General features: G+C 36.3%; 9 protein-coding genes and 1 long non-coding RNA gene across 17 annotated transcripts; 5 read left to right on the forward strand and 5 right to left on the reverse strand.

Moving 5' to 3' along the window:
• Positions 1–5,208: 5,208 nt before the first annotated feature.
• LOC130748759 (uncharacterized) lies at positions 5,209–8,544 on the reverse strand. Its single transcript, XM_057602000.1, has 10 exons — positions 8,060–8,544; positions 7,865–7,959; positions 7,574–7,641; positions 7,432–7,475; positions 7,178–7,255; positions 6,763–6,916; positions 6,403–6,555; positions 6,184–6,294; positions 5,816–5,881; positions 5,209–5,737 (listed from the first exon to the last, which is right to left on the reverse strand). Exons 1-10 carry the CDS (start codon positions 8,317–8,319, stop codon positions 5,639–5,641), a joined length of 1,128 nt encoding a protein of 375 aa, XP_057457983.1. The 5' UTR covers positions 8,320–8,544; the 3' UTR covers positions 5,209–5,638.
• A 5,594-nt stretch (positions 8,545–14,138) lies between these two features.
• On the reverse strand, positions 14,139–19,359 carry LOC130748884 (serine/threonine-protein phosphatase 7-like). Of its 5 annotated transcripts, XM_057602128.1 has the most exons (12): positions 19,171–19,359; positions 18,835–19,001; positions 18,677–18,727; positions 18,425–18,589; positions 17,756–18,325; positions 17,068–17,535; positions 16,784–16,924; positions 16,168–16,272; positions 15,752–15,817; positions 15,044–15,226; positions 14,896–14,967; positions 14,139–14,704 (listed from the first exon to the last, which is right to left on the reverse strand). In XM_057602128.1, exons 2-12 carry the CDS (start codon positions 18,988–18,990, stop codon positions 14,630–14,632), a joined length of 2,052 nt encoding a protein of 683 aa, XP_057458111.1. In that variant the 5' UTR covers positions 18,991–19,001; positions 19,171–19,359; the 3' UTR covers positions 14,139–14,629. The 5 variants fall into 5 exon arrangements, with proteins under 5 accessions (XP_057458111.1, XP_057458115.1, XP_057458112.1 ...); XM_057602132.1 differs by lacking the exon at positions 18,835–19,001 and having other exon boundaries at positions 19,171–19,358; XM_057602129.1 differs by lacking the exon at positions 18,835–19,001 and having other exon boundaries at positions 18,425–18,596; positions 19,171–19,358.
• Positions 19,360–29,808: 10,449 nt separating this feature from the next.
• Positions 29,809–36,306, forward strand: LOC130743106 (probable phospholipid-transporting ATPase 4). 2 transcript variants are annotated; one of them, XM_057595220.1, is made up of 11 exons: positions 29,809–29,998; positions 30,471–32,403; positions 32,570–32,680; positions 32,948–33,224; positions 33,313–33,401; positions 33,525–33,612; positions 33,707–33,916; positions 34,235–34,360; positions 34,839–34,937; positions 35,085–35,276; positions 35,366–36,306. In XM_057595220.1, exons 2-11 carry the CDS (start codon positions 30,590–30,592, stop codon positions 36,014–36,016), a joined length of 3,657 nt encoding a protein of 1,218 aa, XP_057451203.1. In that variant the 5' UTR covers positions 29,809–29,998; positions 30,471–30,589; the 3' UTR covers positions 36,017–36,306. The 2 variants fall into 2 exon arrangements, with proteins under 2 accessions (XP_057451203.1, XP_057451204.1); XM_057595221.1 differs by lacking the exon at positions 29,809–29,998 and adding an exon at positions 30,018–30,083.
• A 1,388-nt stretch (positions 36,307–37,694) lies between these two features.
• Positions 37,695–40,409, reverse strand: LOC130742472 (uncharacterized). Of its 2 annotated transcripts, XR_009021163.1 has the most exons (4): positions 39,861–40,409; positions 38,486–38,895; positions 38,274–38,353; positions 37,695–38,179 (listed from the first exon to the last, which is right to left on the reverse strand). It is a non-coding gene; the product is annotated as an uncharacterized LOC130742472 (long non-coding RNA). The 2 variants fall into 2 exon arrangements; XR_009021162.1 differs by having other exon boundaries at positions 38,486–40,390.
• A 2,990-nt stretch (positions 40,410–43,399) lies between these two features.
• On the forward strand, positions 43,400–46,014 carry LOC130742575 (uncharacterized). Its single transcript, XM_057594668.1, has 10 exons — positions 43,400–43,549; positions 43,629–43,896; positions 44,002–44,077; positions 44,387–44,461; positions 44,538–44,670; positions 44,768–44,851; positions 44,938–45,039; positions 45,137–45,394; positions 45,488–45,622; positions 45,721–46,014. The coding sequence occupies exons 1-10, from the start codon at positions 43,400–43,402 to the stop codon at positions 46,012–46,014; spliced, it is 1,575 nt and encodes a 524-aa protein (XP_057450651.1).
• A 4,259-nt stretch (positions 46,015–50,273) lies between these two features.
• Positions 50,274–53,721, forward strand: LOC130748562 (uncharacterized). Its single transcript, XM_057601786.1, has 8 exons — positions 50,274–50,418; positions 51,145–51,190; positions 51,413–51,480; positions 52,243–52,384; positions 52,501–52,655; positions 52,746–52,863; positions 52,959–53,147; positions 53,243–53,721. The coding sequence occupies exons 3-7, from the start codon at positions 51,458–51,460 to the stop codon at positions 53,091–53,093; spliced, it is 573 nt and encodes a 190-aa protein (XP_057457769.1). The 5' UTR covers positions 50,274–50,418; positions 51,145–51,190; positions 51,413–51,457; the 3' UTR covers positions 53,094–53,147; positions 53,243–53,721.
• A 3,864-nt stretch (positions 53,722–57,585) lies between these two features.
• Positions 57,586–62,850, forward strand: LOC130746136 (casein kinase 1-like protein 2). The gene is made up of 14 exons (XM_057598678.1): positions 57,586–57,930; positions 58,046–58,086; positions 58,808–58,877; positions 58,985–59,133; positions 59,260–59,355; positions 59,447–59,517; positions 60,311–60,372; positions 60,472–60,535; positions 60,624–60,708; positions 60,808–60,934; positions 61,062–61,144; positions 61,226–61,289; positions 61,589–61,731; positions 62,374–62,850. Exons 1-14 carry the CDS (start codon positions 57,855–57,857, stop codon positions 62,665–62,667), a joined length of 1,425 nt encoding a protein of 474 aa, XP_057454661.1. The 5' UTR covers positions 57,586–57,854; the 3' UTR covers positions 62,668–62,850.
• An 18,276-nt stretch (positions 62,851–81,126) lies between these two features.
• LOC130748070 (eukaryotic initiation factor 4A-10-like) lies at positions 81,127–83,940 on the reverse strand. The gene is made up of 5 exons (XM_057601161.1): positions 83,781–83,940; positions 83,042–83,110; positions 82,836–82,942; positions 82,161–82,591; positions 81,127–81,946 (listed from the first exon to the last, which is right to left on the reverse strand). The coding sequence occupies exons 2-5, from the start codon at positions 83,107–83,109 to the stop codon at positions 81,311–81,313; spliced, it is 1,242 nt and encodes a 413-aa protein (XP_057457144.1). The 5' UTR covers position 83,110; positions 83,781–83,940; the 3' UTR covers positions 81,127–81,310.
• Positions 83,941–86,081: 2,141 nt separating this feature from the next.
• On the reverse strand, positions 86,082–95,367 carry LOC130746779 (single myb histone 3-like). Its single transcript, XM_057599503.1, has 6 exons — positions 95,118–95,367; positions 94,756–94,961; positions 94,104–94,188; positions 93,207–93,296; positions 86,607–86,901; positions 86,082–86,508 (listed from the first exon to the last, which is right to left on the reverse strand). Exons 1-6 carry the CDS (start codon positions 95,265–95,267, stop codon positions 86,477–86,479), a joined length of 858 nt encoding a protein of 285 aa, XP_057455486.1. The 5' UTR covers positions 95,268–95,367; the 3' UTR covers positions 86,082–86,476.
• Positions 95,368–107,764: 12,397 nt separating this feature from the next.
• LOC130748239 (seed linoleate 9S-lipoxygenase-3) lies at positions 107,765–112,341 on the forward strand. Of its 2 annotated transcripts, XM_057601420.1 has the most exons (10): positions 107,786–107,870; positions 107,913–107,981; positions 108,363–108,649; positions 108,970–109,210; positions 109,546–109,869; positions 110,156–110,241; positions 110,389–110,496; positions 110,611–110,915; positions 111,011–111,274; positions 111,589–112,341. In XM_057601420.1, exons 1-10 carry the CDS (start codon positions 107,786–107,788, stop codon positions 112,337–112,339), a joined length of 2,520 nt encoding a protein of 839 aa, XP_057457403.1. In that variant the 3' UTR covers positions 112,340–112,341. The 2 variants fall into 2 exon arrangements, with proteins under 2 accessions (XP_057457402.1, XP_057457403.1); XM_057601419.1 differs by having other exon boundaries at positions 107,765–107,981.
• The last annotated feature ends 19,433 nt before the right edge of the window (positions 112,342–131,774 follow it).

Below are 131,774 nucleotides of genomic sequence, written 5' to 3' on the forward strand. Positions count from 1 at the left end.
TGTACAATAGTTATTATTCGTTTAATAAGGGAAGGTGGGAGTGACAAAAATAATGAAGTTAATCATAGCCTAGAATAAGGAATAATTATTTGTTCACACCTCAAAATGAGGTAGAGGGAGGCGGAGGTGGAGAGAGATAGGAAGAAAAGAAAAAGTAAGAGAAATAAATTATAAGATGTGATAGATTATAAGATGAGAGATATGGAAATAAAAATATGTGAAAATGAAGTGTATAAAAAATGAGGTGTGTATATATCATTATTGATAGAAATAATAAGGGTTCTTGAGGGTAAAGATTGGATAGCTAGGACCAAAGCATTGGTCCTTCTAAGGTACTAAATTTAGTGGCCAAGTAGACCCTGATGGACAGGATAGGATATGAGATAGGATATGAGACAAGATATTGTTAGCATACCTTGTTGGCGCAACAAACAACAGATAGCAACAAGATATGATTATTATCCCGTCATATCCTATCATGTCCTGACCACCAAATTGGCCATAAAAGTTGTCTCCATTTTCCGCTTCTTCAACACAACAAGATTCATTGAATGCGTCTCAATATGTTACGTCAAAAATCTAAAACTTAAGCTCAATGAAGTTGAACGTGAGAGGTCTAGAAAAAAGGCTTCAATTCTGAGCTTAGATCTCTTAGGCAGAAAGCTTTGGACCTTAGAGGCTAAGTGTTCTCAGACTGAGAATGCAACTTCTTCAGCCATTAATTCTTTGAAGGAAAAAGAGGAACAATTTTCTCAACCGCAACAAGATCTCACAACAAACATGGAGAAGTTGATTTTAGTAACCTAAAAAAAGGACAATGGTCTTGCCTTTGCCTAGGACGTGAAGAAAAAGAACGAGACGATTCAAGCATCTTTTATGGACGCAAATGCCTAGATTTGCAAATTAAAGGGAATGGCATGGCGTGGCCTAATATTCAAAATGTCGTTGAGAAATAAGTCATCTTGAATCCTTGCCTCAAAAGAGAAGGTGCCTTGACAAAGAAAACCGTTCGAGCTGGAGTGATTGGTTAATTGATCAAGAGCGTTTGCGTTCCTTGCCAAGACACTATTCCCCTGCCTTAGTAATTTAAGTACTAATCTTAAGTTGGTTTTGGCCTTAATAGTCATCTATTTTGTACTCAATATCTCCTTAATGATTATAAATTTTGCTATTTGTTTCCTTTATCCCAAGCATATTCTATGATTTCACGCTTGGTGAGCAATGAGAACGACGTAGATTCAAAAACCTAGCAGAAGTATGGTCTTGTAACAACCTCACCGCTATGTGTATAGTAAATCAAAAGTCCTTCATACAAGATTAGACCTTCCCCTTTATAGCGGGTGGTCAAAACCATAATCTTATCTCTTTTATGGACTTTTGGGCCTCATAACTCTCGACCCAAGAGCCCCACATAACCTGGGCTCGCCCTTAGACAAGCGCTGCCTAAAACCTCCTAAGTGTCTATTCTGATTATGAGAAGGTGGCCCTCAATAAGATATATGTTGAATGACCCGCGAGGTATGCTTCTCCTCTCACCAAAGTCACAACTGCTTTGTTGGAGAAGCTTCGCCCGACCACTCGTAGTGTTATTTTGGATCAAGTCACTTCCTGGGCAAATGCTTCGTTAGCTAAAGGGATCACCCAATCTACTATGGTTAAGATTTATAAATACTATAATGCTAAGATTACATTTGGCGCATTCACATAAGTGGACGAATATAATCTGTATAAAGCATAAAGTCATAACTCGTACCTATAATATTCTATAACTTTGTTAAAGTTTTATTGAACTTACACCACTTAATTTGACTGAGATTGAAGATTGTGTTTCTTCAACAATACAAATCTCTTCTACACCTTCATCTATGTGTTTTAAATGTTATATTAAGTTCCAAATCTGGGAATAGTTGTTAAGATTCCAGTAATCTTCTTGATTCTTAATATGGGTCCAGTACTCTGTTCTTTGCGTTTAGCCCCTTGCTGTCTTTTACATGTCCCGTGGTGATTAATAACTGCCTAATGGTGATTACTTCCTTTATTGTTCAAAGCATAGATTCTCATATTAAAAAGTTCCCCTTAATTTATCACACATTTGCATTGCCGTCAATAGTTCAAGATCATAAAGCAGAAAATGACTGAAAGAACTCATAACACGTTTCCCAAAATAGGATAAAAAAGTTATAATTATTTTCACCTTGCTTTCCCCAAACTTTATCAATGATCAGATTAAAAGAGCATTGCTAAATTATATATATATATATATATATATATATATATATATATATATATGGCTGGGGTAGCATATGGAATCTTCTGCAAAGAATCTAAGGGAGACATAAACTCTTTCAAGTTTCAATCATAAGCTGATTTTATGCATACCAATCCGCTCCATAAGTTGAATAATCTTTGAATCAGTGTGAACTTTCATCATTCATTTACAATCTAAAAGAAAGTTCAATAATTTGAAGGGCCCATAACTCTGGAAGTGATGGACTACTATGGCATAAGGGGTCTGCATTATTTTTGCATTCCAATCAATTTGCATCACTCAGAATCTTAGAAAGCATTGTTTCTCATGGGCCAACCATCTTCAGAATCATTTCATTTTCTTTTGAAGGCTTTTCTTCTTCACAGGGATTAAGCAAGAAAGTAATGTGGGAAAATAAATTAAATTAAAGGCTACTTTTTCACTCTATAACCTCTAAATTTGCACATCAATGTGACATGATTTTTTTTTCACTTTCTCTTTTCTTGATACCCGGGGCATCCCTCTTTCTTTGATTTGTTTTTGGTTTTTCATGTTTCATGACCCCTTTCCAGACCAGAGGATGATAATTGAAGGAAGAAGATAGAATATTCAAGGCCAGTTAATATATTAAATTTACTCTTATTATACATCAATGAATTGACATTGGAGACAAAACACATTGCAACCAGCTTCAAACGTGTAGTAGTACAGTGACCCTGGAGTGGAGTCCATCTTTCGCAAGTTGGAAGATTGAGAAGACTAAAATTTATTTGAATTCAATTAACCCCTCCTTTGTGTTGGGAATCTAGGTGTGGATAAGTATCACTATTCACTAAGTATATGAAATGTCTTTGAAGCTTTTGCGTGAAAGACATTAAGGATGTTTATATAATTTTATAGATATATCTTTTTTTTCTTTCTACTCACTTTTCTTTTCACTTTCTTTCCTACCAAACAACTTAACAAATCATCTGATTTTCTATTCTTTTTCTTTCTTTCTTCTCCTTTTCTTTCTTCTCACTTTTCTCTTCTAGCCAAATAAACAAAATGAGTGACATTTTTCACTCTTTTTCATGATAAAGTTAAAACATTTGAAATAACCAATTAAAATAGGAGGATTAGCAATTCATGGAGGGACAGGTAAGGCAAAATTTGTGAAGCAATATCTCGTAATTTTGTACAAATCAAATTAGTACCAAACATCATGATGATATATTGTTGTCTGCTCTGTGCATCCATTCATCCATATAAACAAGCAGGATTTGTGTCCCATTGGCATCCTGCAACAAAGTCAAAAAAATAGTGAGGATAGAGAAGATCGAGGCCCAGCTCATAACACTGCTACTTGATGACTCTAGTCGGCCCAAGATAATTATAACCTTTGCCCTACTTCTTTTACAATAAAAAACTCATCCAATGTAACAAACTATTACCAATGGAGTACAACATTTTTTTTTGTTACATGAGGAAAAAAAATAATAGGGAAGAGAATAGATATCGGACTCTTTGTCTATCCGTAAAAAATACTTATTGCAGGTTTAGTAAATAGTAATACTTGTAAATATTATCGGTATGATTGTGGAAATGCATATTTGCAGAACTCAGACAGCTTCATACTTGTAGAACGGTCAAAACGGGTCAACCTAACCATCCACACTGACATGTCACGGGTTTCTAGGAAAGCGGGTTGAGTCAGCTCGGCTCATTTTTGACAAGCTAGAAAAATATCAACTTGGCTCGACCCCTCAGCGGATTGCCGGACGAATTTCTAGAAGAAAATAAAATCTAAAAAATTAGAAAAAATTATTGAAAGGGTTATAAAAAACTACTTATACCAAACTTATATAGTGCATTCACCAAATTCAACTCTCTAAGAACATAATATTACGTTCAAAAAAAAGAACATTATATTATTGAAACATTCTATAAAAAAAATTAAAAAGACATTCGGCATGTGGGCCAGTCTAACTCAACCGCACACCCGCCAGTCTAACTCAACCGCACACCCGTTTGACTTGCAGTCTAGATGAGCTCGGTCAGTCTAACACGGGGACTACACGAGCTGAATTTTGACCAACCCAACCTACCAACGAGCCAGATTGGGTCGGGTTGGCTCGTGGGTTGCGAGCCAAATTGACAGCTCTACATACTTGCATACTATATACATAACTCATGCTCAATTTTCCAAAAATTTTAGAACTACATCTAATGAAATTAAAACAAAAGACAAAATTTTAGCAATGTAAAATTCATCTTTGAAATCAAAATGCTTGACGATCTTTGTATTTTTAACTAATTTTCTTTATTTTATAATAACAATCATGTTTTGTCAGTTTGTTTAAAATACGCAATAATGATATGATGTTCATTTAGTCTAAGGCTCGACCCTCCCGCTGTGTGAATATTTTAGTGCAACAAAATTTTAGGTAGTGGATAGACATATACCTTGGAGATTCAATTTTTTTTTTGAAAGGGAGATTCAAATTGCTATCCACATTAATAGTTTTTTTTTTTAAATGGATACAATGATTGATGCTATAACATATCAAGGACCAGTGCATTTCATCTCAAAGAAATTACATAGATATGGAAATGGTCCAGTGAGAGAGGTGAATAATTTCAAATTGGCAATGATTAGGGTTAGTGGATAGCTAGCTGGTTTTAGGTAAGCAAAGTAAAACCCAAACTTTGGGCGAGGAGGAGAACCTTCAATGCTTCCATTCTGCCGACATTGACTTGTTTGTACCCCGTTCATGCTAGTCCTTTGATTTAGGATGCACCAAACGTTATTGTACCTTTCACGTCTCAGTTATTACAATTTACCTAGAATCACTTTTTTTATCATACAATCCCATCACTACAATTAACACCATAAATTAAGCTTTTCACAGATACTGATTTTTAAAAGCTCAGACACAATTGCATTTGAAACATTACTTTATATGCTCACAGTTACAAAATTGAAACTAAAGTGTAACCATTTCTTTCATTAGAGCACTGCTAGATATCAGACAACATTTCAGAAATCGTAAATCCAAAGTTAAAATGAAAGGGAAAATTACAACAACTCTTCCAGTGTTCTGCGTGTAATGGATGCTATAAGCTATTACAAACAGACCAAATGGCATTTTTCTAAAACATGCCCAAGAAATTACAAGAAGCATTTGCTTCAAAGTTACCTCACCAAAGGAACTCAAACAATGAAGAAGGGAACCCAAAACTAAAAAATGTAAAGCCAAAAAGGATTAAAAAAAATACAAATTGAAAATGAACTATTGAAAGTCGTGTGTGACTACCGCTTCTGCTCCATCTTTGCTTTAAGGGAAAAAGAAATGAAAAGAAAGAATTATCATAAATCTCAGATGTACACAATCATGCTAAGCTTCTGATTTATTGTTCACCAGGAAGTACAGCAGAGATCCAATCTGAAGCTGCCATTTGAATATCAGTCTCAATATGAGGAGAAAGAGACAGTGGAGTAACAGCAACCTGTTTCACCAAATCACATGCACCATTAAGGACATAAAAATATTAGTTAATTGAGAAATTTATTTAATGTTGACTTACATATCCATTTTCAAGTGCTCTGTAGTCCAGATCGTCATCTGTTTCTTCCTGCTCCTTGTCCAAAAACTGAAGATACAAGGATAGAATATAGCTAAGGTTCACCTCAAATAATTTAAAAATAAATGCAAGAAGGGAAATGAGTAATCGGAATCATGTGTACTTAGAATTAAAAATGAATCTTTTCAAGGTTACAGATAATGTATCACGAAAATAATTACAAATTTCTACAATAATCTCTTCTTGACAAATTGTTATCTGTTATACTCAGCATTGAAAACCAGGGTAAGTTCAATCATCAATGTTAATACGTTCGTATAAGATGATCACAAACTCTTAAAGATTTTGTTTTCTTTTCCCCTCCAATTTACCTCTAGTCTGAAATATTTCTTCACCCTGTTGGAATCAGGTTTTCCTGCAGCTCCAGTTGATTCAATTATCTCCAAATTCTTTTTCTGGGTGGTCAATCGACGAGCTGCACCCTGAAGTACACAGATGAGGAAGATTTCATTATCAGCATCAACAGATTAGACGCGCATTAAATACACAGAACATAAAGATATGATTTGTTAAGTGTGCATGGCACTTACAGCAGCAGAAGCATCTCGGCCAAGCTGAGCAAACTGAAGACCAAAGCCACCTTGTTGATTGGCCAAGAAATGACCAGGTGGATAGCGGCTAGTTGAAACAGCTAGCCAGTTTGGTGTGGATCTCCGCATACTTTGCTTGGTCAATTTGAAGCCCTGTTAATAAAAGGATTGCACAGGATCTACGTTAACAATATGCCACGTTAACAGCCATGAAACATTTTAATCATTAGAATTTAACAGCCAAGAATAAACCATGCACACTAAATTCATTACAATATATGACCCAAAACCTAGAGCATTCGTGTAATACAGCAGCAGGACATTTGAAAAAAAAAAACATTTATAATAAAATCTGCACACCTTGTTATTTGAGGGTGACGTGGGAATTTCTATATTCATAAAGCAGTTGTTGGGAAAAGATCCTTTTTCAGCATCCCTGATAGCTGCATTTATTAATGGTAAACAGGCTGCTACTGCATCCTTGAAATCAGACTCTTGACTTTCATCCTTCTTCCTACAACAGGATATGATACAGATTCATAATCTCTAGCATGAAAGCACAGTAACTAGACCTATACAAGGGATGGAACATGAAATATTGGGTAAGGGGGCGAAAATTTAACACATTAACCAAAATCAACAATGGCTAATTGGAGAATGTAGCATAAAATTGAGGGGGGCTAATACAACATTTGGAGATATTCTCTTTGAGGGTGAATCCAAATTTTTAATGCATGCAGTTCCATCCCTGAGAAGTATATAAATATCGACTTACCAGTTTAATGATATTGATAATGACGGTACACCAGATAATGCTGCCTCTCTAGCTCCAGCAACAACCCCTGAATAGAACCTGGGGTATTGTAAAGCATGAGATAAACATGTCCATACATGTCCTACAGATTCTTGAGAATATATATAGAGCTTGAAATGAAACCAAGATAGAACATCACATTTGGGAAGGTGAAGATTGTGTGTTAAGTTAGATTGGACTTATATATTAATCTCTAACCATAATTAGCAACTTACATGTGATGACCACAGGTTGATCCCCGGTTAATCCCACTAATAACCTGAAATTTTAATCATATCATCGTTTATAAATCTCAGCATTCAATTATGTGAACAACCACAGAGATCAATTTCAATTGTACAATATAGAAACACTAACCAGCATAGGCCTTGACCACGAAAACAATGCCCCAGATAATGCTAGTGAAACACAATCCGCAGGAGTTCCTAGGGTTAAAAATTAGAAAACAACAAGAAATTAATGTAACTACATTAGTATTACAATATAAACCAAGAATCTGCAACTATGTTGATAAAGCCACCCAAAATATGAATCATACAAAAATTAACAAAGACCAGTAAATCCACATCATATATGCACTAAGTTAACATGAACTATATACATAGGGAATGAAAAACACATTTGAAGAGAATATAATTCAAGTGAAACCTGAAATTTCAAATGCTGTAGCACCAGTAACTTTGGCAGAACAAGCTTCCACAGTTTCTCCAAAGGTGACAGAGTGCCCAGAAACTGATTTATCCCTAAATCATAGAAAATTTCCAAGCTTTGAACGAAATAACCAAATATAGCAAGAACCCACAAACCAAAACATTCAAAATAGCTGAAATTTACAAGACCCACGATTGAGGAACGCAGACATGGACATTGTAGAGGCCTAGTTGAACAAGAGCTTCAACGAGGTGCGTGAGGCCAGGGGATTCAACCCCATCGGTGTTGGTGACCAACACAATGGGCTTGGAGGGATCAAATTCGAGAGGCTCCTCGCCGGAAGAAGCGGTGTCGTTGGTGGATTGCGGTGGTTGTTCTTGCGGTGGTTCTTGGGGGGATTTCCGGTTGAGAAGCGCTTCTTGGAGATTGGAAACGAGGCCCGGGGGCATCATGTTGAAACGACGACGTTGAATTGGGAAATTGGGGGAAGATTGAAAAACCCTAAAAAATTGGAGTGGAAGAGAAAGGGAAGGGAAAAGGGAGAGAAAAAAGGAGGAAGAGAATTGGAATGGAAAATGGATGGATGGATAATAGAGCGATTCTAACGGCGTTTACGTGGAAAACACAGCACAACACAACACAACAAAGCTTTGAAATTGAAAATTGAAAGTGGTTTGCTTTCAGAGAGAGAAACTTTGAAAAAATAATTGGGATCTTTAAATAAAGAAGAGTGATAATCAATGAACAAGACATTGTTTTTTGTTTGTAGTAACCTGTGATTACGGGTGTTAACTCAAGATCTAATTCAATTATTAACGTTTTTTATTTTGATTTTTTACTCACTACAGCCCGCAGGTTTCGGGTTTAACTTTTACTTTACAGAGGTTGAGTGTGTAAATCCTTTTACATTTCGCAAATTTTAATGGGTCGGCAACTCTTTTCGGGGAGATCCTTTAACACTTAGGGAGTGGTCACTACTGGTCTCCCTAGCATGTCACTGACGTCTTATTCGGTAGTCTGGAGGTAAACTCTCTCTTATAATATTTTTGTTCCAAAAAAATTATACTCATCAAAAATAATTTATTGTCATTAGTCTTACATTCTTACTCGTGTGTTGGATAATCCCTCAAAAGTCAATGTTTAGAAGTTATGTGTTTGATTATCGCCTTTGATATGAGAAATGTGATGGTAGATAATATGTAAGTGCCTCGGTAAGAACATCCAGTATTGGAGGGATTTTCTATCTCGTGGTCGAGATCGGAGTTGAACTCATCCAAATTTGCATCCATAGAAAAAAGAAAAATGTATAACTACAAAGATTAATGTTTCGTTGATATTTCACTCACACTAGCATCAATGAAGAAATAGGAAGAGATATGATGAAACTTTCAAAAAAAGGAAGAGATATGATGAATGGTATGGTAGAAAATTAATAGAGATATAAAAATAAAACGAGTGAAAATGAGATAAAAGAGAAAATTGAGTATTAAATATATCAAAACTCAACTAAAAAAGGAATCCAACAGGTCAAAACTTTTTTTTTTTTTTTGAAAGTAACAAGTCAAAGCTTAAATGCATGTTTTGGGTAAAAAAAATTGAAATGATGTTTCTGGTAAATGAAAACACGGTAGATAGTAATAACTTCCATCACCTTAGAAATTGTTAAACTAGTTGATTAAATTCTTTTACTCTTGTAACCAATAAAACTAGTTGATTAAATTAGAGTATGTTTTAATCTGAAAAAAAAAATGATACATAATATCCAAATAATACACACTTGTACTGGTATTGGGCTGACGACCTTTGTAATTTAGCGGGCTTACTAACTTTGTAATATTGGGTCAGGCGACCCATGACCCATACGGGTCAAAACCTCATGATATATAAAGAGGACACCGCCCAAGCGGCAGGGGGATCCAACACTTTTTACCCATTTGTTACTTTGTCATGTTTTACTTCTGTTCTCTAATTACTTAGCCCTGACCGGAGTTCTAGACCGGAACATTGGCGCCCACCGTGGGGCTTCTGTCAAATCCCCACTACCACGAACAAGAGGCTATGTGATTTCTACTTCCGAGAGAGGAGGGCGAACGAAATTGAAGGGGAAACGATGCATTAAATCTCTGTCAAAATGTCAATTTCAAAAGGAAATAATGCTTTGACATCAAAGAGGAGGGCGAACGAAATTGGTGACATCAAAATAAAAATTCAACATCAGGAAACAGATCGAGGGAAAGGGAAGGAGACGAAGAGGAGAACAGAAATTCGCGGCGGCGCGATCTTCAACGGCGGGGAAGAAGCCCAGACGCGGGCGAAATTTGATGCTTGATGACAGGACATACAATATCAACCGCTGAAGCCATCACTTTTGAGTTGAAACCGCCCACTCAATATCAACCGCCAACTCTAAATTTAAACAGTTATTTTGTCTCAACTGCCACTTTGGAGTTGCAACCGCTCATGCCTGCCACCTCTGAAGGATGACTCTTCAAGCCATTTGATTTCTTTGATCCCTATCTCTGACTCTTTCTCCTTTTAAAAGTTTCTTTGCACATTTCCATTGAGTCAATGCTCTCTTCTGGCTAGCAAATTTTCACCCGCTATTGTCATTTGTTTTGTGAAAATTGCATATTTCAACATTGCACACAAAGTGTTTGATCAAATGCCACAATGAGATGTTGTTTCATTGCGAGTAGGGCGATGCAAATTGGATCGCCCTGCCCAAGTCTCAAAGGGGCGAAAAGATATGACATATGTGTCGGTGACTTTAGAAAGTGGTACCCTTTAAACTCACTCATGTTATATGTTTATTCATAATCTTGGCCTTTTGGGGCTGTTTGTATGATTTCACTACTATGCGATGTGATGATTTATTCGAAACTGGATCTCTTTCATCAATGATTTTAATTACAAGTGATTCTGGCATTTCATATTCGGGCTTAGTGTTTTTTTGAAAGTGAAGCATTTGTTATTTTCCAAGGCCAATTGACAAACTTTAAGAAAGCCCATATGTTCATCTTGAAAATAATGGAGTATATTTAGTAAACGTTTTTGAAACATCTGTGCTTAAAACATGTTCTTTTTCTCGAGTTACATTTACATGATGAGTTTGTGAAACACATGATGTTTGTATACATATGCTTGAGTTGCTCTTGTGTCGAAATTCTTCTTTGAAAGAGTGCAAGTGTTGGGCGTTTCATTCTTCTAGCAAGTATTAAGTTTTACAAGATTTTATTTTGTTATTGCAATTTTTAAAGACAAATAAAAGGAGATGGAGATTAGTTTTTCTTACTTGGGCGTGGAAATTAAAACATTGGGCGGAGAAGACCTAGTTTTGATATTGTCAATGTGTTATATTATATTTTATCTTATGCTATCAAGGTGATGAGTTGACAGGTGATGAGTTGACTAAAAACAGTCAAAGGATACAACATTATGCATTCTTTTCTCTACCCGGGCGAGAAAGTTTTTAATGAGGCATAATTCTTAAAACATTGCTTGAACAAGCATGTTTTTCATTTCTCCAACTTAGGTCTATCAATTGGGCGATGTCAGACAATTGAGATAAGAGTAAGACTCTTAAAACTAGAGCATCTGATCACGAATTCATAAGTACAGCCTTGATTGGTTTAAGCTTACTCAATTCGAGCACAAAGCCTCCAAGCGAGCAAAAGCCTTGTTAGATCATCGATAAAAAACGAGCATAATGCCAAGAAATTAATTGAAATTAACTTTCTTGGTTGAATCTTGATTAAGTTCAAGTGTTAAAACCTTATGAATTTAGAGAATAGTTGATAGAGAAATGATGAGATTGTTGGGCTAACAATATCGTTTTTACAAATGGTACAACCTACTACACACACATGAATTTTGAGACTGTGAAGAGACAACTTGAGTCAACTTGCACGCGCTACACAAAGATTAAGAAGCAACAACAAAAGTTAAAATGACAAAGGAATGACTACTTAGCTTTTATGTCTTTGAATTTTTATTTGATTTTGGAGCCTGTGCGCCCATTATTTTCTTTGCACATTTTTAGGCGTATCAATTACTTGTTAATCTTTGTATAGTGTTGGGTGAGTTGATTACTTGTGGGCTCGAAAAGAAGACACACTTCGTCTTAAGGTTTTAAGACTTTGTGTCTTGTGGGCTTGTATTGGGCTGACGCCCTTTGTAATTTAGCGGGCTTACTAACTTTGTAATATTGGGTCAGGCGACCCATGACCCATACGGGTCAAAACCTCATGATATATAAAGAGGACACCGCCCAAGCGGCAGGGGGATCCAACACTTTTTACCCATTTGTTACTTTGTCGTATTTTACTTCTGTTCTCTAATTGCTTAGCCCTGACCGGAGTTCTAGACCGGAACAACACTACTTTTGGACACTCCATTTTTGTGACAGTAATTTTTTACTGTCAGTATATTTTATGACAGTTAAAAATCGTCACAAAAATGAGTGTCTGATAGTGGTTTGCATTGTTTAACTGTTCACCAATATTTTTTAAAAAAAACTTAGAATATGTTTAAATTTCTTTTTGCAGGATTTTTAAGCACTATGAAAATATTAAATAGATATTAACAATAAGTCCAAAAAATAACATTTCAGAAAATGGGAGTATATATTAGTAAAATAAGCTTGTTTACAAAACACTTTTGTTTATTCTAGTTAATGAGCTTATAAAATAATCTTAAGGGGTTGGTCTAGTGGAGCATGATAGAGTTTCATATCTGACAGGTTGCAAGTTCAAACCCCCGCTAATCTTCTTAAGATAAGGTGAATGTAATCCTCGGTAAGTGCTATTGAGCTCAGCAAGCTGGCACCATCCCATCACCCTAAAATTTAAATAACTAAAAAAGTGAGCTTCCAAAAGAAATTACTTTAACCTTAGTGAATAGTACTGAATACATTGTCAACCCCCTCTAACCATGCTCAATTATATATTTTGACATTTCAATTTGAAATCTTCAGTGTAACGCTCATTCAAACTTATTATATTGATGTTTCATTTGAATTATTTCATTGCGTGATGTTTTAATGTTTCACCTCTTTTGGCAAATGACCAAATTTAGAGTAACTTAATATTAAGGACTTCCCCATTTGAAAAAACCAAATAAGAAAAACCTTCCAAATAAAAGTGCATTTTTAGTACAACTTACTTATTAATAAAAAATAATGCATTAAAAAACTTCCAAATAAACTTTTCTTATGTCATTGCCAAACAATGAAACATGATCTATTTTTATTGGACAGAAATATTTTCTTAAAGTCTCCGAATCTAAATGGTACTATTGAAATTAATTTGACAAACCACCAAATGCATGAATTCGAGTTTGAGCTACATTATTGCCACCTATTATTTACCCCATCCAACTTGGGCAGAGCAGAATTGTGTAATGATTAGATACAAAATTAATTTGACCAAGTACAAGCTGCTGCTCTAGGTGATGATAGCTTTTACAAGCTTTCAATGCCTCAACTTCTACATTTGAAGGACCTATAATTCCACATTACTAGTCGCCCATATGGATGGTGGGTTAAAAATAAGAGGAAAAAATGCCTTTTACATACGAATTTGACATTTGGTAAGTGCTTGAACTTATTGAAGTTTTAAAGACAATTAGTTTTCTACTTAGGAACATTCTTATCTATAGGTTTTTTTATATATTACTTAAGAAAAGCACACATTTGTTATGCATAAGGGTATGTTTGTGAACACATTACAAATGTGGCTTCAAAATGTGAGAACACCCGAGAAAAAGTGTTCACAAACACACTTCTAAGTGATTTATTTATGGGCAGAAATTATATTTGTGAAACTTGATGTCTCTTCATAAAAATGAAGAGTGAAAAAGTATAATAAGTATCATGAAGGAACAAGTCAACATGGTGATGGTGTAGACGTGTAGTCCTAGAGCCATGTTTGATTTAATGTCCAACAGAAAAATGCATATTCTAAAGTATCAAAACCTGAATGACATGTAGCCGGCGATCACAACGATGATATCATAAAAGAATACAACCAAAAATGTTAATTAGTAATGCTAATCCGATCTGAATCTGGTAGTCATTTTTTTATTGTTTTAAAAGTTTGTTTACCAATTAATAGCCTCAAAAGTAAGAACATGATTACAAGCAACAGGCAACGTTTGACAGAATCATAAATAGTCTTCATAGGAGTTGGATTTGCCTTTTAATTTAGACGTGCAGACCATGTCAGGCCGGTTCAATTCGTATCATAAATAACAACACAGCAAATTCCCACCGACATCATTCAACAATTTTTGTATGCACAAGAATCAAATGCTACTAGCTGACATTGAACATTTTTGGGTTAAACATATGTCACGATCCCTGTAATATAGGGTTGCATCTAAATTGGTTTCAAATTCATATAAGGATAAGTGAAGTCATTAATGTTTACATGGCCCATTTTTTGCCTCATCACCTGCTTATGTGGTAGGTCTAATCATCTGAAGAGAGTATACGTGGACTTTTCACATCAATTTTGGTTCCTCTAAAAGTTCTTTCATCAATTTCGGTCCTCCTTTTTCTCTCTTCTTCCTCATCATCCTCCCACCACTACCCTTCCTCTCCTCCATTGCGAACCACCAACCCAAAACCCACAATAACCCACCGTCAAATCTTCCACCCACCCTGAAACCGCCACCCATTTCCCCAATCAACAAACCCCTACTCCTCCGACCACCCTAAATCAAAACCCCACTATGAAACCAGCACCCCTTCCCCCAATCGTCTCATCAAGTGTTACCTCTACCCTTTCGTTTCCTAGTTCTACTCCGCAAAGCTGACACAAGTGTTCTGTTCTCAGTCTCCTGAATTAAAAAAAAAACAGATCAGTGCATGTTTTGAAATCCTTCTACAGTTGATTCTAACATCAAAATAATTCTCGGAAGAAGCTCCTAAGGAGTAGCTTTTGGCTTCCGGAGTTGATACTAGGAAAATATAAGTTGATCATAGGGACTATTCTGAAACAAAATCATCATGCTTACAACTTACAACTCACCCTTGTTACAATCGTATGTTTCAGGGCAGCAACGAGCTCGAACAAGTACTCATAAGCAGCCTTGTGTGGCTCCTGCAAAAAGAGTCTTCAGTTTAGAACTAGCCATAGGTGAACAAAGAAGTTGGTAATGAATCATAAATGACACCACCTGTATGTTGGGAGGCAGAGGCAATCCTTCTACCAAAGGAGCCCTAGGAATCGGCACAACTTGAGTACGGCCTGAACTATCAGGAAACTGAACACCCCAACTTGGGGCATTATATATGCCTAATGACTCGAAGTCAAACTCGGGTATCGGCCCAACTGGAGCAGAAGAGGAAGAGGTTGAGGCCTGTGCATGCTCATCAACATAAGTAAGTTGATTCAGTGCTTCTATCTTTAGTAGGCAATACAACATAATGATGACGAGAAGAATGATGTTCTGGGAATCTTGCAACATGCAAAAGACATTATAATGACAGCTCTAGGGTGTATAGGCATGGCTGGATGCACATATATGTTATACAACAGGCATGGTCAAGGGCTTCTGCATTTTACTTCCGATATCATGTGTCAAATTCAACTTCCTACATTTTTCATCGAGTTTCCAGTGACAAAAAGCTGTCAAACTTGGTACCCTAATATTAGATATCAGATTGCTAGTCGACATTCAAATTCAACTCAACCTTCAAAAAGATAGCGTATTTTAAGAAAGTAAAGATCCAAACAATGTGGCAAGCATTCTAACTTGTACATGTGGGAAGAGTCAATATTTATTCACTACTAAAGGTTAAATTAAAGACTATAAAACATAGCACTATGCGCTGCAATGTCAGAATTGAGGAGCACTTGTTGGAAAAGCTACTTGCTAACATACGATTTGAGAAGAGTCTAGTTCACTCAAGTCCATGTCGTTAGCATCAAAATCAACATAAGGATCCACCTGGAAGCGAGCATTACACAAGTCAGACACATAAGATTATTAAAAACCTGTTTCTATATTATATTATTCATAATCAGCATGCAAATCCATATGTGCTAAGCACAAGAAACTATTCAAGGGATAAGGCTACATGTTAAAATATTTTACCATGTAGATTCTCTTTATGCCCACAATTTTCTAAATTGATTGTTATGTTATTTTTTAAAATATTTTCCAGAGTTCAGACTCAATATAAATATCATTTTCTGCTTACTGTAAGTTACCCCCCAGCTCATATTTAATCCCCCCAATGGTAGAAAAGAAAAAATTTCATTCAGAATTTGTGAGTTAACTAGATAACAACTAAGTACCGTTGGTCTTTCTACTGATTTGAATGAATGAAAGGTAGGGCTCGCCAAATCAGGCGACTTCAATATTGCATATGCTCCTTCATTGTTAAATCTCCTTGTCCCAAACTGCAAAATAAAAGACCTTTAAGAAGATATAATACTTAATATGTTGCAGATCCCAATATAACAAAAATAAGCTACATTTCATGACTAAAACCCCACAAGTGCAAGGGATATATTTTATTCAAGTGATAAAACATGTATCTCTGTAGTTGCTAATGAAATGTACACCATCTGTCAATTATGTATGAATTTTCTATTATTTCAAGGATAAGTTATTTGAAAACATGCATTCCTACATACTAGATTTCTAAGCATACACAAGATGCTACTTGTAGAGAAAATGCTGACCCATTTTAATAGGAAATGGCATAAAATACATATATGCATGGCTATGACTGAGCTTGCATCTTCTGTGTTTCCAAAATTCATTTACTGCACCCATTTGAATTCTTCAACCAAAGTTTTGAAAATCATGATGTTGCTATGGAAAATGCTGAAGGTACAATAAATGCAAACATTTGAATAAATGAATTGTATTAATACCAAATAACTAGTTGCATATACATATTTGAACCTGTGGGTAGTCAGGAGCACTAAAAAGTGTATATAGCTTTCCTGATTCTCCATCATGATCTATGCTGTATCCACTCAACATATCCCCAAAATCATCCCTATCAGCCCTTGCATCAGGTCCTTCATGTGATTTGATGATCAGCTATGCAGAAAGAATAATATTTACTAAGCTTAAAAATAATGTCTATTGAGCAGTTAAAAAATATTTAATAACTTGCTTTGGTTCTTTTATACACGCCTATGCATAAGGATTCCATATCAGTCAACTATAATCTTGAGTACTACCTTTAAATTGTGCTGCTTTAAGAAAGCCTCGGTACAATCAGGACCCCACCATAAACCTAAATTTTGACCAGCATTATCCCTCAGACCATCCCTGTGAGAGGGTTTTGACCAAAGAACGTCACTCAATAATAAGTCATGACCTTCATAAGGGAAATCTACGCAAGCTCTATTAACCTCAGATAACTCAGCTAAAGAACCAAGATCCACATTTTGTGACATCTTCAGTTTTGGCTTTCCTGAAGAGGCAGAATGAATGCTACGGAAAAGCCCTCCATGAGTAGTATAAACACATTTACCAACAACGGAAGCTAACGGAAGCTCCTTAAAACACTCTAGGAATTTATTGTAGATATCTTCACCTTGATCGCCATACTTGGTCCACACCTCTTCCCTAAAACCATATCTTGTGGTGCAATATCTTGATTCATGACTTCCACGGAGTAAAAATACTCTGTGAGGCATCAAGACCTGAATATGCAACGACAGACTTTACATACTAATAAATATTCAAAGAGATGGCAGTATTCTATTTCGTCACCATAATAGTTATTAGGTCATGTAAATATTTCTATACAGAAGTTTTCTGTGTTCTTTCTTTCTCCTGGTGAATGCACACCAACAAAGCAACAATCACCAGAAAAATCATGAAGTATCTCAACATTCATTAAATTTCACAACCATCGCTTACCTTCCAAGCCAGCAAGACCAAAAATACTTCAATGCCCCAAGCTCCTTTATCTACATAATTCCCATTGAAAACATAACACTGGTTCTCAGAAGGAACTCCTGCATGCTTCAAAAGAAACACCAAGTCATGAAACTGCCCATGTATATCGCCTACAACAATGACTCTTGAATCTTCTCCTTGACAATTAATCTCTACACAGTTTGGTTCTTTACTTAAAATGCTATGAGCAGCATCTGTCAATTTATCCACCAAAACGGTTGGCCCAACCTGACAGAATTCAGACGGCAACATCCTCCATGAAGCCTGCTCAAGGATGAACATCATTTCCTGAACCCACTCTAAGGTGACACAATCATCAGGAGGCCATAAAAGACATTGACGAAAGCCTGATGGTAACAGAGACTCGTGTGCATCGTCTACCCCATTTTCAAATCTTAAAACATGTTCCACATACAACATATCATCTTCATGCATCATGCTTTGTGCCTCATCAATCAGGACATCCCCATTGCTGATCTTCGATGACTCACCCACGGGACTATCTCTCATCCCTTCATCCATTAAGCCAACCTGAAAAACTGATCAATGTACGCTCAGAGAAATCTTAAATCTAGACAAAAGGGTAAAAGTTCAAAAACACTAAGATAATAAGCAGCATTAACCCCCTACTTGCTCTGAGAGTGAGTCAGGCTTAGTTATTGCAACTCTGTGTTGTTTATCAATAACCCCGTTAGCAATGTCTCTCATCCTCAACACTAGATGCATCCTCTGTTCATCCAAGCCTTCATAGGACATTCTACTTAATATTTGAATGATATCTCTGGATGCACACACCTGCAAACTGCATTAAGTCAGTTCAGAGAGAGAGCTAAAATTGACATAATCCATCATGAATTAATCTACAAAAGAAGCATTGCGGACCATTTTCTCGATACTGTGGCGCAAGGCAGTGACCACATCATTCTTAGTCACCTGTATATAGAACCCAATTAATGAAGACCATGCTCATGACAAAGAAAACTATGTACAAAAAAATCAACAGTTGTTCATCTCTCTTGGTCTCAGAGTCTTAGTCTTACCTTTTTATCGCGATCATCAACAATGCCGCGCGCTATTTCTCTCATCATCACTAAGGAATGAACTTGCTGATCATCTAAATTTACCAAGGACATGGAATTAATTCCTTCCAGAATCTTCTGACATCCACTCTTCATTCTCTCTGTGTGATGGTCCATGACTACATTAACTGACTCATGCAACAAATTTGAGCATAGTTAGAATATGCAAGCAAAAATTTGCACAATGCTTTGTGCCATGTGGGGGAGTAAAGATAAGAACTTTGAAGAGTACTGCAGTTTACATGGAGAATAATGAAAAACCCCAAATTTGAGGGATAAAAGGGGTAAAGCTAATACCTCACTGCTGGTGGAACCTTCTTTCTACACTCCAATCTGGAATTAACGAAGATCTTTGAGCTGAGCAAGCTCTTGAATTTGTGATTCCAGGTTCGGAAATGGGTTGCAGGTGCAATCAGAGCTTCAAAGCTCTTGTCTTTGTCCAGAGCGATGCAATTTCAATATTTCATGGAGGGAATGAAATTAGGGTTTATTCGCGGGTGATTCTAATGTGGACAGTAGAAAGAGGATTGAAATTGATAAGGCTTAATTCCAGTTTGGGCCCCTGATGTTTCAGAAATGTGCGATTTGCGTCCCCGTGTTTAAAACGTGCGGTCAAGCTCCCAGACGTTTCTAAAACGTGCGATCGACGCCCTTCCGTCCATATCCGTTTGGTTCCGTCTGTTGACCAAATGGAGCTGCGTCCACGTGTAATAAAACGAGCGAATTTACCCCCTGATCTTTCATATTTGTGCAATTTGCCTCCCTAATGTTTAAAACGAGCGAATTTACTCCCTCATGTTTCAATAAAATTTAAAATAAAACAATTTAATTAAAAAACTAAATAATATCAGAATATAACTAAATATAAATTATAAAAAATCCAAATCAGTTCATCTTTTTCACCTGTAATCTCACTCTCTTCACCATAGCCATTTATGTGTTTTTTGTTTGTGCTGGATCTATTTTTTCATGAAAAATGGAGAGAAATGTGTGTGTTTGAAAGTGGAAGATGAACTAGGGAGAAAATTGTTATTAATATTCTTGATAAATGTGTTGTTTTGTTAACGAACATGAATTGAAGATTCAATTTTTTTTCTTCAATTGTTGTTGATTTGAATCTGTTTCAGGTTGTGTTACTTTGATAATGAATGATTTGTTTTCATTCAAGATTAATGATATGTTTTTTTTTTTCTCAAACAAATTAATGATTTTTTTTGTTACAATCTTTTAAAGATTTATTTTTTGAAATTCTGTTTTTAAACATTAGGGAGACAAATTGCACAAAGATGAAAGATCAAGGAGTAAATTCGCTCGTTTTATTACACGTGGACGCAGCTCCGTTTGGTCAAAAGACGGAACCAAACGGATATGGACGGGAGGGCTTCGATCGCACGTTTTAGAAACGTCAGGGAGCTTGACCGCACGTTTTAAACATGGGGGACGCAAATCGCACATTTCTGAAACATCAAGGACCCAAACTGGAATTAAGCCAATTGATAAAGAAAAAAGGCTTAATAGCACTTTTGGTCCCCCACGTTTCAAAAATGTGCAATATTAATCCCCCACATTTGAAAATAACAAAATTAGTCCCACACGTTTGACAACGTGTGCATTTTTGGTCCCACCGTTAACATTTTAACGTTTTCCGTCAAAAATCTAATTAAAAATTAAACAAAAAATGGAAAATATTATGAAATTAATTAAAATCTTCCCCTTCATCATCTTTATCTTCTTCTTCACCTCCAACCTCCCCAGGCACCACCCAAACCATAAATCATGAATAAATTGATTTTTCCCAACACATAAATCATGAATAAAAGCATGAATTTTTTTCAACTCAAAACTCAGTTCCAGAAACCCAAAAATAAAACAAAAAACATGGAATCTAACACCAAATATGTGTTAAATATCTTCTTCACCAACAATATCAAATCCTCTAACAGGCCTTCCCATTCCAGCAAATCATCTTCATCAAGTCATCCTCTAACATCATATCTTCTTCACCAACAATATCACCCAAGCCCGTTTCCATTCCACACAGACAACACCACCCATCAAGCCATCTCCCTGACCTAGAACCCCCCGCCCACTGCAACCCAATCAGATCTACAACGTGAAGAAAAGAAAAGAAAAGAAAAATCAAAGCTTTCTTCAGATCTGGGTTCGAAGAGGCGGTGACTCCGTTGTTTTGAGAAGCTTCGAAATGTTGGTGGTGAGCTAATGACTCGATGGTGAGGAGCGGTGGTGGTCGATTGCTGCAACGGCTTGTTGTTTGGAGGTGACGGCGGTGTGGTAGTGGTGGTGGCTCTAGTAGAAGAAGGGTTAGGGAATGAGAACGATTTGTGGTTATGGTGTATTGAAAGCTTTCTTCAGATTAGGGATTTTAAAGGAAAGAGAAAGGGAAAAGTGATATAAATGAGATATTTGGTGGTTTTGTGGTTATGGTGCTTGAAGTTTGTGGTTTTGATGGAAGAATGATGAAGATGATGAATTAAAAGATCTGGATTCGGTTGCTGTTGGAGGATGAAGTTTTATTTTTTTATTTCTGGCTTAATAGCACTTTTGGTCACACAAAAACGTTAAGTTTCTAACGGCAAATTAGCTGAGGGACCAAAACTGCTAACGGAGATAAACGTTGAGGTACCATTATGCTATTTTCAAACGTGGGGGATTAATATTGCACATTTTTGAAACGTGGGGGACCAAAAGTGCTATTAAGCCAAGAAAAAATTGAAAGGGATAATTGATAATTCCAATTTTTGTGTATTAAATAGCTCTCATAATTTCGACTTAGGTGTGGTGAAGTCAAAAAATAATTGCTAATGAAATCCTCTATGAAGCTAAATGTAAGAAGATTACAACCCTTGCGTTTAAAGTTGATTATGAGAAAGCGTAAGGTTCAATGAAGTGAGATTTTCTTCTTTATATGTCGTGCATAATGAAGTTTTGTGATACGTGGGTGAAATGAATAAAAAGTTGTATGGCGACTAGTACGGTATCTATTTGGCCAATGGCAGTCTATGTGATGAATTTACAATGCGGAAGGGGTTGAGACAAGGGACCCGTGGCACGTTTCTTGTTTCTTATGGTTGCAGAAGGTTAGTATGGTCTCTTGAGACAAGCAGTGGTTGTCAGTAACTTTTATGGATTCATGTCGGGTGTTGAAAGGGGGTGGAGTCTTGATGATGCAATTAGCTTATGACACTATCTTTGTTGGGGATGCTACCTTAGATAATGTTGTGACAATCAAATGCATTCTTATAATATGCTTTGAGTTGGTGTCAGGGCTGAATGTGAACTTCTCAAAAGCAAATTAGTGGGCATTTTCGTGGATGATTGGTCTCTTCGGAGCTTCGCATCACTTCTTCATTTCAAAATTTGTTATCCCCTTTATATATCTTGGATTGTTAGATGGGGGAAATATGAGGAGAGCCCCTCATTGAGACCCTGTTACGAAAACAAAAACATCTTTCATTTGAAGAAAAAATTAGCCTAATAAAGAGTGTCTTGTCCTCTATCTCATTGTACTATCTATCTTTCTTTCAAGTTCTAGCAATGGTTATCAAGGAGAGCATGAGATTATGAAAACTTTTATATAGGGCAACTTTGATGGAAACTCAAAAATTGTTTGGGTAAGTTGGGAGAAATATGTTGGGCAAAGGAGGAGAGTGGGTTGGGAGTGAAGGAATGATGGTATTTTATTAAGGCACTCCTAGGAAAATGGAGATCGAGACTAATGTATGAGAAATAGAGTTTGTTTATTGTGCAGGGTCATTAGTGTCAAATATGACCATGCTCAACCCTCCAAAAGCTTAAGTGGGGTGGAGTGATATTTGAAAAATTTGTTTTGATGAGGATAATGGAAGTTAGTTTGATGCTTGTATAAGTAGAAAGGTGGAGGAATGGAATTATGTCCTACTTTGGGAGGATAACCGGCTTGGAATGGGTATATTATGTGAGAAAATTTTCAAACTTTTTAACTTAATTATCAATTTATAAGAACTGTTGTTAAATTACCATATAACTTGTAGAAAGAAAGCTCAAGGCAGTATCTGTGTGACGTTGTTGAAGAGAATTCAAGGGCTCTTTCCCGCCAGGGACACACAAAAAAAAACCCTTTATGGCTCCTCTGTTTGGGGAGAAGAACCAGGGGAATTGGTTGTTAGAGGTCAGTGCCCTGTTGAGAAGGGTGACTCAGGAAAGTGAAGAGCAAGGTTGCAGAGGTAGAGCTTGACTTGTCCTCTTCTTCGGGTCTAGGGGAGAATGCTTTGGGTTCTTTGAATAATTAGTTGATGTTATATTTAAGCCGCAGGGGTCCTCCGAGTGTTATGACGAGGGCGAGATCAGCTTTGACCTTGGGGAAAAAGGTTAGATTTGTATAATGATTGCACTGATGAAGCTTCTCTTCATGGCATTGCAGATAATATTAGGTCTCGTAGACTTAGTCGTAGTTGATTGACTAGTCTCTTATGGGTTTTAGGACTTTTGTTCATAGAGATCTCTTAGGCTGTTTTGGGCCTTTGTTGGATTTTCCAGGGTTTTTCTTTCAGAGGGTCTGCTTTGTAGTTATTTGATGATTAGATTTTTGTTGTAGTGATCATCCTTCCCCCTCACTTCTTGTAAGCATTGTTCCCATATCTTTGTCATAATCTATGTTTTTGCTTTTATCTCTTTGTTTTGTTCCTTTTTTTTCTTTATGTAGTGTTTTTTCTTTTTTTTCTTCTTGTATTGGGTTGAAGTACCCCTTGTATTTTTCTTCTTAATACAATTCTTTAAAAAAAATCTTGCTCGTTATAATAGTTAGGTTCTTAAGTTTTTCTTAAGTTGGACCTGAGTTTGTTGTTCATACATGGGACATAAATTGAGGAGGTTCATTGCTGTTAAAATTACAGGCAGGTCGAGTTTGTTGTTGGGGTATTTTCTTCATACATTTTTATGCCAAAACTGCGGATGGTGTATATATGGAATAATTGCATGGACAAAATTTAAAAAAAAAGTGTAAAGGTGTTGAACAATTTATAGTATGTGCAAATATATTTTGATAGTAGTTGTGAATGGGATAGAGTTCTATTTTAAAGCATGGCTTGTGAAAATCAAATCCCTTTGTTAGCCTACCATGCAGAAGACAATGTGTGAGTATGTCATTTATGATGTGTATGCCGGCCATATGTGTAATTTTCATTAACAAAATAGATTTGATTTGAGCATCTTTAAAATTAGAGGGGACTAATTAAAATCACGCAATTAAAAATGAGGGCACTAAAATCAGCCAAAACTAATAGTAGAGGACCCAAATCATGCATTTAAACCTTGAAAATAAGTAAGATAAAATTCCCCAAAGCTACTAATAGGGGATTAAAAGTGCATTTAAGTCCTCTTAAGAAAAATGCATTTAAGTCTTGATATTTTTAACATTAATTTTGATTGTTACCCGTACGGCTAAACATCAACACTGTGCATAGGGGTGGAAATAGGCCAGGCGGCTCGTCAGGGGCCTATGGCTTGGCTCGTTAGAGGCTCGGCTCGGCTCGTTTATTAAAAAGGTCAGGCTAAGGCTTTTTTAAAAGCTTGATTAACCAAAAAGGTCAGGCTCAAACTATTAAAAAAGCCTATTTGGCCTAACAGGCCGGCCTATTTATATATTATTTGATTTTTTTTTAAACTGATGTATACTTTAGTATAAAACAAAACCCTAAGTTCCTACCCTAACCTAGATTAGAAAGGTTCCAGACATATTCAACATGACACATCATCAACCGCACAGGACGCAGGGTGCAGTCGGCCACCCTTGTCGGTCTGCCGCTGCCAAGTCCACCTCTCCTCCAAACCGCGAGTCACCACTCACCACCACCGTTTTACAAGAATTGCAGGTGTCTATTTTTATTTAAAAAGAAAGTGCAATAATGTATAAAAAGCTTATTAGCCCGCCAGCCTAATGACATTCTTTTAATATAATTGTCTGTTAAATAGGCTTTTAAGCAAGGTTATGAAAACCGGACCGGTAGTCAAACCGGTAAGGGCACTGGTTCACGGTTCATTGGTTCAACCGTAGTCAAACCGTGGTCCAACCGGTATTACCGCTATATATTAAATAATATTATTTTAAAATAAATATAGAATATATATAGGGTAATATTGAATATAAAAAGAAAATATCCATAACTTTATACTAAAAAATATATTACCCAACATAATATCACAACCAAATAGGTTCAAAGTAACAATAGATAAGATAATTCTAATAGCACATATTCTAACAATATATCCTATGTTTCAAAAAAACAATATATCTTTTTTTTGCCGTGACATTAGTCTATTTTAGAATAACAACACTAGTTTTTTTTTGCAAAAACAACAAAAACATATAATAAAAAAGGCCCAGTTGTAAACAAGTATTGAGCCCACTACCCAAACCCTAAAATTATCTTACTTTTCTTTTCCTTTCTTACCTCCAATTCATCTTCATGCAGCCTCCTTTCTGAAACACACTCCTGCCACACTTCCTTCTCTCTCTCTCCCTTTCTCTTTCTCTCATCATCCCCTCAACATATCAAGGTTGGCATAAACTTTGATACTTCCAGTTCCAGTACACGGTGCCACAACGGAGTTCATGTGCTGCAAGAGGGTTTTTTTATTTTTTTTTGGAAACCAAAGTGACGCTTTTCAGGCCATTTTCATTGAACCGGCTCAAACCGGAAAACCACCGGTTTTGTCCGGTTTAGCGGTTCTTAACCGGTCTCATCGGTTTTTATCCGGTTTTCATCATGGGCGGTTATTCACATGCAACGGACCGTCCACCCTTCCGGTTCCCGGTCTGACCGGTCGAACCGGCCGGTCCGGTCCGGTTTTCATAACCATGCTTTTAAGCAGGCTTGTAGGCCATGTCAGGTTTTAGAAAAGGCCAGGTCAAGCTGTAAAATTTGGCCTATTAATAAACCACAGGCCAGACTTGGGCCACAAAAAAAGAATGCAGGCCAGGCCTAGGCCACGCAAAGTTCGGCTCGGCCCGGCCTATTTCCACCCCTAACGTCGTGGATAACTTATTTTTTCCTTACAATATTGTCAAATGATGTCATATATTTCAACCATAATTTATATTTCGTCTATTCTTTATAGAAAAGAAACTGTATACTAAAAGTGTCGGCCGGCAACCGGCAACAGCGGCAGCAATACTTCCAAAAAGATATATATATATATATATATATATATATATATATATATATTATAAGTTTGCGTAATAAAAAAATTAAGCATGCTTAGAAAATACTATATACAAATTAAATTATTTGTCATTCTATTCTTTTTCCTGTATTGTACTAGCTATTAGAAAATATATATTGGAAGTTTGCGTAATAAAAAAAGCATGCTTAGAAATTGGGTATCAAATCACTATCGAAAAAGAAAGAAAAAGACAATCATATATACAAATTAAATTATTTGTCATTCTATTCTTTTAAAGCCATGCCGTGTCACAAATTAATCAATAAAAAGTTGAGTTTTATATTTGAAGAATCAAAGGAATATAGCTAGCTATAGAACCATAGATTAGGAAAGAGAAAGGGATAATATACCATTTACACTGTAATTCCACACGCATATATAAGAATGAGATTAAAACACCGGAATAAAAATAAGTAATATAATAAATGAGGTAATAGGAAATGTAGAAAATAAAGTGATTGAAAAAAAAATTATATAAATCATCATGATAAAGTTTGGGTTAAATAATCCATCATCCAATCACATTGGAGATAAATGAGCTGGAAATAAATTAATAAATAAAATATAAAAATTCTAACTCATTGATCTCTAATATGATTGAATGATGAGTTATTTAATCCAAATTTTATAATGGTCATTTAGACAAAAAAAAAAAAAACGATAGAAAAGAATTGTGTGAATGAATTATTTCTCAAAATGAATACTTCAAGATGTGATGTGATGTAGCGGACAATGAGTGGAGCCCATTATCCACTTAAGCCTTAACATGCACGTTAATAAAATTTATTGAGTTATATTGCACAGCACAACAAAGGATAAGTCAATTTTTATTGTACTGAAGCAGTACTGGAAAATGTCCGCCAGTGAGTAAAACAAAGACACCGCCTTGATTTCTTATCTTACCACCCAAAAAAGAACTTGATTTCTTATCAACTAAGATATATAATTTTTATGATTTTCTATTATTAAGAAAGAGTCTAGCAGCCCAAAATACAAGGACTTAGCTCATTAGGCACAACGTATTATAAGAGTAAGAGCCAAACATAAAATAAACTCTACGGGAGGAGAAGAGGGTATTGAGGTTTTAGGGTTATTGGTTAATGTATCTACACTATTCAGACACTATTATAAGCAAAAAAAAAAAAATCATTCAATAATTAATGATGTATCTAGTCTATAATAATGATTAGATACAACATTTATTCAATGAATCTAAAACGTTATTTTTTGCTTATAATAGTAATCGGATGATGTATATATATTGAGAGAAGATACCTCAATTTTATTTTATTTCATTTTGAAAAAAAAAACTCTTGAATTTTGTGAATTTTATTTGGCTCCCAAAACCGAATGACATGATCACATAAACATCACTACATGACCAACGTCAAGGAGCAGTTAAATTCTTGGGTTTTCACTTGGTCCTTTTTGTTGTGTAAGTGTTCATGAACAAGTTAACAGTTAGGTTGATGATTTACCCAACCACATGAAATCAGATGAACATTATAAATGCAGACCTTGTTTTGTCGCCTATTGGCAGGACATTATAATCTACCAAGATCATCAAATTAATTGCAGAACAAATTCAAACAACATTTGTAATTTTGTATAGACTATAAAGTGTTAGCGGGTATTCCGTTTCTTCCATGATCTCTTTAATTATTTAGCTATAGGCCTATAGCTAACCAAAAAAAAGTATATTAAAAAGATAGTTCAAAGCCAGTGACGGATGCAAGTAGACAACTATGAGGGCACTTGCCCTCACTTGAATATGGAAAATTACATTAGAAAAAAATTTGAGTAGTAAAAGTATGTGAATTTTAATGATTTCTTTGATACAAATTGCCCTCACTTATGTCTCACATTACTAAATGCCCTCACTTGTGTCCCACATTGCTAAATGCTCTCACTTGAGTAGTAAAAGTATGTGGATTTTAGTGACCCATTTGGTAAAAAATGTCTTTACTTGTGTTTTCTTTGGTAAAAAAATGTATTCACTTCTAATAGTATATGCTATTTTTTTTTTAACAAATTTATATGTATATATTGCCCTTACTACATAAAATTTCTGGATCCGTCACTGTTCAAAGCTAAACTTATAAGCATGTCTTATAGCGCGCCTTTTATTTTTGCAAAGTACAATCGGCATTATGACATAATCTCTTGAGGTATTGAGATTACATTAATTGGGTAGACCCATCACAATAAATCTTTTTTTATATGGACTGTTCAACGGCAACGCTCAAATCTTGTACTAAATATTTAAGGAGTACAACTGTACAACTATTTAACAGTTGTGCTAGAACTATCAACCAGTTGTGCTATACCTTGTCAGTGATTTGACGTGTCTTTATAAAAGTTTATTTGAATGTAAGAGTATATTTGTAAGATTTTTTTTTTGTTTTTTGTTTTTTTTTACGAATAAATGAAACTCCACTTGAAAGCAACAAACTAAACACGACCAACGCAAAGTCGGTCCGAAGCAAGAAGTGGACTCAACTTAGCCGGAGGCAAGGGATGATTCCGGACAAAATGACAGTGTAATCCCAAAGAAGCAAGTTTGTCGACCCACATATTAGCCTCATGTAAAACATGCAAGAAACTAAGACGTCACATACGGGTAGAAATATCAACAATCTCCGCCAATAAAGCTCTCAAGTCTCAACTGTGATGACGAAGGAGGGAGTCCAACATCCTAATAGCATCAAGCGAGTCACTCTCACAAATGATATGCCGGAAACCCAATCATCAACTCGGTCAAGAACGCATAAGAACCATTAAAAGAATCCAAAAAACCACCCAACCAAGAGGCAGAAGCATTACGACATGTAAGAGTTTATTTAGAAGAATGTATTCCTAGCATTTTATTTTACTAGTTCAACAAACACATTTTTAAATAAGAGACTTTCTAAATCACCCAAGACTTACATTGGGTAAATTCATCATAGTTGAGATGTTCAATAATATTTTGACATGAAATCAAACTCAACACATGTAAAAGTGGAGGGTTTCATACCTTTATACTTAATTAGTCATAATCTATCCTACAACAAACTTTTAAAAGGATTCTACTTAACCACAACCACCTTTGACTAGAAAGTGAATCCCCAAACATCATATTTAGAAAATTTCTTAACAAATAATTATCCAATTATCCAAATACACACCAACTAAATCAGGCCTAGCCATCTAACTTAGCCTTTTACACCGTGTCACATAGTAGGACCACTTGTACAAACCAAATATCCTAGACTAGGGTTCCTGACAACACCATCATCCCCTTCTGATAATTTAGTACCACCACGTCGGACAGATGGGGCCCACTGCAACCATATCTGTGTGTGTGCTGTTTACTTAATTAATTTTAATAAATTTTCACCTCAAGAAAATTTTGTAATTAGATCAATAATTAATAAAAATTAATAATTTATCTCTACATTTTTTTTCCTTTCTAGGTCATTTGGCATTTAGTTCTGGAAGATGAAACCAAGGCTCCAGCTCAAGAAAGCGTGTTTTTTCAATCAATTTCCTAATAAAAAACAAAAAAACCTGGAAACTACATCATAATCAAGAAAAAGAAAAGTGATTATCTAGAAGAAGTAATTAACAGAAAAATCTTGTTTCAAAAAATGAACATAAATCTGGAAGAAAAAAATAGGGATATATCAGAAAATTGAAATTCTGTTCTGTTCTTGACTTGAAGAAAAGAAAGAAAGAAAAGGACAGAGTGACTCACACACACAATTTCACAATCACAATTCACAACACGTTCTCATTCTCTCTCTTTCTACTCACTTTGTCTTCTTCTTCTTCTTCTTCCTCTGCAACGCTTCTTCAATCGTCGTTTTCTGCAGTTTTTCCACTTTTCTGCCGTCTTGGACATGGTCGTCGCCACTCACCTTCGGTACGTTTTTCCCCCTTTCTTCTATTTATAGTTTCTTCGCGTAATGCAGTAGCTTTCAATTTCCCCTCTTCGTCAATTCACCACTGTAAGCATGACTTTTTTTGAATGTGAATCTTTATTGCTTCCTTCATTGTTGATTGTTTTTGTTTTGAAATTTCGCTGGTTTAGCTCAGTTTTTGGTGCAATTCAAAAGGGGTTTTTTGTTTTTTTGTTTGTTTGATTGATTCCATTGAATTGTTGAAATATCTCTTTAGCTGAAGGTGACAACTGACAAGATGTCAATTTCTTTTTTGCTTCCTTTTGATTTTCAGAAAAGGGCAAGGAATTTCAATTTCAATGGATTTTTTTTTTCTTTTAGATTTCTTGGGGTTGTTTTCAATTGGACATTGATTTATGCATCAGATGATCATCATCATGTTATTATTGTTTATGAGCTGCAATTAATGGTTTCTGTTTGTGAATATTTTTTCAGGGTTTAGGGAAAAAAACAAATTGGGGGTTAAGGGGAACGTTTGATTGTTCCGTGGTTTTTGGTGGTTGACTGGTTATGTGTTGATTGTGAGCTGGCTTGAGCTGATATCCGGCGCTGAAATGCCGCGGGGGAGGATCAGGGCAAGGCTCCGCAGGAGCAGTCTTTACACATTTGGTTGTCTTAGGCCAACCACTAGTGATGAAGTGCCTCATCCCCTTCAGGGTCCGGGCTACTCAAGGACGGTGTATTGCAACCAGCCTCTGATCCATGAAAAGAGATATCTGTTTTACTGCAAGAATCGTATATCGACGACCAAATACAATGCGGTCACCTTTTTTCCTAAGGCGCTGTTTGAACAGTTTAGAAGGGTTGCTAATATATATTTTCTATTGGCTGCTTGCCTCTCAGCGTCACCAATTTCGCCTCTTAGCCCGTTGAGCATGATTGCTCCTTTGGTGTTCGTTGTGGGGCTTAGTATGGCAAAGGAAGCGTTGGAGGATTCACGCAGGTTTGTTCAGGATGTCAAAGTTAATCACCGGAAAGCTAGACTACACAGAGGAGATGGTGTTTTTGGTCTCAGGTCGTGGCAGAAAATTATGGTTGGGGATGTGGTGAAAGTAGAAAAGGACCAATTTTTTCCTGCTGACTTGTTTCTCTTGTCATCTAGTTATGAGGATGGGATATGCTATGTGGAGACTATGAATTTAGATGGCGAGACCAACTTGAAGGTGAAAAGATCTTTGGAGGCTACCTCGTCTCTTGACAATGATGGAGCTTTTAAGGATTTCTCTGGAACAATCCGTTGTGAAGATCCAAATCCCAATCTTTATACTTTTATTGGGAACTTTGAGTATGGACGTCAGGTTTATCCTCTTGATCCTAGTCAAATTCTTCTCAGAGATTCGAAGCTTAGGAACACAGATTATGTCTATGGGGTGGTCATTTTCACTGGTCACGACAGCAAAGTCATGCAGAATTCTACTAAGTCCCCTTCAAAAAGGAGCACAGTAGAAAAAAAGATGGATTATATCATATACACTCTTTTCACTGTTCTTATATTGATATCCTTTATAAGTTCAATAGGATTTGTTGCCAAGACTAAGTACCAAAGCACAAAGTGGTGGTATTTACAGCCTAAAAATATTGAATCCCAGTATGACCCTGCGAAAATTGGATTGGCTGGGATGAGCCATCTGATTACTGCACTTATTCTTTATGGATACTTGATACCCATCTCGCTATATGTTTCAATTGAGCTTGTGAAGGTATTGCAAGCAAGGTTCATTAACCAAGACATTCAAATGTATGATGAAGAAACTGGAACGCCAGCTGATGCACGGACATCAAATTTGAATGAAGAGTTGGGTCAGGTAGACACTATCCTCTCTGATAAAACTGGCACTTTAACCTGCAATCAGATGGACTTTTTGAAGTGCTCCATTGCTGGTACTGCCTATGGCGTGCGTTCCAGTGAAGTTGAACTTGCTGCAGCACAGCAGATGGCTTCTGATGAGGAGCAGGACTTGGACCTCTCTAGCTTTCCTATGAAGAAGAAGAGTAAAGTGCGCTCGGGAAATGTTAGAGAAGGTGAAGAAGTTGAACTTGAAAGTGTTGTTACTTCCAAAGGTGATGAGGATCGGAGGCCTGCCATAAAGGGATTTGGTTTTGAAGACTACCGCCTCATGAATGGTAATTGGTTGAAGGAACCCAAATCTGATGTCCTTTTGATGTTTTTCCGGATATTAGCAGTTTGCCATACTGCCATTCCAGAGCTAAATGAGGAGACTGGCAGTTGCACATATGAAGCTGAGTCACCTGATGAAGGAGCTTTTCTTGTAGCAGCTAGAGAATTTGGTTTTGAATTTTACAGAAGAACTCAATCAAGTGTTGTCATACGTGAAAGATTTTTTGCTTCAGGAAAAGTGGTTGAAAGGTGAGGTGGATCATGAACTCAATTGTGTTTTTATCCCTTTCGTTTTTTGGTGTTGGGTAGGGTGGGGTCCAGAATTTTCTTTTGAATATTTTCATTTGTTAGTTGTTATGCCATATTTCTCATCTTACATATTCATTTTTGTGTGTGTTTTGGTTGAATTATACAGAGAGTATAAAATCTTGAATATTCTGGATTTTACTAGCCAAAGAAAGCGTATGTCAGTGGTTGTGCGTGATGAGGAGGGAAGCATTATTCTCTTGTGCAAAGGAGCTGATAGGTTAGTTTACTAATGTGATTCCTGTCTATATTACTATCAGCTGAATGTTTGGGGTTGATGACAAGTAGGGTGTTCTATCAGTTTCTCAAATTGAATAATTAAAATCATCCTCAAGCTTGTGGACTTTATACTCTACTTACTACTAGTATACTAAATAATCACAGCAACTCCCTCTTTCCATAGAAGCTTTTATATATACAGATGCTGTCATAGATAGACTTTGAACTGCAGTGGTGAGATCCATTATTTTCTTGCTTGGTTGTGCAGTATCATATTTGATCGATTATCTAAGGATGGAAAGATGTATTTGGAGGCTACTACTAAACATTTGAATGAATATGGAGAAGCTGGTTTGAGAACGCTTGCCCTGGCTTACAGAAAGCTTGATGACCAAGAGTACTCTGATTGGAATAATGAGTTTCAGAAAGCCAAGACAGCTGTGGGGCCTGATAGAGAGGCAATGCTTGAAAATGTATCAGACATTATGGAACGAGAGTTGCTTCTTGTTGGGGCTACTGCCGTGGAAGACAAACTGCAGAAAGGGGTAGGGTGTATCTTTTTTGTAATCAATGCATTATATACGTTGCTGCTATTTCCTACTTCAACCGGACTAAATTTTTTATTCTCCTCAGGTGCCTCAATGCATTGATAAACTAGCTCAAGCTGGCCTAAAAATCTGGGTGTTGACAGGGGATAAGATGGAAACTGCAATCAACATTGGGTCTGTTTCCTGCAAATTATTTAACCTCATAACAGTGTTTCATTTGTGTTCTAAACTTGAGTTTAGGTTACTCAAAAGCGTCTTTTTAAATGAGTTTGATAAGTTTTTGTTTCTGTGGTGCAGATTTGCTTGTAGTTTGCTTCGACAGGGCATGAAGCAAATATGTATCAGTACTATGAATTCAGATTCAGTAACCATTCCTGGGAAAGAGGTAATTCTTTTTCTTTTCACTTTAGAGAGTAGAGAAAATCACTTATGGGCTCAGGTTTCATCTGACATTAGGCCTAGTTCTTGTAACCCCTTAGGTCATCAAAGACGACATCTTGAATCAAATCACCAATGCTTCACAAATGATAAAGGTGGAGAAGGACCCTCATGCCGCGGTTGCATTAATTATTGACGGGAAAACTTTGACATATGCTTTAGAAGATGATATCAAGCACCACTTTTTGGGATTGGCTGTTAATTGTGCATCTGTCATTTGCTGCCGTGTGTCTCCCAAGCAAAAGGCCTTGGTAGGACCTTTTTTCCTTTTCACTTGTACCTTTGTGGGTTCTATTTGATGTTTTGTCTGTATTCCTTTAGTTGATCACTATAATAATGCTACTTGCACAATTGTCGGAGTTAAAATTCTGCACAACTGCAGTGAGGCTCCATGTTTATGTTAGATTGGAATTTGGTATGGATCTAGTGTTCTGTTGTCCATAGTAATTATCAAAAGTTGAAATACTTCTGTGGGTAGAATTCACCTGATGTAATCACTATCACGAGATCAAATGTAAGAGTATAATGCCTGTTTTGTGTGTCTTAATCCCGTAAGTATTTGGCATCAGGTAACAAGGTTAGTCAAAGAAGGAACGGGGAAGACCACTTTAGCAATAGGTGACGGTGCAAATGATGTTGGCATGATTCAAGAAGCTGACATTGGCGTCGGAATCAGTGGAGTTGAAGGTATGCAGGTCAGTGTCTTGCTCTTTTGAGGTGTAATCATGTTATGCAAAACTATAACTGCTTATTGTAGTCATGTACTTTTGTCAGTAGTGACGCCATGTAATTTTTCCATGAACATTAAAATTTCATTTTCTTTATTAATTTTTGTCAGTTAAGAATGTCTACTAGCCTTTTCTGTCCAACTTATAGTTTTTGCCTTGAATATGGACCATGTATAAATTGTCTGCTAATCAATATTAAAATTTAGCAAATTTGTATGCTTTCGATCTTGTGAAATAGTGTTAAACTGGTAAACTTGTCTGGCTCCAGTTCATGTTCCATTTATCATTCGTGATGAATAATTTAGTTAAAATCTATATTGGCCTATGAACACTTGTTAATTGATACTATTATCTATAAAGTCAAGCATGCACTTTATTCTTCTATTTGGAAGCACACACAGCATTTGGATACGTTGTGGAACTCAAGTTTGCAAATTCTTTCCAGGCCGTGATGGCTAGTGACTTTTCCATTGCCCAATTTCGGTTTTTGGAGCGGCTTCTTGTGGTCCATGGACACTGGTGTTACAAGAGAATTGCACAAATGGTAATTGCTATATATCCCTGTCCGTTATTCTCAGATTTAAATGTCTTTGATGTCTATTGTGCTGAGTAACATTTTAGCATTTTGTATCTCCTGATTATGAAATATTCCTATTTTTGCGCTTCTAAACTGATCTGCTATGCATTCCAGATATGTTATTTCTTCTACAAAAATATAGCATTTGGCCTCACCATATTCTATTTTGAGGCCTTTGCGGGATTCTCTGGTCAATCCGTTTATGATGACTGGTACATGATATTGTTCAATGTTGTTCTTACATCACTGCCTGTCATATCACTTGGAGTTTTTGAACAAGATGTTCCATCAGAAGTTTGCTTACAGGTTTGTTCTCGTGAAGTGATCTCAGTGAATTTCATATTTTCACCATGTTTGGATAACCTAACCTCTGATTTGCTTATTGCTCTTTGCAGTTTCCTGCACTATATCAGCAAGGACCCAAAAATTTGTTCTTTGACTGGTATAGAATATTGGGATGGATGGGGAATGGTCTGTATTCCTCCCTCGTCATCTTCTTCCTTGTCATCATCATCTTCTATGACCAATCATTCCGTTCGAATGGCCAGACTGCGGACATGGCGGCTGTTGGTACCACCATGTTCACTTGCATCATCTGGGCCGTTAATTCCCAGATTGCGCTGACAATGTGCCATTTTACATGGATTCAACACCTCTTTGTGTGGGGAAGCATAATCACTTGGTACCTCTTTCTCATTTTATATGGCATGCTTTCTCCAACATATTCGAAGACTGCGTACCAAATATTTGTTGAGGTTCTTGCTCCTGCTCCTATTTATTGGTTGACGACCCTTCTAGTAACGTTTACATGCATTCTTCCTTATCTGGCTCACATATCCTTCCAAAGATGTTTTAATCCCATGGACCATCACATCATCCAAGAAATCAAGTACTACAAGAAGGATGTTGAAGATCAACGCATGTGGACGAGGGAGCGGTCCAAAGCAAGACATGAAACGAAGATTGGATTCACAGTGAGGGTGGAGGCAAAGATCAGGCAGTTGAAAGTGAAGCTGCAGAAGAAGCAATCTCCATCTCATTCATGACCGTTGCAAATAATAATTTACTAGTTCCCAGTCCTTTTAGGGTTTGCAGGTTTTTTGGTTTTTCGGTCGAGCCTGCCTCATTTAAATTCTTTGCATGCTTAAGTTGTTTGCCTAAGGAGGGGTGAGTTGAAGCCCCTTTCATGAAGGAAAAAAAGCATGGGAATCGTTGTAACATATGTAAGTAGAAGAGTTCACCAAGTTAGTCAATTCTGAATGTTCAGGGTGTAATTCTCACATATCAAATGGTTACAGTTCATTATTGACGAAATGAAAGTAGCTAAGTAGTGTAACTGTTGTGTTTGGATGAGAGGTAAAAGAGGATTGATAAAATTTTCATAAACATGTTCGAGCAGACGGAAAAAAAAAAGTGATGAAACAAGAGGGTAACAGGCTAACTGCTAACAAAAGATGAAGGGGGCACTGAACTGGTTAGAACCAACTCCAACTCAAGTCCAAGTGTAACATGTTGGATCCTGTTGACACTTTCAAAACAAATATACAGTTTCTTTTTTATATCTCTTGACTGGATAACTATCTATATTAGGTATGTTAACAGCACTAATCCTTATTTGGCACTTGGCAAGCAGTTACTATATATCAATGATCTCCCACTTTATTATGCATAAAAAACAAATCAAAAGATCTCCCACTTGAAAATCTGTATCCTTATCCCTCCTTTAGCCAATATAAATTATTTTAAGCATTGATGTGTTTACATTACCCAAAATTAAAAATTCATTTTTTTTTCAAAGTATTCTTACAACCCGGCATACATGAGACTTATCCCAAAACAAATCTTTCTTCATACGCATCGCTTAGAAATCGAACCTTGAATTAAATACTAAAGAATCTAAGCTATCTACCCGCTGTGCTAGACCTTGTTAGTTTTCACTTTTCACAATATAAATAGTTTTATATAATTATACAATCATTAAAGTAATGAATTATAATTATTACTAGAGTTTTTTACCCGTGCGTTGCACGGTGAAGTTTATTATTGTATTTTAGACATTAATCAATACTATGATTATAAAAATGTTGACATGCTAAGAATGAAAACAAACATAATAAGAATAAAGATATTTTAAAAAATAAAAATTGTGAAACTCAATTATAACGTTTTGTACTCATACAACAATTAAACAAATACAAAGATTTTAAAAAATAAAGGAATTAATTGGTAAAAATCTTCATTTATGCACATGTGAATTACCAAAGAATTTAGCTTATCAAGATGAAAAAAACATATAATCATATATTCGGATCTATTATGTCAGGAACCTATAAAATGAAACAAAAATTATTATTAATTCAAAAAATAAAATTATTAGATAATTAGAGTAAATATTTTAAAATTTTAATGTTTTACTATTAAATTGTCATACATTTATATATTTAACCTTAAATTTTTTTAAGAAACAATACAAAAAAAACTTAAACTACACAAAAATGTATGTTTACATTGAAAATATTTTCATTAAAATACTACTCCCGTTAGAGCTAATAGTTGCTAACTTGGTCATATTGTAATTATTTAAACTTTATTTATCTACAAATTTTAGCAAGTATTTTTAATTAAAATGTTTCTCGTTGTGAGAAATTTTTCCCTTACATTAGATATAAATGAATATAATTATTAAATTATTAAATTAATAAAATTTAAATATAAACAACAATATAATAATCAAATTATTAAATTAAATACAACAAACAATTTTTTTGACAAAATAACATGAATCATTGAAACCATGTTAAGAGGGGAATTTTCTTCTAATAATGCCACTAACATACTCTCAATGCCAATCGTCCAGCTCCCCATTACCAACTCATGTTATGTTTGGCCTTTTGCATTTGCAGGTGACATAACTTATTAAGATTTTTCTCCCTTAAACAATTTAATAAGCTTTAACCTCCTCCTAATTGAAGAAAGTTGTCTCAGTAGTATCCTTCATAACCTCGTTTCTTATAAGATCCTCAAAGCCAATAAGCTAAAAGGCTTCTTCTCTAATCAAAGATAACTATATTTAAATTCCTTGAATTCTTGTATAGTAATATGAAACATAGTAGAGATTCATCTTCTCACATGAAACTTCTTTCCAATTGGTTCTGGCAGTCATCTATTTGAGAGCTTTTCTCGATTCCCATAATGGAATTGAACTCGTTCTGCAAAAGTTCAACAAAATCACACTATTATATAAAACTACGATCCTAATTCTTCTGTAGTAATATGAAACATAGTAGAGATTAATCTTCTCACATGAAACTTCTTTCCAATTGGTTCTGGCAATCATCTATTTGAGAGCTTTTCTCGATTCCCATAATGGAATTGAACTCGTTCTGCAAAAGTTCAACAAAATCACACTATTATATTAAACCACGATCCTAACTCGCTTTAACCATACAGACCTTATATTTCAGTTTTAGCACTATCAATAGGAAGAATAGGTTTCAAGTACTCTACCAACTTACCATGTTCAGTGGATAAGTAAGCTCTATATATGTAGACATAGCTAACCCCAACAGAAACAATACAACTCAAAGTGAAGCTTCTCCTGCTCCAGGCCATGACTTTCAAGATCAGTCTCCTATTCCAGCAGCCCATCCATAGTCTTAAAGAGCTTTCTCCTTTTGAAAACACAGCTACTGCAGCACTTTTTTGCATTTCAAGCAAAAACATACAAACACCAACAGAAGAGACAAACTTTAGAACAAATAAAAGAGAACACAATATTTAACTGCTAATCATAAATAAATAAATAAGAGTAAAAAGGGTGACAGCTTGAAATGGTCCTATTCATTGAGGGAGAAGGGACATGACATATTCAATAATTGAAGAACTAATAGTACCATTGCCTTCAAATCCAATCCTTATAGTTTTTCTGCAAAATAAACAATAAGTCCCTTTCAATCAAAGATCACTCATAGAAACTGCTTGAGCTTAACCATCATAACTTTGTTTCTAATTTACTTTGTTTCCATTTAGTTACAATTTAATGCCACAATTTAATGTTACGAAGTTTATTGGCTAATTTTATCAACATGAGCAGTTACACCTTCAAAAAGTGAACATTAGCTAAGTTCATGAGAAGGGGGACACCAGTATTAGGAGGCAGTGATATTGAATGAGACCAGAATGCATGAGGAAGTGACACATCAAAAAATGGTTCTCATAACCCTTGCTCTTTTAAGAAGATGAAAATGACATAAAAAAGGAACATTAGCTTGATGGCCTTAACCTCTTTCTCTCTTCTTCTGAAGGAAAATTATAGTAATTAAAATAACCAAGAAATTATCCCTCTAATTTTATTTCCCTCTATTTATAGCTAATCCCCTCCTAGTACTAACTAAATACAGTAATAATCCCTAACTAACCTAGCAATAGCTAAGTAATTTACTCTTATGTTACATCCTAACATGTGACTTACAACTGCTTGAGCAGCAAGCATTTATCCTTATTACACCAGTATGCATATAACATCATGTTATTCCTTTTTGTTTAACATCACAAAGGACCATTAATAGATATATATTGGTCAGTTTTACCAAATAATCTTCTAGAACCATAAACTTGGATTTTGGTATCATAATTAAAGTTTAAAACAAAATAATGGTCCTTTCCAATTTATGACACCCATTAGAGTTTCCAAAAGCATTTCCTATGTGCTGCTCAAATGACCTTCAGAAAGTAATCAAAATGGCATGATCAAAACTGCATAGAAAACTCAAATTGTGACATTTGAGCAGCAAATGAGTTGCTCAGAAAAAGAACAATAAAAGCACCAAATTGCATTAGCAACTATCTATAGGAAAGAAAGCAGATTTCTCGACCCATGTATGAGCTCACCTGGGGTATAATGCGTCTATAAAGATGCCATAAAACAATGAAAATTGGAACAGAAGACATGAACAACATTGTATGGATAAACTCGTATCAGGAAAATGAGCCAGATTTATGGCATCTGAATGATTCACATCTGAATGAGCCACAAACGAACCACCTTTGTAACGATGTTCCAAGTATCCTTTGAATGATTCACATCTGAGACATCATCAACTTTGATTTCCATGGTTAATGAATCTCCTTCAGAGCAAGGAAATAAGATAGGAACAAAGCAAGAGTGAGTGAAAAACAATTGAACATCAGGATCTTATATATAGTAGAAGGGGGAGGGGGAGTATTGAATTTGAGTTTAGAATCACTGAAGAATTCACAGCCTCGATGCCATTGTCTGTAATTAGGTTTCATTGGAAAAAAGGAAATTCACAGCCACGATGCACACTATCTGCAATTGAGAAGAGTTCTTTTTTAAAAAGAATCAGGAATTGAGAAGGTTGTGCACGTAACACGTTTAGTGGTGTAAGCAATTACTATGATTGGCTAAAAAAAATCAGGCGTGAGTGAGATAAGGAGGGTGGGCGAATCAATATATAGATTTAGATTGGAAACAGAAATATAAAATAAAAAGGAGTGAATTAAGGAGTGTGGGGGAATAAACCTTTTGATTGGAAACAGATATCAGTAATTGAAACGGTTGAGAATGTTGATAGTATCAATAAGATATTAGCATTAAAAGATATAGACATCAGTATTAAAAAGTAAACAATCAACATCCACGTTTTTAAATAAGCAATCAAGGATTAATATCAGAGTAGTAAATGCAGCAGTCAAGATTTAAAATGCTGATGCAAAATTTGAAAATCATGGAGAGAAACAAATAAATGGGTGGGGACCGGTGAAAGATGATTGGTGGATGAGTGTCATGCGAAATCTGACTGGAGAATGAGAATGAAGGAGAAAATGACACATAATAAGTGAATGGAGGGAAGGAAGGAGAGTGAGCCATGTAGGAATTCCACTCACTGTAAGAATGCACCATAGAAGAGAATGATTCTGGTGATGACACATCAGCATTGGGTTCTCATAACCCTTGCTGTTTTAATATATATACTAGAATACTAGAATTTTTTACCCGTGCGTTGCACGGCGAAGTTTGTTAATGTATTTTAGACATCATTTTTTAAATTATAGATAAAGAAAGGCAATAATACAATTTAAAGAGAAAAAAAAATGATTCAAGCCTCTCATATTAGTTACTTCCATCGTGATTATCGTTTTATGAGAAATGCCCAGAAAAGTTGGTTGGAAGAGTCAATCACTTGCAGTAACTAAAATAAAATATTTGTACACATATCCAAGAGTAATTATTATTTTACGTATCATTTTCTCTCCAATTTCATCATCATATATTTTTTTCATATCTCTCTCTGTATTTATTATCACTTCACATATTATATCACTCATTTCTCTATTTTCTCTCCCTATATATCTAAGGAGGATGTGGAACAACTAAAGGGCAATGACCATAACATAAAAAATTTCTTGATATCTATATTTCTTTAATAAGTTTTTATTCCTAAAATATCTATAAAATTATGAATGAAAGTTCTTAAATTATAATAAAATTATTTTTCTATTAGTTATAATATGAAAATACTTTTCTACCAAACATACCCCCCTGGGAGGTTTTTACCGTGTAACTTAAAAATAAATAAATATAGAATATATCTTAATAATTTGAAATCACCGTAAAACATTATTAGTATACAAATTTCATGAATTAATAATTATTTACTCTTAAAAACTTTTAAAATAATATAACAAAAAGAATTGAAATTATAATAAAACTTATCTTTTTATTAATTTTTATGAGAGTATTTGTGAACTTTTTACCATATAACTTAAATAAAAATAAAAATGGACTATATAGACTATTTTCAAGCAAATGCTTATGTTTGTTCACAAATATTGTAAAGTTTTCCATAAAATTCATGAATGACTTCAGACTTTCTATGATCCATAGCTCCAGCAGTCATGACATTAAGTTTATGGTTAATGAGCTTATTAACTACTTCAAATACCAAATTATCATATAAGTAACCATAAAACATCACAACTTTCCTTATATTTGCAATCAGATTCGTACAATGATCATTTCCATATTTTAACTTTATTATGGTGAACTTCTAATGCTGAAGCCTCTGAATATTCAATTCTTTTTATGAACTTGCTATCTCTCCAAATCCTTTGAAATTGCACCCCAATCTATTTCTGATAATCATTCAATTCCTCCCTTCTTGCTCTTTTATCAGTTTTATGACTGAAAAATTCACTTCTTTTCGCTCCTCTGAGTACATGTTTTTTTTTATAATGGAGCTCAACCTGCATATCCAAAATAGAAGACGATAAATTTTTGTGAGGGATAGCCTAAACAGAGAAAAATATACGGAAGAATTGTAAAAGTTCTTTTAGTGGGGCTTGAAAATATAACCTTCTTGCTATAAATAAAAAAAAATGCAGCGGAGCAACCTAAACTCAAATACCTACACCTGCAACTGTATTGCAGACAACCTGTATACAAAAACCTACAGACATAGCTTAGTAATCTATAACTTTATTAAAACAGTAAGGGTTATGAGAACCAATTGCATATGTGTCAGTTCCACAAAAATCCTCTTTTTTTATTGGTGCAATTTTGCTTCCCTCCATTCCTTGGCCACATGTCTTTTCCTCCATTTTTTCGATTTTTTTAATTCAGCATTATTAAATGCTTCTATTTCACATTCAACTTTATATATATCTCTCTCTCCCAATTTATTACTCAATTTTCAAATTATGAACAATCTTCATTATAATCTTGGTTTTACCACTCTCTCTCTCTCTCTCCCATTTAAATCTATTTCCAATACTTCTTATTAATCCCCTTTCATTCTTTCCCTTAATTTCGGTCCTTTACAAAAAAATTTAATCTCCCCCCCTAAATTGCTCTAACTATTCGGTGATCAATACATTCAGAAGCATTTAGAAAAAAAAAAAAAAACTAATTTCCTTCACTAAATTATTAAAAGCTCTTAAAATATCTGATTGTATTTCAATTAAAATTAAAATGAAAAAGATATTTCCCCACTAATTTCGTTCATTTACTCCCTCCCTCATCCTAAGTTGTTTTTTCCCAATAACAAAAGAACAGTCTAGATTGTATTCCAAATCTGTTCTGAATCTCTTCATATTCCCCCATATTTAAAATGACTGTCATTATCTGGACTCATGTTTAGATTTTCAAACTCTTCACCGATTCCAACCCTTTTTTCTTCCCAATTTCTAGATACACTCTCAATCAATTAATTCAATTATGGTTTTCCAGACTCTCTCTCTCACGCTTACAATTTCATTTGCTTTGTTCCAAGAACAGGCAATTAAATTGTTCCATTGGATATGCAGTCTATCTCTCCCTATTTAAGCCCATCAAATGGTAAACTTTTCTCATTCATCTGCTGCTTAATCTCTAGCAATCGAACTGAGTGTAATCCTTCAATTTCTTTGCTATGGCTGTTAAGGTTGATGATCTCTCCATCATTGATTCCTCCAAAGAGGCTTGGAATATTGTCGTGAAGGTCATACGTTTGTGGGTTAGTCCCAATTTCGGTGGTGGGAAGCTTCCCTTTTCAATGGAATTGGTTCTCATGGATGCTAAGGTACTATTTTTTTGGGTCATTTGTTTCCGTTTTCCTATTTTTTTCCCTTTTTTCTTACTTATTTCCTGTCAATGTGTAGGGTACAAAGATTCATGCTTCTGTGAAAAAGACTCTGGTGTATGTGTTCCAGCCTCTTTTAACTGAGGGTCGGGTATATAATATTTCATATTTTGGCGTCGGTGAGAATGGTGGTGAATTTAAAACAACTTCCCATCCATTCAAATTGAACTTTCATAAGCATACATCTGTGAGACTGGAAACCAAAATTGCGATATCAAAGAGTCCTTACTCTTTCACTCCTTTATCTGACATCATGTTCCGAGATCCTGATTCATCCTTTTTAGTTGGTATTTTTTTTTCCCATACGTCCTCTATTGACACATCTATCTCATGTCTTCCAAATTTTCTGACAATAAAGTTTCTCTGTACAGATGTTATTGGAATTTTAACAGGGTCCAGTGGTGAGCAAGAGTTTGAAAAGAACGGAAAAATTGAAAATAGAGTTACTATTGAGCTGTGTCAGGATGGGTAGTTGTTCAATCTCTTCATATCATAAGGGGTTTTTTTATCAACATTTTTAAATTTCATCCCTCCTAATTATTGATTTTTTTTTATGAATTTAGGGTTAGGTTGGAGTGTTGTTTTTTTGGAAAATATGTTCCCCTAATCTTGGGTCAGTTAGCATCGGGAGACATGACTAATGCAGTTGTTTTGGTCAATTATGCAAAGATTAAGCCATTCAGAGGTTGTATTCTTTTCTTTTTTTTTTGAAATTATTAATTCTCTATTTTGTTATATTTACCGTGAATTTCATTCCCTTTCTATATGGAATCCAAGTATTCAGAATGTCTATGGTGCTACCCAAATTTTGTTCAACCCAGATGTGGAGGAATCTGCATCTCTTCGCGAAAGGTTAGATATTAAGTCGTTTAATTGGGTTTCCATTGTTTTAATTATTTCTGTTCCTGAAGTCCTTTCACATGAGTAGGTTTTTTGCTATGAATGATCCTGCTCTACAAGTTCTTAGCCAGCTTCAGGATTCTGGAAAAGTGTCAATTGAGGAAGATTTTTTAAGCCAGACAGAAGCGAAAACCATCGACCAGATTAAAGATTTATCTGAGGTAATGTATAACAGTTTTAATTTGATTTTTTATTTATATTAGTTCTTACTAAATCAGATTTTTAATCTATTATATATTGTTTTTTTTTTTTGTGCAGAAATCTAATTGCATTGTTTTAGCTTCTATCATGTTCATTTGTAAGGATTCCTGGTGGTATCCGGCATGCAAATGCAACAGGAAGGTTTATCCTGCTGATGATATGTATTTCTGTGAAAACTGTGTCCGTCACATAGTAAATCCAATTCCAAAATTCAAATTGCAATTAAGGGTAATGGATCTACTGAATCTACCACATTTGTTGTTTTCGACCAAGAGGCTGCATCATTGCTTAGCAGACCATGTTCTGCCTTTGTGGATGCTTCTACCAAGGTTTGTGTACATGTTTTTTTTTTCTCTGATCAGTAATTTCATGTTATTTTTTATTTTTCGTTTTTACTTTGCTTATTGTGTTTGTTGTACGTGGTAGAATCCTGCTGAAAAGGCGGTTCCTTCAGATATCTTATCATTGGCTGATAAGCAGTATTTATTCAAGATTGAAGTCAATAACAATGCAAGTAGCAATTTTGAACCCTCATATCGTGTCAAAAAAATATGTTGGGATCCAGTTATAATTTCTAAATTCAAGTCATCTATGCCTCAAGCTGATGGTCCAATGCCAAATATGAATGTTTCAACCCCAACTTCTGTCCTCAAGGGATCTTCATCATCATCAAGCTGTGTGAAGGTAGTTTTTATTGATGCATTCTTATTATGTGTTAGTTGTTTGACATAAATTATGAGTTTATTCCCTATTTGTTTATTAATTTTCAAATTGCAGGATCTTATCAATGATTTTGGAGTAGCTTCTGAATCCCAAGTTGAGGATTCTCCTACCGCCCAATCTGAAAATCCAAGTTCAATTGCTGTTGATGCTGTTGGAAACCCCGTTCCTGTAACTGCTACAATAGTTAATGTAGTTGAAACCTTATATATCATTCCTCTTTTATTAAACATTTTTCATTAACAATTCTTTGATTTATTAATTATGTTTTTAATGACATCGTCTAATAGGCTGTTAGTGAAAAGGTTATGAAGTCTGATGATTCTACAAAATCTGAGGGTCGTAAATCTGCTGTAGAGCCCGTTGCTGATGTTCCGTCTGATGTATTGGGAAAGGAAATACAGGATTCAACTCCCTCTGTTGTTGCTGGGACTGTTTGTCATACTGATGATGATGATGATGTAGCTGTGGGCAGCCAGTGTTCCCCTCCTACAAAACGTAGTTCTCCCTCAGATTCTGAAGCCCTTGGATCATCTAATGCTGGAAAAAAGCTTCTTAAAGCTGTGAAGAAGGAGAAGATCTGAAGACATCAGTTTTAGTTTCTTTTCATGTTTTCCTATTGTCCTTTTGATTTAAGCTTTTATCGTTCAGACTGGAATACCCCCATAATTTTGATGGCGTTTTAAATATGGGGGCCATGTTTTGTTTTGTTATTAACTTAAAATGCTCATCGAGCTGTTGCACTATGTTGATCTATTTCAATTTTGTTATGATAATTTTTCCAGTGTCCTTCAATTTTTTTCTTTCGTGAGATATGTCCATTTGTCTTCATTATTTACATCTTCATTTTAAAATCTTAATTCTTAGATTTCAATGTTAGATTTAATTCTCCGTTATTCTTGATAAATAATTTATCCTTTTGATTGTTTTTTGAACTGTTTTAGCCCTTTGATCCTACCTTTTCTATTCATGATATCAAAGAAATTTGAATTTGAATCCTGTGTATAAAAGATTGTATACTTCCATAAATACCCGATTATTATAAGAATGAAACACAAAAACCAAAATTAATAAGTTTTTTAACTATTTTAAATTCCATTTCACCGTATATCCTTTCAGAAAAATAAGGTCTATAAATTATAATAGAATTTTTTTGTTATAATCAATTTTAAATCTTTGAAAATTTCCATGTTCAATTCCATCTAGGAAATCAAGAATTCAAGTCTTAACAAACAATCTATTTAATAATATTAAATTCCTTATTTCAACCCCCCAATTTCGTTCACTTACTCTTTCTCTCAACAATTTTGTTTTTTTCCAATCAAGAATTCAAGTCTTAACAAACAACCTATCTAAGTGATGTTACTAGATCTAAGTGATGTTGGTTATCAAAATTTGTGATTGTACTTCTCTGAATGATTTTGGATCAATAAGCCAACTTTATAAACATTCTAGCTATGTTTTTAATTTATGTTATGTTAATTTTTTGTCATTGTCGTTTTAGTTGATTTCGTCCCTATATAACTGAAGTGTTAAATTTAGTTTCTTATATCTAGAATATATGATCCGTATAAATATATTGATTTCATGTTGAATTATTTGAGCCGTTTATATCAAATCTTAATTTTTGTTGTTGTTAAAATCTGGTTTCAAGTATAACTCATAAAATCCCGTTTAAAAATAGACCAATCTTCCTCACTCTATATTGTGTAAATCTTAAACCCCAGAAAATATTTGTATCTATTGATTCCCTCCATTAATTTCATTACCTTTTCCAAGTTTAATTTGTCCATAATATAAAAATTATAAATGTCTTCGTGATATATACCAAATTTTGAAAAAGTTATTATATCCTCTAAATCATTATCAAATTACCTAGATATGATAATTTTTTTTATCTTGGACGAGGAAAGGAATCAGGTGAATTCCAAAAAAAAAAAAGATAAAAGTAACTCTATGATTAAATATGTGGAAATATGATTTAAATTTAAAATTTTTTATTCTATATATATAAATAAAGAGATAACACACCAACGGTGCTTCAGCATGTTCAGAGGAAAGGAATCAGATGAGTTAAAAAAAAAGATAAAAAAAACACTAGGAGTAAATATGATTTAAATTTAAAATTTTCGAAATATGAGTTAATCTGCATTAATATGTGGAAATTTGATTTAAATTTAAAATTTATTAAATGTTCAATAAAATCCTATTACTTCTTCTATTTTCTAAATAGATTAAATGTAAAATATTTCCACATGTATATTTAATTTGTTAAATCTGTCCGTTTCCCTTTTCAGTTTTTCAGATACCTTGGTTTTGCAATCAGCCGCCTTTTTTAGTGGGTTTAGGCTTTTAAGTTAATTATTATGGTTGTTGGGATTCTCTATAAGATTATTTTTTTTGAAAATAAAAACATAGTAAAAGCTCTCTGAAACATGAGCTGTATTGGCAAACATGACTCATTGCAAGGAATTCAAATTCGATTTCAAACTGTGTGATGTATACTGAAATACCTCATTTGTATGTTATCTTTTAAAGTCCTAATTTCGTTGTTATTCTTTGTTCTTTTAGCCTAAAAAATACAAGCTCAGAGTTTTCAATGTGGACTTATAATATAGGTAAATGTTTTGAAGTGATTGTAGAAGCAGTTATGGACAGCTTAGAGGAAGCTAATTTTCTGGACTATTACTCAGGTCAAATTAGTCACATTTTTATGTCTATTTTGGCTTCCTACCAATTTTTAATCTAACTTTTCTTCTACTATTTTCCGCTGCAGTGTTGTTGTTCATGTTGTGATTTCATCTTCCAGAAGATTGCTTCAAGCTTTGAAGATTGCTCACAACAGAAGATTGCTTCAAGCTTTGAAGATATTATTTGAATATGGCTCCAATTTCACATCTAAGCTATAGTTTTTTTTTGATTTCTAGATGTATTTTAGTTATGAAAAAAAAATTCCTCTCCATGTCAACACTGGTATTTAGGAAACTGCCCCCAACTTCCTCTGATTTGTTGGGGTTATTCCAAGTTTTCATTATCAAAATAACATTTCATATAAGGGGAATAGAATGATATTACTATTCAAAAATACTTATATAAGCTTTGTGCAGTGGGAAATTGATTGATTAGGTTTATTTTGAAACTTATCTTCTATACAATTATAATCGTCAGGGGCATTCATAAATTATCCTTATGAGTTTTTGGTGAATTAGCAGAAATATATAGATGCAAATAATGTAGGGATGTCTCAAGCAATTGTCCCTCAGGGGAATAAGAACAATCTTAAACCATGAAAAAACTGATGTACTAAATCCCATATCCATTCATTAGCCATCTTGATTCTAATTGCATTTCAAATCATCAATCCAAAGTTTATATGACATTAGTATATATTGATGTGTTTATTACAACAGTAAACCTCGCCGTGCAGCGCACGGGTGAAAGGTACTAGTAAGATTGAAAAGACTTAGTTATATTGAAAAATAAGCTCTGGAAAATCATATCAATAATTAATTATATTAATTGATTGTCTCAAATATACCAATCAAAATTGATCCCAAAACACATATCAATAATCAGACAGAATAATAGCCCAAACATTGCAGCAGTTTGAGTAATTTTAAATCAACCTAACAAAAATCAGATTAGCTAAATCCAACCCACTAAAATCAGTTAAAGAAAGAGTTAAATTTGAATTTTGAAAATGAAAAATAGAATCAAAGAACAGAAGCAATAACAAAAAGTTTTGCATACTAAATCTGCACGGAATACCCTGAATTTCCATCCTGTTCAGACACCTTAGTAAGCTGCTTCAATCATCAAAAACGGCAAAGAAAACAAAAAAAAGCCCTCAGTACAATGAAAACATAAAACTTCTCGCAAAAAACAAACCCCCACAGTTGGACAAAACCCTCATTGCATAAAATAACATAAACACCATTTTACTGCATGCCCATAAAAAAGGAGTCATAAACTATTAAGCAGGGTTGCAATGGAATGGTACAAAGGATGTGAGTTCATTAATTCAATTCATAGCCACTCGCGAAGAAAGAACTCTGATGGCATCGGTGTTGCGTGATTATCACAAAGAAAAAACTTTTTTAAAAAATATTGCAATACAAATCAATCTAGGTTCCCCCTTACATTAAATGATAACATGATAAAGCATACTTGAATCTTACCTCATAATCACCGGTGTCACTTTTTAATTATAAAAGTCACATAATAATGAGAAGAGCATCTCCTTAATTATTATAGGAATGTAAATCTTGATAGTACTGTGAGATTCAACTTGCTCTGATTTGGAGCTCTTTTATGCTTACATCTTTGAGCCACTTTGGATCTTCCTCAGTTGAGTTCCATAGAACTGTATGATGAGCCCCTACAGTACACAAAACACCCAAATAATTATAAATCTACTAACTTAAGAAGTAAAATCCAGTTTCACTGTTCATGGCCACCTTTTTTTTTTGGGTATCAAGTGAAGGTTTGTTGGGCCTATTGGGTTGTCTGGGCTGTATGGATACTAGCAGTCTGCTCACCTAGGGTACTGTTCATCGTCAGGAAAAAAGTGAGCATTACGTAACAGAGAAAAAGAGTGAGAGATTCAAGATGAAAGAAACAGAGTGTTTCCACTGATATTATTCACTGCTTCGTCGAACAAAAATTGATGATGAAGATTGCAGCGCTGAAGCCTTGATCTAGCGAAGGAGACCCTTTCTGTTATCAGGGATTTCCAAAGAATTGTTGAGAGATTCTGTCATTGTGGCTTCTGGTCAGGATAGTGTCAGATTCTGTTCATCTAGGGCTACCGCATACGAACCTACCAGCTTTCTTGCCTAGACTCGAACTCCTACTGCTCCCACTTCCATTCACAGTTGTATTGCTTCATCCTGTACTTCCTCGCTAGCTATCATCTATCTCCCTATCTCTGTTTTCCTAGATGATGGTACTTTCAATCTCCATCAACAGCTGTGGCTTCTGCTTTACAGGTTGTGCGTCTAAACCCTACCTCCCCATCTAATTCCTTTACAGCTTGTCTGATTTGATTTGGAGCATGAGTAGTTCGTTGCTATATATTGAACCATTCATTTTCACTTTGTGGTCTCAAGCCAGTGCCCTCTCTTTCTCTTTGCTATATTTCTGTTGATTTTATTTTGTGTAAATCTCTATTGGAGATATGAGTGGCCATCGCACAGGTATAATTTTAATTTGGTATGATGATTGATTTTGGGATTCCATATACGCACAGGTATATTGTTTGTCCATGGGTGCAGCTATTAGGAATTGAAATTTAATGAAATTGTGTGGTGGGGTTGGGCTTCTTGGTTATATCTGATGGGTTGGTAGGGAGGTATGGTAATGGTACTGGGTATAATAGGCCTCTGGTAACCTTGCAGTTTGAGAACTCCTCCCTTTTCTGGTTTTTCTTTTTGCTGATGTATTCTTTCTATCCTTTTTTCTTTTTGCTGTAATCCTCTTCTATTGCTTCTCCCTTATAATGCAATTCTTTGGCTTTCAAAAAAAAAAGGACTTTAGAATTTATCCTTGACAAACTTTAGAAGTAAGGGGTTTTGTCTCATAATTTCTTCTTCACTATTTCTTTTTAGTTTGGGAGTGTATCACAGGGAATGATTTTTTTAGTATCTTGAATAATTGCAATGTTATGCCAAGTTTTCGATGCTATTTTTTATTAATTTGGGCTTGAATGATGGCAGGAAGGAAAGACATGGTGTGTATGCAAAGCCAGCTCATCAAAAAGAGGTGCAGATTTTTATTTCTGTAAATGGTTAGTCATGCCTTTGAATGAATAATAGTTACTTTATTTACAATTTCAAACACATGTAGTATGTATAACTTATATCTCATCATATATCAGTTGGTCTATTTATATTACCTTTGTCTATTTATTTTTTTTCTGCTACCACTTAATCAAGTGTGATTATAACTACAAACACTTAATGCGTCAATTGCTAATTTTAGCAGGTGATTCAAGAGAGTGGGAGCACACACACACTTCTACAAAATAGCATGGATGGAGATCATTTTATGAGGTGGTGATATAGGTTGCCTAACTGCATCACATGATCACCTGCTAAATCATCACCACTCACCCATTGAAACGATTTTTATATTTGTTGATTATGTATAACCTGTGGCTGTGAGCATCATGAATATACATGCAAGTCTTTTTGTAGTGAAGAATTTTCTTTTCTGAGTTAATTTACTAAATTGCTTGAAGAACCATCTGCCACCCTTTGAATAAATCATTGGCTTTCATGAAAAATATAGGTTGAAAAGGGCTACTTGGTCGATCTTAGAGATGAGATTATTTAAGTTCAATCATCATGAATTTCCCTTTTAACTTTACTGTATAATTTTGGGCTGAAGTTGTTTTTATTTTTCTGGTACAAGGGGAAATCAAGTGTGCTTCATTTGGAAGCTATCTTTATGTTGTGAAACAATTTGTTGTAAACGATGGTGTTCGAACACCTGTTGTTATATTACAGTTTGCTAAGATCAAGACATTCAAGGGTATGCCAAGAATTATTTTCTTTAGATGGTAGGTGCCATTTCCTCATATGCATGAAACTAAATTGCAATTACTTCTTTTATGTAGGTTTTGTTGTTATTCAGAATTTCATGAATGCTATTATCCTTCTATGGAACCCCCCCCCCCCAATAGTTGAAGCGGTTACAATTCGTGATGGGTGAGTTGTATGTGTATAAAGACAGTACAATTTCCTCCACAACATTGTTTGTTATACCATATTGCTTAATAATTTGTATGATTTGAATGATTATGATACAACAAGGTTGGCTCTTCATGGCATCGAGGCGGACATGCCATTGGCTGAATCGGAAGATGATGATGATGTTCACATACTAACTCAAGAGGAGGAGTTTTTAACTCTTTATCCTAGGAAGGATCTGAAAGAGCTCAATGAGACTGAGGAGGTTGTTTTAACTTAATCACTCTTAGTTTGTAATTGATTCTTTCCATTTAAATTGAAATTTTATTATCAATTCATATCACTATTCACAGTTTATCACGAGTGCATTCTTTCATGTAGGATGGTGTGTTTACGGTTGTAGCACGAGTTACTAGCCTTGCTGAAGGGGAGAAGTGGTGGTACTCTGCATGCAGTTGCCACAAGGCAGTAACAACTGAGGATGGAACATTTTACTGTTCTGGATGCCGCAAACCTTTACTGTCCGTAACTCCTAGGTGATGCAGTGTTCTGGTTTTTATGATTTTGTTTTAAAATCATCAAACGCAGTTGTTGAACTAATTGTTTTCTATTTACTCTAATATCAGGCTCAAACTAAAGGTAGAAGTTGAGGATGCCTTTGATTGTGGTACATTTGTCATATTTGGCACTGATTGCCAACTACTTCTTAACAAATCATGCAAAGAGTTGGTCATGATCTCAAAGGTTTAATGTGATATATGAAGCATTTTTTATTGGAAGAGCTGGACATTACTTGCTATAACTTGTGCTCATAAGTTCTGACTATATATTGTTTTTAGGCGAAGTCTCCATATGAATACCCGGCTGAGATTGAGACTATCATTGGTAGAGAACTCTTATTCAAAGCTGAGAAGTCAATTGGCCATGGGACCAAGTTTGATGATTCGTACAAGGTTAAGAAAATATGTTCCTAATTCGCTGTGATTGAGAGTTTCAAGGACAAGTCAAAGGTTCAAACCCTAAGCAAGGTATTCATTTCACTATCTTGCATGATTATGTGCTGATTATTACTATGTTGATTAATATTACTCACTGTTTTTTTGTATTTGTTCTATTGGCTTAGATGATCACTAAGGGTAAATTTCCAAAATCCAGTGGTGGAACTGATGATACAATTGGTGACTATTCTGCAAAGTTGTCCGAAATAGGACCCAATGTTGTTTCACTTGATGAAATTTCCCCTCGAGAGGGATCTGTCGCATGCTCTTCAGTCCAAAGTGTTGGTAGTGATGTTAGTACTACAATGCCTGCTAAGAGAATGAAGCTGCGTTCTGTCAAGCTGGAGAAGGAGTAGAAGTTGCAGCTTACTAATTTTTTTAGTATAAGTTAGTATATGTTAGTAATTGAACCCATGTTCCTAGAAGTTAGTTTTTTGTAACCTACATGTGCCTTTATTATTTACTAATGCGTAGAATTTTTATATAGATATATATATATGGGGTTTGTGACATCCTTTGTCTTGATAGATTTGGTTTGGTTTGTAAGATGAGTTGATCTAAACTCATAGTTCACTCTTCACTTTTGTATTGACTTTTCATTAATCTTGATTAAGATCAGTTTTAGTACAAAGCTTGCTCCAATTTGATTTTTTTCATTTTTTTATTAATTAGTTTTGTGTATGTCACTAATGCAGTCACTGTATATTCCTGGTTAGTAAATTGTTGAATGCATTTACACAAACCGTGTCAAACAGCCACATCAATTTCTCCTTGCCACTTTGTCAATTGATCAATAAATTTTATTTTGTTATAGTATAAAGTTAATTACAATTAAAAAACTCCGTAAAATACAACGAAAAAAGACTTTAAACATAATTTTACTACTACTACTATATATCTAAATCTATGCCTTAATTTAATTAAATTATAAAATTACGTCTAACATGTTTGAGTATTGAAATGTATAATATGGTTCAAGTTTTTTTTGGTATTGTCAATGTCAACCACATAATGATGTTTATTGTATAATGTGCATCATTTTTAAAAAACAATTTAATTAAATGTAATAAATTAAGAAATTAAACTTCCGTGCAACGCACGGGGATAATCCTAGTAGAGTGAAATAGGACAAAAAGAAAACAGATGATATTTTAATAATAATTACTCCACTAGAGCTTGTGCGGGTTATCTTCCTGTGAGGACAGCTCTTCGTCGTCGGGGTCTGGACGTGGATCCGTCATGTCCATGGTGTGGATTAGAGGAAGAAACTGAGGTACATGTTCTTCTCTCTTGTCCTGTGATTCAGCGTATCTGGTTTGCTATCATGGGGCTTGGGGTCACGGAGGATGCTCCACTCCATGTGGTGGTGGCCCGAATGTGGGATGGGGTGTGTGAGACGGTGGTGGACAAATTCATTACGGTGGTGTACGTGATTTGGGAGGCTCGGAATGCGTTGTTGTTTCAGAACCGTGAGTTATCCCTTGACCATGTCCTTGCTCGGGTCGCGTCTCTTGAGGCTTTGCCTCGGCCAGGAGCTTTGCAGCGCTCCCCTAGGGCGGAAGCGGCGGCATGGTCGCGCCCAGCGGTGGGGTGGATTAAGGTAAATGTTGATGCTTCCGTGCGGCGTGCTATGGCGGGATTTGGGATGGTGGCGAGGGATGAGGAAGGTGCTCTCCTGGCAGCTGCAACTTTAGCTCCGGTGATGATGCAATAAGCGGGACTAGCAGAGGCACTTTGCTTGCGGTGGGCGATGAGGCTTGCTCTTGATCTTGGCTTCTTCTCAGTTTGCTTCGAGACGGATTCCTTGCAGCTTTATCAGTGGTGGCGTCGTCGAACTAGAGGCTCTTCTTACCTTGATTTGATTATTTCTGATTGTCGTACTTTAGCTTTATCTTTTGCAAACATTGATGTTTTGTTTGTTCGTCGTTCCGGCAACCGAGCCGCTGATTTTTTAGCCCGGGGGGCATCCTCTTTTTTGGTTTGGATAGAGGAGGGACCTCCTGGCCTTGATGCTTTTGTAACCTCTGATGCTATGGCTTCCATGCCTGTCTGATTTATGAGATCTATGTTTCTTTCAAAAAAAAAAAAAAAAATTACTCCACTAACCTTCTTTTGCAACTATAGCGTCTAAAGTTCTTGATATATTCTTACCTGAGCATGGAAAACAAAAGGAAGCTTAATATCTGAAGTGAATTCAGATTAATCTTTCGTAATAAAGGAAGGTACATTTCCACTTGAATGAATCAACAACGATCCCACACCTGAAATTGTATGTCTCCTTTTATATGCTTAACTACACTTGCTATTGCATATGTCTCCCCTTACTCATGCCCTCTTTAGTATCACCTGTAAATTTAAGGCCATGAATAAAAAATTCAAGACCAAAAATAAGTTCTATAAAAGGAAAAATGCTGTGAGTACAAATTGAAACCCTTTCACCCTCGAGATCTCTATCGCAGTTGCTCTCTATTGCTCTATGATAGAGTCCACTCCATATACCCCGGTAACCAAATCACTCAAACTCGCCCTTGAATGCCCAGTCTAAAAAATGGACCTCTTTAAAGTAATCAATCAATCTCACACTCTGCAGAACATAAACAAAGAAATTAGTTAAAATTAAACAATCTCACTAACCTGAGTTTATATAACAGATGAGATATGCTACCAACATGGAACATTAATGTGTGTAGCAGAAAACATGGTACAGAATTGAAAAATACACTTTGAACACTTACACTAAAACTTTTTTCTCACCATTATTGAGTTTTTCCTTTCCATTCAGGTTGCTGTCCACAAAGTTCACTCCAAAGAAGTTCCTTGTTCGATCTGCACTAAAAGTTTTCAAATCAAATGGGTTCAATCCAGTCACCAATTGGAATGTGATGTTCCACATTATAAAAAAGAACATGTAGCTTCCTGTTACAACAACTACACTCAAAGTCATCACCAATTTCTAATCTTTCTCACTATCTATAATACAAACAGTAAAATGCAATATAAATGGACTTCAAAACAATGATCTAAAATGTCAAAAGTCATCACCAATTTCTGATTTTTTTTCAAATACCTCGATGTGGATTTGTGAAGAGAACCATGACACTTAATGTTACAACATAGGGGAAAAAGGAGACAAACTTGGGTCTAAGAACCAAGGTACTGAAAGTTATAACTTTAACCCTATAAGAAATGGAAGAGTGAAGTCACACAAACATTCTCACGGAAGTCATATCACCATTAATTAAAAGTAATTTATAAAATAATTAGAAGAGTGAGCGTTGAAGACCTGCATCGAGGAGAATGGTGAGCTTCCCAGGTGGAAGAGCTATCGGCGCGTGTGTGTGTGGCCACCGGTGAGATTTCTGTCGGGGATGGTTTCCGCCGGGGAAAGATTTCCGGTACCTCTCCAATTGAGTCATCGACCTTGCTTTCCTCACCAGAGATGGAACCGCATCAAGAAAACAGATCTTGGGGATGCGTAGATAGATCTGAGCCTAGTAATTCCACCGCGGCAGGTTCCTTTGAAGGAGGGGGGACAGTTTCATGCCAACGGACCTTCGGGATCGGAACTCGTGGCGGCGCTGGTGGGGGGAGTGAGACGCAACAGAGAGATAGAGAACAGATGGAGGGGAAGAGGATGATGATGGGTGGGAAAGAATTTTTCTTTCAAATTCTTCATTCTCCTGAAGAGAAAGAATCCGGATATGGAGATGAGGGGAGAGAACAGTATATCATGGGAAATGAGAAAACATTGAGAAAAAGAAAGGTCTGGGAGGCAAGGGAGTGGAGGGGAAGAAAATTGATTGGACACAGTTGAGTTGAGGTGGCAGTCGTTGGAATGGGAGAAGCGTTAATGGAGAAGAAAATCTCGAGGAAGGGAGACTTGGAAACGGGAGAGTAGTAAATGCAGCAGTCAAGTCAAGGATTAAAATGAACATATGCAAATTTTGAAAATCATGGAGAGAAACACCTAAATGGGTGGGGACCAGCGAAATATATATGATTGGTGGATGAGTGCCACATAAAATATGACTAAAGAAGAAGAATAAAGGAGAAAATGACACATAATCAGGGAAAGGAGGGAAGCAAGGAGAGGAAGCCACGTAGGAATTCCACTCATTGTGAGAATGTACCAGAGAAGAGAATGCATCTAGTTGCGACACATCAGCAAATGGTTCTCATAACTCTTGCTGTTTTAATATATATATTGATTGATATTGATATTGATATTGATATTGATATTGATATTGATATTGATTGATTCAATATATTTGTCATTAAAACGGACTAATTAAGTTTAATTTGGATAAGGACCACAAAAGAGGAAAGGTTAGACATTCCAAAATAATTCAAATTCAAATTACAAAAATAAAAAAGAGAGAAAGAAAAAGAAGAATCCAAACTCAAAACGACATCGTTTGAAGTTGCTGGCTCCTCCTGAAAAGGAAGAAAAGAAATAAATCCATTTTGGCTGTGAAAGCGCGAGGAGAGGAGAGGCTTCACGACGATCCCTCCTCTTCTCTCTCTCTCTCTCTCTCTCCTTCAATTTCTTGCAGCTTCCTTCTAGAGAGAGAAAACTTTCTATTCCCAATTTTGTCCCTCACCAATTCCTCATTTCTCATTTTTACCTCTTTTCTTCTCTCTTTCTCTTTCCCTTTCTCTGCTACTACCATCTTCAAATCCCAATTTCTAGGGTTTAATTCTCCCCCAATTCCTAGGGTTTTCGTCTCATCGAATCGAATGGAAGCTCGCGTTGGGAACAAGTTCCGTCTTGGTCGCAAGATTGGTAGCGGATCGTTCGGCGAGATCTATCTTGGTCAGCTGTGATTCTGATTCCTTTCCACTTTTCAATCAATTCAAATTTTCTTCTTGAATCGCTTTCAATTCAATGAATTCATGCTCTTTTCACTTTGAATTTGTAAAAATTTCAGGTACGAATATCCAGACAAATGAAGAAGTTGCAATTAAGCTTGTGAGTACTATGATTCTACTCTCTAATTTGTAAATTTTTGATCTTTAGTTTTCTTGCTTGTGAAATTAATACTTAATTTGCATGATTGGATAAAGGGTTTGTGTGATTTTGATGTTTATCATCTTTGGAAAAATTGTAAATGGTTGTGTGGTATGTAGTGTTGTGTTGTTGAATTTTAGTGAATGTGGAAAATTGAAGTAATAAAGGTTTACTTTTTGGAAGCTAGGGTAGAGGCTGTAGAACCATTTTAACTTTGTTTTAACTTCTATAGAGGGATTAATGTAGCCTGCGGTGCCAAACGGCGTGTCCAAGGGCTGTCTGTCTGTCTGTTTGTCATGTCTAATTAAATTTAACCCCCCTTGGTTCAACAACTTCAGTTCCCAAGGGGTGTTTGTTTGGCCTTGCATCCGCCACAGCTTACCCTCTGTTATTAGTGACAATCAAGGTAGTCAATCGCGGATCGCGGATGACCCCCAAAAATGAAATCCCATACAAGGGAATGCCACGAATAGCGGGATTTCGCGGCCGAGATCCCATGGCGGCAGGGGTCTACTACGCGATGCGACGGCACTATAGTGCCGCCATCGCGCGCGATCGATATCTATGGTGACAATATGACATTGATGATAGTGGACTTATTGAAGAACTGTGTTGATGATTGAGGAATAGGGGCACATTTAATTGAACATTTTTTCCTCTTTCTGTTTGCCTTTTGATACAGGAAAATGTCAAAACCAAGCATCCTCAATTGTTGTATGAGTCAAAGTTGTATAAAGTACTGCAAGGAGGAAGTAATCTCCTCTCACTGAATTTCTATCTTTCCAATCTCTTTGTTTACCATATAGACTTCATATTACTCAGATTAATTTTTTTTTGGCTGGGTACATTTATTTGGCAGCTGGGATTCCAAATGTGAGATGGTTTGGTGTTGAAGGAGAATACAATGTCCTTGTGATGGATTTACTAGGCCCTAGTCTTGAGGATTTATTCAATTTCTGTAGCCGGAAATTGTCCCTCAAAACTGTTCTCATGCTTGCTGATCAGATGGTAGGCTTTCTTTATTTTTTAGATACTCTTCTTATTTTCTTTTCCGAAGAATTAAAAAAGACATTCGTCTTATTTACATTCACTAATCGAATTTTTTTTACATGGGCAATCTTGATCTGTTTGCAGATAAATCGAGTTGAATTTATTCATACCAAATCATTTTTACATAGGGACATTAAACCAGACAACTTCCTCATGGGTTTGGGGAGGCGTGCAAATCAAGTAATAGTTAAAATCTCGCTTTTGAAATTCCTTTTTTCGTCACTTTCTGTCATCTCTTGGATGTATCCATTTAAAATTTACCTCTTTGTAGGTTTATGCCATTGACTTTGGCCTTGCTAAGAAATACAGAGACACCTCTACCCATCAGCATATTCCTTACAGGTATTATTTTCTATTGTGGTTTTTTTATTTTATAATTTATATGTCATCGTTGTACAACAAGTTTACTATAAGAAATTAGGCTAATAATCAATTCATCTAATTGATCACGGCAAATACAATATCTGAATATGCTGTTGAATTACTAGTTGCGTGATCCTGTGATTTTTTAGAGTGGTTTCTAATAAAATAGTAGTAGCTTTGATATCAGGCAGACGGCAGCGTGTGTAGTGGGGGAACTGGGAAGGTACCTTTGGTTTAGTATTTATGCAGCAGTTAAATTTTCTTGTTTGCTTGTATTGTTGAAAGATGCAAAACTAATTTATCTTGCTCTGGAGTTTTGAGGTCTAGAATATTATTGATAAATCTATTCACTACCAATGCAGAAGTGTAATATGAAATTCTTGGAAGATTTTAATATACCCAATATTATATTATATTTAGTTATATGAAAATTGATAGGTGCAAGTGAAGTACCTACAGTATCAAATTACACAGACAATCAATCAAGTTTAAATCCTTTTCCCCCAATTTTTGATTTCTATATGTTTTATGTGTGAAAATATGTCTTTATAGTTGGTGCATAACTTCCTGTTGTTACTTATCTCTTTAAGTAGTTTCTCAGTGGCTATTGTGTAATTAGTCTTTATTTTAATTTTTGTTTATATGAATCATTTTACAATAGCTTTCAAGTTGTTGATTCAAACATATCTTGATTATTCATATTGTGGCTGTAAGTGACCAATTTACTTTTATGGTATTTCTCTGATTTTTGCTTTCTTGTAATCCTTTCCAGAGAGAATAAGAATCTGACAGGAACTGCTAGATATGCTAGTATGAATACTCATCTTGGAATTGGTATGCTCTAAATGTATCTTTTATCAAAATCACTTGCCTTTTTATTTATTGCTGGCAATTGATTCTGAACTTTGGGAATGTCCTTTCATTATTTATTAGAACAAAGCCGCAGGGATGACTTGGAGTCACTTGGATATGTTTTTATGTATTTTTTGAGAGGAAGGTAGTTACCTAGTCATTCATGTTCCTGTGTTATTTATTTTTCTCTATCACTAGCTTTTGATTTAATCATTAACATGATATTTCTACAGCCTTCCATGGCAGGGACTGAAAGCAGGAACTAAGAAGCAGAAGTATGAGAAAATCAGTGAGAAGAAAGTTTCTACCTCTATTGAGGTAAAACTGTCTAATAAAATATTTGGTACATACTATTGTGCATTCCACCACCACCCCCGGAAAAAAATCATAACAATGTGTGGCTTGCTTTTTTGTTAGTCTCTATGCCGTGGCTACCCCTCAGAATTCGCTTCATACTTCCATTACTGTCGGTCGCTGCGGTTTGATGATAAACCAGATTATGCATATCTGAAAAGGCTTTTTCGTGACCTTTTCATTCGTGAAGGTTTGCCTTTCTCTTTTCCTATTTATATTTCACTATCAGATTACTAGTGTCTGTGATATATATATGGTTATGTTCAATTTTAATATGCCATATCTGTGGTTTGGCTGGCCTTTTCATGTTGCTCCAGGATTCCAGTTTGACTACGTCTTTGATTGGACCATATTGAAATATCAGCAATCTCAAATTGCTGCTCCTCCTGCACGTGCCGTTGTAAGTGGTGGCGTGCTACTTGTTAACATTAGATGTTTGGCTGTTGGGATTAGATTATCTAACTGAAAGTAACATTTGCAGGGCGCTGTCGCCGGACCAAGTTCTGGCTTGCCGCCAGCTATTGTAAATGCTGATAGACAGACAGGTAAAATTCTATTTCCTTTTACTTTTACGACCCTGTGTCCCTCATAATTTAGTTTTTGATCGAGCTCAATGGCGTAGTGCGATCCATATAGCCGACCTCACTTAGTGGAATAAGACTTTTGTTGTTGTTACTTTTACGAGACCCTGGTCTATTATTTTACAGATAATCTGTGGTTTGTTACTTAGATCAACAATCTATTAGTTTTTATTTTTCATTTTGTTTATTCATTTATCTCAGATTTATCATTTTTTATGGGATGTTCTTATGTTTTTGGTTTTTAATGTGGCGTTTCTGGGTAGGTGGGGAAGACGGCAGGCTTGCTGGTTGGTCTTCATCAGATCCTTCTCGTAGAAGAAACTCTGGACCTATTGTAAATGATGGAATCTTATCCAGACAAAAAGCTCCAGTTACAAGTGACTCAGTTGGATCTAAAGATGTTTTGGTGAGTTTATGAATAGCTATTTATGGGATGGACAGCTTATGGCCGTGAGCTGATCATATTTCTTGCAGAAAGCAGAAGGATGCTGATGTATTTATGCATCAATCTTCAGCTTTCTACCTGCCTAATTATTTTCTGTTTAACAAAATATATATTTATTTGGAGTATACTATGGATCATTTCTTAAGGGGAAAAATGAACAGTACTCTTCATTTATCCAAAACAAAAAAGAAATCTATGCTTTTGTTGCTTCGTTTCTTTTGCTCATAACCAAAATTATGAAGTATTGGGTTCATCACTTGTGTGTTTTTATGCACAATTGAAGCATAAGCTAAGCAATTGATGTGATATTGTTCTTTTGTCAGCTTTATGTTAGACAAGTATATGTCATTCTTTAATCCTCGCTTCTTCAGATATCCCACACTTGTTAGAGTTTTGTACCGTGAATATAATCATATAGCTCTTGTTTTCTTGCTAAAGAAAAGTGTATCTCTGGGTTCATTATATCCTATAAGTGATTGCAATATCAGGCTAATTCATGATTTTTATCAAATTTTTAATTGGGTGCTGGTCACAAATACACTGATCTCTCTGTATTAGTTAGTTTTCTTGTTGTTTTTTAATTTTTGTGTATGATTAATGCAGTTGTCTAGTTCTAATTTCCCCCGGACACTTGGGTCTACAAGGCGAGGTGCTGTTTCTAGCAGTCGCGATGCAGCTGTTTTCAGTGAGACTATGACCTCTCATCATCCTCTTGGTGTGGATGCTAGTCCAGCAGCACTCCGGAAAATCTCTGGTGCTCAAAAAGGTTCAGCTATCACATCATCGGAGCACAACCGAACATCCTCTGGAAGAAACACATCAAACATAAAGAATTTGGAGTCAACTCTCCGAGGTATTGAGGGTCTGAGTTTCAATGACGAGAGGGTACAGTATTAGTAGCTGCCACTCTCCATAAGCTATCTTAGCAATTTCTTAAAAAGCTTTATACCTTTTTCTTGAACTACCGAGTGAGGTTTTATCTGTCCATTTTGTTGAAGGAAAGCTACAGTAAGTTGTGAATTGTCGCTACAAAGTATATAAAAAGGCTTCTGTTAAATTGTGAATACAGTTTATATTGTCCTTGCATTGGTTCTACAGCATCACCTTTACTATGGTTTCTTCTTTTATGTTGTCATGTCTTATGCTTTCGTATCTTTTTTTTTTGTGTGCATAAATCATATATCGTTTTGAGTTGGTAAATTTCATTAACCCGCAACTAGTAAAACGTCAGGTTTACAAATTTCAGGGTGTATTTCTTCGATCTATGAAATATGGGCTCATGGGTTGGCTCAACTGGTTACATGTTTTGGCTTTAACTCTCACCTCCTCATAGGTTGATGGTTCAAATCCCCTTGTGTCTACTAAAATCTCAGTTGGTGGGCAACCCTCATTGGGGAGATCCTTTGACGGAGAGCTCCTATCAAGGTGTGGGTCTCTGATGGCCTCCCTAGCACTCCAGTGCTGCCTTGCCCGGTAGTTTGGAGATCTCTTTGTTCTACCATTTCATAACAAAAAATATATAGGTTCATGCATTCCACGTTTAACTTGGAAAAAATTTAGGTCATTTTATTGACATTTCATAACAACTTTGAGAGGATTATTAAACATATTAGAAAGTAGAACTATCACAACTTCAACTTCTTGTTTACATAGTAATAACTAGTGGTTGGTTCAATTAGTACACGCTTGATTTTCTTTAAGAAGCATTTCAGGGCTTGATTCTCGTGTATTGAAAAATCTATGTTTAGAGAGTTAGTTTCACGTGAATGTGATTGCTTACAACTCTGAACAAAATTGCCTCATGTGGGGAGAGTTAGTTTTATCTGAATGTGATAGTTTTTTACTCAAATAAAATATCTCATGTGGAGGATTTCTGAAGAGAGATACAAACAGTGAAAAACACAGCTTTCACATCATCCATAATCAACTGTTGTTTATGATAGCATGTTGTCTTGCAAAATTCGTATCTCCTCTTTCTCATAATTCTTTTTTTTTCTTTACAAATTACAAAAGTCATAGGGTTTTGGTTCTTTTGAATTTTATAGGAACTTAAAATAAGAATATAGTATAGCCTATGAGAAGTTTGAGTATCCTAAGTGTAGCATTAGAGCTCTCACAGAGTCTCTCTGTCCTTTTTTAGTGTTGGGGCATATTTTCAATTTTTTATTAAAATTTGTGAGTTTTAAAGATGTTAGCTCATCGATTTAGTAGCGAAGTCTAAAAAAATTAAATTTTTTGAGTTTCATGTATAAAGAAGGGAGGCTTTAACCAATTTTTACTATGATTTTTTTGAGTATCGGTGTAGTTTTTTCTTTTTTAGCCCTAATTCCTGCGTGTTAAAGGTTTTAACCCATGGAATGAGTGACGAAATTCGAAAAAAATTAAATTCCCCACGTTTCATAGTATGATGAAGTAGAACTTTAACCAAACTTTCTCATGCTAAATTTGTGCAAATGTTAGTGTTGGTGAAAATTTTCAATATTTGTTCGAAATTCTTGAGTTTTAAAGCTAAATGCCCATGAAATAAGTGACGAATTCCAAAATTATATTTTACGAGTTTCATCATATAATGAACGGGTGCTTTAACCAAATTTACTCAACCTAAAACTTGTGCAAACTTCTGAGTGTCGGTGGAAATTTCCAATTTTTAGTCAAAACTCCTGAATTTTAAAGGTATTATTAGCCCTTGGGATGGGTGACGGAATTTCAAAAAATATTTTTTCCGAGTTTCATTATATGATGAAGGGAAGATTTAACCAAACTCTCTCAAGCCAAAATTTGTTCAAATTTTTGAGTGTTGGTTGAAATTTTCAATTTTTTGTCGAAATTCTTGAATTTTAAATATATTAGCCCTTGGAATGAGTGACAGAATTCAAAAAAATTAATTTTTCCGAGTTTCATCGTATGATTAAGGGGAGCCTTAATCAAAATTTCTCAACGTAAAATATAGGCAAGTTTTTTAGTGTTGGTGCATATTTTCAATTTTTTGTCGAAATTCGTGAGTTTTAAAGATGCTAGCCCATCGATTTAGTTGTGAAGTCTAAATAAATTAATTTTTTTGGGTTTCTTGGTATAAAGAAGGGAGACTTTAACCAATTTTTAGTCAGGATTAATATTATGAATTTTTTGAGTATCGGTGTGGTTTTTTCTTATTTAGCCCCAACTCCTGCGTGTTAAAGGTGTTAGCCCATGGAATGAGTGACGAAATTCGAAAAAAATTAAATTCCTCACGTTTCATAATATGATGAAGGAGAACTTTAACCAGACTTTTTCATGCTAAATTTGTGCAAATGTTAGAGTGTTGGTGGAAATTTTCAACATTTTGTTCGAAATCTCGAGTTTTAAAGCTAAATGCCCATGGAATAAGTGACGAATTCCGAAAAATATTAAATTTTACGAGTTTCATCGTATAATGAAGGGGTGCTTTAACCAAATTTTCACAAGCTAAAATTTGTGCAAATTTCTGAGTCTCGGTGGAAATTTCCAATTTTTAGTTGAAATTCCTGAATTTTAAAAGTATTAGCCCTTGGAATGGGTGCCAGAATTCAAAAAAATTATTTTTTCCGAGTTTCATTATATGATGAATGGAAGATTTAACCAAACTTTCTCAATCCAAAATTTGTTCAAATTTTTGAGTGTTGGTTGAAATTTTCAATTTTTGGTCGAAATTCTTGCATTTTAAATGTATTAGCCCTTGGAATGGGTGACAGAATTCAAAAAAATTAATTTTTCCGAGTGGACTGGGCGAGCCCCTAGAGGGGAAACGCCCAGTGTGTAGCCCGCCCCGAGGCGAGGGCCTGGCCTTAAGTTGGGCCTCAGCTTCGGAGGCCCAATCGGCCCAATAGGTAGTGCCCAAACTCTATAAATAGGAGGTAGTTACCAATTGTAGGGAACTTTTGCCCATTTGACAAAATAACACATGAAATTCAGCATTCTCTCTCTCATTCTCATTCTCTCTAGCACAATTTTCCACTCTCTAGGTACTATCCCTATCCTCAATTTTGGCGGTGAAATACCAAGCAACAAGTCCTAGTTAAAATTAATGCATGAAGTCGTTAGGCGTAATTCAATCACATGACGCGTGAAAAAATAGCGCAAGATATAAGGTCGGCGAATGAATAAGGTGGAAGGCGAGTGCTTGGTCACTCAGGATGTTGAGTATTTTATTACTCCGGCGTGTTGGGGCGTTAAACTACGAAATTCATTCTTAAATTTTTTAAACAATAAGAATGCGGCGACAAAAAAATGTACGACGAAAGCAATCCAACAAAATTTACAAAGTATTCAAAGGCGATATAAAAACTATGGCGAAAGGTTGCTTATATATAGGAATGACGGAAAAGTGCATTACAGAGGGCGGTAAAGGCTAAGTAAAATTAAAATTACACTATTCATTATTTCTTTCTTCTTCTCCTGTTTCTTCTTCTTCTTCTTCAGTTGCCGTCCAGAGGTGTTGGTCAATCAGAGGAGGATCATCAGGACCAACCAGTCCTTCAGCGGTGATCTCTTTCATTACTCTCATAGCGCTAAAATCAAGGTTCGGGAACAAATGTTGGGCCTGGTCTTTGGCGAGGTAGAAGCCGCGCTCGTGATTGTCATAGGCAATGTCAGCGACTTGTTCCCTCGCCTCGGCGGCTTTGGCTTTCTCCATCGCCAGCTCGTCCTCTAGCCCTTTGATCTTCGCAAGATGGGAAGTAATCTCGGCATCTTCAGTGGCGAGGGCTTCCCCATGAGCTTCGTTCGCCTTCTTGATCTCTTCGGACGTGGCTCGCATCACCGCCTCCATGTCAGACTTCGCCGAAGCCAAGGACTCAGCGGACTTTTTCTCTTGTTCCGCCAGCGCCTTTTTCACTGACTCCAGCTCAGCGCGCAATGCTTCGAGCTCTGACTCCTTAGCAACCAGCGCCTCGTCCCTGGCGATCAAGTCCTTCTCAGCTTGGTCTTTTTCCTTTTTGCAAGCTTGGAGACTTGCATCGAGATCATCCGCTTCTTCCTTCATCAGCGCCAGTTGATCCTCCAGTTCGCCGATTTTAATTCCCGTCGTGCCAATCAACTTGTCGGCCTGGACTTTTTCTTTGCCCGCTTGATCTAGCAGTTTGTCGAAGCGTTTCTTCCAAGCGGCGGCGTCCTCCTGGTGCTTGGTGTTCTCAGTCCTCAACCGTTCAGTTTCAGCAGCGGCGGCGTTGAAATTGTCAAACGCATGGGCAAAAATACACCCAGCGCGTAGAAGACAAGCAAGGGTTTCCTCCTTGGTTTCATTAATACCCCGGCTCAAAACTTCTTTCTCTATGGCGTCACGGTTGAGGCCGGTAAGCAAGAACTCTGAAGGTTCAATGGCGTTGGGAAGCATGTTGTAGTAGCTGGAGGAGCCGCCCTCATTACCAGGAGCTTGCTTGATCTGGGTCGCTTCAAGGGTAGCGGCGGCATCAAGAGAAGGTCTCTCTTCGCGGCGAGGCGGGGAAGACGCGGAGCGCCCATCATCTGTCGGGGGCGGGCTAGGAGGTGCGTCTTGACGAGGGGGAGACCTGGGGGTTTCATTTTCTTTTTCTTTCTCCCCAGTAAGAGCATTGGAGGACGAGGCAGCTTTTGTGGCATTGACGGCGACAAGTTTCTCAACAGCTGAGGGTTGAGAAATGTTGGTGGTTGTGTCAGCGGCTGGTGACTGGTCAACAGAGGTTGTTGTGGCACCGGCGGAGGCGGCTGTGGCGCCTACAGTAGTGGACTTGGCGGCGGCTGCGGTGGCCGCGCCCGCGGTAGCGGAATTGGGAGCTGGGATGGTGGTGGACTCGGTGGCCGTGGCGGCGGAGGCTTTAGCAACCTTTTTGCCTTTAGACGCAGCGGCAGTGGTGGGCTGAGCGCCGGGGTGGGAGGAGCCGGCGGCAGAGGAGACTTTGACCAATTTCCTCCTTTTGGGGGGCTTGGGCGCCCTCAGCTTGGTTCTCAGCACCGCCCCGCTTTTTCCCATCGCCCTCGTTGTTGAACTTTGGAGAAAAACGGGCCATTCTCCTCTCACGAGCTTTCAAGAGCTCGGCGTTGGTGAAATTCATATCTTCTGCAACAATAAATAAGGAAAAAGGGGGGTCAGTAGCAACATAAGGGATAGGAAAGAAAATAGAAATGATAAAAGTAAACTATAAGTGACCTAGATATTTGGGTGTCCTTGAGAGGCGAGCACCCTCAAGGACTGTTGAGCAGTCAAGAACAGGAAGTGGGGCGAGAAGAGTCAAAAGGGCTTTGTCGTTGGCAAACAAAGATTCTTCCGAAGGATCGGTAATCCCATTAGGCTTCTCCGTCCAGTAAAGGGGAAAAAAGGCAGTCCCGTCCCTAAGGGTGAAGGCCTCTGGATAGGCGGGATGAACCACCACGCGGAAGTATCTTCGGGCAAAAGAGGACTTGGCGTTGCTTTTATGAGGATTCAAGCATTTACGGCCAGCCCGGGCCTTTAAAGAAATCCACCCTTTATTTTTTATGGACTTGGGGTCAACATCGTAGAGGTAAAAGAAGCTGGTGGGAGATGGGGCGGTGCCAACAGCGGCACACAAGATCTCAAAGCACCGGATGAAGGCCCAGGCATTGGGGTGAAGTTGGCAAGGAGCCGCGTTGATATCGCGGAGAACGGTCTGAATGAAGGGCGAAAAAGGAAGTCTGATTCCAAGCTCGCCGAACATATACTCATAGGTAAAAAAGAAATGAGATCCCTTTACATCGCCGTCGGCCCTGTGAAGCCAGGGGCGGTCTTCAGCACTGCAGGGCCAAATCCGGAGTTTGGCGTTTATTTCGTCATCATCAGACAAACCGCCAAGGCTACTTACAAATTCCACGATAGTCTCCCTATCCTGGAAAACGGAAGGTTGGTCAATGGCCTCGTGTGAGGGCGCTATTTGGACCGGAAGGGGCAGGGTTGTGAAAGTTTTTAATCGGTATTGAGGGACCTCCGGGACCTCTAAATGGAGGCCGCCGGCTGCGGTAGAGTCAGGATCACTCCCAGAAGAGGAGGAGGTGTGATTAGGGGAGTTAAGGTTTGAAGCCATCTTCTATAATCAAATGAGGAAAAGGGGAAAAAGATGAGTAGAGATATGATGCAGAGATAAGGGAAGGAGGATTCACCGGAGAAGGATGTGAAGAGTGGGTAGCGGAAAGGGTGATAGGCAACGGCGCCGGAGCGGAAGTTGGAAGAAGGAGCTTGGTAGGCAATAAGGGAGGTAAAAAGCGGTCTCGGAAAAGGATGATTGTAGGGGAAAATGGTTTTTATAGGCAGGGGGAGAAGTTGGAAAGGTGACGCGTGTTGGACACGTGTGGAAGATTGGAAGTCATGATGGTTTTTGGGGAAGTGGAACGCGTGTGATGGGGGTTACTGCGCACGATGGGACAGTTATGAAAAGTGAAGTGACGGTTCCGGAGAAAGAGGAAAATAGATGTAACTGACGCGTCACGTGGAGCAGTTAGGGATTTGAAAGGTTTTTAAAATAAGAGGAAGCGCGAAAGGCCTCGCCACCATAGAAACCAAACGTCATCGCCTGACAAGTAATACCAGCATTAAAGTTTAGTCACTCGCCAGGGACACTGCCAGCCAACACTTGCTCAGTACATGATCAATGCCTGCCACCTTTCTCGCCGGCGAACGATTGCTCACCTACTCCAACCAATCGCCAGTACGGAGCGGTCGTTCTCGCCGCTTGTGGACTTGTAGACTTGTGGACTTGTGGACTTGTGGACTTGCCGGTTTGGGTTGTTCTCCAAGACAAAAAATGCTTGTTTCTTTTTGCTTACGCCATGTTGGCAACGTAGTTTACTTATTTTTTCTCAAGCCATGTTGGCAGCTTAGATCCCAGTGTACTATAGGATACATGTAAAGGCATTTAAAAGACACACTTAGCTCTCATACTTCGAGCTCGGTGTCTTGTGGACTAGTGGACTGGGCGAGCCCCTAGAGGGGCAACGCCCAGTGTGTAGCCCGCCCCGAGGCGAGGGCCTGGCCTTAAGTTGGGCCTCAGCTTCGGAGGCCCAATCGGCCCAATAGGTAGTGCCCAAACTCTATAAATAGGAGGTAGTTACCAATTGTAGGGGACTTTTGCCCATTTGACAAAATAACACATGAAATTCAGCATTCTCTCTCTCATTCTCATTCTCTCTAGCACAATTTTCCACTCTCTAGGTACTATCCCTATCCTCAATGTTCATTCCCAGAACACCGAGTTTCATCGTATGATTAAGGGGATCCTTAACCAAACTTTCTCAACGTAAAATACGGGCAAGTTTTTTAGTGTTGGTGCATATTTTGAATTTTTTATCGAAATTCGTGTGTTTTAAAGATGTTAGCCCATCGATTTAGTTGCGAAGTCTAAAAAAATCAATTTTTTTTTTGAATTTCATGGTATGAAGAAGGAAGGATTTAACCAAGTTTTACTCAGGATTAATATTATGAATTTTTTGAGTATCAGTGTGGGTTTTTTGTTTTTAACTGTAAAACCTGCGTTTTAAAGGTGTTATCCCATGGAATAAGTGACGAAATTCGAAAAAAAAATTAAATTCCCCACGTTTCATAATATGATGAAGGAGAACTTTAACAAACTTTCTCATGCTAATTTTGTGCAAATGTTAGAGTGTAGGTGAAAATTTACAATTTTTGTTCTAAATTCTTGAGTTTTAAAGCTAAATGATCATGAACTAAGTGACGAATTCCGTTTAAAATTAAATTTTACGAGTTTCATCATATAATGAAGGGGTGCTTTAACCAAATTTTCATAAGCTAAAATTTGTGCAAATTTCTGAGTGTCGGTGGAAATTTCCAATTTTTAGTTGAAATTTCTGAATTTTAAAAGTAGCCTTTGGAATGGGTGACAGAATTCAAAAAAATTATTTTTTCCGAGTTTCATTATATATTGAAGGGAAGATTTAACCAAACTTTCTCAAGCCAAAATTTGTTCAATTTTTTTAGTGTTGATTGAATTTTTCAATTTTTTGTCGAAATTCTTGAATTTTAAATATATTAGCCCTTTGAATGGGTGATAGAATTCAAAAAAATTAATTTTTCCGAGTTTCATCGTATGATTATGGGGACCCTTAACCAAATTTTCTCAACGTAAAATATGGGCAAGTTTTTTAGTGTTGGTGCATATTTTCAATTTTTTTATCGAAATTCGTGTATTTTAAAGATATTAGCCCATCGATTTAGTTGCAAAGTCTAAAAAAATTAATATTATTTTGAGTTTCTTGGTATAAAGAAGGGAGGCTTTAACCAATTTTTACTCAGGATTAATATTATGAATTTTTTGAGTATCGGTGTAGTTTTTTCTTATTTAGCCCTAATTCCTGCGTTTTAAAGGTGTTAGCCCATGAAATGAGTGACGAAATACGAAAAAAATTAAATTCCCCACGTTTCATAATATGATGAAGGAGAACTTTAACCAAACTTTTTCATGCTAAATTTGTGCAAATGTTATAGTGTTGGTGGACATTTTCAATTTTTGTTCGAAATTCTCGAGTTTTAAACCTAAATGATCATGGAATAAGTGACGAATTCCGAAAAAATTAAATTTTACGAGTTTCATCATATAATGAAGGGGTGCTTTAACCAAATTTTCACAAGCTAAAATTTTTGCAAATTTCTGAGTGGCGGTGAAAATTTCCAATATCTAGTCGAAATTTCTGAATTTTAAAAGTATTAGCCCTTGGAATGGGTGACGGAATTTAAAAAAATTATTTTTTTCGAGTTTCATTATATGATGAATGGAAGATTTAACCAAACTTTTTCAAACTGAAATTTGTTCAAATTTTTTAGTGTTGGTTGAAATTTTCAATTTTTTGTCGAAATTCTTGAATTTTAAATGTATGGCTTAACACATCAGAAGTCCCCTGAAATTGTAAAGGGAATCAGTTCTAGGGCCTGAAAAATTTTCGTATCAAATTGGGTCTCTAAGAAAATTTTTTAGTTTCAATTAAGCCAAAAGCTGCGAGACATGAATTTTGTCATAGTCATCAATTACACGTGGCTTTTATAATTGTTTTTTAATTAAAAAATTAAAAAAAATTATTTCCAACTCAACTAATTTATTTAAGGAGAAAAATAAAAATAAAAATAAAAATATTAAAAAATTACAATTTATTTAACTTGGATCCTAATTATATCCTTAATCCTTATCTCCCTCCATCTCCATAGAATCAACAACAACAAATTCAGAAAGAAAAAATCCAATCAACAACAATTAATTTTTATGAGTTTCATTGTATGATTAAGGGGAGCCTTTAAAAAAACTTTCAACATAAAATAAGAGCAAGTTTTTTAGTGTTGGTGCAGATTTTTAATTTTTTGTCGAAATTCATGAGTTTTAAAGATCTTAGCCCATCGATTTAGTTGCGAAGTCTAAAAAAATAATTTTTTTTGAATTTCATGGTATAAAGAAGGGAGGCTTTAACCAAATTTTACTTAGAATTAATATTATGAATTTTTTGAGTCTCGGTGTAGTTTTGTTGTTTTTAGCCGTAATTCCTGCGTTTTAAAGCCCATGGAATGAGTGACGAAATTCGAAAATTAAATTAAATTCCCACGTTTCATAATATGATGAAGGAGAATTTTAACCAAACTTTCCCATGCTAAATGTGTGCAAATGTTAGAGTGTAGGTGAAAATATTCATTTTTTGTTCGAAATTCTAGAGTTTTAAAGCTAAATGAAAATTTTCTCAAGTGACGAATTCCTAAAAATTTGTATTTTACGAGTTTTATCATATAATAAGTATTTTACGAGTTTTATCATATAATAAAGGGGTGCTTTAACCAAATTTTCTCAAGCTAAATTTTGTGAGAATTTCTGAGTGTCGGTGAAAATTTCCAATTTTTAGTCGAAATACTTGAATTTTAAAGGTATTAACCCATGAAATGGGTGACGGAATTCAAAAAAAATATTTTTTCCGAGTTTCATTATATGATGAAGGGAAGATTTAACGAAACTTTCTCAAGCCAAAATTTGTTCAAATTTCAGAGTGTTGGTATAAATTTTCAATTTTTTGTCGAAATTCTTGAATTTTAAATATATTAGCCCTTGGAATGGGTGATAAAATTCAAAAAAATTAATTTTTCCGAGTTTCATCGTATGATTAAGGGGAGCCTTAACCAAACTTTCTCAACGTAAAATGTGGGCAAGTTTTTTAGTGTTGGTGCATATTTTCAATATTTTGTCGAAATTCATGAGTTTTAAAGATGTTAGCCCATTGATTTAGTTGCGAAGTTTAAAAAAATCATTTTTTTTTTGAATTTAATGGTATAAAGAAGGGAGGCTTTAACCAAGTTTAACTTAGAATTAATATTATTAATTTTTTGAGTATCGGTGTAGTTTTGTTGTTTTTAGCCGTAGTTCCTGCGTTTTAAAGTTGTTAGCCCATGGAATGAGTGACAAAATTCGAAAATAAAATTAAATTCCCACGTTGCGTAATATGATGAAAGAGAATTTTAACCAAACTTTCCCATGCTAAATTTGTGCAAATGTTAGAGTGCAGGTGAAAATATTGAATTTTTGTTCGAAATTCTTGAGTTTTAAAGCTAAATGAAAATTTTCTCAAGTGACGAATTCCTAAAAAATTGTATTTTACGAGTTTTATCATATAATAAAGGGGTGCTTTAACTAAATTTTCTCAAGCCAAATTTTGTGAGAATTTCTGAGAATCGGTGAAAATTTCCAATTTTTAGTCGAAATTCTTGAATTTTAAAGGTATTAACCCTTGAAATGAGTGACGGAATTCTAAAAAAATATTTTTCCCGAGTTTCATTATATGATGAAGGGAAGATTTAACCAAAATTTCTCAATCCAAAATTTATTCAAATTTCAGAGTGTTGGTATAAATTTTCAATTTTTTGTCGAAATTCTTGGATTTTAAATATATTAGCCATTGAAATGGGTGACAAAATTCAAAAAAATTAATTTTTCCGAGTTTCATCGTATGATTAAGGGGAGCCTTAAACAAACGTGCTCAACGTAAAATGTGGGCAAGTTTTTTTAGTGTTGGTGCATATTTTCAATATTTTGTCGAAATTCATGAGTTTTAAAGATGTTAGCCCATCGATTTAGTTGCGAAGTCAAAAAAAATCATTTTTTTTGAATTTAATGGTATAAAGAAGGGTGGCTTTAACCAAGTTTTACTGAGGATCAATATTATAAATTTTTTGAGTATCGGTGTAGTTTTAATTGTTTTAGCCCTAATTCCTGCGTGTTAAAGGTGTTAGCCCATGGAATGAATGATGAAATTCGAAAAAAAAAATTAAATTTCCCACGTTTCATAATATGATGAAGGAGAACTTTAACCAAATTTTCTCATGCTAAATTTGTGCAAATGTAAGAGTGTAGGTGAAAATTTTGAATTTTTGTTCGAAATTCTTGAGTTTTAAAGCTAAATGAAAATTTTCTCAAGTGACGAATTCCTAAAAATTTGAATCTTACGAGTTTAATCATATAATAAAAGGGTGCTTTAACCAAATCTTCTCAAGCTAAAATCTGTGAAAATTTCTGAGTGTCGGTGAAATTTTTCAATTTTTAGTCGAAATTCTTTAATTTTAAAGGTAATGCCCTTGAAATGGGTGACGGAATTCAAAAAAATTATTTTTTCCGAGTTTCATTAGATGATGAAGGGAAGATTTAACCAAACTTACTCAAGCCAAAATTTGTTTAATTTTCAGAGTTTTGGTATAAAGCTTCAATTTTTGGTCGAAATTCTTAAATTTTAAATATATTAGCCCTTGAAATGGGTGACAAAATTCAAAAAATTTAATTTTTCCGAGTTTCATCGTCTGATTAAGGGGAGCCTTAACCAAACTTTCTCCACGTAAAATATGGGCAAGTTTAATTAGTGTTGGTGCATATTTTCAATTTTTTTGTCCATATTCGTGTGTTTTAAAGATGTTAGCCCATCGATTTAGTTGCGAAGTCTACCAAAATTAAATTTTTTGGCTTTCTTGGTTTAAAATAGGGAGGATTTTGTGAAGTCTACAAAACTTTCTCATGCTAAATTTGTGCAAATGTTAGAGTGTTGGTGAATTTTTTTAATATTTGTTTGAAATTCTTGAGTTTTAAAGCTAAATACCCATGAAATAAGTGACGAATTCCAAAATTAAATTTTAGGAGTTTCATCATATAATGAACGGGTGCTTTAAACAAATTTACTCAACCTAAAACTTGTGCAAATTTCTGAGTGTCGGTGGAAATTTCCAATTTTTAGTTAAAATTCCTGAATTTTAAAGGTATTAGCCCTTGGGATGGGTGACAGAATTCCAAAAAAATATTTTTTCCGAGTTTCATTATATGATGAAGGGAAGATTTAACCAAACTTTCTCAAGCCAAAATTTGTTCAAATTTTTTAGTGTTGGTTGAAATCTTCAATTTTTTGTCGAAATTCTTGAATTTTAAATATATTAGCCCTTGGAATGGGTGACAAAATTCAAAAAAGTTAATTTTTCCGAGTTTCATCGTATGATTAAGGGGAGCCTTAACCAAACTTTCTCAACTTAAAATGTGGGCAAGTTTTTTAGTGTGGGTGCATAATTTCAATTTTTTGTCGATATTCGTGTGTTTTAAAGATGTTAGCCCATAGATTTAGTTGCGAAGTTTAAAAAAATCAATTTTTTATTGAATTTAATGGTATAAAGAAGGGAGGCTTTAACCAAGTTTTACTGAGGATTAATATTATTAATTTTTTGAGTATCGGTGTAGTTTTAATTGTTTTTGCCCTAATTCCTACGTGTTAAAGGTGTTAGCCCATGAAATGAATGATGAAATTCGAAAAAAAAATTAAACTTCCCACGTTTCATAATATGATGTAGGAGAACTTTAACCAAATTTTCTCATGCTAAATTTGTGAAAATGTTAGAGTGTAGGTGAAAATTTTGAAATTTTTTTCGAAATTCTTGAGTTTTAAAGCTAAATGAAAATTTTCTCAAGTGACGAATTCCTAAAAATTTGAATTTTACGAGTTTCATCATATAATAAAAGGGTGCTTTAACTAAATCTTCTCAAGCTAAAATCTGTGAAAACTTCTGAGTGTCGGTGAAAATTTTCAATTTTTAGTCGAAATTCTTGAATTTTAAAGGTATTAGCCCTTGAAATGGGTGACGGAATTCAAAAAAATTATTTTTTCCGAGTTTCATTAGATGATGAAGGGAAGATTTAACCAAACTTTCTCAAGCCAAAATTTGTTCAATTTTCAGAGTTTTGGTATAAAGTTTCAATTTTTGGTCGAAATTCTTGATTTTTAAATATATTAGCCCTTGAAATGGGTGAAAAAATTCAAAAAATTTAATTTTTCCGAGTTTCATCGTCTGATTAAGGGGAGCCTTAACCAAACTTTCTCAACGTAAAATGTGGGCAAGTTTAATTAGTGTTGGTGCATATTTTCAATTTTTGGTCGATATTCGTGTGTTTTAAAGATGTTAGCCCATCGATTTAGTTGCGAAGTCTACAAAAATTAAATTTTTTGGCTTTCTTTGTATAAAGTAGGGAGGCTTTTGTGAAGTCTACAAAACTTTCTCAAGCTAAATTTTTGTAAATGTTAGAGTGTTGGTGAAAATTTTCAATATTTGTTCGAAATTCTTGAGTTTTAAAGCTAAATCCCCATGAAATAAGTGACGAATTCCAAAATTATATTTTACTAGTTTCATCATATAATGAACGGGTGCTTTAACCAAATTTACTCAACCTAAAACTTGTGCAAATTTCTGAGTGTCGGTGAAAATTTCCAATTTTTAGTCAAAATTCCTGAATTTTAAAGGTATTAGCCCTTGGGATGGGTGACGGAATTCCAAAAAAATATTTTTTCCGAGTTTCATTATATGATGAAGGGAAGATTTAACCAAACTTTCTCAAGCCAAAATTTGTTCAAATTTTTTAGTGTTGGTTGAAATTTCCAATTTTTTGTCGAAATTCTTGAATTTTAAATATTAATGCCCTTGGAATGGGTGACAAAATTCAAAAAAATTAATTTTTCCGAGTTTCATCGTCTGATTAAAAGGAGCCTTAACCACACTTTCTCAACGTAAAATGTGGGCAAGTTTAATTAGTGTGGGTGCATATTTTCAATTTTTTGTCAATATTCGTGTGTTTTAAAGATGTTAGCCCATAGATTTAGTTGCGAAGTCTAAAAAAATTAAATTTTTTGGCTTTCTTGGTATAAAGTAGGGAGGCTTTAACCAATTTTTAATCAGGATTAGTATTATGAATTTTTTGAGTATCGGTGTGGTTTTTTCTTATTTAGCCCTAACTCCTGCGTGTTAAAGGTGTTAGCCCATGGAATGAGTAACGAAATTCGAAAAAAATTAAATTCCCCATGTTTCATAATATGATGAAGGTGAACTATAACAAAACTTTTTCATGCTAAATTTGTGCAAATGTTAGAGTGTTGGTGGAACTTTTCAATTTTTGTTCGAAATTCTCGAGTTTTAAAGCTAAATGCTCATGGAATAAGTGACGAATTCTGAAAAATATTAAATTGTACGAGTTTCATCGTATAATGAAGGGGTGCTTTAACCAAATTTTCACAAGCTAAAAATTGTGGAAATTTCTGAGTGTCGGTGGAAATTTCCAATTTTTAGTCGAAATTCCTGAATTTTAAAAGTATTAGCCCTTGGAGTGGGTGACAGAATTCAAAAAAATTATTTTTTCCGAGTTTCATTATATGATGAATGGAATATTTAACCAAACTTTCTCAAGCTAAAATTTGTTCATATTTTTGAGTGTTGGTTGAAATTTTCAATTTTTTGTCGAAATTCTTGAATTTTAAATATATTAACCCTTTTAATGGGTGACAAAATTCAAAAAAAATTATTTTTACGAGTTTCTTCGTATGATTAAGGGGAGCCTTAACCAAACTTTGTCAACGTAAAATATGGGCAAGTTTTCTAGTGTTGGTGCATATTTTCAATTTTTTGTCGAAATTTGTGAGTTTTAAAGATGTTAGCCCATCGATTTAGTTGCGAAGTCTACAAAAATTAATTTTTTTGAGTTTCTTGGTATAAAGACGGGTGGCTTTAACCAATTTTTACTCAGGATTAATATGATGATTTTTTTGAGTTTCGGTGTAGTTTTTTCTGATTTGGCCCTAATTCCTGCGTTTTAAAGGTGTTACCCCATGGAATGAGTGACGAAATTCGAAAAAAATTAAATTCCGCACGTTTCATAATATGATGAAGGAGAACTTTAACCAAACTTTTTCATGCTAATTTTGGGCAAATGTTATAGTGTTGGTATAAATTTTCAATTTTTGTTCGAAATTCTCGAGTTTTAAAGCTAAATGATCATGAAATAAGTGATGAATTCCGAAAAAAAATTAAATTTTACGAGTTTCATCATATAATGAAGCGGTGCTTTAACCAAATTTTCACAAGCTAAAATTTGTTCAAATTTCTGAGTGTCGGTGGAAATTTCCAATTTTTAGTCGAAATTCCTAAATTTTAAAAGTATTAGCCCTTGGAATGGGTGACGAAATTTAAAAAAATTATTTTTTCCGAGTTTCATTATATGATGAATGAAATATTTAACCAAACTTTCTCAAGCCAAAATTTGTTTAAAATGTTTAGTGTTGGTTGAAATTTTCAATTTTTTGTCGAAATTCTTGAATTTTAAATGTATTAACCCTTGGAATGGGTGACAGAATTCAAAATAATTAATTTTTCGGAGTTTCATTGTATGATTAAGGGGAGCCTTAAAAAAACTTTCAACGTAAAATATGGGCAAGTTTTTTAGTGCTGGGGCAGATTTTCAATTTTTTTGTCGAAATTCATGAGGTTTAAAGATGTTTGCCCATCGATTTAGTTGCGACGTCTAAAAAAATCAATTTTTTTTTTGAATTTCATGGTATAAAGATGGGAGGCTTTAACCAAGTTTGACTCAGAATTAATATTATGAATTTTTTGAGTATCGGTGTAGTTTTTTTGTTTTTAGCCGTAATTCCTGCGTTTTAAAGGTGTTAGCCCATGGGTTAGCCCATGGAATGAGTGATGAAATTCGAAAAAAAATTAAATTCCTCACGTTTCATAATATGATGAAGGAGAACTTTCACCAAACTTTCTCATGCTAAATTTGTGCAAATGTTAGAGTGTAGGTGAAAATTTTCAAATTTTGTTCAAAATTCTTGAGTTTTAAAGCTAAAAGAAAAATTTCTCAAGTGACGAATTCCTATAAATTTGAATTTTACGAGTTTCATCATATAATAAAGGGGTGCTTTAACCAAATTTTATCAAGCTAAAATTTGTGAAAATTTCTGAGTGTCGGTGAAAATTTCCAATTTTTAGTATAAATTCTTGAATTTTAAAGGTATTAGCCCATGAAATGGGTGACGGAATTCAATTTTTTTTTCCGAGTTTCATTATTTGATGTAGGGAAGATTTAACCAAACTTTCTCAAGCTAAAATTTGTTCAAATTTTTGAGTGTTGGTTGAAATTTTTTATTTTTTATCAAAATTCTTGAATTTTAAATATATTAACCCTTGGAATGGGTGACAGAATTCAAAAAAATTAATTTTTCTGAGTTTCATCGTATGATTAAGGGTAGCCTTAACCAAACTTTCTCAACGTAAAATATGAGTAAGTTTTTTAGTGTTGGTGCATATTTTCAATTTTTTTTTATAGTTTTTAAGATGTTATCCCATCTGAAGAAAAAGATTAAAGAGTGGAAGGGGGGCAAAGCACACGCAGCAGGAGAGCGAATTAGAAATCTTGAATATGACCTTCAGGGGATTATGGAGGAGATGGAGAGATCTGACTCTTCAGATAGACTTAGGGAGAAAAGATTTCACACTATAACTCTTACTTCTAGGGCCCATTTGACGGTTAAGATAAGATAATAAATGATATGATAAAAGAGTTGGATAAGAAAACGAGTATTATAGAATAAAAGTAAGATAAGCTCTTATCTTGTGTTTGAGGTGAACAAGATAACCTGAGGCACCGCATGCTTGGTTTGATAAGTTGAGTTCCACACTTCTAGCATATGAGTTCAAGGTTGCAAAATGTGGTACCTCTTTGATTCTCAGGTTCATTCCTACAAAAACCATTTATATTCTTGTCTATGTTGCTGATATTATCATCACTACTTCTTCTCCTAATGTCATTGCATCTCTTACTCAAGAGTTACATTATGTTTTTCCACTGAAGGATCGGATGATCTGCATCCTAGGAATTGGAGACAATTGGTTTCTGCCACTAAGTCTTGGACACCAAGTTATCGAGCCATTATGAACCCCCAGCGAAAGTTAAGGTCTTCTGCAACAGAGGGGGTTTGGACGGGACTTTATCATTTTTGTGCCTACAACTATAACCATTCCTTCATTGTGTCTGAGAATTGTCCCAAAGCCGGTTCCCCCTGGGTCACGAATGGAAGCATTAGTATTGAGCTTCATGAAGCCTCTTTCGGGTTCTGTCCAACACTTTAATTTACATTAAAACTCAAGTGATAAGAGCTGGGACATATGGGTTGGAAAGGGGAAGGTCCAGAGATCAATCTTTGGTGGCTGGGGGGTGTAATTTATCATTTTGATGAAAAAAAATGATTTAAAATGTTTTCTTTTACGTCATAGTAAATTTTGGAAACAATATAAATCATTGATACGTGTGATGGATCTGTCGTGATTATCATCATGGGACAAGTGAAGAACCTCAAAAGAGGCATGGCGATTTAATTAGAGTTTTGGAAGAATGGTTAGGGTGATATTTACATGTTTTCACTTTTATCACAAATTCAATGACTAGAATATCACAAATATTATTGTTCGATTCTATAAGGACCCTACAAAATAAACTACAACAATTTGAAACTTTTGTGGGGGTTTGTTGGTCAAAATTCAAATTAGTCCCTATTTTTGTAAGTTTGATTTTAGTCATTGGAGAAAGAAAGACGTTTGGTAATAGTAAAAAACAGCCGTTATCTATAAAAATGACTTCCCTTTAACGTCATTTATTCTACCAATGAACTAAAATCAAACTCGTTTATAAAATCAAGGACAAATTTGACTATTAACCCTTTCTTATGATGTGTGAATCACAGAACCTAGAAACAATCCAGCTCAAGTTCGGAATGAACACCGAAAACATAGATCAGTTGGCGTGGAATGGAATTGTTCAATCTGATTCAAAAGTCTGGACTAATCCTGATACAGTAAATGCTGCAGCATTGTCTCATGTGGAGTTTACATGTCATCTAGATTACTGTTAAATTTTTTATCACGTCATGTGGAAGTACATCTAAAAGAGATGCTCGGTTGACACAAATGAAGTTCCTTAGTTCTAAACAAAATTTATAAATAAGATAAATTAGTGTAGTTCAAATAAAAGAAAAACTCAGAACACAGCAAAGAAATATGCAGGACACCAAAACAAAGAATAAACACAAAATGGGCTTCAGCGCCCTACCAAGCAATTAACAAAATTTTATAGAATCCATTATAAATAGAGTCAGATATCTTCTAGCTCTAATGATTAAAAATTGTAACAGAAAAAGAGCACAAAATAGTACTTGTCAAAAAGAGAACACCACCCTGATGACTTACTTAAACAAAATTAACTCATCAGAGCAGATCAGCAACATTTGATGGCAACTCCTCTACGGTCACATTGTAGAACTTCTGAATATCAGACAGCATTCTTGAATCATCCAATGTCACAAAATTTATAGCAACACCTTTTCTTCCAAAACGCCCACTTCGCCCAATACGATGAAGATAATTTTCAGGTTGAGTCGGCAGATCATAGTTAATGACCAGAGAAACTTGCTGCACATCAATACCACGAGCCAAGAGGTCAGTGGTAATCAGGACTCGAGAAGAGCCAGAGCGAAACTCACGCATGATGATATCACGAGTGTTCTGGTCCATGTCTCCGTGGGTGGCAGACACTGTATGGTCATTGCTTCGCATCTTGTCAGTGAGCCAGTCGACCTTTCGCCTTGTGTTCACAAAAATGACGCTCTGAGTGATAGCAAGAGTCTCATACAGGTCGCATAATGTCTCGAGTTTCCACTCTTCCTTCTCAACATTCACATAAAACTGCTTGATACCTTCAAGAGTCAATTCATCACGCTTGACCAGGATTCTCACTGGCTTATTCATGAACTTCCTTGTAATCTCCAGGGCTTCTGGTGGCATTGTAGCAGAGAACACTCCAACCTGAATTTTACCTGGCAGTAGCTGGAAGATGTCGTAAATCTGCAGATAACAGATGAAAGAACATAAACAGTTAGCTATCCATAAGTCTATACAACACAAAATGACTTTCATCTGGAGCTTGTGGAAGCGTGTGAAACAAACAGAAAGGGGGGGGGGGGGAAGTGACAACTTCATGCATGAAAGAACATGTATATGATGATGGCCATGAAAAAGTTCCCATCCAAATCAGATTTTAAAAACAGAAGCAGCAAACCTGATCCTTGAAACCACGGGAAAGCATTTCATCAGCCTCATCCAAAACAAACATCTTTATGCTATCTGGGCGAAGAGACTGTCTCCTCAGCATGTCAAACACACGCCCAGGAGTACCAACAACAGTGTGGACTCCAGCTTGGAGGATGCGCTGATCCTCACGAACACTTGTCCCACCAACACAAGCATGAACCTTCACACCGAGATAATCACCGAGAGCTCGCATGACCTTCTCAATCTGCTGTGCTAGCTCCCTTGTTGGTGCCAAAACCAAAGCCTGGCACTGAACCAATTCATAATTAAGCTGTTGTAGAATTCCAGAACAGAATGTTGCTGTCTTTCCAGTTCCAGACTGAGCCTGCTGAATCACATCAAGACCTTTGCAGAAAGGAACAATTCCCCTCTGCTGTATTGCAGAAGGTCTCTCAAAACCTTTAGAACAAGGATAAACATCACCAATGATCTAGTGTTAGAGTTAAGCACTGATAAAATTTAACTTATTACTCTAAAAATGCAATAGTTGTACTCCCCAGCATAGATGTCCACTTTCATAATACAAAAGAATAATTGACTGTTTTCACTAAATTCACTTTTGAACTTCTAGAAATAAAAAGATTCTGTGATAAGTATCAAGTACGCACTAAAAGAAACAAAACGAAAAAAAAAATTGCCATACCATAAGCATATATGCCTCTCAGGAGATTTTCATGCAATCCCATTGAATCAAAAGTATCATAGACTTCATCATATGAGGTGAAGAATTCTTGTCCATCAGTAGCAAGCCTGTAATTATTTTTCAAGATAATAAAATTACATAAAGCTACATCAATAAGGAATCGAAGCATTACACACACTGAAATATATAAAGCACAATTAGCTTACAATTCAGTCATCTTGGAATCATATTGCTTCGCATCAAACTGTGAGCCTTCTGGAGCTAAACCTGCCATGCTGTATCACACAAAAAAACTTAAGTAAAATTGTGACCCGGTATGCAACAGCTTTTTAACAAAAAACCACTTTTAAAACGAATTTTACATTAAATTTCTACAGCGAAAACACGATTCAACGCAAGCATGAAATCACTTTAGTTAAAAGCTTAAACAGCCAAAGGAAAATACTCTAAAAACTCCAGACAAATTAAACTATAACCGATAACAAAAACAAGTCACAAATATGATTGGGGGACAACACAAGTAAGGGGTTTCTTCCCATGATAACAAAGGGAATAGAATCCAAACTTTGCTAGTTTCCACCTCATATTAAAACAACAAAGGTACAAAAATATAGCTAGCACCAACCAGAAAAGAACATCATCCATGAGATATATGAAACAAAACCTAACATGACTCAAATCCAGGGTAACAAAAATCCAGTGAAGTCATGTCTTATCAAAATTGAAGGGTAACGAAAAGCTATGATTCAAATATCAGGTTGAAACTGAACACACAACAGCAACAAATCTCAACCAACATAGAATTCCAACAAGTCTACATAGAACACAAAAAAAAACCAGACAACAAAGCATGCAGAACAAGATTCAAAGGATACAACAAAACAACAACAGAATCCAAACATAAATTTCAACAGTGATTCAAGAGAGAGAGAGAGAATCATGTACCTGGAGCGAGAGAAGTGAGAGAAACTGAGAATCGCAAAAGAGAGAACGAATTAGGGTTTTCCAAACTCCTCGGATCTGCGCCGTGGAGTTTGAAGGAAGAGGAAGAGTGTTTCGCGTACAACAACAACAAGTGTGTTTCAAACTAGGTTAGGTTTTTTTCTTTTTTATTTATATATATATATATAGAATAGAACAAAGTACAAATACTAGTATAAATACTATGATACTGTACGTATAGCATACGAGATAGCTACACATTTAAAAAAATTCAAGATTCTTTATCATATTTATATTTGTTTTCATATATAAGGCAGGGCATGCTTTTGTCAAACATTGAGATTTAAGATTATCAACATATTTGAAGTTCAAGACCTAGTTTTACATTGAATAATCATGTAGATTTCAGATTTAGATTAAGATAAAAATATTTCATTAAGTGATTTTATCTTCTTAAAATTAGATTTGTTTTTGAAATTATGAAATTTAAAATAAGAGATAAATGGCATATATAATTTCGAAGATTTTAAACAAAATAAACGATATTGATAAATTTTTTATAATTAATTTTGATTATCTTGTCCTAAAATTTTAAATCCAAATTATGATAAAGTTATGTTCACTCACTAAATCCTATCTACTGTTTAGTTGTAAAAAAAAATCCTATCTACTGTTTAGATAATTTTTTTTTTTATAATAAACGGGGGAAAAGCCCAGATAAATTTAATCTTGCTAAGATAAAAAAAAATTATTTACATAAATGTTTACCCCACTTTTTTTTGAAACCGTTTATTCCATGTTCGGAAGCACTAGTTTTTTATTTTTTTGATCAATGTTCGGAAGCACTAGTTTTTTTTTGATAAGCCATGATTTATATATATTGAAATGAAGCACAAGGGGTACTTCAACCCAATACAAAAGCAAACAAACAAAAGCTAAGAAGCCAGCTACAATTACAGTACAATAATGCCACCCAAATAGACCAATAACACACCCAACTATCCCTCTTGAATCCTGATGTTAAACCTTAGACATAACCCCCAAAGCCAGTCCCTACAAAAGACAAAAGACAACACCAAATACTGCACTAGACAGCCACCACAGCCAATTAGTACCAAAACCAACCTCCCAATGGACATGAGTGAATATCATTCTTTTAGTGTGGTAACAATCATGAGAAAATCGTTTCAAAAAAAAGAAAAAACAATAATGAGAAAATGGTTTTTTATTTTGAAAGTGGTTAGTACTTACGTTTTTTTTATAGGTAAGTGGTAGTTGTTAATTGACATGGAAAAATAAGCCTAAGTGGAATTTTTTTATTACAAATAAGAATCTAAACTAAAATAAAACAATAAAGATTATAAGAAACCTAAAATACCCTTAATTGTAGCCCAATTCAATCAGATTCAATTCATCGATCTTCTTCCATCTTCTTCTTTGTATGTGTTACATTAACTAAAAACTTGGTAGTATTCTTCTTATTGTTGTCAATTGTGGCCTCTAAGAAGTAAAGCTTCTGCCTCATCAATTTAACAATTTTAACCAGATATACGCACTTTGTAGGTAGCCTGTCAAAAATGACATCAACTTGCTCCTTGTAGGACACAGGATCACTAGCAACACACAATGAATTGGAAATGGTTTTAATACGAAGTAAAAACTTTGAAATTGTTCTTGATATAAGAACTCTGTTGCTCAATTCAGTGCTCAACTGCCTTGCCTTAGCTTCTGTTAAGTAATGAAAGTGTGAATGCAGCTTGTCCCAAAGCTGGTAAGAGTGCTTTTAGCCAATCCTTTTCGTGAGAATTGAGATGGTGAATGATGACTAGAGCCACGATAACAAGGCATCTTGTTACTCAGAGATGGTCATCACGATCTGATTCGAATGTGAATTCAGCTGGAATCATATGGTGAATCATGATCCAACATTAGACCTAAAATTTTGCTTTACCAAAGTCCAAACTCATAGGAGGCAATGCTGGAGTGTTAATCAACAAAACTTTTCTCAGGGATTGGAATGAAAGTTACTGATCAACTATCAAAACAAGGGGTGATTGGGTGAAGTAGTGAATGTACGTTTGGGTGCTTTAAAATTTCAAACTGTGAATTCCAATGATCTCAGTGTGAAAAAATGAATGAGGGTGCTGGAAAGAGTGTTAAGTGAGTGTTGGTTACACTCTTCAAGATTAAAACACTACTTAAGTTTTGACATTGGCGCCACCATAAAGTTCTAGAATCCCCACATGTAAGTTAAATTTACCACAGCCAACATAAAACTCAATTTACTAGGTAAGTCCAAATTCATAATTTGAAAAACAATAGTTCAATAAATTTTTGGAGAAGCTCAGCATTCCATCACATTTGTTTAAATAAATTGATATATCTTCCAAACAAACACTTACAACTTTATATGCTCCTACTTACATATACCAGTAAAAATTATAATAGCCGCAGCCATATGGAAGTATACATCAAAGAAGACATTTTTCTTTGTGGCAATCTCAAATGAAAGACAGCTTCCATGGATAATATCTAGAGACCAAGGAAGGTGTACCAGCCTCAAAGAAACATGGCTTCACAAGAAAGACTAACCTGTACAATACAGTTGGAGAGGTGTAAAAATAGAGAGCTACTCAAATAATATTCACCGGATTGATGAATTTATATGCAGGATCCAATATCGTCTCACATTCACCGACTTAAGCCAAAAGGACAATTTCACCACGTGAACCTGCCATCAATTGAACCGAAATAACAATGGTTATTCTACTTAAAAATTACGAATAGAAAATACATTGATGTGTAGTTAGGGCTGCTTATCTGTCGTACATTTTTCATAAATCTCTTTCACAAGCTGTAACGTTGAAACAGTATCTTCAGCCAGCCTTGAGATTCTCTCCACCTCCCTCATTGCCTCAGCGGCCAAAAATGATTTGTTCTCGGCGTCAGCAACTCTGTAGGCTGCAGTATCAGCGGCATCCTTTATTATCTCATTACATGTCACAAAACTAGAGGTTGGGGATTGTTGTGGCCGTAAATCCTTTTGTTCTGGCACAGGTGATTTTGGAGAGGGTAATCTTGGTCCCGATGGGGTGTCCTTTTTAATCTTGTAGCAATTTTGTACCTGTAGGAGATGTAAAAATACTCACATAAGAAAACAAGCTTCAAGTTTCAAGATCATTCAGCTTTAATATGGGAAATATTTGCTTATGTTCCAATAATGTAGAGTGTTAGGACTGCTAATCGGGTTGGGCCTTTGGTGCAAGATCAGATGGGGCCCAAGATATGGAAAGTCTACTCTAGGAGGGGGGAAGGAGAGAAAGGGAATCTCGATGTAACTAATTCCCTAACAGAATAGGATAGAGAGAGAAAGGGGAATTGATGATTGTAATTAGCTGTCTATAAGAAGGCTGTTAGAAGGGTAGAGAGGCTATCTCTTTCATTAGCTAAATTGAGAAATGGGTAGGAGCTTGCTCTTGTCAGAACAGGGAGCCATTCCCCTTCTGTGTAATTGCCAATACAAGTAATAAACAATCATCTTTAGTCTGCATTCCATTTTTTCCTTACTGGATTCTCATTGTTAGGACTCAGGTTCCTAACAATTTGGTCCGATCTGCCGGATCGTTTCATCAGAGTCGGTGAATGCCACCTAGGAAGATGAAGGCTGCAGTTACCCAGATGGAGTCCAAGATCGATGCGCTGGAGGGCGAGCTAGCGGCGATGCGCACGTCGCTAACAGCGGTCACGACGGCGGTGAAGGATCTTCCTTCGATGCTAGCCGCGATGGTAGACAAAGCGATGGGGAAATCCATTGCAACGGAAGAGGACAACGGAAACGGAGTTCTGGCGAACGATTCTGGGAATCAAACCCCGGTAGCCGCTGGAGAAAAAAGAGGAGGGTCACGTCAGCTGCACGACGATGCTCTCACAGAGTTCAGGCAAGCGGTGAAGAAGGTAGAGCTCCCGGTGTTTGACGGCGAGGATCCAGCTGGTTGGATCTCACGCGCCGAGGTATATTTCCGGGTACAGGAAACGTCATCAGATGTTAAGGTGGGTTTGGCACAGCTTAACATGGAAGGGGGAACCATCCATTTCTTCAATTCTCTGCTTGAATCGGAGGAGGAATTGACGTGGGAACGGTTACGCGACGCTCTCCTGGAGCAACGCGGCACGGTAGAGGAGTATATCACAGATTTTGAGTACCTCACCGCTCAGATCCCAAAATTGCCAGAAAAACAATATCAGGGATACTTCTTGCATGGGCTGAGGGAAGACATCCGAGGCAAGGTGCGTAGCCTGGTAGCCATGGGAGGAGTGAATTGAGCTCGGTTGTTGGTGGTAACTCGGGCAGTGGAAAAGGAGGTGATGGGAGATAGCAGGTCGGGTCAAGCAAGGGCCAACCGATACGGTGGATCGGGTTTCCGAACCGGAACCGGTGGAGCAAACAAGGGTACTGGGGCTGACTGGGTTTGGGTCAGGGGAAACAAGGATATGGGCCAAACTAATACCAGGCCCATGACCAACAACGTCCGCATGGAACAAACAAAAAATTCAGGAGAAGCGAGACGGGCTGGGCCGCGTGATCGCGGATTCAATCACTTAACATACCCCCAACTGATGGAACGAAGGCAAAAAGGCCTTTGTTTCAAATGTGGAGGGCCTTTTCATCCCAACCACATTTTCCCCGACAAGCACTTGAGATTGCTCATCCTTGAGGAAGACGATGAAGAGGATGAAGACGGCAAAATTTTGGCCATGGAGGTCAAGGAAGAAGAAGACGATTGCGGCGGAGAACTAAGCCTGATGAGTTTAAGCGACGTGGGAGGACAACCTGGAGACATTCCGCGGACGATGAAGCTTCAAGGGACCATTGATGGAGTCCCTGTTTTGGTGCTCATCGACAGCGGGGCCACCCACAATTTCGTGGATTGCCATTTGGTGCGGCGAATGGGGTGGAAGATCGAAGATACCCCTCGGATGACGGTGAAGATGGGGGATGGCTACAAATCGCAAGCTCAAGGGCGATGCACAGGTTTGGAACTTAATGTCAATAGGTATCGTCTGATTTGTTCACCACAATTGTTTGACCTTGGAGGTCCTGATATTGTCCTGGGAATGGAGTGGCTGAAAACCCTGGGAGATACAATTGTGAACTGGCACACACAAACAATGAGTTTTTGGAGTAATCAGAAATGGATCACCTTACAGGGGATGCGCACCAGTAAGGAAACAATCGTGGCTCTTCAAAGCATTCTCTCTTCGGTCAATAAAGAGAAAGAGCTTGGGTTACTGGGTTCCAGAGACAGTGAACGATCCATGCCATCAAAAACATTGGAGCTTACCCCGGTCCAAGAGGAAGAGCTGACTCGGTTACTGCAGAAATTCGATGAAGTGTTTCAGGAAAAGAAAGGGCTACCCCCAGGTAGAGGCAGAGAACACTCCATCACGATTCAAGAGGGGCAACGACCCGTAAATGTGAGGCCCTATCGATATCCCTATCACCAGAAAAATGAGATCGAGAAGCAGGTGAGGGAGATGTTGGCTTCAGGAATTATCAGGCAGAGCACAAGTGCTTATTCCAGTCCCGTGATTCTGGTCAAGAAGAAAGATCAGACTTGGCGAATGTGCGTGGATTATCGAGCTCTCAATAGAGTAACAGTGCCTGATAAATTCCCAATTCCTGTGATTGAGGATAGACGAGCTCCATGGTTCAATTTTCTTCTCCAAACTTGACTTGAAGCCAGGTTATCATCAAGTTCTGGTCAAGGAAGAGGACGTCCACAAGACAGCGTTCCGGACTCATGAAGGACACTACGAGTACATGGTCATGCCTTTCGGTTTGAAGAATGCACCGTCCACGTTTCAGAGTCTTATGAACGAAGTGTTCCGACCCATGTTGAGGAAAGGAGTCCTGGTATTTTTTGATGATATTCTTGTTTATAGCAAGACGTGGGAATCACATATGAGCCAGTTAGAGCAAGTCTTGAAGTTGCTACAACATCACAGCTTAACGGCAAACAAAAAGAAATGTCAGTTCGCTACTAGAACAGTGGAATACTTGGGACATCTCATCTCGGAGCAAGGAGTGGTTGTGGATCCTAAGAAGGTTTCTAGTGTGGAATCGTGGCCTGTCCCCAAAAATGTGAAAGGTGTACGCGGATTCTTAGGACTTACAGGCTACTATCGCAAGTTTATCAAAGACTATGGTAAAATTGCGAAGCCTTTGACAGAGCTCACGAAGAAGGATGCTTTTGGGTGGGGGGAACAAGCGCAGAGGGCTTTTGAGGAACTCAAGAAAAGGCTGACCACCGCCCCAATTTTAGTGTTGCCTGATTTCACTCAGGAATTCCGCCTGGAATGTGACGCTTCAGGGGCAGGAATTGGTGCCATTTTGCTGCAAGGAAAACACCTTGTAGCCTACTTTAGCAAAGCTCTTGGGCCACGAAATTTAGCCAAATCGGCATACGAGAAAGAGCTTATGGCTGTTGCTTTAGCAATACAACACTGGCGGCCTTATCTACTTGGGCGAAAATTTGTGGTGTCAACAGATCAGAAGAGCCTCAAGGAATTTTTGCATCAAAAAATTGTCACTGGGGATCAACAGAACTGGGCTGCATAGCTGTTAGGATACAATTTCGAAATTGTTTATAAGCCTGGGAAACAGAATCAGGGTGCTGATGCCCTGTCGCGGGTTTGTGACACAGGAGAAATACGCTCTATGGTTTCCTATCCTTTGTGGGAAGACCTTGGCGTGATCACAGAGGAGAATCAGAGGGACACGCAACTCTCCAAGATCATCACAGACATAAAACAGGACTCTCAAGCTCATCCAGGGTATAGTTTGTACCAAGGAATCCTGCTTTATCAAGATCGTTTGGTTATCTCTGGTGCTTCCTCCCTCATTCCCAAGTTGTTACAAGAATTTCACAACACCCCTCAAGGAGGCCACTCAGGGTTTCTACGGACTTCTCGGCGCTTGGCAGCCAATCTGTATTGGAGGGGAATGAAAAATTCCGTTCAGGAATTTGTGAAGGGGTGTGATGTGTGCCAGCGGCATAAGTATCTAGCTTCCTCTCCAGCAGGCCTTCTTCAGCCTTTACCCATTCCAGAACGCGTGCGGGAAGATGTGTCCCTTGATTTCATTACGGGGCTGCCCAAATCAAAAGGTTTTGAAGCCATCTTTGTTGTGGTCGATCGTCTCACCAAGTAATCGCATTTCATTCCTTTGAAGCACCCATACACAGCTCGGAGCATGGCAGAACACTTCACCAAGGAGGTCATACGTCTACATGGAATACCTTCGTCGATAATAAGCGATCGCGACCCCTTGTTTGTTAGCCACTTCTGAAAAGAATTGTTTCGTTTGCAGGGAACTCAATTGAAAATGAGCTCCGCATACCATCCGGAATCCGATGGACAAACGGAGATTGTTAATCGTTGCTTGGAGACGTATCTCGGTTGCTTCGCCGCCGATCAACCTAAGACGTGGGCCACCTGGCTTCATTGGGCGGAATACTGGTTCAACACGACCTACCACTCCGCCACCCAGCAAACCCCTTTCGAAGCGGTGTACGGCCGCAAGCCACCGGTGATCACACGATGGGTACTTGGAGAAACAAGGGTGGAAGTTGTCCAACGCGAGATGCAAGACAGGGACGAAGCTCTTCGCCAACTCAAGCAGCATCTTCTCCTGGCTCAAGACCGTATGCGAGCCCAAGCAAATTCGAAGCGTTGTCACCAAGAGTTTGCGGTAGGAGAATGGGTGTTTGTAAAGCTGCGAGCTCACCGCCAGTTATCAGTGGCCAACCGCGTGCCCGCCAAGCTGGCGGCGCGTTACTTTGGTCCTTATCCCATCACAGTGCGAATTGGAGCGGTGGCGTACTGCCTGCAACTTCCAGAGGGTTCGCGCGTTCACCCAGTTTTTCATATTTCTCTGTTGAAGAAAGTCGTTGGGAACTATGCCGTGGAACCGGAGTTACCAGAACACTTAGATGGGGAGGATTTGCCTATGTCCCAACCTCTCGCTGTGCTTGCTCATAGAGATATCTCCCGGCAAGGTGAAAGTGTATCTCAGGTGTTGATCCAATGGCAAGGGAAAGCTATAGATGAAGCGACCTGGGAAGATCAAGTTACCATTCGCAGTCAGTTCCCCACTTTCAACCTTGAGGACAAGGTTGAGCCTTCAGGAGGGAGTATTGTTAGGACTGCTAATCGGGTTGGGCCTTTGGTGCAAGATCAGATGGGGCCCAAGATATGGAAAGTCTACTCTAGGAGGGGGAAAGGAGAGAAAGGGAATCTCGATGTAACTAATTCCCTAACAGAATAGGATAGAGAGAGAAAGGGGAATTGATGATTGTAATTAGCTGTCTATAAGAAGGCTGTTAGAAGGGTAGAGAGGCTATCTCTTTCATTAGCTAAATTGAGAAATGGGTGGGAAGCTATAGGATAGAGAGAGAAAGGGGAATTGATGATTGTAATTAGCTGTCTATAAGAAGGCTGTTAGAAGGGTAGAGAGGCTATCTCTTTCATTAGCTAAATTGAGAAATGGGTGGGAAGCTATAGGATAGAGAGAGAAAGGGGAATTGATGATTGTAATTAGCTGTCTATAAGAAGGCTGTTAGAAGGGTAGAGAGGCTATCTCTTTCATTAGCTAAATTGAGAAATGGGTAGGAAGCTCTGAGCTTCCTATTAGGAGCTTGCTCTTGTCAGAACAGGGAGCCATTCCCCTTCTGTGTAATTGCCAATACAAGTAATAAACAATCATCTTTAGTCTGCATTCCATTTTTTCCTTACTGGATTCTCATTGTTAGGACTCAGGTTCCTAACATAGAGACTCTGAGAAAAGGACGACATAAAGCCTCTTGCAATCCTAGAGCAACAATTTAACAAGTGATAAATAATTTTTTTAATCCAGTTGAAGTAAAGGAAAACAAAGAAGAGGAAGTTAAGCGCTCCTCTTCATAGAACCCACAAAATTAAGCAAAGAAAAACAAAGCATTACTAGTAAATAGTAATACAAATTAGCTTTACAAGTTCCAATAGAGGCATGTTTAAAACGAAAATCACTTAAAAAAACCCAGGAGAGAACTGAGAAGTAGCCATGACAAATAATTCAAAACAGAAAATAAGAGCATTAAACGAGGGGAATGGGGGCAGATGCTTGCTCTTCAAAAAGAGAAAATATGTCAACCATCCTACGTCAAGCAAGAACGAATGCCAAGTGTAACGTGATAAGGATAAAAACAAAAAGAATTTAGAAGTATCTTTTATGGTGCAACAATGCCATAATTCATGAAAAATGGGAATCAGTAAATAAAGGAATGCACATATCACAGATTTTAGATTTAAAGGAAAAGCTTCAAAGTTAAAATAACAAATGAAAAGCTATTACATATATTTCGAGAGAAGCATCATAGACGACTAATTTACCTTTTCAAGCTTCCCCTGATGAACAAGCTTCCTTAACCTTGCACCTAATGCCTTTCTGAAATTTTGATGAAGTGTGTTTGTGTGTTTTTGCTGCAGTATAAATATAATATAAATCATTATTCCTTGCAAATTCTAAAATAAAAGCTTAAAAGATCAAGATGAAATTATGCACAAATAGATGCTACATAGTCAACTACATTCCCACCCACACTCCGAAAAGAAAAGTGCAGGGTTGAGCGCAGATAGAAGGAAAATGTAAGACAAACCCATTTGTTTTGACTTTTGACTAAAAGGCAAGTTAAAATGAGCATAACGAACCAATATTATCAGTCTATGTGACAAATACTTTTACTTCTCATAATTGGAATAAAAATAGCTATAACTATAAGAAATAATAAAGTGAGCTTATTGCTTTGAATGATCATAGTAGAATGAATACAATTCAAAAGTGGTAAACATACAGGAAGGTCCTTTGAGATGATGAATTGATTTCAAATTCTCAAATGTAAAATACAAATGGCACGCCACAAAGATTGATAAGTGCATGAGCTCACAGGCTCAAATCCCATAACTACAATTGTATCCCATAAAAACTAAACCCTAAATATCAACATTGTGAAATCTAAAATACAGATGGCATTAGGATATTTAAATTCAAAGATGTCCTCTGTTACAAGGATAATTCTCATCTAAAAACTAGTTTATTAGTACTACCTCACAAAACAGCAATGGGGAGCCATAGAACCTAATTGCACAGCCACAATTCCATCCACGATCGTTAAGCACAATTTGATTCATTCATATTTAAGTCTTTTAATCAATAATTAAATCATAATGATAGCGTGTTGCCACATAAACAAATATATAACCCCAACCCCCAAAAAAGAATCATCTGACCTCGATGAAACTAACAATGGCATTCATATCAGAACCATCAGCATCCTTGATCGACGATAAAGCTTCAAATATCATTGCATTGTACCTGATAGAAGAAATAATAAGAGTACAGAATTCCTCTTAATAAGGGATTGACAGGACAATAGATTATAATAACTTGTGATAATCAATTAGAAAACTTATGTAAAGGAAGAATGAAATGAATAGTTCCACGAGATCATATTTACTACATCCCCAAGCCACAAAATATAATAATTGGTATCATTACATTCCATTGTGGATTTCCGGGGTTTTAAAGTGAAATGCCAGTCAATCGTGAAAATTTTCATGGCATCTCTTTAGCGCTCACTGCTCAACATGTGAGTTCTTCCCTGGTTATTTCTTTGGCAGACATAGGAGGCGCTTATTTGCGTTTGGGTGCTTTTGTAAAATAATTCTCCCTTTAATTCCTCGTCTAGGCCAGGATGGCATCCTCATCATTACCGGGAAATTCCAGTCCCGCCAATTCTCCCTTAATTTGCAAAATAAATTTTAATCTCTATTACCCATAAAAAAAATCTCTTTTTATCCATTACCATGTAAAATTGGGACAACAGTTCAATACTGAATTTGCAAAGTTACATAGAGAGTGGGGAAAGGGAAATGGTCATACCTCGGAGGAACTTTGGCCTCGTGATCCTTTTCAGCAGAATTTTGAGATGGAGTTGGAACCTTAGGAGTAGCAACATTTTGCACAGAAGGAGTAGCATTTTGCTGATTGGGAACTGGAGTTGAAGGTGCTGTTAGTTTGGGCTTGGAAGTCCTAGACTTAATATTGGAGCCTTGACCAGTGACAACATTCAAATTCCGCCATTTATCCTGAAAAATCATAAATTGATTGAAGAATAACAAAACCCAACATTTAAATTTCTCCATTTATCCTGAAAATTCAAAAATTGATTGAAGGAAAACAAAACCCTAAACCTAACCCTAACCCTAAAAGAAGATTAAGAGAAATTGGAAACAAGTTCTGACCTTGAGATCGATGTTGGAACGGCTGGTGAGGGAAGGAGCGAACTCCGGATCTTTGAGGATGTTCTTCCACTTGCCGGCGCCGTACTTCTGGACGCCACGGTGGAGGGCGTCTTCTTCCTCCGCCGTCCATTTCTGCTTCTGATTTCCCATTTCTCCTCTCACTCTCACTCTCACTCTGCTTCCATTCAACTTTCAATTCATTCTGATTTTATTCAATTTAATTAACAATTTTGCAAATGACCAATCAGAATAAAAATTATGACTAATTAATACTAATAAAACAAATTCTGAGCAATTAATTAATTAATACTTACCAAACTGAAATGGAGGAAGAGGAAAGTGTACACTTGGTGGTGGGGAAATAAATATATATATATCATCGTTTCATTGGTTTTTTTTATTAAAACCGTGAACCGAATCAATCTTCATTGGTTTTTATTAGTTTAGATCGGTTTTGAACTGAATAATAAAAAAATTGATCCAATTGCTTTAGTTCGGTTTGATTTGTCGGTTTCATCGGATCTAATAATTGAGAATGATGAGTAATTATGAGAAAAAATATGACCATAAAATAAAAATAAAAATCATAAGTAATAGATAATAGAATTGAGCTGATATTTCTGAATTGTTCTATGTGCAACGTGGAGGAAGAAGACGTTAACCATGTGTTTTGCGGTTGTCCGAATTCACGTCGCTCACGACTACAGTTCGGGTACTTCATGTCGTCTCTTGATACAAATGAGTTTTTTCAAGGCTTGGTTCAACAAGCTTCTAGCCCAAAAACAACAGATTATCCCAGTGGTCGTTCTTTGGTGGAAATGGAGTTGGGGGAATCAATTTATCTTCAGCGAAAAGTAGGGGAGATCAGCTATGATCTGCAACAGACTCTGTTGGATGTTAGAAGTTGGACACGGTGGTCAAATGTTGGTATGAATCCGCCGTGACAAGCTCATAGCGGTGCAACTTCAACATATGACGCAATGAGGATTGTTGGGCTACGACTTGTAGTTGGTGGGAGCTGGGAACCACATATGAGAATGATGGGTTGTGGTGTGGTTATACCTTAGTACATTGGATTTTTGGAATGTTTATGAGTTTTAGGCATAGAAATGCATTCTTGGACGAGTTTGTAGAGAATGGCCTAAAACATGCCTGAGGTTGAGCATATTGTACATATATGAAGTCTATGATTAGAAATTAGGTTTAAAAATGTGCACTTATTTGTTTTGGATAAGAGTGATTTCTTTTGTTGCGAATACAATGTCTCCTTCTACCGCATGACTACACCATCTTCTTCAACTTCACCTCTCCTTATCTCCTCTCCCCCCCCCCCCCCCCCCCCACCTCAACCTAATCTCTAAATCCTCAAACCTCTAATCCACCTTTCTCTTAGCTCCATCTTCCTTAGAAGAGGAAGCTAAGTAACACTATGACTAAAAGTCCTTACCGGCTGTTGCAAAATGCTAATCATAGGCCACCTTCACTACTGTCTATCCAATCGCACATATCGTCGTGAAAGTTGCTGCGCGGGCCACCACGCTTTGCAGGCTTGGAGCGCAACTACATAGCCCCTATTCCACATTCGTGGACCGATTGTTTATTTTTTCTTTTTAAAATATCGTTTTTCATTTTTTTCTTTTCAAACTTATGTATGTAGGCATGGAATCTTATAATCAATACTTACTTAAATTTCAAAATGGATACTAACCATCAAATTAAAATTGTTGAAGTATCAAATGATTATAGAACTTTTTGAAATTTTATGAACTTTACTCATTTAAAACTTTGATTTCATTCTGCTCAAGGATAGATTGGCTTTGCTTTTTTTTTGAAACTGGCTTTGCTTTAGTTTCCTGCCTTCTTTGTTGTTGTTTGTTTATTTTCCGAGGCAAAAAAGAACTTTGATTTCATAGTTACATTTGTCAAATTAATATTCTATAATCAGTTATTACCTGAAGCAACTTTGGAAAGAGTTACTTCTAGAGTAACTTAACTATATCTCCTTATTAGTCATAGTTTTATTTTTATTTTCTCTTGTAAAATGAAAAACATCTTTATAAGGTGGCGCCGCACCAACTTTCAGCAATCTTAAAAATGGCGGAAAATCGGTTGTCTGAAACTGGAGCCTGGATGATGATCAATACTGCTAGCTGCACAATGACTTGTGTTTCTGTTCTACTTTATCGTGCAAGATGGATGTATATATTTGTAATACGTCATATAAAATTATTTCCCAAATTATTTAAATTAGATATAAACCCGTGAAAAGCGAGGGTACCTTAAATATTTTTTTTATTGACCAATGACCATTACATGATTAAATAAAAATTTCTTAGATTTTTTTTAGAAGCAATTCCTTAGATGTATATTCATAATCGTAGTGAATATTTCACTTCCCCTTAGTTATGAGATCGGGGTTCAATTCTCACGATTGGAATGAATGGTATATTGTGGCCAGCCATTTACCACTTAATATGAGCTGTTCATAAGGTCTTAAAGTCAACTTCATACGTAGATCAGGTCATCTCAATATAGTAAATAAGTCGTGTTTGTTATGAATAAAGAGTAAGCAAGTAGATAAGAGAGAAGAATAGAGGAACAAGAGATAGAGAAATAGTGTGATGGGATGCTCTGCTAGGTGCAGACTCCCTTGTATTTATACTATTAGGTTTAGAGTGTTGAACAAGTATACATGTGGGCCTGACCCATGGACTCCTAACTCTGATGAGCATCCAAATATTCATAACACTCCATCTTGGATGACCATCCCTTAAGAATGTGCCTCATTAAAACCTTACTAGGAAAACCCGGTGTGGGATAAAAAACCTAGTGAAGGAAAAAGAGTACATCATTCTATAGTTCGTCTTTGTACATTGCCTCATTAAAAACCCTACCATGAAAAACCCAATGGGAAAAAACATGGTTAAGGAAAAAAGAGTACAATGCATTTTAATTGAAATCTTTAGGCCGACGAACTCCCACATTCTGCACAAGCTTTTCATATGTTGTAGTTGGAAGAGTCTTCGTAAATAAGTCTGTCAAATTATCACTTGAGCGAATTTGTTGGATGTCTATGTCACCATTATTTTGTAGATCATGTGTGAAGAAAAGCTCCGGTGATATTTGCTTTGTCCATCTCCCATGATGTATCCTTCTTTTTGATTGAGTAGTGCATGTAGTATTATCTTCATATATAGTTGTTGGCGGCATCTTTCAAGAGGACAAATCACCAATATCAAGTACGCATTGAATCACGAATCTCAGCCAAACGTATCCTCGTCTTGCCTCATGTAATGCTAATATTCCTGCAAGGTTAGCTGAGGTGGCTATCATAGTTTCTTTCACAGATCTCCATGAAATGGTTGTTCCTCCACATGTAAACAAGTAACCTGTTTGAGATATTTAGACAAATATCCAGCATCTGCATAACCAATTAGATTAAGCTTGGACATAAAGGGAAAAAATAAACTCATATCTAATGTGCCTTTAAGATAACGAAACACTTGTTTTCCATTCCAATGTCTTTGTGTAGGTGAAGAACTATATCTTGCTAATAAGTTAATAACAAATGATATATCAAGTCGAGTATGACTAGCAAGATACAATAATGCTTTGATAGCACTAAGATATAGTACTTCAGGATCAAGTAATTCTTCATTCTTTTCTCAAGGTCTAAAAGGATCTTTATTTACATTTAATGACCTTAAAATCAATAGAGTACACAGTGGACATGATTTGTCCATATAGAATCCTTTTAGTACCTTTGCATTATAAGTCCTTTGGTAAATAAATACCTCATCCTTTAGATACTCAATTGATAAGGCTAGACAAAAGTTTCATTCTCAACTCTTTTATCTCAAATTCTTTCCTTAGCAAATCTACAGCTTTTGTGAGCTCTTCTAGAGTCTCAATAAATCATTGTCATGAACATTAATTATGACATAAACAATCTCATATCTCATCATAAATATGCATGAGTTTGTTGGGTCATTTTTGTGACCGTCCTTAAGAAAATAATCATCTAGATTGCCTCAATCTAGTAATTTGTTCATTGTTGAGAACATGAATTGTGTGATTTAGGCATCTTACAATCTTCAAGGAGTTTTATAGAGATATCAATCTCAAGTGAGCCATACCAATAAGTTGTAACTCCAAGTATCCACCATGATTGTCACTTGTTTGACTTAAATATGACAACATTATTTCACTTTACTACAAAGACTCTTTAAGCCTTATCGTCTTTATACCTTTAGGGTATAGATATGAGGTCCAAAGACCCTTAAATTCAGCAAATGAATTGCTTCTTTCTATTTATGGCCAATCACACCCATTCATTTTCGGGTTCAAGATTCTCGCACACATTTCTAATATTGAGCGCTACTTCACCATGTCGACAATTCTTCATGTTCTTGGTTCCTTGTGTTAACTTGTAGAGACATAATCATATGAGATCTCTTAAATAAATAATTATAGGTACCTGAACCTCTTCAGGAGGAATAAACATTTTTGTAGTCTCTACACTTTTCAAGATAGTTTGCCTCCTCAACAAGACCATCATCCTTCTCTAGGATATATATTTTTGAACCAAGTTTTAGGCATGCCTTAACCTAATAATAATGACAAATTTTCCAACTAGGATATCAAGTTAGAGAAGGGTATTTGGAGCATATAAGGAATTTAATAATTCCTTTTAGGTCAGAGAATGCATCTTTTGAACTTCTGGTTCATAGTGCAAGTATACATATGCATTCTTTACAAATTTTCAGAGCTGCTTAATTTCATCTCCCTCTAATGCTGAGAAACAACAAGTAAGATATGAAATATCTATCGGTAATGGCTCAAATTGATTACATGACCTCAGCTTTCCTTGTGGTCTCACCTTAGTGCGTTGTGGTGGAGCAATTGAAAATATATAACGCACATTGAAAATTCGTAGATGAGAGATATTAGGTTCCTGACCATGAACCAATTACAATAGGGAGAATTCTAATGAATTGTTGGCTTGATGCGTGTCAATGCTGCTAATTGCAAAATCACATGTCCATAAATAAGGCTATTTGTTCTCATATGTAATTGTCTAGCCATAAATATGAGGCGTTTAATTAAACAAATCAGCTAGATCATTTGAATACGAACATGTGCAACTTATTCAAAATCATGTCATTTACCAACTTGATTAAGGTTGGAATTTTCACTCTATCAATATTGAGAGTTGATGACATATATTTCGTCATTTAGTCGATGCATCGATAAATTTATGAAATACTTAAATGACTCATAAAAAGAGTGAATATGTGCACATGTATCACATCTAATATACTCAAGAGTATGCGGGATTCAAACCCATATATTTTACCAATTATTGATTGGTCATGAGAACAAGATATAAGAATTCATTATATTGAAGAATCTTCAGGTTCTTCGATGAGTGCTCATATGAATTCATATACTTTCGCATCATAAGACTCGGGATGGTCTAACCGGTCATGCCAATCACATTCACTTTGTTCCATATATAGAACTTTCTCATTCAAAATAATACTTCAATGTTTGAAGTAAAATTTCCTGACGTTTTAAATCCTTTAAGGATTTTGATGTTTTCAACCCATAGTTTTTCGTTACATCAATTAGATGTAAATAAAGTCATTCAGAACTTTCAAATTAATAAGGAATTTGTGTACATGACAGTTGTGTCACAAGATGAGTATTGCATCTCATATTTTCCTTTAACTCATATCCATCGCATGGAAAAACTCAATAGGTTTGACATCGTTACATGTCTAGATTACTACCGATCCAAGCAATATCTAGCAACAATGTTTATATATGCTCTTTATATTTGTATACTTTGATATCAATTTAAGAGGTGATAAGGGGAGTAGAAAGCATGAGATCATGCGCCAATGTGAGATTGTAACTCACACTTTAATTCTCAACATTCTCCCCCTAAGTGTGAGTCACAAACATATTATTATGCTCCCCCTCAGCAAGCTATTAGCAATTGCACTGCAATTTACTTCATCATCGTGCCAATAGGACACATCGACTGACCACCACAATGTGTCAGGAAGACTTCCGATATAAGGAGTCATTATCATGGCTAATACCATTTATAGGATTGCAACCGCATCTGGGGTTGTTCCTTTAAAGAATATAAGATTATTGATCTATGGATCTTTTCAAGATTGTCAATGATCCCTTTTAAAATATTGCTTTGAAATTTCATAGGCTTCTTCTAGAGAGCCACCACAAAAATTTCATTTCATGAAACAATACCATATATGTCTTTGGATGTCCTTCAAGGACATTTAACCATGCGTTGATCTAAATGATCACAACTTTTGTCATATTTGTTGAAATATTCACTTAAGGGAATATCTCAATCCTTCCTTAATATAGCTACTTCAGTAGCTTACATGATAGATACATCTCTTTCAATTGACTTGATCATTTATAATGGGAATGATATAGTTTTTCAGAAACTATAATATAAATATTAACAAAAGAATATATCATACAATTTCTTCTTTTTCTTCTATTCATTCCAAATAGCTAAATTTGTTTAAATATAATAAAGATTTGCATACTATTATAAAAATAAAAATAAAAACACATCCAAAAATCAATAGTTACCTAACAATTCAAATTGTATTAAGAGTTATAAAAAGAATTGATATCATATTAATTTTTCCCGTAGTATCTAGCCACAAAAACAAGCATTAATTATAAATGCAAATTGAATTTATATGAATAAACAAAGAATTCATTATCATGAAAAATTGCATATGTTATAAAAAGTCATTTAATAACGCAACAAGGAATTAGAGAAGGGAAAAAAAAATTATATCACTTGATATCGTAATCTTTTCATCATGGTTTGATTATAAACAAACGGAATTAGTTAGGATTTGTTTCAAAAAATATATATATAATAACAAAACGTGACCAATTGGCGCAAAAAGTAAAAAAAAAAAAAAAAACGGAATTAGTTAGGATTCAAAATATTAATTCAAATTGATAGCACAAAAGTAGTTACAGAAACATTATGATCAATTCAATTTAAATATAATATATCCCAAGATCTCTCTTTATCTCTTCCACTTCTTGTGAAAGATTCCATAATATTTCATTCACGCCAAGGAAGGAATGAAGAATGATCAAATCAACTAAATCATATATAAAGAGATATAGAGTAATTTCTCTTATATTGAATCTTTGTGGATATGATATTCATATAAATTTCTAGTTCCTCAAGAATTGTTCTTTGTATATTCATGCTATGGTACTTCTAAACTCATAGCTCAAAGAGAATATATCTCAATACAATTCTTATGGACTCGTAGGATATGAATCTTCAGGATTCAAATTTTTAAAAAATTGCACTACGGTACCTCTCGACTCGTAGGTTATGAATCTTCATGATTTAAAAAAAAAAATTATAATGGTACTTTTGTACTCATAGTCTATGAATCTTCCGGATTCATATTTTAAAAATCAACTACGGTACTTCCGGACTCGTAGGTTATGAATCTTCAAGATTCATATTTTGAAAAATTGCACTATGTGCTTCTAGACACGTAGGCCACAGTGCTTCTGGACTGTAATGCTATGAATCTTCATGATTCTTTCAAAATAATTTAATTACAGTGCTTCTGGACTGTAAGATTATGAATCTTCAGGATTCATATTTATTACTACGGTACTTCTAGACACGTAGTGAAGATTCATTCAAAATATTTCAACTACAATGCTTCTGGATTGTAGGCTATGAATCTTCATGATTCGTTATTATTACATTGATTCTGAACTGTAAGGCTATATGAATCTTCTTGATTCATGCAAAATAATTCAATTACAGTGCTTCTGGACTGTAAGGCTATGAATCTTCCTAATTCATGCAAAATAATTCAATTACAGTACTTCTGGACTGTAAGGCTATGAATCTTCCTGATTCATGCAAAATAATTCAATTACAGTACTTCTGAACTGTAAGGCTATGAATCTTCCTGATTCATGCAAAATAATTCAATTACAGTGCTTCTGGACTGTAAGGCTATGAATCTTCAGGACTCATGCTTATTAATATGGTACTTATGGACTCATAGATAAATGATTCAAAGAAGAAGGAGAAGAAGAAAGAAAAAAAAAATTAATAATTATAACCTTCCACATGGATGTGATACTTACTCTGGTCTTTCACTTAGGAATTATGGAGAGACTATCGTGCTGATAACGTGTTATGAATAAAGAGTAAGCAAGTAAATAAGAGAGGAGAATAGAGGAACAAGAGATAGAGAAATAGTGTGATGAGGATGCTCTGCTAGGTGCAGACTCCCTTGTATTTATACTATTAGGTTTAGAGTGTTGAACAAGTATACATGTGGGCCTGGCCCATGGACTCCTAACTCTGATGGGCATCCAAATATTCATAACAGTGTTTAGACTTTTTCAAAAGTAAATTTAGTTAAAATATTAGACTCAGGTCATTTAAAAAGTCTTACAAATCTACCAGACTAGCTATATAAATAGACGTGATGAATATAAATATATTTTTATCACTGCTAACATTGTTATGTTAAAAATTATACATCGAATATTATATACTTATTTACACTTTTATGAACAAATATAGTCTATTTTAAACAAGATTTATGACTTGTTTGAATACATTAATATGAAATATGATTTTAATTAAACTTTCAAACTCTAAAAAGTCCAACATAATCTAGTTTACTTTCATCCTACCTAGAACTAGTTTATAATATTGTTAGTCTCTTTATAGAAAAAATTCTTTTAGTATACTTAACTCATCATCATGTAAGTAAGTTTGATAACTTCTTTACAAAGGAGTATAAGTTTGCTAACAAACGTAAAAGTCTTATTATGAAATAAGCCTTTAAATATACTAATAAGCTAAGCTAGACTTTCACGAAGGTTAGACCAAGTTTGAAAAAAATCTATGACAGGTAACAGCTCAGACTTAGACCAAATTTTAAATATTTCAGGCCTATTTGCATAAAGTTTATCTTGATCCAACCCATTCTCACCCTAGACGTCCCCACCTCTTAGAAAATAATTGTATGTCTCTCCCAATAAGTGTCTTTTTTAGAGTTTACTCAAAACTGACAACAAATCTTTCACTTTTTTTTTTCTTAATTTCACAAAATCTTCAACTTTCATAACTTTTAAAATCATTTCTTGTTCTTATATAGTATATTATAATTTTAGATATAAGAAAAGAGAAACGAAAAGGAGAGATGAAAAATGTCGGGGATAACATTTTCTAATCTAAGGGTTTGTTTGGTATGTTGTATAATATAAAGTTTAATTACATAAGACTTAATAATATAAGCCTTTTTTTAACGTAATTAATAATAATATAAGCTTGATAAGATATGATAGCTCAAGTGGTAGGAGTCGGGGACATATAGGTTGGGTAGAGGGAGGTCCAGGGCTCGATTCATGACGGGTGCAATTTATCTTTCTGATGTACAAAAAAAAAGATAAACTCTGTCATTTAATATTATATAATATATGGTCATACATTGTATTACTTATCATATCGCTTACATTAATATAATGCTATGTTTGGCAAAGTATAATTAAATAATAATTATTAGTATAAAAATGTAGATAATATTAGTTGATGGTGAAGATGGTATTGGGTGGCAGCAATGATAATGGCGGAGGCGATGGTGACGACAGTGGTGGTGACGACGGTGATGGTGTGTGGTGGCAATGGTGGCAGCCGTGGAAGATGGTGGTTGCAGTGGTATAGTATGTGGTGGCGATGGTGATGGCTACTGGTGGTAATTGTGGTAGCGGTGGCGGTGGCGGCAATGCCAGCGAAGGGTAGGGGTGTACAAGACCCGACCCTACCCGCCAATCCGTCCCGGCCCAAGTCTTTAGGGCCGGGTTCAACCCGGCCCGAACCCGGCCCGATCATAAAAATATATCGGGTTAGGGTTGATCATTGAGTTATCCGGTTTCGAGTCGGGTTCGGGTTCGGGTTGACACTCGGGCCACCCGGCCCGTCCCACATATATATTTTATAAAACTTTAATTTGTTATAATGGTCAAAATGTGATAAATTGTGCTCAAATTTATCTTACCATGTGGATGAGATGAAAATGTTTAACATCTACCTTATGAATTAAATAAACGTTGGTCGAAAGATGGACACTTTGATACTCTAACAAGAGAAAATCATGTAATGCACATGTGAGACAAGTGAAGAGAGATCAAACAAAATGTGTGACACGTGCATATAGATCAAACAAAATGTAAACCTCTCAAGTGAAATATATTATGCAAGAATATTGGATCTTTTCTTCTAAAAAATAGTTCTCACTTGTAACTCTTTTAGTATGTTATTATTTTTAAATTTTACAATTAGTATCAAATAGTCTTAGATTTATTGTCTCTCGGGTCAACCCGGTCTCATCCTACATAGACCCGTCCTAAATTGGACCCGCATATTGTCGGGTTGCTTCGGGTCTAGGGACGGGTTAGGGTCTAAGAATTGACGCGGTCAATATTTAGGGCCGGGTTAGGGTTAAACAAAATCTGTCCCAACCCGTCCCTTGTACACCCCTAGCGAAGGGGGTGGTTGTGGTAGTGACGGTAGAGGTAGCAATAGTATATATAGTATGTGGTGGCAGCGGTGAATGGATGATGGTTGTGGCGGTAGTTTTAGAGATGGGTTATGGCAGTAGAAAATGACAATGACAATGACGGTTGCGATGATGATGAATGGTGGTGAAGGTGGTGGTGGTTGGTGGGGGATGGTGCTGGTGTAGAGTATTGTAGTGGTGAAGGGGACAAAGGTCAGTTGTGGTGGCGATGGCAGTCGAGGTGAAGCGTAATGGTCGTGACAATGGTGAAGGTGATGATGGCGTTGGTGTCAGTGTTGGTGTTGACGGTGAATTAAATATTTTCATAACTTACACATCACAATTTTATTAGACTCTATTGTCACATCTATAGAGTAGATTAGATAATTTACATTTTAATTTTTAATGTATAAATAAGCTTATATAGTACCACATTGATCACATCAAATCACATATCAGTCTAAAATGTATTGTATAATTAAGTTTATACTATCATATGTCATTATAAGAATAAATAAAAGTATATCTTTTATTATTAATACCATATTTTTTTATCTGGTTGACATCTGTGTATATTGTTTTTGCCAAGTCGCTCTGAATATCTGATGCGTGTCATTCAGAAAGCAATTGTATAGCATGCATGCAGTTAATGCTGTGGATTATATATATAGTACCTTGTTTTATTATCCAGCTGTAGTTACTATTGTTAATAACTTAATATGATGATGCATGATGGGCTATATATAGTAAGAGAATGCTGACAGTGTGGGCTATATTGAATGTTTTATTATCCCGGACATTTTCTTTGTATTAACTGATCTATTTGTCTGTTCTTAATTAATCCACTCCGGTAATTAATTTTACTGTATAGTAGTCAAACTTTATTTTAGTCTTAATTAAACTAATGCAGGTAGGAATGGATCCAACATGTCTGGTTCCAATTCCATTGATTATCCACTCTTTGAGTCAAATTTTGTACCATGTTGGTACCTTTTTTTCTCCCAAGAGAATTGAAGGGGCTACGCCTAAAAAAGGAAAACAAAATAACAAAAGAATTATATTATCCTCTCTCAATAATTCTTGTAGTATTTTTTTTTTGTCTTGACCAAGGTATCTCCACAGCCGACAGCCGTGAGACTAATCCTTCGCCTCACGGTCAGCGCACTAAGCGGTAGAGGGCTGACCAAAGAGTTTTTTCTATTCGTAAGAGTTGGGATTCGAACCCCCAACCACTCGCTTCAAGGATGAAGTGCTGAACAACTATACCAACCCACTTGATTATTGTGGTGAAATTATGCTTGTCAAGCTCTCCCCAATAGTTCTTTCATATTCTCTTTAGGGTGTTTGTTTCCCGTATATGGGGATATTTTCACAATATTTGTAAGGGTGACCACTGGTGTTAATCTTGTGATATTAGGTGTCTTATATAATAATTAGTTGTGAAATTTCATAGTTAGATTTCATTAAAAAAATTCTCATAAATATATTCAAATATAAATTATTAACCTTCGACTCATTATCACCAGAAATTAAATTACTTCTACTTAAATTAATGCTGTTAACAGTAAAAAAAAAAATTAAACTAAGGTATCTACCATATCCATCACTGTGATTAATTAATCTTGTTACCGTAGGTGCTTGTTGAACAATAAATGACTGACAATAAAATATATTTCATAGATTGAAATTAATTTCAAACATTATGATTGTGGGATGAAGTGAACAATTACGTACCACACTTTATTGTATTTATTAATATTTAAGAGTAAATAGTGTGTATATGCAAGCATGCACGCACTCCATAAGTATTATTGAGTTTTAACAGTTTCTTCATTCGAAACTATGCATGCACGTATGACACATTGCACATTGGAGTCAGTGATCCATTCCATTCAAGACACACAATACTTGCTTGAGTTGCTTCATATCTCATCAATCTTCCATCATCGTTATAAGTAGCAGCATTCTGCACTCCGCATACTCACACTTCACTCACCATTTCTGTTCTGAAATTAATCACAAGTTATAGCGAAGATGTTTTCGGGGGTGCATGGGATGCTGAATAGGGGGCAGAAGATAAAAGGGACGGTGGTGCTGATGCGGAAGAATGTGTTGGATATAAACAGCCTCACCAGTGTTGGTGGAGTCATCGGTTCAGGCCTCGACATCCTTGGTTCCACAGTTGATAATCTCACTGCTTTCTTAGGCCGATCTGTCTCTCTCCAGTTGATTAGTTCCACCAAAGCTGATGGTATATATATCTATCTATGCTTAATCAATTCCTTTCTTCCTTCTAATTTATTGATTTCACTCACTTAATCTCTTCGCAAAGGATTAATAAGGTCTTAATTAATGAGTATACTCTTCACTTAGTAATTCTTTAATTAAAGGTCATTTTAACTAATGTTTAAACACCATCACTCAAAATTTCAAGTCAATTTAATTAATCTTTACCACCTCTTAATGGAAAGTGTGTGAGAACAATTAATCTTTACCACCTATCATTTTTTAGCTTTTTCTGAAACTTGCTTTTTAGCCTGGCTAAATGAAATTTGATTATTTAGCCATTATAAAACGGCTTCACTGATTTCAAGTTTCACTTTTACTTGTTACCTTTAATTTTTCTTTGTAGCAAATGGGAAAGGGAAACTTGGAAAGGAAACTTTTCTTGAAGGAGTCATCACTTCGTTGCCAACCTTGGGAGCAGGCCAATCTGCATTCAAAATTCACTTTGAATGGGATGATGACTTTGGAATTCCTGGAGCATTTTACATCAAGAATTTCATGCAAACTGAGTTTTTCCTTGTGAGTTTGATTCTTGAAGACATTCCAAACCATGGAACCATCTACTTTGTTTGCAACTCCTGGATTTACAATGCTAAACACTTCAAAAATGACCGAATTTTCTTTGCCAACACGGTAAGAAACTTATATACTCCCTCTCATCCGTTCCTTAATATCTGTCAGCTTAAGAGATTTTGTTACGTGTATTAAGAAATAGTTTTAATATTCTTGTTTCTATCAAAATTACTACCTAACTTCTTGAGTTTTTTAAGTTGTAAAAGTGACTGATAAGTAAGAACAAGAAAGAGATCAAAATAATGATAGATATATAGCACCAGAGAGGGAGTAGTTCATAATTTTTCTTAAAATTTGTTGTAATTTAGTTTCTATACAATCAGCTGTGAGGAAAATTCTTTGAGGAATTGTGAAGAAAATTAACAAATTATATGTTGCAGCCATATCTTCCAAGTGAAACACCAGCTCCATTGGCTCAGTACAGAGAAGAAGAGTTGAAGAATTTGAGAGGAGATGGAACTGGTGAACGTAAAGAATGGGAAAGGATCTATGATTATGATGTCTACAATGATTTGGGGGATCCAGATAAAGGTGAAAAGCATACCCGTCCAGTTCTTGGAGGGTCTGAGACCCATCCTTATCCTCGCAGGTGTAGAACTGGCAGAAAACCATCGAAGAAAGGTGAAGCTTCTATTTCCATTTTTAAGCTATTCTATCACAATTCAAGGAAACAAATCTGTTTTTCAATTCAAGTGGTCCTAATCCCCTGAAGTAAGCTCTCAAGTTCGAACTATTATGATATGAGTGTTCCTAGTAAGCTCTCAAGAAACCTTGTTTTCTTGGCTTACAAGGTTACTGTGAATATTTGAATTGGTGGCTATGTATGTTGGGTGAATTTATATAATGATGAAGTATTTTGAAAAATTATTTTGTTGAACTTCAATACTTTCTCTGTTATGGTTTTGAAAATTTCTGTTATTGTTGCTAATAAATTTTGCTATGATGTTATTAAACAGATCCTAATAGTGAGAGCAGGACCAGTGATATTTATCTTCCAAGAGATGAAGCTTTTGGTCACTTGAAGTCATCTGACTTTCTAGTTTATGGATTGAAGTCTGTGTCTCAAGATGTTGTCCCGGCACTACAATCTGTATTTTTTGACTTAAATTTCACGCCGAATGAGTTTGATAGCTTTGATGAAGTTCATGGACTCTATGATGGTGGAATTAAGCTGCCTACAAATGTACTTAGTAAGATTAGTCCATTACCTGTGCTCAAGGAAGTCTTTCGAACCGATGGTGAACAAGCCCTCAAGTTTCCACCGCCTAAAGTAGTTCAAGGTATCTCATATATAATAGCATATTTGGATCAACTTATTTTTCCTCAAAATTAATTCTGGCACCTAGAAGCTACTCAGAGAAGCTCATCCCAGAATTGATTTTGGCTTCAAAATACCAATTGTAGAAATAGTTCCAAACATGCACAAAGTTAAAAGTACTTGTACCTAAAATATCCCATTCAAGTGACATAGTCCTCTTATTTAAGACCTAACAATAAGGTAATTAAGCTTATGGATCTTGTGAATTAGTCTTATTTGGCAATGGCTATTTGTTGTTACTTGAGCAGCAACTAAGTCTGCATGGATGACTGATGAAGAATTTGCAAGAGAAATGCTCGCCGGTGTAAATCCAAATGTGATTCGTTGTCTTAAGGTAAGCCTAATTAAGAGTTTCTCATAAGAAATTACACAAAACTGAGGTTGCATTTTCTTGGCATGTTAAGTTTGATTGATGGCATATTGAACGATATATTGTTTATCAAAGTTCCTAATAATTATCCTGGATTTTTTGATGTTGCAGGTGTTCCCTCCACCAAGCAAGCTAGACAGTCAAGTCTACGGTGATCATACCAGTAAAATAACCAAAGAACACCTGGAGCCTAACTTAGAAGGCCTCACTGTAGATCAGGTATATAACAGATAAAATTGTGTTTCACAAAAAAAAATTCACTGGTTGAATTCTGTTTCAATTGTTGACTTCATTTTAGATGTTCCAATGAATAAGTTTTATTTGGTTTGAAAGGCAATTCAAAAAGAGAGATTGTTCATATTGGATCATCATGACTCAATCATGCCATACTTAAGGCGCATAAACTCAACTTCCACAAAGGCTTATGCTACCAGAACCATCCTTTTCTTAAAAGATGATGGAACTTTAAAGCCACTGGTCATAGAGTTGAGTTTGCCACATCCTGACGGAGATCATCATGGTGCTGTTAGTGATATTTACCTGCCTGCAAAAGAAGGTGTTGAAAGTTCTCAGTGGCTACTGGCCAAGGCATATGTGATAGTGAATGACTCATGCTACCATCAACTTGTCAGCCATTGGTATAATATAAATCATGTCAATTAAATAACATTAGAATAGTTCTTTCTGTAGAATATCTATAAATTGATTATTAACATCTCTTCATGGATGACAGGTTAAATACTCATGCAGTTATTGAGCCATTCGTCATTGCAACTCACAGACATCTTAGCTTTGTTCACCCTATATATAAGCTTCTGTATCCTCACTATCGTGACACCATGAATATAAATTCCCTTGCTCGAGGATCACTGGTCAACGACGGTGGTATCATAGAACAAACATTTTTGTGGGGGCGGTACTCTATGGAAATGTCCTCTGTACTTTACAAGAATTGGGTTTTTATAGAGCAATCACTGCCTGCTGATCTCATAAAAAGGTAATTCTTATTTCTTACAAACATAAACCAGTAAAAAAGTCATAAGTCCAAATTTATACATATACTGAAGTCATAAACTTGAATGCATTTTTATGTTAATTACTGTTTGTAACTCTGCCTATGCTGTGTCATAGCCGGTCCTAAGCCTGATAAAGGAGGAAAGTAGTGTGAGGCCTGCGGCAGCCAGCATAAAATTGGCATTAATCTTTAATATGTATCAAGTGATCCATATAGCCAACCTCACTTAGTGGAATAAGGCTTTTGTTTAGGTTTATGGTTCATGTTTGATTTGTATTTTGTAAATTTTGATTTAGAGGAATGGCATATGCGGATTCAGCTTCACCTCATGGCGTTCAACTTGTGATAGAGGACTACCCTTATGCAGTTGATGGACTGGAGATATGGGATGCTATCTGGATATGGGTCAAAGACTACGTCTCCTTGTACTACCCCTCTGATGAAAAACTTCAACAAGATTCTGAACTCCAAGCTTGGTGGAAAGAAATTGTAGAAGTGGGTCATGGTGACAAGAAAGATGGAAAATGGCCTACAATGCAAGCTTGTCATGAACTGATTGAAGCTTGCACTATCATCATATGGATTGCTTCAGCTCTTCATGCAGCTGTTAACTTTGGCCAGTATCCTTATGGCGGTTTAGTCTTGAACCGCCCGACTCTTAGCCGGCGGTTCATGCCGAAGAAAGGAACTCCTGAGTATGATGAGCTGGTCAAGAGCCCTCAGAAGGCTTACTTGAAGACAATCACTCCAAAGTTTCAGACCCTTATTGACCTTTCTGTTATAGAAATCTTGTCAAGACATGCTTCTGATGAGTTGTACCTTGGGGAGAGAGACAATCCAAATTGGACATCTGATTCAAGTGCATTAGAGGCCTTTAAGAAGTTTGGGAACAAGCTTGCTGAAATTGAGAAAAAACTCTCTCAGAGAAACAATGATGAGAAGCTGAGAAACCGTCGTGGACCGGTTCAGATGCCTTATACCCTGCTTTATCCTTCTAGTGATGAAGGATTAACCTTCAGAGGAATTCCCAACAGCATCTCTATCTGAAGAAGTCTATGGTTACTTAAGTTATGTTTCTATGAATAAAAGATGCAGAATAAGAAGGAATCCAAATTCCTTCATCCACTGCCTTAGTTTATCGTGTGTGTTTGAGTGCTTTCATCTTAGGAAATAAATAAAAGCACTTTTGTTGTATAATGTTATGAAATAATAAAAGCAGTGATGTTACCATGTAACATGGTCTGTGCATGAATTGAATAAAACAATTTGTTTACTAGTGTTTGCCCCCCATATCCGTTCACCCAACATCTCAAATATGGAAAATACTGATTGCAAAATCTTACATTACATTTCTGCGACAATTTCAGTGCTTTAATATGACAAAGTATGATTAGTATAACCTAGGCTCGTTTGGTACATCATATCAGGTCTTCTTGTATACATTTATACAGTATATTATGGGTCTATTTATTGTTTGATGCTAACATTGTATTGTATATATATTAAAATGATGAATTATTTAATCACCATATAAATGATGTATAAGACCTAATAAGAGTATGATGTGTAAGTTATTTAGAATCACAACCACCGCCGCCGCCACCGTCAAAACCATCATTGCTACCGCCACCACCACACTCTCCACCACGGTCACCACCACAATCGCTGCCATCGCCACTACCACAACCATAATCACGATGTGCACCCTCCTCCACCACCACCGTCACAACCACCACCACTACCACTGCTGTCACCACCACCACCACCGTCACATCTATTGAGACTACCAACGCCACCACTACTACCCCTGCCTCCACCATATTGACCCGGGTTTAAGGGCTACTTTGCTCGTCTTTTTGAATTTAGTTTGATAAATTAATTAGGGTATTTTACTCATTTTTCATGCATTCCTATATTTCTAGATTGTTTGAGGAGTTTTATAAATCTATTAGATGTTTTTATGTGTTTTCGTGTCTTTTTGTGTTGCAGATTTCACTTCAATATTTGTCTGCTTCTTGTGCGGGCTTGTTCTCCGTTGAGCAATGCATAATTGATGCATATTATTTGTGATATTATGAGCCTGGATGAATTACTTTTATGCATTATTTTGGAGACTTAACTCAATTTTATCCTTTCACACCTATTTGGATTTTTGATGGAAAAGCACATAATTCTTCTTTTTAGCTTTTATGACCCTTTGCACTAGAACAAGTTCAATATGGAGCTGCAGAGATCCAATTGGGGTGAATAAAATGTGGTTAGGAAACTTACTTGAAGCCCTACAACTTTCATGTTCAGAAAAATCCGAGAATCTATCTCTAGCTTGGTCATAATTGCCTTACAAAGTTGTTGTCGCTAATCTTGCGAGTCAGGACCAGCCTGCACTAAAATAATCATATCTTGAGCTACAGAACTAGGAATTGGGTAAACTCAAAAGGCCCGCGAAGCTGACTTAAAGAGCTACAATTCTCATGTTTACCTCAATTAAAAGACTCAGCCTTTTGTGGGACCCACAAATGCCTGAAGTGTTCAACAACTTACTCTTTTGTGGGCTAGGTTTTGTGAAAACTTAGAAAACAAGAAATTGTTTCTTGAGACAGGTGTTGATCAAGTCCGTGGTCTAGACTATTCCCACCTACATTATGAGTTGCTTTATCCTTCCAAACACTATTTGTAATTAGAATGAGCAAATGATTAATCGGATATTCTGAGAGGTGATGTGGACTCTGAAAATTCACTGGATGAGGTGGGACAAGTTGGCGCATCCATAAAAAAAGAGGAAGCTTTGCAACAAAACAGTGGAGGTTATTGCATTTGTGAAGACTCTCTTATGTCAAAGGTGATGAAATCAATCTACTACTTCAATTCGTCACTCTATAAGGCTTCTTTGAGACTACGCCATGGCTACTTGGCGTAGCATGTCCCAAGATAAGGATTTCATTGAGCAGCGTAGCTTATGGCGTGCACTAAAAGAAAAGTTATTATTATCGAAGGCCAAAATTCATTGGTAAGGAAGAAAAATCGTCGGTAATGCTAAATTACCAATGGCCAAAAAGTCATCACTATTTGGCTCATCGATAATTTTTTTCAACGGATTTCATAAAACCGTGGGTAATTACCAACAATTTTTCCCATTGCTAACTTACCGACACCTTTTTCCGTCGCTAATTACCAACGGTTTTATCCGTTGTAACTTATGATAGTTTTTTCCATCGGTAAGAAGAAGAAAAAGCGGTAGCTCACATGGTTGAGCTAAGGGTAATTGCAGGTGAAGGGTCAGGGTTCGAACCTTGAGGAGGGATAATTTATACTAATTTACTAACAACTAACATTTGCCTATCAAAAAAAAAAAGAAGAAGCATGAGGAGGAGAAGGGAGATGGTTTGAAAACTGACGATTTTCTCCGCCGGCAGCTTACCGATGGTTTTTTAGGATATTTATGGGTTACCACTGCTTTTGCAGTCCATCAATTCATCAGTAACTAATTTTGGAATACTTTTGAAAGTGCGTCGTAGGCGGAAATTTCAAAATTTTAAATTATCGACAACTTTGACTGTCGATAAATATCTTATGATTTTTTTTAAGTCCGCCAAGTTATCGGTAGGCTGAAATTTTAAATGTTGAAATTACCGACAACCTAGGCTATCGTGAACACATTTTTGAACTTTTTTAAAGCCCATTAAGTTATTGGTAGGCGAAAATTTCAAAATTTGAAATTACCGACGACTTTTTTTGTCAACAAAATCGTTGGTAATTTGGTAGGAACTAACCTCGTAAATGTCGTATGTAATTTCAAATCAGATTGTCTGGTGTTGGTTTATGCTTGGAAGTCTTGGTCTCAGTTCTCTCCATCCTATAACGCAACTATTATCCAAGAGTGCTCTTTCTTATCAAGTGCTTTTGCATAGGTCCGAGTTTCACATGTGAAGCATCAATCAAGTGTTGTTGCCGACACTCTTGCTAAAATAACTTTTTCTTTTCTATCATGAGTTTGGATTGAGCCTATTTAGTGCCTTTGATTGTATCACACGCAAGTTCTTTTGTTTTTAATATATGAGTATTTAACTGTAAAAAGAAATACATTCTTTTATCACATTCACACATGCCCCCTTATGAGAAATGAGTTTCATTTTATGAGCAAGAGGATTATCCACATAGTTCACATCCTCTGCAAACCAAACAGCACAACTTTTTTTTAATCTTAAGTAGTACTTGCATTATATTATTTGGAAGAGCTTATTTAAATCTATCTAATAGAATAAATACTTATGCTATAAATAATAATAATTGGTAAAATATTAATAATAAATATTTATTTGATACAATATTTAGACACTTTATGATAAATAATTAATATTTATTATTTATTTTATTTAATGTATTAAATAGAATTGTGTAGTTTTTAGTTTTTAATGTATAACAGATCTTCTATTGGATGTTTGCTGGATGATCTTGTCCTTGGGGAAATCCCTACTTTTGCATTATCGATCTCCATCTAAGATGGAGGTCTAGAGCGGAACTTATGCAGTGGATCTCTCTCGGTCAAGTGATGAAGAAGCATATGTGAAGACAATGTTTATGGGATGTAAATGCCTAGAAAGAGAGGGCGACCAATGAAGCTGAATGGTTGAGGGTCAAAATTGAAGGAAAATTTTGCGAAGGAGGCAGTATTTCCAAAGCCTTGTAAGAGACCAAAGAAGTAAAAAAGAGGAGGACCTTCCTGTTCTTTTGTGCTCTTCACTACTGGTAATGAGCTTTTGACTTTGCCGGAGAGGAAGCGTTATTGGCCAAAGATTTTTGGATTGTAAAATCTTATAAGACTTATCTTAATCTTGACAACCTTGATCAATATTCTATTTTTGAGCGTACAGCTTTTCGTAACTCTTTGTAATTAACTAATTATAAAGAGATCTTTTGTTTCTTTAGTTTAAATTAATAACCTTTTATTATCATGAATATATATAGGGCACATTAGCCTCTATAAAATTCATGTCTCACAATTCCATAGGGCACATTAGCCTCTACCCACTCCAAGCCAAAAATTTCTCATGGCATCTCTTCACGACTTTTCAATCAATTTTGTCTTTCTCTTTCACCAATCTTTTTCAATCAAATTTCTCTTTCACGTTTCTCTTTCTTCAACTACAAAGTCTACTCTTTCATGTTTCTTTTCTCCATTTGATCATTTGTTCATTCCTTCTTCTGGCCATCCTCACACCATGGATTTCTCTCACACAAATCGCGTTCCTGCCTCTCTATACTCTACGATGTGACGGTGATGATCATCAATACTTGCGCCTCCCAACACTCCACGACGCAACGGTGATGACTTTGATATTTTCATCTTGATTTAGGGCTTAATTGATTTAGGGTTAAAACTTATGATTCAAATTTTGGGCTTAATTGATTTAGGGTTTTAAATTTCTAATTCAAGTTTTAATCAAATTCTCAATGACTTGATTTATGGTTTCTTTTCTTTCCAAAATACTTTGGTTTTATTATATCTTCAAGCAGTAATTTAAATTCCTTTAGGCAATAGAGGAATCTACTTTCCTTTGGGAATAGTAATTTTTCCCTTTTGGCCACTCAAAAATGAGTTGATCGGCCACCGTCAGTGGTTGGCTCATCCAAGATTGTCTGATTGGGGTGAAGATTGTTGGATTGTGAAATCTTTTAAGATTTATCTTAATCTTAACAAACTTGATAAAAATTTCATTTTTTTAGTAAACAACTTTGGGTAAATACTTGTAATTAACTAATTATAAAGAGAACATAGCTTTCTTCAGTTTAAACTAAACCTTTGTCTGATTGATTCAGTGTGTTTCTGGAAAGGAGTTTGTAAAGATCACTTTTGCTTTTGTTTTTCTATTGAAATAGGTGGATTGTGTTATTTCCTTATGAAAGTTTGTACCTTGTGGTTATTATATTTTTGTAAAGATTAACTAATTATATTTTTGTATTTTTTAACTAATTATATAATTAGTTAATCTTTAAAAAAATACAATAACCACAATGTACAAACTTTCATAAGGAAATAACACAATCCACCTATTTCAATAGAAACACGAAAGCAAAAGTAATCTTTACAAACTCCTTTCCAGAAACACATTTAATCAATCAGACAAAGGTTTAGTTTAAACTGAAGAAAGCTAAGTTCTCTTTATAATTAGTTAATTACAAGTATTTACCCAAAGTTGTTTACTAAAAAATGAAATTTTTATAAAGTTTGTTAAGATTAAGATAAATCTTAAAAGATTTCACAATCCAACAATCTTCACCCCAATCAGACAATCTTGGATGAGCCAACCACTGACGGTGGCCGATCAACTCATTTTTGAGTGGCCAAAAGGGAAAAATTACTATTCCCAAAGGAAAGGAGATTCCTCTATTGCCTAAAGGAATTTAAATTACTGCTTGAAGATATAATAAAACCAAAGTATTTTGGAAAGAAAAGAAACCATAAATCAAGTCATTGAGAATTTGATTAAAACTTGAATTAGAAATTTAAAACCCTAAATCAATTAAGCCCAAAATTTGAATCATAAGTTTTAACCCTTAATCAATTAAGCCCTAAATCAAGATGAAAATATCAAAGTCCTCACCGTTGCGTCGTGGAGTGTTGGGAGGCGCAAGTATTGATGATCATCACCGTCACATCGTAGAGTGTAGAGAGGAAGGAGCACGATTTGTGTGAGAGAAATCCATGGTGTGAGGATGGCCAGAAGAAGGAATGAACAAATGATCAAATGGAAAAAAGAATTGAATCATGAATGAGTAGACTTTGTAGTTGAAGAAAGAGAAACGTGAAAGAGAAATTCGATTGAAAAAGATTGGTGAAAGAGAAAGACAAAATGGATTGAAGAGTCGTGAAGAGATACCATGAGAAATTTTTGGCTTGGAGTGGGTAGAGGCTAATGTGCCCTATGGAATTGTGAGACATGAATTTTATAGAGACTAATGTGCCCTATATATATTCATGATAATAAAAGGTTATTAATAACTAATTAATATTTCTATTAATGTGAATGTCAAGTCAATTTGACATTTACTTATTCTTATCACTTTTTTTTTCCCAATTTGTCATTAATAATTAGAATTTGAAAAGATGTACAATTAGTAATTAATATAATGAATAATATAAAATATTATTAATAACTAACTAATATTTTTATTAATGTGAAGGTCAAGTCAATTTTAAATTTACTTATTATTATCATTATTATTTTTACTTTTTTCTCAAATTGTCTTTAATAATTACAATTTAATTAATAATAAAATTTATTTTGAAATATGTGAAATTGAATATACTTTATTTAAAAATTAGAAATTAATACAATTAGTAATTAATATAATGAATAATATAAAATATTATTAATAACTAACTAATATTTTTAGTAATGTGAAGGTCAAGTCAGTCTTACTTTTACTTATTATCATCATTATTATTTTTAATTTTTTTCTCAAATTGTCATTAATAATTACAATTTAATTAATAATAAAATTAGTTTTAAATATGTGAAATTGAATATAATTTGTTTAAAAATTAGAAATTAATATAATGAATAATAGTAATAACTAAATAAAAAATTTCATTCATGTACAGGTCAAATCAATTTCACTTATTTATATATATATATATATATATATAGATAGATGCTTATAAAAAAATATATAGATAGATAGATTTATATTAAAATTGATATTGATTTTTTTAATTCAAAAAAGAAACGGTAATTATTTGGATTTCCTCATTTCCTGCCGTTGAATTTTGCTAAATTCATTATAGTCATGATTACATAATCATCATCTGATTAAAATCTGGTGGATTGAATATGAAGAATTGAATTGATTATTCACTTGATATATCAGATTTTAAATTTGAACCATTGAATCTTAGTCACATGGGTTACCAAAATCTGTCATCAAATCATAGTTCAAGTGGTGAGAGTTAGGCGACATGTAGGTTGAGTGAGGAAGGTCTTGAGATCAATCCCTAAAGGGTGCAATTTATCTTTCTGATATAAAAAAAAAAAAACATGGGCTACCAAATCATGACTATAGTTGTAACCAAAAAAAAATCATGACTATAGTGAATTAAGGAATTGAAAATGGTAAGAACAACACCATACATGCAAGAAAAGTACTTGACTATTGATTTTCGTCTAAACCACTTACATAGAAGAAAAACACATTCCAAGTTTCATTGTTGGTTAAAAGTATGGGAACCAAACAGAAAAGTTTTTTTAAAAAAAAAATTAAAAAGAGATACTCATATTCAAGAGATCATAACTGTAAGATCAAGTTTTGATCTAGTAGTACAACTCTATGTTTTGATGATTACAAGTTAACCTTTTGATATGAACAATTGTGGTACTCTAACGTGTTTTTCTGAGTGTGCTATTTACAGGCTCTGACCTCAACTCAATCTCACACAAATCAGAAGCACTGTGTATAAAGGGTAACCCAAGCAACGCTTTCGCATTCACCATGTTCAGTATGAACAGTGGAAAAGCTTCAGAAGTTCTGAAGCTATACAAACTCTGATGTGGACTCAGTCGCCAGAAGCTCTGAAGATCCAGAAGTTATGATAACCAAGAAACACTGAAGGTTCAGATGTTCTGATGGTGTAGAAGACTCTGAAGATCCAGAAGCTGAATAGTGGAAACTCTGAAGTCCAGAAGCAAGAAACTCTGAAGGCCATGTTCTTCCCTCTGAGTTCAGAATCAGAAGATACAATGGTCAGAGGATCTGTGCTTTCCCTCTGACTCTGATCAACCGGCTTCACAAGTTCCAATATGAAGTATTCCTCTGATCAGAAGTCTCCTAGGTTAAAAGGTCAAGTCGCTATCCAAGTACAAAAGCAAGTGTACCTTCCTGACGACCTACCTAACGTTCTCAGCCACAGCAGAAGCTGGATTTTCCAGAACTGCCCTCCAACGGTAGCATTTCCCATGCAACGCTCAACCCTAATCCTTGGAGTATATATAGAGGCTGAAGATTGAAAGAAGCGGCTAGAAGAAACTAAGAAGCAATACACACGCGCAAGACATATTCAAAATATTCTAAGCTTTCTTTCATCTGAAATTCATTTAGTTTACACTCAGCTTATTTAGAAGCAAAACCTTTGTAAACACCAACCTCAAACAGTTGTTTGATTTTCCTTAAGGGACCGGGTAGGTCAGTATCCTTAAGAAGACTAAGAGAGTGAATCTTAGTGGTGATTCCTTTAGGAGATCAAGGTTGATCGGATCCTAGAGAAGACTAAGAGAGTGAATCTTAGTGATAGCTAAGTCAGTGTAATTGTTAGTCACTTGTAGGTTTCAAGTGCAGTTGTAACTCTTACCTGATTAGTGGATTGCCTTCATTCTAAGAAGGAAGAAATCACCTTAACGGGTGGACTGGAGTAGCTTGAGTGATTTATCAAGTGAACCAGGATAAAATCCTTGTGTGCTTTTCTATCTCTTATCTTTAGCACTTAAGTTCTCGAAAGATTTGCCAAAATCTTTAAGGTGGAAGTTTTGTACTGAAAACGTTATTCAAACCCCCCCTTTCTACCGTTTTTCATACCTTCAATTGGTATCAGAGCGCAAGTTCTGATTACCACACCTAACAGTGTTCAGTGATCCGGGCCGGTGTGAAAAACAATGGCTGCCACCACCAGTGAAACTCAAAGAGATGGTTACAATGCAAAGCCTCCTATGTTCGACGGTCAAAGGTTCGAATATTGGAAAGATAGACTGGAAAGTTTCTTTCTGGGTTTCGATGCAGATCTCTGGGATATTATTGTGGATGGCTATGAGCGTCCAGTTGATGCAGATGGCAAGAAGATCCCAAGGTCAGAGATGACTGCAGATCAAAAGAAGCTGTACTCACAACATCACAAAGCAAGAGCAATTCTTCTAAGTGCTATTTCCTATGAGGAGTACCAGAAGATTACAGATCGTGAGTTTGCTAAAGGCATTTTTGATTCTCTGAAGATGTCTCATGAAGGAAACAAGAAAGTCAAAGAATCAAAGGCATTGTCTTTGATCCAAAAGTATGAATCCTTCATCATGGAGCCAAATGAGTCCATTGAAGAAATGTTCTCCAGATTTCAATTGCTTGTAGCTGGCATACGACCTCTCAACAAGAGCTACACAACAAAAGATCATGTCATAAGGGTCATCAGGTGTCTTCCTGAAAGTTGGATGCCTTTGGTGACTTCAATAGAGCTCACGAGAGACGTTGAGAATATGAGTTTAGAAGAACTCATCAGCATTTTGAAATGCCATGAGCTGAAATGCTCAGAGATGCAAGATCTGAGGAAAAAGTCCATAGCCTTGAAATCCAAATCTGAAAAGGCTAAGGTTGAGAAGTCAAAGGCTCTTCAAGCTGAAGAAGAAGAATCTGAAGAAGCATCAGAAGATTCTGATGAAGATGAGTTGACTCTGATCTCCAAGAGACTCAACCGCATCTGGAAGCACAGGCAGAGCAAGTTCAAAGGCTCTGGAAAGGCAAAAGGAAAGTATGAGTCCTCAGGCCAGAAGAAGTCTTCAATCAAGGAAGTCACATGTTTTGAGTGCAAAGAATCTGGGCACTACAAAAGTGATTGTCCAAAGTTGAAGAAAGACAAGAAGCCAAAGAAGCACTTCAAGACCAAGAAGAGTCTGATGGTGACATTTGATGAATCAGAGTCAGAGGATGTTGACTCTGATGGTGAAGTCCAAGGACTCATGGCAATTGTCAAAGATAAGGAAGCAGAGTCAAAGGAAGCTGTTGACTCTGACTCAGAATCAGAAGGAGATCCTAACTCAGACGATGAAAATGAGGTATTTGCTTCTTTCTCTACCTCTGAACTGAAACATGCTTTGTCTGATATCATGGATAAGTATAACTCTTTATTGTCTAAGCATAAAAAGTTGAAAAAGAACTTATCTGCTGTTTCCAAGACTCCTTCTGAACATGAGAAAATTATTTCTGATTTGAAAAATGAAAATCATGCTTTGGTAAATTCTAACTCTGTGCTTAAGAACCAGATTGCGAAGTTAGAAGAAATTGTTGCCTGTGATGCCTATGATTGTAGGAATGAATCTAAGTATGAAAAGTCTTTTCAAAGATTCCTAGCTAAAAGCGTGGATAGAAGCTTAATGGCTTCAATGATCTATGACGTAAGCAGAAATGGAATGCATGGCATTGGCTATTCTAAACCAATTAGAAATGAGCCTTCTGTGTCTAAAGCTAAATCCTTGTATGAATGCTTTGTTCCCTCTGGTACCATATTGCCTGATCCTGTACCTGCTAAAGTTGCTAAACATCCTCTTAAAAAGGGATCTTTCTCTATGACTAAATATCATGCAAATATTCCTTTAAAATATTATGTTGAGACACCCAAGGTGATCAGAACCTCTGGGGTAACTAACAAAAGAGGACCCAGAAAGTGGGTACCTAAGGACAAGATTATCTACGTTGCAGATATCCTTGATAGCTCCACTGAAACACCAATCATGGTATCTGGACAGTGGATGCTCGCGTCACATGACGGGAGAAAAGCGTATGTTCCGAGAGCTGAAACTTAAGCCTGGAGGCGAAGTTGGCTTCGGAGGAAATGAAAAGGGTAAAATTGTTGGTACTGGTACTATTTGTGTAGATAGTAGTCCATGCATTGATAATGTTTTATTGGTAGACGGCTTAACACATAACTTATTGTCTATAAGTCAATTAGCTGACAAGGGTTATGATGTTATATTCAATCAAAAGTCCTGCCGGGCTGTAAGTCAGATCGATGGCTCTGTTCTATTTAACAGCAAGAGGAAGAACAACATCTATAAGATCAGATTATCTGAGTTGGAGGCTCAGAATGTGAAGTGCCTTCTGTCTGTTAATGAAGAGCAGTGGGTATGGCATAGACGGTTAGGGCATGCCAGCATGAGAAAGATTTCTCAGCTGAGCAAGCTAAACCTTGTCAGGGGCTTACCCAATCTGAAGTTCGCTTCAGACGCTCTTTGTGAAGCATGTCAGAAAGGCAAATTCACAAAAGTCCCTTTCAAGGCAAAGAATGTTGTCTCAACCTCAAGGCCGTTGGAACTTCTGCATATCGACCTTTTTGGACCAGTGAAAACTGAGTCTATAGGTGGCAAGAGATATGGGATGGTTATCGTTGATGACTATAGCCGCTGGACATGGGTAAAGTTTCTAACCCGCAAGGATGAGTCTCATGCTGTGTTCTCTACCTTCATTGCTCAAGTGCAAAACGAGAAGGCTTGTAGGATTGTGCGTGTCAGAAGTGACCATGGTGGAGAGTTTGAGAATGACAAGTTTGAGAGTCTGTTTGATTCCTATGGAATTGCACATGATTTCTCTTGTCCCAGAACTCCTCAACAAAATGGTGTTGTTGAGAGGAAGAACAGAACTCTTCAGGAGATGGCTAGAACCATGCTCCAAGAAACTGGCATGGCTAAGCACTTTTGGGCAGAGGCAATAAATACAGCATGTTACATTCAGAACAGAATCTCTGTGAGACCAATTCTGAATAAGACTCCTTATGAATTGTGGAAGAACATAAAACCCAACATTTCTTATTTTCATCCTTTTGGCTGTGTTTGTTATGTTCTCAATACTAAGGATAGATTGCATAAATTTGATGCTAAGTCTTCTAAGTGTCTATTACTTGGTTATTCTGATAGATCTAAAGGTTTTAGATTTTATAATACTGATGCTAAGACTATTGAAGAATCTATTCATGTTAGATTTGATGATAAGCTTGACTCTGACCAGTCAAAGCTAGTTGAAAAGTTTGCAGATTTAAGCATTAATGTTTCTGACAAAGGCAAAGCTCCAGAGGAAGTTGAGCCAGAGGAAGATGAACCAGAGGAAGAAGCTGGTCCCTCTAACTCACAAACTCTGAAGAAGAGCAGAATCACTGCAGCTCACCCTAAGGAATTGATTCTGGGCAACAAAGATGAACCAGTCAGAACCAGATCTGCCTTCAGACCCTCTGAAGAGACCTTGCTGAGTCTGAAAGGACTGGTGTCCTTAATTGAACCCAAGTCCATAGATGAAGCTCTTCAGGACAAGGATTGGATTCTGGCCATGGAAGAAGAATTGAATCAATTTTCCAAGAACGATGTTTGGAGCTTAGTGAAGAAGCCTGAGAATGTTCATATTATTGGAACAAAATGGGTATTCAGAAACAAGCTAAATGAGAAAGGAGAAGTAGTCAGAAACAAGGCAAGGCTAGTTGCTCAAGGCTACAGCCAGCAGGAAGGAATAGACTACACTGAAACATTTGCTCCGGTAGCAAGACTGGAGGCAATCAGACTGTTGATCTCCTTCTCAGTAAATCACAACATAGTTCTACATCAGATGGACGTAAAGAGTGCCTTCCTAAATGGTTATATCTCAGAGGAAGTCTATGTTCATCAACCCCCAGGTTTTGAAGATGAAAAGAAACCAGACCATGTGTTCAAATTGAAGAAATCACTCTACGGTCTGAAGCAAGCTCCCAGAGCATGGTATGAGAGACTTAGCTCATTCCTTCTGGAGAATGAGTTTGTAAGGGGTAAAGTAGATACAACTCTTTTTTGCAAGACTTATAAAGATGATATCTTAATTGTGCAAATTTATGTTGATGATATTATATTTGGTTCTGCTAATCAATCTCTATGCAAAGAATTTTCTGAGATGATGCAGGCTGAATTTGAGATGAGTATGGTGGGAGAATTAAAGTACTTTATGGGAATACAAGTTGATCAAACACCAGAAGGAACATATATCCATCAGAGCAAGTACACTAAAGAACTTCTGAAGAAGTTCAATATGCTGGAATCTACAGTGGCCAAGACTCCAATGCATCCTACATGCATTTTGGAGAAAGAAGATAAAAGTGGTAAAGTATGTCAGAAGCTCTATCGTGGAATGATAGGTTCACTTCTATACTTAACTGCATCTAGGCCAGACATATTATTTAGTGTTCACTTATGTGCTCGTTTCCAATCAGATCCAAGGGAAACCCACTTAACTGCTGTTAAGAGGATCCTAAGGTATCTGAAAGGCACCACTAACCTTGGCTTGATGTATAAGAAAACATCATAGTATAAGCTTTCAGGTTATTGTGATGCTGATTATGCTGGAGATAGAACAGAAAGAAAAAGTACTTCTGGAAATTGTCAATTTCTGGGAAGCAATCTAGTCTCATGGGCAAGCAAGAGGCAATCAACCATTGCACTATCAACTGCAGAGGCAGAATATATCTCAGCAGCAATATGCAGCACACAGATGCTCTGGATGAAACATCAGCTGGAGGATTATCAGATCCTTGAGAGCAATATCCCAATTTATTGTGATAACACTGCTGCAATCTCGTTGAGCAAGAATCTTATCTTGCATTCAAGGGCAAAGCACATTGAGGTAAAGTATCACTTCATTAGAGATTATGTGCAGAAGGGCGTACTTCTTCTGAAGTTTGTTGATACTGACCATCAATGGGCAGATATCTTTACAAAGCCCTTAGCAGAGGATAGATTTAATTTTATTCTGAAAAATCTAAACATGGACTTTTGTCCAGAGTGAAGATGGATCAGAACCTCTGACTATGATACTTCTTGATCAGAAGATGTCTAGTCCAGAAGGTAACTCAATCAGAGTGTGTGTGCCCACTGGTACTGACTCTGAAGCTGAGACAACAACACGTGTGTCAGAATTTCTGATACATAATTCCTTGTGCCCGTGTGACAGTCTGTTATGATTGCGTGTAGATATGCTTATCTCCTGTGTGTGGTTGTGTATTTTACTGTTACTATCTATCTTTAATTTTCAACCGTTGATCTTAAAGTGCTTTTTGAATCAACAACGGTTATTTGATAAAACCCACTATACACACACGTTCTCGTTCACTTCCGGTTTTTTACTCTCGCACTCTCTGCTTTTCAAAACCGCCTCTTTCTTGATTTCTCTCTCGATCTCTCTTCATCCTTCAAACTTCATCTTCTACCTCAAACCTTCAACCTCTTCAAAATGGTGAGACAAACCAGAAGATCTACTGCAGATGCACCTCAGTTCCCTCACATGGAAGTTGGTTTGGCAACGGGTCAAAGGGGCTCTGAGAACCCGGCACAAGAACAAGTTCAAGTTCAAGAGCAGATTGTTCCAATTGCAGAACGGGGCTGTGCCGTTCACTGCGTATTTGCGCCTGAGGAACTCCAAGTCCTAGCAGAATGGAGATTCGACCTCGACAACCTGGCTGCAAATGGGTTTGATCTTCGTCCTGAAGTCCAAGCTCAAGGTTGGGGAAACTACTTCAATCGACTTCGAGGACCGGTGTATGAGAAGTTGGTAAAGGAATTCTGGAAGCACGCAGACTGCGATGATACTCAAGTGGTCTCTCACATTCTTGGCAGGAAGATCATCATCACTGAGAAGTCATTCGTGAATCTGCTAGGAGCAGAAACTGCTTATGGGTATCGGTTCCAACTGACGGAATCCAAGCTGAAACCCAGCACAAAAGACAAAGTCAACAAGGCCTTGTACACCACCTTCAAACCGGGCAAGACAAGTTACAAGGTGATGGACCTTCACCCCAAACTCAGGATCTGGCACAAGATCCTGCTCAACTGCATTAATCAGAGACCGAAGGGCAGTTCTCCAGACTACATCAACTTCAACCAGAAGGCGATGTTGTTCTTCATCCAAGATCAGGAGAAGATCTGCCTTCCCTACTTCCTGTTCTCCTACTTGAAGGAATGCATCAGGAAGTCTCGCACCACCGCCTCCATCAAGTCTGCAATCAAATATATCCCTTTTGGGAGGCTGCTCTCAGACTTTCTCATTGAAAGCAACTTGGTGCAAGATTTGATCAATGCTGGTTGCACAGAGGATCTGAGCACAATTGTCAGTGATGTCTTCACTGCAAACTCCTTGAAGAAGATGGGCTTAATCCAGAAGAAGATTGCTCCTGCTCGTGAAGACACATCCTCTGAGATCAGAAGCAGAAGGATGCCTCTGAATGACTACCCTCTGTGGACACAAGCAGACCATCCTGAAGCCATCAGATGCTATGTTGAAGACCTCAGGGCTCAAGGTTTCGAAATTGACCTTGATGATTTCGTCAGCAGGCTACCACCAGCTCCAGAGTTTCCTTCTCCTCCAAAGAGGAAAGCTCAGAGGAAGATGGTTCTGGACGAATCCTCTGAAGAATCTGATGTCCCTCTGGTCAAGAAGACGAAGAGAAAGCCTGATGATGGTGATGATGATGATAGTGAGGATGGTCCTCCCCAGAAGAAGAAGAAGAAAGTCAGAATCGTGGTGAAGCCTACTCGGGTGGAACCAGCTGCTGCAGTGGTCAGAAGGACTGAACCTCCTGCCAGAGTGACTCGATCATCAGCACATTCAAGTAAGCCTGCACTTGCTTCTGATGATGATTTGAATTTATTTGATGCACTTCCTATTTCTGCCTTGCTCCAACACTCCTCAAATCCCCTCACTCCTATTCCTGAATCCCAGCCAGCCGAACAAACCACCTCTCCACCACATTCCCCAAGATCCTCCTTCTTTCAACCTTCTCCTACTGAAGCACCCCTCTGGAATTTGCTTCAGAACCCAACCTCTAGGTCAGAAGATCCAACCTCTCTCCTTACCATTCCATACGACCCATTATCTTCTGAACCAATCGTCCAAGACCAACCTGAGCCCATCCAAACAGAACCACAACCCAGAACGTCTGATCACTCTGCTCCCAGAGCATCAGCACGTCCTGCTGCCAGAACCACGGATACAGACTCTTCAACAGCCTTCACACCTGTATCCTTCCCAATCAATGTTATTGACTCTCCTCCCTCCAATACCTCTGAATCAATTAGAAAATTCATGGAGGTTAGAAAAGAAAAGGTATCTGCCCTGGAAGAGTATTACCTTACCTGTCCAAGCCCTAGGAGATATCCTGGCCCTAGACCTGAACGTCTAGTTGACCCAGATGAACCTATCTTGGCTAATCCTATCCAAGAGGCAGACCCCTTAGTTCAACAAGCTCACCCTGTCCCTGACCAACATGAGCCTATTCAACCAGACCCTGAACCTGCACAATCAGTGTCTAACCAATCCTCGGTTAGATCACCTCACCCTCTGGTTGAAACTTCAGACCCTCACCTTGGAACCTCTGAACCCAATGCTCCCATGATTAACATTGGTTCTCCACAAGGTGCCTCTGAAGCTCATAACAGCAATCATCCAGCCTCTCCTGAACCCAACCTCTCCATAATTCCCTATACTCACCTTCAACCCACATCTCTCTCTGAGTGCATCAATATCTTCTATCATGAAGCCTCTTTGAGGCTCCGCAATGTGCACGGTCAGACTGATCTCAGTGAGAATGCTGAAAATGTGGCTGATGAGTGGAACAATCTGAGCACTTGGCTAGTGGCTCAAGTTCCGATTATGATGCAGCTCCTGCATGCAGAGGGCAGTCAGAGCATTGAGGCTGCAAAGCAAAGGCTTGCTAGAAGGGTGGCTCTTCACGAACTAGAACAGAGAAATAAGCTTCTTGAAGCAATTGAAGAAGCCAAGAGAAAGAAAAAACAGGCAGAAGAAGCTGCACGTCAAGCAGCAGCTCAAGCTGAACAAGCCAGACTTGAGGCAGCGCGTCTTGAAGCTGAGGCTGAGGCAGAACGACTTGCACCAGTTGTATTTACTCCTGCTGCTTCTGCTTCCATTCCAGATCCTCAAGCTGCTCAGAATGTTCCTTCCAGCTCTACTCAGACAAGCTCATCCAGACTCGACATCATGGAACAACGTCTTGACACTCATGAATCCATGCTGATTGAGATGAAGCAAATGATGATGGAACTTCTGCGACGCACTGACAAACCTTAGTTTAGGATCTCTTCTTTCTCCTTCTTTTTATTTAACGTTATTTTATTCAAACTCTGTTTCTTTTTATTTACTTATTCTCTTCTATTCGTTTGTGATTATATATGCATATCCTTATATATATTTGTGTCACATATGTTTGCTAAACTCGTTTTATTCATAATTGTTTTGTGTTTACATCATATTTCTTTACATCATATAATCTAGAATGGAGGATCCCTCCTCATTCTTCTGCACTCCTGGCGCTGCTCTGACCTATCCTTCTCCAGACGCTCCAGTACATGCTGGATGTTGCTGAGCCTGATCTTTAGCTCATCCCTCTCCAGAATCTCTTCTGAAGTCTTGAGCTTCTCTTCCAAACTCTCTTTCTCTTCCAGCAGCTTGAGTTCAAGCCGGCTGAGTTCTTGCACCTCCTCCACGAAGGCAAGAAATTCCTTCAGGTCTCTCTCCAACTCTGGACGCAGGTCCTCTTCCAACAGTGTCCTTGTCAGCTCCGCGATGGTAGTTGCACCCTCTGGATGCCTGATGTTCAGGAACAAGTCCTCTTCAAAGGCCTTCTTCCTCAGCTCTTCTAGTGCTACGTTGTATGATGCCATTTTCTTTTACTGATAATTATTCGAGGTGTGAAGCTTACCTTTCTCTCCAACGCTTTTTATAGGCTTCACTTTCTCTCTGAAAGTTAATGCTCTTACAGTTTCTCGAGGTTAAGTTCTTGGTAACTGACCCTTCTATTTACTCACTTGACCGGTGGTAAACGTTCATCCCTTGCATTAACTCTTCTATTTATGTTCGCCTAACTCTGATTCTTACATCGTTTTCATTTTCTTTAAACTTAGACCTTCTCTAAGGGGGAGTACCTTGTACTTCAAGCTAAGTTTTTCACACCCCAAGCTTTTTGCTTATGACAAAAAGGGGGAGTAAACCCAGTTTTTGATGTGTAAGATGTGTTAGTGTGATTTATTTTTCTTTTGGAGATTTTAAGAGTTCCACCTTCATGACCATAGATGTGTCACTGGGCAAATACAAGGAATACATTTCACTTCTTCTGAAGTGACTCTAAGTTGACTCTGATACCCAAGACTCTGATACCTTGTCCATGACTCTGATCACTTATGCGCTCTGATTATTCGTTTTTCATCTATGTCATAAGCTTTTCACTCTGAACTCTTATATTTTTTAGCTCAGAATCTAGACTTTACTAACGTTTTCATCAAGTATTAGATTCAGGGGGAGCTAAGCTCAGAATCAAGCAGTGACTTGAATTCAGAATGAGCAAGATAAACTATTCACATCAGGATAAGTCTTATTCTATATCTCTAAACTCTGAGTGAATTCAGTTTAATGTTTAAGAATTGTTCATCAAAAATCTTAGTTTTGTCATCATCAAAAAGGGGGAGATTGTAAGATCAAGTTTTGATCTAGTAGTACAACTCTATGTTTTGATGATTACAAGTTAACCTTTTGATATGAACAATTGTGGTACTCTAACGTGTTTTTCTGAGTGTGCTATTTACAGGCTCTGACCTCAACTCAATCTCACACAAATCAGAAGCACTGTGTATAAAGGGTAACCCAAGCAACGCTTTCGCATTCACCATGTTCAGTATGAACAGTGGAAAAGCTTCAGAAGTTCTGAAGCTATACAAACTCTGATGTGGACTCAGTCGCCAGAAGCTCTGAAGATCCAGAAGTTCTGATAACCAAGAAACACTGAAGGTTCAGATGTTCTGATGGTGTAGAAGACTCTGAAGATCCAGAAGCTGAATAGTGGAAACTCTGAAGTCCAGAAGCAAGAAACTCTTAAGGCCATGTTCTTCCCTCTGAGTTCAGAATCAGAAGATACAATGGTCAGAGGATCTGTGCTTTCCCTCTGACTCTGATCAACCGGCTTCACAAGTTCCAATATGAAGTATTCCTCTGATCAGAAGTCTCCTAGGTTAAAAGGTCAAGTCGCTATCCAAGTACAAAAGCAAGTGTACCTTCCTGACGACCTACCTAACGTTCTCAGCCACAGCAGAAGCTGGATTTTCCAGAACTGCCCTCCAACGGTAGCATTTCCCATGCAACGCTCAACCCTAATCCTTGGAGTATATATAGAGGCTGAAGATTGAAAGAAGCGGCTAGAAGAAACTAAGAAGAACAAATACACACGCGCAAGACATATTCAAAATATTCTAAGCTTTCTTTCATCTGAAATTCATTAGTTTACACTCAGCTTATTTAGAAGCAAAACCTTTGTAACACCAACTCAAACAATTGTTTATTTTCCTTAGGGACCGGTGGTCAGTATCCTTAAGAAACTAGAGAGTGAATCTTAGTGGTGATTCCTTTAGGAGATCAAGGTTGATCGGATCCTAGAGAAGACTAAGAGAGTGAATCTTAGTGATAGCTAAGTCAGTGTAATTGTTAGTCACTTGTAGGTTTCAAGTGCAGTTGTAACTCTTACCTGATTAGTGGATTTGCCTTCATTCTAAGAAGGAAGAAATCACCTTAACGGGTGGACTGGAGTAGCTTGAGTGATTTATCAAGTGAACCAGGATAAAATCCTTGTGTGCTTTTCTATCTCTTATCTTTAGCACTTAAGTTCTCGAAAGATTTGCCAAAATCTTTAAGGTGGAAGTTTTGTACTGAAAACGTTATTCAA

Source organism: Lotus japonicus, chromosome 3 (assembly GCF_012489685.1).
Source record: "Lotus japonicus ecotype B-129 chromosome 3, LjGifu_v1.2".
Taxonomy (NCBI): domain Eukaryota; kingdom Viridiplantae; phylum Streptophyta; class Magnoliopsida; order Fabales; family Fabaceae; genus Lotus; species Lotus japonicus.

Bases quoted from the DNA above. Each gene is read 5' to 3' on its own strand.
- LOC130748239 (XM_057601419.1), top strand. From the start codon at position 107,765: ATGTTTTCGGGGGTGCATGGGATGCTGAATAGGGGGCAGAAGATAAAA. The intron at 108,650-108,969 runs GTAAGAAACTTA...TATATGTTGCAG, and splicing joins GAATTTTCTTTGCCAACACG to CCATATCTTCCAAGTGAAAC. The intron at 110,497-110,610 runs GTATATAACAGA...TTGGTTTGAAAG, and splicing joins AAGGCCTCACTGTAGATCAG to GCAATTCAAAAAGAGAGATT.
- LOC130746136 (XM_057598678.1), top strand. From the start codon at position 57,855: ATGGAAGCTCGCGTTGGGAACAAGTTCCGTCTTGGTCGCAAGATTGGT. The intron at 59,134-59,259 runs GTAGGCTTTCTT...ATCTGTTTGCAG, and splicing joins TCATGCTTGCTGATCAGATG to ATAAATCGAGTTGAATTTAT. The intron at 61,732-62,373 runs GTGAGTTTATGA...TGATTAATGCAG, and splicing joins TTGGATCTAAAGATGTTTTG to TTGTCTAGTTCTAATTTCCC.
- LOC130748884 (XM_057602128.1), bottom strand. From the start codon at position 18,990: ATGGACCATCACACAGAGAGAATGAAGAGTGGATGTCAGAAGATTCTG. The intron at 16,273-16,783 runs GTTCAAATATGT...TTTATTTTGCAG, and splicing joins GTGCTCCTGACTACCCACAG to TTTGGGACAAGGAGATTTAA. The intron at 15,227-15,751 runs GTATGTTAGCAA...GAGCATGCACAG, and splicing joins AACTAGACTCTTCTCAAATC to GCCTCAACCTCTTCCTCTTC.
- LOC130746779 (XM_057599503.1), bottom strand. From the start codon at position 95,267: ATGGGAAATCAGAAGCAGAAATGGACGGCGGAGGAAGAAGACGCCCTC. The intron at 94,189-94,755 runs GTATGACCATTT...TTCTTCTATCAG, and splicing joins GAGGCCAAAGTTCCTCCGAG to GTACAATGCAATGATATTTG. The intron at 86,509-86,606 runs GTACGACAGATA...AATTGATGGCAG, and splicing joins GAAAGAGATTTATGAAAAAT to GTTCACGTGGTGAAATTGTC.
- LOC130748562 (XM_057601786.1), top strand. From the start codon at position 51,458: ATGGATGGAGATCATTTTATGAG. The intron at 52,385-52,500 runs GTTGTTTTAACT...TCTTTCATGTAG, and splicing joins AGCTCAATGAGACTGAGGAG to GATGGTGTGTTTACGGTTGT. The intron at 52,864-52,958 runs GTTTAATGTGAT...TATTGTTTTTAG, and splicing joins AGTTGGTCATGATCTCAAAG to GCGAAGTCTCCATATGAATA.
- LOC130748759 (XM_057602000.1), bottom strand. From the start codon at position 8,319: ATGATGCCCCCGGGCCTCGTTTCCAATCTCCAAGAAGCGCTTCTCAAC. The intron at 7,256-7,431 runs GTAAGTTGCTAA...ACAATACCCCAG, and splicing joins TCAACCTGTGGTCATCACAT to GTTCTATTCAGGGGTTGTTG. The intron at 6,917-7,177 runs GTAAGTCGATAT...ATCCTGTTGTAG, and splicing joins TTATCAATATCATTAAACTG to GAAGAAGGATGAAAGTCAAG.
- LOC130743106 (XM_057595220.1), top strand. From the start codon at position 30,590: ATGCCGCGGGGGAGGATCAGGGCAAGGCTCCGCAGGAGCAGTCTTTAC. The intron at 33,402-33,524 runs GTCTGTTTCCTG...TCTGTGGTGCAG, and splicing joins GAAACTGCAATCAACATTGG to ATTTGCTTGTAGTTTGCTTC. The intron at 34,361-34,838 runs GTCAGTGTCTTG...AATTCTTTCCAG, and splicing joins GTGGAGTTGAAGGTATGCAG to GCCGTGATGGCTAGTGACTT.
- LOC130742575 (XM_057594668.1), top strand. From the start codon at position 43,400: ATGGCTGTTAAGGTTGATGATCTCTCCATCATTGATTCCTCCAAAGAG. The intron at 44,078-44,386 runs GTAGTTGTTCAA...ATGGAATCCAAG, and splicing joins ATTGAGCTGTGTCAGGATGG to TATTCAGAATGTCTATGGTG. The intron at 44,671-44,767 runs GTAATGTATAAC...TTTTTTGTGCAG, and splicing joins AGATTAAAGATTTATCTGAG to AAATCTAATTGCATTGTTTT.
- LOC130748070 (XM_057601161.1), bottom strand. From the start codon at position 83,109: ATGGCAGGTTTAGCTCCAGAAGGCTCACAGTTTGATGCGAAGCAATAT. The intron at 82,592-82,835 runs GTATGGCAATTT...CTTGTTCTAAAG, and splicing joins GAGAGGCATATATGCTTATG to GTTTTGAGAGACCTTCTGCA. The intron at 81,947-82,160 runs GTTTGCTGCTTC...TGTTATCTGCAG, and splicing joins CCCGTGGTTTCAAGGATCAG to ATTTACGACATCTTCCAGCT.